This window comes from Polyodon spathula, chromosome 9, assembly GCF_017654505.1.
Source record: "Polyodon spathula isolate WHYD16114869_AA chromosome 9, ASM1765450v1, whole genome shotgun sequence".
NCBI lineage: Eukaryota > Metazoa > Chordata > Actinopteri > Acipenseriformes > Polyodontidae > Polyodon > Polyodon spathula.
Genome location: NC_054542.1, coordinates 20,278,180 through 20,417,972, shown reverse-complemented (window position 1 = coordinate 20,417,972; position 139,793 = coordinate 20,278,180). Strand labels below are relative to the sequence as shown.

Below are 139,793 nucleotides of genomic sequence, written 5' to 3'. Positions count from 1 at the left end.
ACTGCACTACCCTTATACAGGCTTACTGTGATATATATATATATATATATATACACACACACACACACACACACACACACACACACACACACACACACACACACCAAGGTAATAAAGTAATAATAAAGTTTATCAGAGTAAAAGAATAGTGAAATTTTGATAAAGTAGACATATTCAAGGTAAATGACAGAACTGCATGGTAAAGCATGGTAGATATAAGGATGCATGGGAAAAGCATAGTAAACTGGCAAGAAGCAAGGGAAAAGCATAGTAAACTGGCTTTACAGTACATTTCTACAGTGGATGCCTGTAAGAAAATAAACCCCTCCTGAGCTCCACCCAAGTGTTTTTTTTAATCAAGTTTCTAAGAGCTTCAGCCACGACTGCCATCCATTTCCTCATGACAATAGGAGTGGAATAAAGCTCTATCCCCTTAGGTTGAAGAAGAAGAAGTTACCTACCCTTCCAACAGGCATCCAAAAGGTCTCATTGCACTGTACTTACTTCAGACTCCCTTACACACCTGTATACCGCAGTGGATCACACTCATGGTCAGTTCAAGGGTGTTCTGTGGCTGGTACAGCCTCTTGTGTCAGCTCCAACGACAAACCTGCATTTCCCTGACGCCTAATCCATGGGCGTCTTCATAGCAACTTCATTAGTGAAAGAAAGTTTGCAGCACCTAGGAATAGTGCTGATTGAAGTGTAAAGCTAAGACTGTGATCTTAGAGGTTTACTTGTACTGTATGTGTTTGGAAATTGTGGTCATTATGCGTTTGTATAGATGAGCTGTCTTTTCTGAAAAATGCAAAGCATTATTGCCTGTGAATAAAGGGTTGAGCATAACAGAGCATTGATATAAAGATCACAAATATCATCTGTGACCACTCTGCATTTAAAATTTGATTTCAGTTGCTCAATATTAATGACATTTGTGATGTTGTTCAGGTATTGTACACAGGTCAAATCGATTATTACAAGATCTAGGCTATACTAATTAGATTACCTCATACAGGCAATGCACCCCAAGACCCTCTGGACAATAACTGTTATATTTAAGTCTTTTTTCATTAAAGAGAAACTTATAAAAAGGCTTTTTTAAACACTCAAAAATGTGTGTTTTGTTGTGTTTGTGGTGAAAACTTAATTGTTAGACTATCACACAGAATATATGGTTTCTGCTGCTTAAAACAGTTGTTGTTGAAGCCAGATAGTGACCAATAGATTTGGGTCTTTACTCTTCATTTTACATAACTAATAACAAATAGCACTTATACACCTTCGAGTCCTCACCTTGTTGTTGTTACTTGTTTCAATTGATTGAATAGCACCTTACAAACATGGACTGTTATAGAATTTACCCCTATACAGGCAACTTCGAATGACCAAATGCTTTAGTAATAAACTTTCCTAACTACCACACTTCTCTTTGACCTTCACAATGGTTACTCTTTTTTTAGTCAATATCAAGAAAACCTTGAGATTACATTAGTAAAAAAATGAAAGCACCAGGCTAAAGCTTAGCTTTGTGATAACCTGTCCCCATTATCCTGGAACTGATCATTCATTTCCATCACCATAGTGGTGGCTGAGAATGCACAGCACATGCCATCTATCATCTCTGTGCCTTTTTTTTCAGTGCAGCTATTTTCAGTCATTTGTTTTTTGGTCTATAGTCAAAATCCGATCAAGTCCAGCAAATTTCACCCTTTAATTGGCAGTCTGCTTCAATAATGATTGGGGATACCTTTCCCCAATTCAGTATTACACAACTTATTTTTTCTTTCATTCCTAAAAAATAAAGCAGTTTGTATTCTTTTGTATGCAACTTATCTGGATTTGATTTAGCAGATGAGCAGTAGATTCAAATGACATGTCTTTTTATGATGTTTTCCAATAATTTGGAATGTTTTTTCTTATTGGATGTACTCAAACATTATTATTATTGTTATTGTTATTATTTTATTATTATTATTATTATTATTATTGTAATGTTTCTGTGCTTTGACCTGAGTTCAGAAAGTTAGTTTCCAACCATAGACGTATGCAGCACAGACTAGATCAGTCAAGGTGTCTTGACAGTAGCAAGAACCAGTGTCATGTGAACACCTACTGGATCAAGATTCTTTCTATTTCTGGCAATATACAGTAGTTACTACAAAGAAACTGGATCTAGATGGTGTTACAAATGTCTGTTGATTTTGAGTAATTGCTATACAAACCACTTAGGATGATGGCAAACTTTAATGGGATAATAAAAAATATATACATATTGAATGGAATGTCATTTGGACATTTGAAAAAAGCTTTGAAACAGACTTTAAAGTTGTAAGTATAAAAAGTTGTCAGGATGTTAACAATGAAAAGAAAAATGACAGGTATGCTATTTAAACAGTTGTAGCATAACACGTATAACACTATATTTTTCGGAACCCCGCTACTTACTTTTTAAGATATGTTAAAAAAAAAAAAAAAAAATAAATAAAAATATATATCTATATATATTTGTTTTTTTAATGGGTTGCTTATTAGCAATTGTGAGTGATTTTTGGATAGACTTATTATTGAACCGGACCCATCTGAACAGGCACAGATGACCGCTGATATAATGCTTGTGTGTCCATGTGGCAAAGTGGTTGGTAAGGGGAACAGATGTCGCGGTGATGCGGTGCAGGAGTGATGAACAGACAACAGTGATTCAGTGAATAAGTGCTTTATTGCTCTTTTCCAGGTCTGGCGACCGTCAAAAATAATAAATCCCCGGCAATACACAACAATGTGTAAAGCACGGGGATAATGAAAACAAGGGCACAGTCCCGAACAAAAAACAACGGTACGGTCACCAGTCCTGGGTGATCGAAAACGTGCAGGTGCTCAGTGCAGTGGTGCTCCGGATAGTGCTCTCCTTTCGACAGCTCCGGAGATGTGCGTTAACTGTCTATTAGTGCGACAAAGACAGACAATTACAGACAGACAGAAAATAACACACAGCACGTACAACACTCTTCACAAATACTCTGAGAGCTCCTCTCTCTGTCCTTCTCTCCTAACGTTAACCCAAATGAAAGAAAAGATCAGCGTTACCCTGGCCCCTATATGTAATCCCACATGATATCGAGATAAACGGTTGCAGCTGCCTTATTACTTGCAGCTGCCTCCCGTTTACCTTTCAAATCAATACGGTCTTACAACAGAGTCGCTCTCCTCTCCAGGCTGACCCACTTCCCTGACCCAGAAACGAACTGTCAGGCCAGCCCTTCCAGATACTTCTCCTCCCGTTCTTTAGCGCCATCACAGGTCGGGAGGAAGATTCATCACCAGAACTCATCTTTCCGTCATAGTCCAGCACCCAGGAGATGGCTCAGGTCTGTACAACACAGTACACTTTACAGACAATCAATAACTGTCACAGTCCTCTTCTTAACCGCAAATAGCTTAATTATTAACTTCATGCACAGCAAAGGCAGTCAGTCAGTCCCTATTTAAATATAAAACTATTTGCCCATAAATGTTCCAGTTATTTTTAAATGTGTACTGATTAGATACTGAAAGGCTAACAGGGCTGCCTCTCTACAATATTATACACATCCAAATATATAATAATTAATTTGAGCAGACATTACCACAAACTATTAAGCTTTATTATATAGCTCTTGCAAATATATTTAGATTTAATAGTCAGCGATTTGGAATCAATTAGATTTGAAAATGGTTGTCAAATCTAGGGTTTGGGGACCTCTGGGGCACTGCAAAAATTGCCCAGGGATCCTCAGAAAATTCTGGAAAACAGCAAATACATTTATTGTAAGATAAATGGTCTTTTACAGTTGTATGTGACAAGTCCACGAAACAAAAAAGTTTGAGAACTTTTTTTCATAATTTCATTATTTGTTATTGTTTTTAATACCTCATGAGAAAGTGTGTCTGATCAGCTGCTGATTATACAATTAGCTGACAGTCACGCATAATTATTATACTCGTGCAGACTATGGCCGAAGGGTTAATAAGACATTGAATAGCCAGTTAATTTTAACTTTTTAAAACATTTGCAAAGATTCTGTAATCTACTACTAAATGCTGAATTGTAAGAAAGAGGAAGATGAATCTACAAAATGTTTGTGTAATGGTTCAGAACAGCAGGACTCAGAGTGGCTGCGGCTCAGACACAGTCCTACTGCAGGCTGTGCAGGACCCCCCTTTGTAACGTAAATGTGGTTTAGGTTGTTTATTTTTTAAATATATTTTTTTCTAATTTAAACAAATATTATCAATGTTGAGCTTAAAAATTATTTTTCTATATATATTTGGATAAAAGAAAATTTTGGGAAGTCATGGTGCCCACTTGGTAGCAAAGCTGGTGGAGAATCATAGTCCCCACTTGGTAGCATAGACGTGTATATGTGTCTGTGTGTGTGTGTGTGTGTGTGTGTGTGTGTGTGTGTGTGTGTGTGTGTGTGTGTGTGTGCACATGTGTGTTCTGAAGCTTTTGTAGTGCACTGAGATGTTGGCTACCATTGAAATAAAACACATGTAAAGATGCTAGGAATTAAATCACAGCTCAAACAAAGTTCTGAGTTACAATTTGGAAAAATTAAGTCAAGTAGGTTGGCAAAAGTTTCCGCTCTACTACCTTCACCATAATACTAATGAAAGCATTAGCTGAGATATTTGTTTACTTGTCTTGGTTTTACCTCAGAATTTCTAATTGAGTGATAAACTGGCTAAAGGACTCTCCGATCATGCCTGGGTGTCGAGTTCCAGTGAGCAGGGACAGCATGACTAAAGAGACGGCCACTGAACGAACAGCTCATTTTACTTATGGTGCAAGAAGTAAGCACCCCCAGCAGACATTAGGGTATGACTAGGAGTCTCCGCGTGATTTTGAGTTTGATGGTAACAACAGAACCCAGTATAAAGAAAGGCTTGTGTATGTAGCAGTACTCCAGGCATCTAATGCAGTTTGATCCCTCTGCAGCCCAGCCATGGAATGTCACTGTTTACTGGAAACTACCAGAACAACAGATAAACCAGGAGGGTATTGATTTTTGCCAGTGAAGTGCAACTGAATTGATAAATAAGCTGATCTCGGGGGTCAATATATCCAGTTATCTCCACTGTTACTTTAAAAAAAAAACTCAAAGTGCTGAAAATAAGTATCACAATCACAAAACAAATGGCATGTTGAAAAACAAGAAGATTTCAGTGGAAACTCTGGAGATTGCAGGATGGAGTGGAGTGAAGTGACACATGACTACATGGATTACATGGTTTCCTGAAAGCTTACGGGCAAGCTCTTACGTTAGCCAGGCCTCAGACTACAATAAGGAAATATATTGACACAGACCAGACCTGCTGCCAGGTATATGCAAACTCAGTGAATCTGAGTTGTATTTACAGCTAAAAATGCTGGTCTAAAATAGGAAATGCAGAAGTAGATAGTAATTTGAGAAAGACTGACTACTACCATCAGTCCTCTGTGGTTCTGTTAACAAGTCAATCTATTTTTATTGAGCAAGATATGAGATGAATTTCATTGGCCTGTTTTCTTTGTTACTGCTTTTCCGGTACAGTTACTGAATTCAACTATAAGGGCACTAGTCATAGAGCCAGAGTTACACACTATAATTTACAACATTTTACTGAACAAGAAGTTTGCATATGTTTGTTAGGGGTCTGGTGGCAGGCCTGTCAATTCCTTGTGCTCTGTGCTTCAGATGTGACTCTGCAACAGCAGTTGTGATGCATAGTTCACCCCTTAGTATCTGGAAGTCGCTTTGGATAAAAGCATCTGCTAAATGACTAATTATTATTAATAATAATAATAATAATAATAATAATAATAATAATAATAATAATAATAATAATAATAATAATACATCAAATGTCAGTACTGTGGTAAAGTAGGTCTCCATTACCAACATTCACAGGGGTCTACTCAGTTAAGGCGGCATTATTTAAAGTGTTGCTATTTAGATGGAGGTGTTTAGCTCATTTGTATAGTGCTAATTATATAGCTGTGTTAATGGTGGCATTAAAGTGTGAGTAGCAGGGTTCTTAAAAATATAGCGTTACACGTCCCCACGTTTTGCTACAACTGTTTAAATAACGTACCTGTATTTTTTCTTTTCATTGTTAACATCTTGACAATTTTTTATACTTACAACTTTAAAGTCTAGCATAACTGCCCACATTGTCAAATAGGTAATACAGCAATAACGATCCATGACGTGGTACGGAACAGAAAAGCTAGAACACTTGCTAGGATGAGAACAGGATGAGAACAGCGGAGGAAAAGTGCCTGCTGTTCCCACCACCGCCAGCAGAGGGTAAATGCCTACTGGTTGCACCTCCACCACTGCGGGAGGACTACATGTCATTCCCACCACCACCAGCAGAGGGTAAATGCCTGCTGGTTCCACTTCCACCACTGTGGGAGGACTACATGTCATTCCCACCATCACCAGCAGAGGGAGAATGCCTGCTGGTTCCTCCACCACCAGCAGAGAGAGAATACCTCCTGGTTTCACCACCACCCTCATGAGGAGAGGAGCAGGAGCTGCCTCTGCATCCATCCCTATCACGCGGGGAAGAGAACTAGGAGCTGCCGCCACAGAGTCAGCACTGCCCCCTGAGCACTATCTTCCCTGCACAGCACAGCACGGACACAGGCACCACTTTCCCAGGATTAAAGGGAGAGCCGCACCTGTCCCCTGCAAGTGAGGGAGAGCCACATCAGTCCCCAGGGGGAGACTACACGCTGCTCCATCACCTTCACTGCCAGGAGCAGAGCAGCAGGAGCTGCCTCTGCCACTACCAGGAGCAGAGCAGCAGGAGCTGCCTCCGTCACCTCCACCAGCAGAGGATGAATACCTGCTGGTTCTGTCTCTACCGCCCAAGGATGCCCGCCTCGCTCCACCCAAGGATGCCCGCTCCGCATCGCCTGGGGTTGCCTGCTGCTCCTCATCACCTGGGGTTGCCTGCTGCTCCGCATCTCCTGGGGTTGCCTGCTGCTCCTCATCACCTGGGGTTGCCTGCTGCTCCGCATTGCCTGGGGTTGCCTGCTGCTCTGCATCGCCTGGGGTTGCCTGCTGCTCCGCATCACCTGGGGAGCTACCAGTTACAGGGTACGGGGTAGAAATGGAGCTCCCGCTGCTGACTCTATGGCCATGGGCTCCCCTCCAGAGTTTGCCTCCCTAGGGTCCGCTGCTGCCGTCGCCTGGGGTCGCCTGAACTGCTTCGCTTGGGGCCACTGCCGGCTCCACTTTGTCTGGGGTTGCTGTCAGCCCTGCGTTTCCACAGGAAAACTTGTGGCTGGTGCCCAATAAGGGGTAGCTGCTGGCTATGAAGAAGGGGGGAGAGGTCTGTGGGTCACCCCCACAGACAGCCAGACAGTTGCCAGGATTGCCTTGGCCACTACGGCTGTTGGGGTGGGAGGAGAACCTCCCACTGTGGCTGCCACCTTTGGCCCATTGCTGCCCCTATTCCTGGGCCAGGACTATGACCGGGACTTTGGGACTGAGGGGGGAGGTGGCCATTGAGGCCAGGTGTGCGACGCATAAGGGGGGACATATGTGGCGGAATGTCCCGCCCCTTTGTATTTATTAGTGTTTTATGTTGTATGTAGTGTGTTAATGTTGGTTTTTATGTATAAGATACATGGGATATAAATTTGCGTTATGAGCCCAAGTATTAGAAAGTGTAATTTGTAATTAGGCATGAGGATTGCACAGCACTTCACGTTCAGGTAAAATGTAATAATATGCGAGGACGGGGAATTGCACTTCATTAATTCACATGCAGTTGTACTGAGACTCCAATTGAACGATTGATTTGCAACTGAGTCTTGGTACAACTGCATAAAAACAGCATGTTTTCACTCACTCGGGGTTGTGTGTTCAGATGTGGAGAACGGGTGAGAGAGAGAGTTTAGTTAAAATAACAATTGCTACAGTGTGCTGGAAGCTCCAGCACGGTACTTGTTTAGTGTTCGTCCATGTCTGTTTTGTCTGTCTGTTTGTTTCGACAATGTGCCCTTTATTTTCAGGATTGTGTGTTTTTTTTAAACTCTTTTTTTTGTATTATTATTTAATAAATAAACTGAGTGCCACGGCTCAGTTTTCACCCGCCAGTAAAAGCGTGTTTTGGTTTCTGTTCCTGGTTCTGACGTCACCCCTGTAAAGACCTTCTTTCACAGACTGCTTGAACACTATAAAGCTTACATTTCTACGCAGGAATGTTCCAGAACACAGGGTTTACTGCAGGTATAACAACTAGGGTGACAGACTCTTATTTCATTCATTTCAAACAGGGCTGAGTTTTTCATTATATAGTGGGAAAGTATGTAATATCCCTTCAGTCTTTAGCCTTAATATCATCTACTCACATACCATCTACTCAATTCTTCAGTGGCTGTTTTTCCCTGTCAGCAGTGGGTTACTCTATTCTATTGTAGGTCAGTATTTTTCTGAGAATTGTTAGAATGTGTGTTATAACAGTGTGTTATTCAGGATCCTTCTGTAACGTGTTTCATGAACCTGAATGTGCTTTTTCTGCAGTGCTGATAGGCTTGAAAAAAACATATTTCTGTTCTGGTTTACTGTACAGGTCAATGTCTCTCATAGCCAAAGCAGCATGGGAAAACTGAAACATTACTGTCTACATTACTGTGGTAAACTTTTTTAAAGAATGGCTCATTTGGAAAATATCCATCTTCCGGCATTCAGTTTGGGAACCGCTCAGTTAATGTTTATAAATTGAGTTTGTCAAAATCTGCATTACTCAAAAATAGCCTCTACCTGTTTGTTTTTTTCCTGAAAAGAGAAAAACCACCATTACTGAGTTACAAAATTAGAAATAACACCTACATAATTTAAGTACCAGTTCATGTTTGTTTATACTCATTTTGAAATTGTGTTTTCTTGTGTTTACAAGTGTTTTCTTAATATCTTAAAATATGATGTGACAAGTCAAAAACATTTATTTATGTATATTTTGTTGAGTGTTTATTTGTAATAAAATTACATTTAAAAAAGTATAACAGGAAATTAATTACAAAATATATGTCAAAACAAAAATGCTGCAAACACAAAAAAAACTTTAATAACGGTACGCTATGGACTTTACTTTCTTGACTGATTCATGAAACAAATATGGACTGCAGGTCTCATCTCATAGTGGGAAACTAAAGGCCCCTTGGGAAGAACTATAGTTACCTGTGGCTTCGGGCACTATAGTCTCCTGTTGGTAACTATAGTTCTTCCCTCGTGTGCCATAGTTTTTCCACTATACGCCTCCTCTCCAGCCCATATTTACTATTTCGCTTTTGCTGGTCACCCACAGGTACTCGACCCGATGCAGGACTCTAGCATTATGGCCACCTCTGACATAATTTATCAAGTTATTACTTATTGGCAACATTATCAAGGCTTCACAAGGATACCATGTTCTGATAAATAAATTAAAAAAAGCTATTACAAAAATCCATAACAGGCTCTTCACTTCCACCCATACCATATTTCAGAAGACACTTTAATGTCAATTGTTACAGCTACTGTGGAACATCTTTATATATTTAAGACTGATTCCTTTATTTTACATAAGCCAGACACATTTCCTAATTTGTTTTGATTTGAAAATAGAACGTATAAGGCTTTTATTTCTTGTCATTCAGTCCCACATCTATTCATTCATTTTTACTGATCTGATTTTATAAAATTTCAAATGGCATGCTAAGCATGTCTCTGTCTGTACATGAGACTGTTCTTCAGTGTACATTGCTGTTTTACTAATTCTAAAAACATCACATGATTTTTTATGAATATGTTTTTCTTTACCCTTTATTCAGCTCCCAGTTAGTTTTTTACTTATTTTTTTTAACAAATGCACCTAATTTGATAAGAGGAATATTTTTTAAAGTGGTTTTATAAAACCATAACTATGCAACATTATTTACAAGTGCTGGGACAAACATTATTCACTAGTGCTGGGACAAACATTATTCATTAGTGCTAGGACAAATATTATTCACTAGTTCTGGGACAAACATTATTGACTAGTGCTGGGACAAATATTATTCACTACTGCTGGGATAAATATGTTTTTTTTCATATTTGAATATTCAAACCAATCTTCTTTAATTTTGAATTAGCTCTACCCCATGATCTTCTAAACAAAGGGAACACGGTTCTGTACAGCAGAGTGTGCGTTATGTATTTGTGTCTTGCTTTCCTTTCCATGACCTAGTTCTCATATCATTTATACAGGAGTACGACTCATTTCAAGCAGTGTTTGTTCAAACACTCAAACAGATGTACCTGTACTAGAATTCAAGCAAGTCTCCTAAGCAAACTGTCTGTTTCCCGATTTGGTAATTTTAACATGTACTCTTACCCTTTTTAAATGTAATGTGTTATTTAAATACTGATGTAAATGCTTTGAAAATAAACTGCTTAGACTTTGAAAAGCCATTGAACCTAAATGTAATTGATTTACTGCATCAAGCGGAAGCAGGAGCATGACACTTCTGTGTCATACCTGCAGGTACATGCAGTTTTAACGAGGGAGCAAGAGTGTTGTGTCTTCACAGATAAAACTACCTTGTGAACAAACAAACAGTAAAGCAACTGGTCTGTTTTCTGAAAACAATACATGTTCAATGCTGAATTATGGAAGACAATATTAGGTGCCAAGGAACAGACACCAAGGAATTACATGTACAATCAGAAGATACGCTGTGGGGCAGTGCAGCTCATGGGTGATGGAACTGATAGACTTCCAGTATTGTAGTAAATGGATTTTAGGTTGGTTGAATGGGTCCCTGGAGAACGTTTGTAAACAAGTTGCTAGCTCAGTGGGAATATTTACCTATGTCTTACCATGCAGCTGGTATGGTAACACTTTCCAGCTCCTAACTAGCAAAACCTATGGGAGTACGTAGCTTAGTTTGGTCCCCATGGTAACCTGCTAAGAATCACCTGCCCTAAAGACAGGCCTGTCACTCAAACAATGTAACCCTGGTTCGAGGTCATAACTGTCTGTGATTAGAAATGATTAAACATCAGCTTTATACATGTTTCAGAATGTTTTGCTTTCCTTCCATTTCACTTTTTTAAAACTAGACATAAAGTTCCTCGGTCAACTATTACGAGGTTGTGCCCTCCAGGGGAGCTTCCTAACTGGAGGATGAAAGTTCTAAGGTTTCTAATCAGAAATAATGCACATCAACATGCAATGGGAGCAGGACTTCTAATACCATTCACTCAACCAATGGAAACTGAGTTAAAGCCCCCTGATGTCTAGTTAACTCTGGTGTCCCTTTCAGTATCACACTTTCAGTGTCAGACATGGCGGTAAACTGGGCTGTACCAGTGGTGACTCAACCTTTAAACCTGCTACCATCTGTAATTTAAGTCTGCACCACTCAATGTGGTACTGTGCGTAAGATGCACCATACTGGGTGTGGTCCAACACTTTCCCAGGATACTGTACTGCACGTCATACTTTTTTTTTTTATTTATTTTTTTTACATATATCTAGAAATTGGCCATGGCAGGGGATATGCATGTTGCTGACATACAGAACTTGTAACAATTCACTTGCTCCATGAAGTGGGTGTAAGTTTCACCCACCTATCCCTTTAATTAGGGACAGTAGCCTGGCCAGGTTAAACTCCATTTCCCATATTTCCTTGCTTTCACCCTCTGTTCATCCTCTCCCCCCATTGGCTCATTCAGATACGCACTCCTCCAATCTCAGAGCTCCTCGGAAGCCAGTACCGGTATTAAAGCTGGCTGGCTAGGCCAAGGAGGACTCCATTTTCTCTTGAGGAATCCATTTACAAACAAACAGCATATTACTTAATTAACAGAGTAACTTTAACTATTTTAGATAAATACTTGTGCATCCATTTACTCTTTTCATAATCTTGTACTTTGTCTAAACCTTTCTTTTTTTTTTACACTGTTGCTTGTTTAAGTTTTGTTGCTGTTTAAGGTCTGGTTAAGGTTTGTTTTTTGGTAGGGTGTTAAATCTCCATTTTTGTTCCTGATCCTCCTGATATTTTCCAAACGGCTGTTCACCACTCATCCCGGAACTACTCAACAGACTGTCAATTTCTACGATCATTATTTTTTCATCAACCTTCATCCATTCTCATCGGTACAGGACTCTATTCAGGACTTATTATTTTTGGTGAGATTATTCCTTTTTTGTTTGCTGGTTTTTTTCTACTTTACTTTGATACTTTGGATCCTGTAATTTTGATTTTGTTCTTTTTGTTACTTTGGATTTCATCTGCATTACTTCACTGGACTTGTTAGGCCTACATTTCATTTATCATCCATTGCCATCAAGACTGTCTTTGTAATTGTTTTCCCCATATACTTATTCATTCACCTTTGTCTCTATTGCCTGTCGGTGTATTGGTTTTGTATTAGTGTGGTGTTTGTGTGTGTGTGGGTTTATTGGAGGCCCACTGGACACCGCATTCATTTCGCTTTAGTGCTAGTTTGGATGTTTGTTTAATTCACTTTATTTTCTTACTCACCTCTACGTTCCACTTAACAAACTGTTATCTGCAATAAGTTGTTGGTATTATATTTCATTTATTACATTATAGTTTACAACAATAAACAGTTTGTTCATGAAATTGACACCTCTGACGTCCCTGCTTTTGGTGTCTGTCACTCTTGCTGACCTAGTTAGTTATAGATATTGGGCCAGTAGTATCTCCTTAGGGGGGACAGTACAACTGCTTCTTGGTTGTGCAGAGTGATCGTTACAAACTTGTCTATTATAGTCAAGCCGCCATCGCTTAGCACTGCAGTTATTAATCGCTCCCTCCCTCCCTGTCTGTCTGTCTGTCTGTCTGTCTGTCTGTCTGTCTGTCTGTCTGTCTGTGTGTATGTGTGTCTGAGCTGCACACATTCCGAACCAAAAGCACAAGAGATTGCCTGAAGCTGCTTCTTTGAAAATGCAAACATCCTGCCGATGTCTTTACTCCAGCTCCTCCTGAATACTGTTGAGTTAAATGATTAGATTAGGATTAACAAACCTCTTTGACTTCCATTTGTCTCATTCACCGATGAATAAAGAGAGTGTGGATTCTGGGCGGACTAATTTATGCCCCCTCAACCACGCTAATAAAACGCTACACTGAAAACAGTTCCTATTACTCAATGATGACAATAGATGACGTGCAGCTCAGTGCTTGCCATAACAAGGATGCAGTGTAATTTCAAAAAGCAATTCTACTCTGTATTTATTGCTGGGGCTATTAAGTAGAAATATTACAGAAGTAAAAGCTTAAAAAATGGAGTGCTCCTGTAATGCATCATTCATAACGTGCTGCCACGTGATCAATCCTCATAAAACCTTTGTGTGTATAGTTTAGCTGTCTGAAGGTTTGGGATTTACTGCAGCCTCGGATCACTGCATCCTTTTATCCACTGTCGTTAATGCATTTTGTTCCCTGTACCGAAGGAAGAAAATCTGCCTTGTAATTTGACATTATGTGGAGTGTAGTTCATTGTGTGTGTGTGTGGGGGGGGTCATTAGCTGGTAATGGGGGGGTAACAAAACCAGGATCTTACTGAAAATGGTTTCATACCAATTACTGTTTTTCTGAACACAAAATTCCTTGGAAAGCTGAAGGTGGCAACCCTCATGTCCGTGGATACGTGTATAGTGGAGGTTTCAGTAAACCCAAAGAGCTCCTCCGTTACTGTCATATAACAGTGTTTGTTTGTAGGTTAATATAGTGTTATAGAACTGTATATGTCAGTGTATGAGAGAATATCAACCTGAGCAGAATTGACAAATGTTAAAAGCTGGTATCTCTTTACACAATACATGTGTTGATATAAACAAAATATATAAATATATGAAATATATAAAAAACCTTTTCACACACAGCTCTGGAAAAAATTAAGAGACCACTGCAAAATGATGAGTTTCTCTGGTTTTACTATTTATAGGTATGTGTTTGGGTAAAATGAACATTTTCATTTTATTCTATAAACTACTGACAACATTTCTCCCAAATTCCAAATAAAAATATTGTCATTTAGAGCATTTATTTGCAGAAAATGACAACTGGTCAAAATAACCAAAAAAATGTAGTGTTGTCAGACCTCAAATAATGCAAAGAAAATAAGTTCATATTCATTTTTAAACAACACAATACTAATGTTTTAAGTTAGGAAGAGTTCAGAAATCAATATTTGGTGAAATAACCCTGATTTTTCAAGCACAGCTTTCATGCGTCTTGGCATGCTCTCCACCAGTCTTTCACATTGATGTTGGGTGACTTTATGCCACTCCTGACGCAAAAATTCAAGCAGCTCGGCTTTGTTTGATGGCTTGTGACCATCCATCTTCCTCTTGATCACATTCCAGAGGTTTTCAATGGGGTTCAGGTCTGGAGATTGGGCTGGCCATGAAAGGGTCTTGATCTGGTGGTCTTCCATCCACACCTTGATTGACCTGGCTGTGTAGCATGGAGCATTGTCCTGCTGGAAAAACCAATCCTCAGAGTTGGGGAACATTGTCAGAGCAGAAGGAAGCAAGTTTTCTTCCAGGACAACCTTGTACTAAGTTAAAACATTAGTATTGTGTTGTTTAAAAATGAATCTGAACTTATTTTCTTTGCATTATTCGAGGTCTGACAACAACTGCATCTTTTTTTGTTGTTTTGACCAGTTATCATTTTCTGCAAATAAATGCTCTAAATCACAATATTTTTATTTGGAATTTGGGAGAAATGTTGTCAGTAGTTTATAGAATAAAATGAAAATGTTCATTTTACCCAAATACATACCTATAAATAGTAAAACCAGAGAAACTGATAATTTTGCAGTGGTCTCAATTTTTTCCAGAGCTGTATATATACTTTATATATTAGGGATATTACTATATTAGGGATGTGGACCGGACCAGGTTCTGTTGGTGGTCCGATCCAAATATATGGAAGTCCGGTACAGAGAGTGGACCAGTATGTGGCCGGTCCATCGCACAAACACTGGGCCAGCAAGCTTTTTTTCTCTTGGTTTTAAAAACATTTGAACTAGTGCAATGAAGGAAACCCTGCATAGTGCAATAAAACACTGCATACTCCTAAGACCTAAAGCATTAACTTTTTTAAAAGTACTACAGTAAAAAAAAAAAAAAAAAATAAATAAATAAAAAAAAACCTCAATACATACAAGCCAAATCCCACAGAGGCTTTAATGAGAAGTTATATATTTAAAAGATCATATGAAGTTATATCATATGATCTTTTAAATTCTCTTTCCCATGCAACAGTGTTTACCCTCAAGCAATTATCTTTTTAAATTATACAATATTTTAATAAGTTGTTCTCTATCAAGAAAATGAACAGGATAGAATAACATTCAAAATAGCAGAACATTAAAACATCAGTAAACCGAAAGCCATAAGATATTGTCAGCTGTCTAATTTGGTATCCCCTGTGTTTCTCTCTGTAAATACACACAATATCAATCAAATCCTTTGGGTGTGATAATAAGGCACAGGTAGACACACTGTGCAAGTTTGACATTTCTAGGAGCCCTACTACCTGAAATGCACAGGGGATACCAAATAATACAGCCATAGACTACAATATTGTCAGCTGTCTAATTTGGTATCCCCTGTGTTTCTTACTGTCAATACCAATCCTGTGTGTGTACTGTATATAAAATAAATATAAACAAATGTGTTACATATAATACATTATGCATTTTTAATATCATTTACATCACTCAAGTTTATTCCAGACGTAACGGCACAAACCACAGAGCAACAACATTCATGAAAACTTTCATGATCATTTACTTTCAACTTTCAAGTTTTGAAATAAAAAAATATATAAAAAATAGGCTACTTTGAAATTGGCACAGTGGTTTATAAAGAGGTAGGTCGCATAGTTAATACATTAAGCGTTAATTATTTAAAGATTGTTTTATTTGCACATGTCAAAGACATTTTCAGTGAAAACAAACTATAACTGATTATACACATCACAAAGAAATCATGCCATCCTGTCGAAAAAGTTAGTAAATGATTGCAAAATACAGCCGACAACTGCTATACGTGCACATCACTCATATTTTACCTCAGACACGAGCAAAATAAAAATTAGACGTGCCTGTGGGATGATCTCACTTTATCCATGCGCAATGCGCCAGGGGATACAGACTTCTGAGGGGGTACTGAATTGGTTACAACACTGGCAGTGTCACAGACATCTGAAGCATCTTTTTAGACTGATAAACAAAGTCCTGAGCCATTAATCAGCTTTGGGACCCTGATCTGGGATTTATGGCTGTGCTGACCACTTCAGTAGAGAAACACCAATATGGACCGCTGATGTTGAAGTTCAATCCAATTTTTTTGACTCACCAAAGGCTGTTTTACTGTTAATACAGTATAAGTTACAAAATCCAACCATAACAAACCTTTATTTAGTCAATTGGCACAGCAAAGCAAGAGATAATATGGTTAAGTGGATGCCGTACATGTTGTGATGTCACCATTTTGAATTCACTTTGCACTTGTATCTTATGATTGAGGGGTTTATTCAACTGATCCAAACATTGGAAGATCTTAAAAATAAAAAACACTATCCTTGAAATATGACCTCTCTGGTATGTTATATATTTTCACAAGCAGAAATGCAGGTTAGTTGTTTAATTTTCATAACTTTAGTCACATTTGTGTTATCTCAGTGGATGTATTTAGATCCACCATATTGAGTTCAGCTGAAAGCTATCACTAAGGCCGAGAAATCTAAGACCACAAGACTCCCAAGAATTAATAAAAAATCACTTCAAATCATTGGAAAAAATAGTATATTGAATTTAAGAGAAGCACAAATACCTACTGGAGTTTTGTATGATCCTTGGTTTCCTTATGTGTACTTTTTGGTGTTGTTTTAGTGGGTGTTGCAGGAGTCTGTATTAGGGTTAGAACGACCACTAATTTGACAGAGTCGACTAGTCGAAACTGCTTGAAATGTTTTACAACTATTTATTAGTGTTCTAAAATGTAATTTCTGTTAATGGATTCCAACAACTGCACTTCAGTCCATCTGAAACTCCAAGCTTCATAATTACTTTCCATTTCAATTCAAACAACTGAATACAATAGAAATAGTAACATTGCTAGTTCAGTCGTAGCACTGCTAGTTACAGTTTTTAACACACAAGTATGATAACTGCTTTTGTATTAACGCTGAAAGTTGTGATCAAATCAGTGTGATGCAATAACAAAATAGAATAAGTGTGGGGTTGTCAGTAAATTTGCAAATACCTTTAGCTTAGCATAAACAAAATAAAGACTAAGACAATTAGGTGTACTACTGTAAGTATAAACATTATTGGTAATATTTGGAAAGCAGTAGAAAGTTGGAAATCTAGAATACATTTTGCCTTGAGACTTCATGTGAGGCGTGTGAGTACAAATGGATTTTCCAGACAGTGATTTACGTGTAACAATTAAAATTGTATTTAATATTACACGAGAAAAAAAAAAAAGAAAAATAATAAAGAAGGACGTGAGGGAGGGAGTGCGGGAGTAATCAAAAATAAAGGAACGGAAGCCTCTTAGTCCTCTTCGCGTTCTGCTTAAATCCAGAAATAAAACAAAAAGGAATAAAAACAGAAAAGAACCAAGTTAGTAAGGCCTCCGTTCGTGACACAGTCCAACCTCCCAAGTACTTCCCTCCAGCCTTTTTTTCCCCGCCTCTATTCCTTAGGACCAACCCCGAACACAGTAGCACGTCCCCTTTAGTATGCAAACCCCGCCCCGGTAGTCAGTGGATCACCAATCCCAAACTGACAGGTATCCTTAATTTCACTTGACTCCAGTGGCTGGAATTTACATACTCGTACTTCCGCCCCTCACCAAGGTGCCGCCCTTCAAAAAGATGACTTTTGTCATGGTCACAAGACCTTGGTAAGGGAAATCCCGAGTTGGTTTGATGCCTTCTACTGTTGGGAGGCTGAATTGCAGACCGAAACCCCTTTGACTCATCACACTTCAGCATTCAGAAAGTAAATCTCTGTGCATGGCTGCTTCAGGCAGGCCAAGCCTGAGTTTTTTTAATTTGCAGTTTGAACCAAAACACTTCCTGACTCTTAGAACCAGGATTGATGGCAATGAAAAAGGCTGTCCTGTAGTCACAGATTTAATTTTCCAGACTGTACTTTGCTGACCTAATAGAAAAAAAAAAAATCTGTTTTAAATCTAATCGCTTATGAAATCAAGCTGCAAAATACAGTAAAGGAGTTTGAACCTCTATGGACCCACATCAACCACTTAGAAAACCAAAATACACTTAAAGTTACGTAATTAAAAGAGAACAATATGAACTACGTTACAAAACATATTGTCATTTATTAAATTATTCAAAGTTAAGCAGCAGCCATACTCAGACCTTAAAAAATAAAAAAAAAATAAAAATAAATACGATCTAGTTATAATTTTATTCTCAATCTGCTTGATTTGTATGTTTAAAAAAAAAAAAATAAATAAAATAATATTTACTTTAGAATGTACGTTTGGTAAACACATTCAAAACAACCGAGAAAGTTATTTATAAAACTGTTTTATTGTTCTAGCAACTTACTGTTCATTATTTTAACTTATTGAACAGACATCCCTTTTGCTTATGGTTTTTAGTATCTTACCGTACCAGTATGCTAAACCTTGCAAAATGCAATAAATCCTGTACATTGCAGTAGCATTACAGTTTAACAGTGCAAAAAAGAAAAATGTACACTATGAGTAAGTATGTAAATCCCATTATTACATTTTTACATTAAAACCTACTGCAACTATTTGGAGTGAAGAAGGAATAGAAGATGCTATATGAGATGAGATGAGATGAGACGAGATGACTCGAGTCCAAATGGCAATTATTTTATTCACTACGCATAATGACACCCGTACAACAAAAGTTTTGACTGGGGGGGGTCCCCCCCTGACCAACGGGAACCTTCCTCTCGGATGGCGAGACGATGTTGTTGGCCTCTGAGGTTGGGAAGTGAACGTCACTTGCCCCCATAAGAGGACCCCCAGCTCCCCGTAACTGCGCCAGCAATGCAAAGAGAGAAATCTTAGTTAAAAATGTTAGTTTGAAATTGGTGACACTTTTTTAAGAACTAATCTAACCACTCGGTGGAGAGGAAAAAAAAACTTTTTATGCGACGAAACCTCTGGTGGCCCTGACAGAGAGATGGCCCCCACTATGGGCATGAAATATCAGGGAGAGTAGAGCAAATGTAAGATTCCACTGCAGAGGAAGACCAATGCCCCATTTTACTTTATTAAGGACTGGTTGATTTTAACTTTGGCTTCTGATGTTGCTGCACCTATATGGAATGAATGGAGGGAATATAATTAGCGAGGAATACCAGCTTTAGAAATGAGTGAGGAAAGATGAGAAGAAGGCGAACAATAGGGATAGATGAGAGAGGAGGACAGGAAATGCACGATTGGTGATAATGATATTGAATTCCAGCTAGATAAGATTTGATAGTTCCCTGGGCTTGTCTTTTGCATGAATGAGAAAAGAAATAATGAAATTCTGGTTGAAGGGAGAAGGGGAGATGTGATGTTTCCCGCAGAAGGTTATGAAAGTGAACCAGCCGGTTGAATAAGAGGAGTGGATCGAAGGAGCAAGGGCATCACCCTTTATAATCTGGAGCTGAAGACAGAAGATTAAAAATGTATGAATTTAGTTGAAAACCAGTTAGCTGAATGGAGGAATGGGTAGAGGGAAAGGTTGAGCTGAAGGTGACATATGTCTGAAATGTGCAATCTATAAACGAGAAAGAGCATCAGCAACATTATTAGTGATATCTGGAAGGTGTGAGGCTTTCAAAATAAAATTAATGGTAAGTGTAATCCAGACAAGCCGGTGAAAAAGTACATAATTAGAGGTGAAGAGGAATGGCCATTCATAATAATATGAGCAGTAGCTTGATTATCACAAAAGGTTAAGGTAGATTTTTTTCTGCCAAAATTGGCCCCAAAATAGGCTGCAAAGACAATAGGGAATACCTCAAGTAAGGCTGTGGATTTAAGCTGATGAGGAAGAATTTTGATTTTTGGAAGCCAGACATCTAAAAGCCATTGATTAAGAAAAATTCCACCAAAACCAACAGAAGAAGCATCTGTATGGAGTGAGAGATCATGGGGGCCAGAAATGAAGTCATTGTAAAACAGAAAGGCAGTTCCAGTGCTGTATGAGGGGGGACCAGATTCTAATGTCTTTCCAGGCTTCAGCTGTAATATTAAGGGGGCTTCGGAGAGGGAATCAAAGATCTTTGGGCTGCTGCTGCATACAAAAGTTAGTTTAGTTGCAAAGTAAAATGGCCCCTTCCAACAGATACCAAAAAAGATGAAGGACAGAAGAGAGTATAAGTATCTTTGAAGGCATCAGAAATGTTTACTTTAGCTAACCAGGAACCCCGTACAGATATTTTGATGGAATGGGTAGCATCAGAAATGGTGACGTAATCAAGAAAAAACTGATCCAAGGGAAGAAGAGAATTAATGAGAGGGGCTAAAAACGGGCCCCACATGAACCCCCCTTGAGATCTTGGCATTCATAAGAGAATCGACAACTTCTTGTTCCTTTATAGCAGGTTGGAGGTTTTTACAAGCAATAGAGGAAGAAGGGGTGGATTTTAAACCAGTAGAAAAAAACATTAGTAAGGCCAGAAATTAGATGATTAACAAAAAAAAAAAACACAATCAGGTTTATTGAAGAACACCTGATAGAGCAGCGATGTTGATGGGGGTAGAGGAGATTAGTAATGATGAATGTCATTTATATGAAAGAGGGCAGAAGAAAAGTCAAAGAGCATCTCTACAGAAACTGCACATCTGTATAAAAATGGCATCCTTTGGAAATGCAGAATGAGGAATTGAAATTAGGAAGGTAGGAACGTAGCTTAGTTTCAGGCAACAACAGCCTACACTGTAGAGAATTGTATTCCAGCAAGACCTCCTGTTTAGGGGATTAGCGCTAACCATTTTTACGGCACCTTTTATTTGTAGTTTTTTGTACTGTGTTTTATTTTTCCTTTGTACAGGTTGCTGTATGTGTCCTCTGTGAGTTATCATCACTGGTAACATCACATGACCTGGGTCGTTTTACTTTCATTTTCTTTTGTATTAATAAATCCTGCGCGCCTGTGGGGCGTGACAAACTCATCAATCTCCACTTACTCATAGGCATACCCATGCAAGCAATAGACACCCTGTCACAGTCTTCCATGAGAATCTTTGCTTGTTGAAAAAGCAGACGAAGCTATAGAATGAATAGGAGAAACTGCAGACACACGATTTCTAAAACAAGGAGTGTTGTCGAGAGCAGGGGAAGAATCATTTTAGACTGATAAGGATGCTGAAGAGGAGGCTGCTTTTGGACATAGAGAGGTAGAATGGGCAGTGGAAGCACAAACTCTGCAAGCGTTAGCACGACTGAAGAATCTATTAAAGAGATCATGAGCGGGTTGAGACCAGTCAATCAGTTTATAGTCCAATGCTAACTGAGAAGCTGCTTTGGCTAAAAAAGCTTTATGATCTAAAAAATAGTGCCGCCATATCTGCCCAAGCGATGAACAATGTTAAATAGGAGTCCAGCTCTTGTAGTCAGTGAGCATAAACGTCACAAAGGAAATCACAAATTCTCCAAGAGTATGCTTTTTACACAGCTGAGGATCCTAAGATTTCAGAGTAACAGACAAATCTCCACAATCAACTACCCTGTGATCCAGAAATTCTGAGGTTGTAATAAGAATAGAGACCAAATTAATGTCTTTACCTTCAATAATATTGCGCCTCAGTTGAGGAGAGAGAGAGAGTGGCGATGAACTACTGAAGCAGAGGAGGTTCCTGATCTAGAGGCGGTCGCTAGAGTGAAGATTGGCAGCTCAAGAGTAGGTGTGGGCGTGGCTGAAGCAGCGGGAGAAACGAACGCTCGTGCTGTTGCCACTGATGAGGAAGTAATGGCTGCCAGTTCCAATTAGTGATCCTGCTATCTAGTGCATCCAGGCGATCGGATACTGTAGAAATTGAGGTGGAAAGAGGATGAATGAGTTGCTTGATATCGCATATCGGAGGAAGAATCAGATGAAATTGAAAACTGAGGGGTTGTAGTCACTGGAACAAAGGTGAGTGAAACTTGTACAGTAGGGGCGGAGCGTGGACTGACAAGTTTGGATCTCTGCTGTGACTTTTGAGGGGAAAAAACAGGCTCAGCCAATATGGAATTGCAATATGAAACAAAGCAGCACGATCACTCCCTGCTTCAGTGGGCAATCCTGAGGTTTGGTGTGTCTAGAGCGGCGAAGAAGAATGACTGCAGGCACAGCTGGATGAGCAGAGGTTGAAGCAACAGGACTGGCAGAAGCTTGATGGAAATCTTCGGCAGCATTGTCAGATAGAGGAGAAGCAGGATGGGTGGATTTCTTTGAGGTTTTTTTTGGTGGATTATTTGTTATAAGAAGACAGCCGGAAAGAAGGAGAGATAATATCTCCATCGGAGTCAAATGAAAATTAAAGCTGCCTCAGGTCATTTTAAACAGATTGAAAACAAAGGTTTTTTGTTTTAAGATTGGGTCTGCAAGTCTGCATGGTAACTGCAAACTGAAAAGCAAAATGAGAATTGGGGAGCTGGCTATAGTTTAAATAGGGTGACTGACAGGTATTTAGCAGGATGACACAAGAGAGGCCCAGCATGGATCGTTAGTGCTGTGGTCCCTGTTTGACAATGTGGACAATAATCCTTATACTATCAGTGCACTAGAGAGGACATTTTGAAAAGAGCTTTGAAGCAGACTTTAAAAGGTATAAGTGTAAAACATGGTCAAGACGTTAACAATGAAAAGAAAAATGACAGGTACATTATTTAAAGAGTTGAAACAACGAGTGGGGAAGTCTAACGTTATATTTTTTGAAGCCCCGCTACTTACTTTTTAAGTAGCCCATAGCCTGCCAACAATATTTCAACACTGTATTATATTTGCCCATTCACAGCCCCCCATGCCTTGTTTCTGTCCAGGTGCACCCTTCTGTCCCTTGAATCCCTTGGATCCCCTGAATCTCTTGGCCGCACCAGCGAGGGGTCACCGCCAGTGCAAACTTGCACCAATATCTGTTCACTGGGGCAGTCTATTGCAACCCCTGCACGATCCAGCTTCTGCAGGCGGCACCAGAAGCGATCACAGGCAGGCAGCCTAACACCACCTCTCTGTACCATGCACGCAGGAGTTCAGTGCCCTGCAGGGCTGGTGTTGCTGCCAGCAAGCCTTATCCAACAACCACGGCACAGCCGCAGCATTCTGTCTGCATGCGCCGTTACCATACTTTCTTTCTGCATTTGCGAGACCTTTTAGAATTAATTGTGAATTGCAGGATGTTATCATAATTAAAGTACCATTACCAGTATGAACTATTTCTTAAATGCCAAAACATTTCTACAAAGTGATACAATAAACTGCTTCCCATCAAAGTGACAGAATTATTTTGAGCAAAACATTATAGATTCTATTACAGGTTTCTTTTCACTATTATTTTTAATAAAGCCATTGTAAAAATTCTTCAAAATTGAGTATTTTTCTGTATACTTACAAAATGAGCATACATCAGGCATACATCTGTTTAGGATTAATTTATCAAATAAATGCTGGTGTATCTTTTACTATTAACCCTTTGCTGCTGGACCATTCTAATTTTGTGCATTTTTGACCGATGACGTGCTCTGTGTTCTGTAATGTCTCACAGCAACAATAAGCCATGTGGTAATCAAACCAGTCCTTCTGAAGCTTATTGTTAAGTAAACCTAGGCCCTAGAAACAAAAGAAAACATGTTTCCCTCTGTGTATTTTTAATGATACACTTCAAGAAAGTTGTGTGCAGGAAGTGTGATCGGCAGCACCGACTTTGAAGCAGAGTTACATAGGAATTTGAGATATGCCATATAAACACAGCACGATGCAGACATCTCATCTACAGCTGTTTTTGAAGGTAATTATCTCATGAACTTGTAATTCAATACATGTTTTTACTCAATATGTCATATTGAATTTTTTTTTTGTGTTATATATATTTTCTTTTTTTTTATAGACTCTTGAAAACGGACGAGCTGCCTGTGTTTGACGATGACGGTACATTATTTGCTTGCGCTGACTGCAATAACTTGCATTTTACATGCAAAATTGCTTTGTATTACATGTATTGCTTTATCATCATTTAGTTATTTTTTTCTAATCTACTGTGTTTTTTTTTTCTTCTGCTAAATATAAATATAAAATGCTAAATACTTTTTTTTTTACTTGCCATGGTCGCAACATGTAGGCTACATTATTCTGCTTTACATGAAATAGCTTGTTTTCATACTTGTTTTTATTATTTGTGGTTGTATTGAACTTTTTCTATAACATTTGCGTATAATAATATAGTAATATGATTAGTGTTTGATGCATGCTTCTTTATTTTACAGTGTATGCTGAAAATAAAAATGTGTTTTTCATGCACTTTACTAAATGTAAGAAATACTTTTAATAATAATAATAATAATAATAATAATAATACAACTGCATTTTCACTTATATGTATTTGTATATTTTCAGTGTAAAAGGTTTTGCATAAGACTTGACAAAGTACTTATGATATTTTGTTTAGTCTGGCCTACTTCCAAAAGATAGCGCTGTTTGGGGCATTTTTACATACAGACTATGGTTTGGACAAACCCTAGTAGCTTGTCAATTGTAAAACATATTTGAAAACTGTATTTTTATTTGAAATCCTCATAAAATTTCGCAACTGCAATATCCAGATATTTTTTTTCTAACTAAATTGGAAAGTGATTGATATTAGCAGTTATTAAAAAAAAATATTTTTTTCTTTTTTTTTTATGGGGGAATGTGGCTTACATATTTATTTTTTTTAAATTCCACTAGCTAACAAATTATATAATTGGGAACAGCTACTTCAGACCTTTCCTATTAGTATATTGAGTTTTAAATTCTGATTTAAGGTTACCCAACAAGAAGCAATAAAACACAATGTGTTAATGTGCATGTCCAAATATGGGAATTCTGATTAGGAGGCAAAGGGTTAAGCTGGTATTTTACAGGACTCAGGTCCCTGACAACTGGGGGATGGGGAACTTACTGCAGAAACTGCTGATAGGTTGTATAGTGTTTCTTATCCATCCACTCGGTACTGAGCTTAAGTTTGACCTACTAACTGTTAATTGGTTGTGTAAAGCAGGGCAATTAAAACAATTTCAATGGTCTAATTCTTCTATGTGTAGTGTATGCAGAATGGTGTGTGTGTGTGTCATTTTGTCATCAACATCTCTGCATGCCATCAGCTTATTTACACAGGGTGCTGTGTTTAATATGTAGTGGGAAAGCTGCAGATCAGTGAATCACCCTGTTAGAGCTAATTTATTTTTACACATGAACCCTAATCATGAGCATCTAGATTCCATAATAAATTAGACTTAGGCACACCTTTGTAAAACTACCCAACCCCCCACACTAGGTTTCTAGATGTGAACTTGAAAATACCCTGAAAGTTTATTTTCAGGATGGGACCTGATTTCAGGTACATTCCATTAGACTGGTCAAAATACATTTTTGTTCCTGTTTTTAGGCTCTGGATGTCTTCTGTTCATTAGCTCTCGTGTGATTGTTACTTAGGGTGACCAGACAAAGCTCAAAGCCAGGACATCTTGTTACCTAATTGATAATGCTAATTAAATCATTTAAATATAGGCCATATAAATAATAAACTAAATATAAACTGAATATAAACTAAAAGAAAATGCACGGTGCACTGAGGAATAGGCACGTATTTTTGTGTTAATCACTTGATAAAAATAATGTTCTTGATTACCCTTGTGGCTTTTTTACATGTTATTTTGTTATCACTGCAGATGCTATAAACATTAAAAGTTATATTTGAAGTGCTTGCTTACATTATTTTGACAAAAGGTATTTAGAGTTTGTTGGACTACAGGAAGTTGCTGAAAACCAAGACTTTTTTTAAAGATTTTGAGGAAAATGTCAGGACACCAAGACCTTTGATGAAAAACCGGGACTGTCCTTGCACTGATAATGACTATAGTCGATGCAGGTTCCTCACTATTCAACAGTTTCATTAGGCTTATTCATGTGAAGATAGTTATAGTAATAAAATAATGTATCCATACTGCTAGATTTTTTAACCAGGCTATCCAGAGGTAGGATAACCAGATATAATAAATTGTATAACTGCTGGGAATGCAAGTGCACTCAACATATTGTATTGGAATCCTTGCCACATTATCAACTTGGGCTTAGTGGCAAGATGTACTCAAAACATGGAGGATATACATACACAAACAGACTTGTAAAAATGGCCCTGTAATCAGAAAGAATGATCATATATTGTGATATGTTTGTGTGTGTTTACTTGAATAACAGTCCAAACTAGTCTAGGAAAACAAACTGTTCCTTCACAATTACTGATTTTTCATTAACTGCCATTCAGTAGACCTTGGGTGATTTCCTTCTAGGAATAGTTATCTCAGGGTTCTCACACCACCTCAAACTGAAATGATAATGAATTGCTTTATCCATCCAAAAAAATGTGTAATCAGAACACCAGAGACTTCTGGAGTCAGAGAAAATAGTTAATTAATAAAAGACATCTGCCATTACCTGTCTCTCGCTGTCCATACACTGTGTCCAGAAGGAGTTTAATCACAGTCATGGTTTGAAGCACAACAAGCTGTTTACAGATTGTGATAAAGGCCGCTTGAGCTAATCGAATATTAAACAACAATGCTATTGATCATGAATACATTTGGAAACTGTTTGGAGAATGAGGCTTTGTGCTTTGTGTGATTTTCATAATCATTCAGCAGCATTCTACTGTACAGTTATGGCCAAAAGTTTTGCATCACCTGTTAGAATGAACACATTTTGCTTAATAAAGCTGAACGAAACTTGCTAATGTTGTTAACAAATTGGATTACATACCGCTTTGTAGTTTTCCACTACAAAACTGACAACAATTAAACATTTTTAAAAGGTTGTTAGGTTGCTAAATCATTCATACTTGAATTTATTTTCATAGTCTCTGACCGGCTGATCTATTTCCTGCCATTCCTCTCCAGTGCCTCTGTTCTGATCCTTCTCACTCACACAAGGTACTTACCATGTATTAACTCGTGTTCACGCCAGAAAACAGTGTTCAGATGTTCTTCTCAAATATGTTTCCCAATTTCCTGAATTTTCCATTAGGTTAATATCGTAATGTTGGTTAACAGATCCCTACTTTGACTAGCCTGAATGATTAATTTTTAATAACTAAATAACAAAAGCTATTAAAATTGTCTGCACCAATGCCACCAACCATTAGTTATCTTTATCACAGTTTTATTATTCGGGAGCTTGTTTAATGTAAAAGGTTATTCTATATATATATATATATATATATATATATATATATATATATAATATATATATATATATTAGTAACCATCGAAATAAATTAGCGATCACCACCAATTTAAATTCATCCAATGATATTTGTGCTATTGCTTTTTGTGCTTTTATTTAACTGTGTTAAGTGACAACTTGTCTAAAGCAACCAGCGATCACAATTCTGTTACCCAGCAATGGACTCAAACCTGTATTAAGCACCCTTACACAGGGCTATTGTTATAAGACAAATACAGTTTTAAATGGCACGTCCTAAATTCAAAGGAATATGGTAACCATTTTAGCGGCCTTTTATAAAACAACACCGCTCTTTTGAAAATGCAAAGAGAAAATGTGGAGGTGTCCTCCCTAGATGACAGAATTAAAGTTATTAAGCTTGTAGACAGAAAGTGCCAGAAAAACTGCTGAACAATTCAGCATGAGAAAGATGCAGATACGGCATTGTGAAACCGTGTTTTGGGCCGATTCAACCTCTTAATTAAACTGTGAATAACTGAACAAAGTCGCTTCGTTTTATCTTGATGTCCTGACTGACTTGTTGATTCTGTTTCACCTTCTTCATTATTTCAACACAAGAGCAAGCAATGACATTAATGACTTCCCCCAGATGCTACTTCAACCTATTTCGTTGTCGTACTTGCCTGGGAACTAGGTAGCTTCCAATGTGTCCGTTTCATGTTGTGCTGTTCTTTCCCGCTAATTTAACAGAATGTTCTCATAATGAGGGTGTGGCAGCTTAAGACTTAAGGCAAACCATTAAAAGGAAAATAAACCCAGAAACATTCAAGCCATACTTAGAGTATGAAAACAATGTGTGCAATAATCGAAAAAGATCTTATGCTGGCGTTGAATGCAATGAATCAACACGTACCTGACAGGCAGACACAGGCATTACAATTTGCAAAGGATTTAAATCATTTTGTGTGACCTGACACAGGCAAGCATTCATTACTTTAACACAATAATTTGCTTTGTAAATGCATTATCTAAATTAATGTTATTAAATTACATACTTCCTTTTGTTCATATTACATCTTCTGGCTTTTACAGTGTATGTAATTATAGGAAAGCATGTCAGAGACATACAAAACTCAGAAGTTATGGGCCCTTGTGACAAAGATCGAATGACGCTTGGTGAAGGGAGAAGCGTCATAAAGGACTAGACAAAGGGAGCAGAGTACCACGGACTAAAAGGCATGACGCTTTATTCCTATGGGTAGGTGGAAGTCAGGCAGCTAAAAAAGGGACTGAGCTACGGTACCCGAATTCAATGACCTGAAAGGGAAACAGCGTGGCATCCGTGGATTGAAGAAGCTGATGCACTCGTTTACCAAGGAGTCATGAGCGAGGGTATAAAATAGGGGCATAGTAAAGTAATCTGCTCCTTTGTAAATGGTTGGAGCTAACCTAAAAGGAGTAAAGACATTGCTGAAAACCGTGTTTGTTTTGTGTTTGTAAAGTGTCGGCTGTAACTGTTGTTTGTCTTTTTAGAGTTTGTCTTTTTCAGTAACACGATCCAGAGCTGGAGTACAAGCCAGCATTAACCCGGACATCACTTTTCACCCCAACATTTCACTGTAATCACCACTAGCACTTAAATTCACTCACTGTCTTGTGTTTGTTTGTTTTGTGTTTAGTGTGGGTGTGTATAAAACCTGGACTTTTGGTTGCGGGTCAAACCCGGGGATTAAAGTTATGAGTGATACACGCCGTTGTATCATTCCAGCATTTATTATTTACAGGTGTTTGCCTTAGGGCTCTGGACATTGTTATTATTATCAATAAACACTCCTGCATCTGAAAGTAATTGTCTGTGTGGTTTGTACCTGCACTGCACTGCACTCACCTGGATCCACTCACCTCTTTGCCACAGCCCTCTTTTAAGAGACCACCTGTGTTAAGAGACCACTATTTGACAGTCCCTTGAATGGTCTCTTAATACAGGTTTGACTGTATATATTACTGTCCAGTTACCTTTTGATGTTTTCAATAATGTTGATTGTTTTTTTTTTGGATCAAATACTGGTACTTAAATACACTCTTGTGTTTTTTTTTTTTTGTTGTTGTTTTTTTCTGTGTTAAGGTTAAGGTGTCCTTTGAGTTCAATAGTTGCTGTTTATTTCTATCTCCAGTGCAATCTGGTTACACAAACTATCTTACTTCTATAAAATGTGTATGTCTGGTAACACTGGACAAAGCAAATAAAAACAAACAAACACACAAACAAACAAAAAAACCATTATATTTGCAATAATTACTACCCAGAATGACTGGAAACAACAGAAAACAGTAAATAAATTGTTGAAACTTAAATTTGATTCTACTTCCTCAAAATGATTATTTTGCCAGGTAACCACTTTGAAGTGATATTAAAGGGGTCTGACTGTACACAGAATGAGTTTCATTCTTGGAAGTTGTTTTACACAAGGTTTGCCAAAGCCCTAAAAAAATCTGGTATGTTCTGGAAGTGCTGACATGGAAGCCCAACAGCTTGCTTAACATGAGGCAGAAGACAGAAAACGTTGCCCTTAGGGGCCAAAATACCCCATCTGTAGCAACTTCCTGCTATAAAAATAAAATACTAAACAAAAAACAATTAGAGCAGTTCATACCATCAGTTAGCATGACACTAACCAAGCTGTCGTGGGCTGGAAGTCCAAGGACATCACAAAATTGATATTGACTGGAAGCATTTTAATAAGGGTTAAAAGGACTCAACGGTATGAATCATTGCATGGAACAAATGACTGTGCCATAACTTTCAGAGCCCAGTAGCTGTTACTTAACCCTCACTAATAGGCAAACGTAGTTGCAATGTTAAAATACAAAGTATGCCCTAAATATCAATCATCTGATAAATCAAGTTCCAACCAATAGAAGAAAATAACAGACTTGAAAAACCTGCCTCCTGCTTGCATTTTATTATAGAATCAAACAGAACAGTAATGGGATGATTGTGTGCTTTTCACATCCCAAATCAGCCTGTAAGCTGAATGTTGCAGCACAAAGAACATATTCTACCTTTAAAAAACTGTCCTCAGTAGCAGTCAAATTATATATTGTAATAAGTGACTGCAAACTGGCACATCATATACTAATTTATTTGTATTTGTTAACCTTTAATACAAACAAAAAATAACACTTATTTTAATTTCTAAAAAAAAGATAAACACAGAGAGAAGTAATTCATTTACCAGTTATAAATGAATAGGAACACAAGGGATGCCCGGGGGGGGTGGGGGGTAATTGAAGACTTGTTAAGAGAATGAACCTTGGAAGGAAGTACACAGTATAAAAAAATGTAAATACTTATTCTGAAAAGCTTCCATATTTTGACTTCTGTCATATTCAGGTAACCTGGCAATCTAGTGATGTTTTTTTCTATGCCTTTAATTGTTTGAAGGATGCACACCGAGTGAAAGTTCTGTTATTTAAAATTACGACATAGGTGTATTTATCTCATACCTTGCCCTTTATCCATAAGGCTATTTTCAGATTTCCATTTCTGAATGCACATTTTAAGAAACACAGCATTTGCAGGATTTAAAAACAGAAAACAGCACTGTATAACAATCTACATGTATACAAACCAAGCACAGGAAACAACCATTTTAGTAACTGATAAACAGAAAACATTGAAACACTTCATTATACTGGCTTCCACCATCTTCAGGTAAAATTAATGGTATATTGTTATATATAACAATGTCCAGAGGCAGGTTTACATCCAAACCAAAAGGAAGGAACCTCCTACAGCGTCCCATAACACAATTCCGGGGCAGTGGATGAACTTCAGACCAGAAAGAAGAGTGTTCTCTGTTGAGCCACCAAAACCACTTCATACACTGCAATACCAGAGCTTCCTTGAAGATCAGCCCTCCATCACTGATCTAGCTCAACCACGCTTAGCTTCTGAGAGCTGTGTGTGTTCACCATATAACAATAGACAATAATACTGTCCACAACTGTTGTTTTTTTATTTGACAACAGCACAGTTTTTCAACATTTTTCAACACTGTATTACTTGGTGGGTCTTCCCTTGGTGTTTATCTGCCTGGTACCATCTTGGAAAGGAGACAGTAAGTGCTTAGCTGTTTTCAATGCCCAGGCCATGATGCCATATCAGAATCAGTATCTACTGCAGACTAACAGGGTTAAAGAAGATTAATGTACTGAAGCAAACCTTTTAAAACCTTTTCCATGGTAGAATGTTAGTGCACCTGTCTTTGCTTTTGTATCATTCATTCTACGATGTCACTTTTCATAAACACTGATAAAGGGCACATAAACCCCCTTTTCCAAATGATCAAGATTGCAGAGTCGATAAAAGTAATCTTGTACTGTAAAAGATAGGTGAGATGATACAAGTTATTGATTAATCATTTACACTGTATTTTAGCCCATTTTATGTTAGTGTTCTAATTTGGGAACACTTAAATCAATTTTTTTTTTTTTTTTTTCTAAAATTAATTAATAGGAATCATAAGAAAGATAAATACAGTAGTCCCTTGTCTGGAGACGGACCTTTTGTCCGGAATAATGAGGTATCCGGTTTTAAAAAAAAAGACAAAAAGAAAAACTAAAAAAAAATACACAAACACACACACAAATCTACAGTGCTCACTTTATTTTAAATGTATGAATCATTGCGCTAAAATAACATTAATGTGTTCTTGTGGGGGTGTGTGGGGAATTCAATAAACACCCGTGAGACAGATATTGGAAACTGTAAACGGCGCTCAGATTTATTTAGTTGTTTTACCCCGGTGGTACCTGCCTTGCCCCGCAACCTCTGCTAATCGGCAAGGCGCAAGCGTTATTGACAGTTCGGTCTCCCCTCACTAAAGAGGAACAGAGTTTACAAGGGCCCCTGTTGCTAACTAGGATTTGTACATCACAGCCACCGTCCAGCTGTCGGTCTGGGTCCGTAAAGTGGTGCTGCCTCGTGGTTGTCTTCCTCCGCTATCCGTCTTGCTCGTTTGCCTTTTAAATTGTGCCCTGGTGTTGTCAGGAAACCGGCCACGCTTTCTTTCTCTGGTTTCTGGGTGTCTTTGCTTTTACTCCAGCTCTCTGAACCAGCCTCCAGCTGGCTTTTCTCCTACACAGGCAAGACAGAGGGAATCACAGCATGTTATTGGCCAATTGTCCTCCCAAGACCTGCCTCCCGACCACTCAGAGAGCGCCAGGCGACACACCCTCACCAAACCTCTCTGTGTCATCGCCATGATTGGTAGGCGGGACCAACAGGGCCATCGCCTCCTCCCTGCAGGAGCTTGCATGTGTCTATAGACAGCACAGAACTTGCCCTGCTACAGTTTTCTATACACATTACAGTATGTAAAAATATAAATCTGTACAGTAGGCATATACAGTATACAATACAGTATTAAAATCAAATTAATACTTGGCTTGCTTTATTCTTACTTTAGCCTATAGGGTACTGGTAACACAAAATAAACCATGCTGCTGCACATTACTGTACTACAATGTGAAAATAAAAGATTCCTTTTTTAATTGAAAGAATGATTTTAGCGCATGCGCTTTTTTTTTTTATGGTAGCCTACTTAGTACACAATTAACACAAACAGACAATGATGCAGCATTGACAGGATATGATAGTGCACAGTACCTTACACATACCGCACACACTTTACAGAAATAAATAGTGTACCGTACACGTGGCTGTAAGTAAAACACACAGCCCACCTGCTACTTGCTTTCTGTTGGTACGAGCCAGACTTTCTTCTCTTTGCAAAAAGCAAATAAAAACTTAAAATTCAGGACTGCATTTATTGTAGTCCACATCTTGCATTTCTGAAACGAGCATCAACCGGCAGTTTCAGAGCTGAGAAATCGCTTTGATTCAGTGGTGACCCCACTGTTTTATAACAGTTTTATTTCCAAATTTCCATTTTAACACGTTTTAAGCCGAAAGGTATCACTTAAAACAGAAAGGAACTTTTTAAAACTTGTTAATTGTATGATGGTATTTCCTGCCTTGTCTATGCAGTTTTCCAGTACCAATCAGTGATACTGAGAAAGCATTTCCTGACAATCTGAAAACCTTTTCTGCACATTTTACATAGTCTAATGCTCATTTAGTGTCACCAAACACTTTTCCTACACAATTATCGATGCACCGATAGAGAGAAGTTTTCTTTTAGCAGAGTCTGAGGCGTTTGATGTATGTACACAAGCTGACGTGCGGAATAAAATTAGTTGGTTATTTAAAATTAACGAGTTGTGAGTTATTACATTATTAGAGGGAGAAGCCCTAGTTGTTTTTCTTCAACTTACCACTGCACAGAAGAACTTGTACAATGATGTTTGGGCAGCACTGGATACTGTGTTCTTACTGGAGGCGGATCAACCTAGTTATCTACGCTCTTTTGAGGCTCAGAAACAGCTACCCGGTGAGTCACCACAAATGTTTTGCACAATTTATGACATATACTTGACAAAGCGCTACCCGGTTTGCAGCCACAGGCTAAAGGAAAAATCTAGTTTCACCATTTTGTTGACGGTCTATCTGAGTCTGTTGGAAACCATATACCTGCACAGGCCAATGTAAAAACTGTAGAGGAGGCTCTTGAACTTGCATATTTACAGTTTGGAACGAATATGGCTTATTCCAATACTAACTCTGCTGCTGTACTTCTGCCCTCTCAGGAAACATACAGATTAGACCGATTAGAATCAGCTGTTGCAAACATGGCTCAGCATCTGGAACGTTTAACCACTGACCATGAAGTTGCTGCTGTGAATCACAACAACAACAAACCTAGGCCCAGAGGCCCCTGGTGTCATGAATGTGAAGGATAAGGGCACATAGCTCATGAATGTCCCAATTGCCTACGTTGCTCTCGAATGCAGTACCGCGGAAATGAAGTGTAGAGGAAATCCACAATAGAGGTGACCCAATTTGAAATGTTGCCAGTTTCAGCGACAGAAAAAAAGTGGTCCACCCAGGCAAGTGCAAAAATAGGAGGCGAAAATCAGACTATTTTTTCTTTATTCGGGGTCTGCTGTTTCTCTGATTGATATTAATATAGCACAGAGCCATCAGCGATGGCAAGCTATAGGCATAGTCACAGCATCTATGCAACAATTTTTTGCCAAAAACATGGTGTCTTTAATAAAGACATTGGGACAGTTCTCTACACGGTATGAACTGTTAGTGGCAGAAAACTTAGCGCCACCTGTCATTCTTGGAACTGATTTTCTCACAAAATATGAAATATAGCAGGATTTTAAAATTTGTTGTATCACTGGCCAGGGATTTTCCATTCTCATGGACATACCAGGGCACATCAATAGTGTAGGCGAGAGTAATTCCTGCAGTCACAGAAGCAGTGGGAAACATGGCAATAATTTAAATTCTCTGGCTGTTGTTCAATCAGCAATTTCAGACAAGGATGACATTGAGGACTGCTCTGTTCCTTCATTTGGAAGACCTGGGTCAGCAGAACAACCTAACCCCTACCTACCCCCCCCCCCCCCCCCCCCGCCACCCACCCCTACACCACACACACACACACGTTTGTGCACTTAATTCAGCAATACATGGATCTATGGTCAACTACACCTGAACTACACCTGGTTACACCACCCTTGCTTATTACATTCTGACTCGCAATAATCCCCCAGTCTGCATACCCCCCCCCCCCCCCCCCCCCCCCCCCCCCCCCCATGACAATGCATCTCAGGGCAGAGATCACTAAACAAATCAAGGACATGTTATAGCTATGAATAATTAACCCAAGTAGCAGACTGTGGTTAGCACCTGCAGTGTACACCAGGTAAAAGGATGGTGATGTACGCATCTGTATCAATTACTGGGAGTTAAATAAATGAATTTAAAAGGAAGCTTCCATTCCCTGATGAAATACAAGACTGGCTGGTGGGTGCTTCAGTTTTCTCAACTTTAGTTCTGAGGTCCAGAAACTGGCAAATGCCAGCACACCCAGAGGACAGGCCCAAAACCACATTTTGTCCTGGACCTGGGTTAGGACTGTATGAATTTTGTAGAATACCCCTTGGTGTGGCTGGAGGGCCCAGTTCATAATGATTTTTAGTGTTATTTCTTTTTATATTTGCAGTTTGTTTTATATGTTACATTTCGTGTCATAACAGGGCTTATATGTAAGGTACAAACAATGGGCCGTGGGGTTCCCATGATATATACCACGCTGGGAATTTTTTGAATTTCTGCATCAAAAGTGTCATCTCACTAGAAACTAGGGCACTGCGCACAGGGTGTGATGATGGGCAGAGTTTCAAATGACATTAAGGAATTAAGGAGAGCAGCTGCGATGGAGACTGAAGCCAGATCTTGAAGTGAATTTGTGAACTTGTTATATGTGAGGTACATATATTCTAGTGTCGGACACCCTCGCGTCCTAGTCATGCCAGATTAAGTTGATGATCGAATCAGACTTTACACACCAATCCGGCCGCGGTGTGCAGGGGACAGTGCCTGCTGTTTCCCTCAGACACTTCCAATCCAGGCTGGTAATTCGGGGGCTGGTGTCTGGCCTTGTTTTTACCTGCTTTGCTAAGAGTTTTCCTGACTGACAGGAATACACTATTGCTGGTTTTAAACTCACTGTCAGCAGAGATACTAAAACTTCTACTGTTAAAATATGTGTTTAGTCCAGCTCAGTGTTAGAAAACTGGAGACTGACTACTGGTCCTCAGTTGAACTTCTTGCACTGGCATAAAATTCCCTTAATGTTGTTGAGATTTTTTTGACTTATTTCCATAAAATTAAAAATACATTAACCAACCTGTGCTGTAGCTTTTTGTTTGTGGTTTTTTAAATCTCTATTTCTTTTAGCTGTTACTCATCTACTGTTATGTGATTACTCTTGCTGGTGCACTTATTTATTTATTTTTTTTCTGATGGATTGCTGTCACTCAAAGTTGGTATTGTACCAGTTATGTGGCGTTCTATCCCCAAATATATTAAAGGAAAAGGTGGAGTGTCACTCATTTTTGCAGTGGTTTTGTAAATAACAACAAATAAAATGGCAGTTTGTCATGGAATTTAGAATGTAGTGGTGTGTAGTGATTTATTCAGGGCGAGGCAGGTCATTAGTATGCAAGCCATGCTATACACTATATATACGCGCGGTCATGGGATGCTGTTTAACCAATCAAATGTTGTTATTTTTCCAAGCCGGGTGTGTGTGTGTGTGTGTGTATATATATATATATATATATATATATATATATATATATATATATATATATATATATATATATATATATATACTTTCACAGTTTGTTGTGTTACAACCTGAAATGTTGATGCATTTAAATGGGATTTTTTTTTTCCATTGATTTACACAACCTACTCAACACTTTGAAGAGGCAAGATAATTTTTACTGTGAAACAACAGTTAATTAAAAATTATATAAATGTGACACAGACACTGTCAGATGGACGAACAGTAAAACTCCCCAAAAGCTTGTGCTAAAGAAGCTAATTTGCAAGTTTCATCACAATTGGGCAAGCAGCACTATAGATATACAGAAACACCGTCAGACAGACAGACAAACAGCCTCCATACACCCCGGTCCTTAGTGTTTCATCATCACTGGTTTACTAGCAATATTCAAATCTCTGATATACAGAAAGACTTGAAATGTATGAAACATACAGGCACCCACCTTCACTTCAGTAGTTCAGGACAAACACCAATCACAAAATGTTTTAGTACAACTATGTATTGTGGAGAATGTGGAGTATGCAATTTTACAGAGAATTATGTTGCATATACACTTTCATCTGGCATCAAACCTAACTTGGTTTGAGGGCTCGCTGCCTGGCCGAATGGAGACCCCCATTGATAAAATATAGAAATTGTTTTTAAGACAGGTGGAGATGGGGAGGTGGTGGGTTACGACCGAAATGCAACTGAGAGGAAAGTGAAGAGGGGTATTTATAGTGCTAACGATCTTAATTAGCTAAAGTGTAAATTGAATGATTCAATTTGTGACGCAGAGATTGGTGTCTGACCCTCCTGCCGAACTATAATTAAAAATATAAATTCATACCTCAGCACAAAATAAGAAGTAGTAACAACTGACATTCTGAAAGATATTGGCAAACTTTTATGTATATTTGGCAATAGCTTTTTAAAAACTTGCTTAAGGTTCTCACACTGACAGAAATATCTGAAATGCGTGTTTCAAGCTGTCACTTTTTATATTTCTTTTTTGTACAGTTTTTATAATTGTGGTGGTGACAAGTGCTGCTCTCTGTCTCTTCAGAGACCAGCCAGCTCATGATGTCATCGCCACATATTATAAACTTTATTTCACCCACAGAATGTATTTATTAATCAATAACAGTGATGTCATGACCGAGCAAAACTGACCGAAAATAACCTTGGAACTGTTTATCAAACAAACATAATTCAGAACGCTCTCTAAGAACAACGGTATCTAGAGCATGTGTATGGTAAAGGTGTACCAATAATGTGATGAATTAACAAATTGAAACAAGAACAAAAGTATGCTGGCATCTTAAATATTTACTAGACACAATTTTAATAAAGATATTCTGATTTTTCATTATTACATTTATGTGTTTCATGCTTCACGGTTTTCAGTGGACTAGGAACATGGAACTTACCGTTTTTTGTTTCTTTGCAAGTAAAGCAGTCCCAGTACTGCTCTGAATTTCTGCCTTTCTCTTCCAGTGAATACTTGACTCTGAATGCCTGTGAGCAGTCGATTGTTGGTAGTGATCTACAGTAATGTTGCAGGATGTACAGAAGAGCTTGCCTCCATTGCTGTGTAAACCTCCTGCTGGATACTGCTTTACGTGATCTGCTGCAGACACATTTTTAGCCTTTTTAGAGACATGAATTTTCTTGTTTATAATGTGCATATTAATTTATGTATGTATTAATTTGAAGTAATTATTATTAGTACTATTATTATTTGTATTATGCATTCTAAATGGTATCACTGAAAGTTAAATACTGTATAAATGAACTGGTAACATACAAGTCAGTCAGCTTAATGACTGCTTGAGTATCTGGACCCACAGGTGTCTGAATAGATGGAATGTGAACCTTTACCATGTACAGGATGTACCTTTACCATGTTCTCCTACAAATCACATCATCAGAGTAATCCAGAAGGTCAGATCTGCGGGGTCTTCTTACTCTTCTAGGAGGACCCTTTTCCAAGATATCTCCCTCCTCTCGATGTACAGCCCACACAAGTGCACCGAAGCCTGCCAGTTTCTCCACAGAACAATGAATAGGCTACAAACCTGATTTTTACGTTTCCCAACTAGTAAGTAGTCTATTATTGTAGCATCATGTTCAAATGAGTTACCAATGCAATTTAATGTATGCATTACAAAGAAGAAAATACTTAAATTACCAAATTATTAGATTATTAACCATAGACTTAAAAAAAAAAAAAAAAGATTACTATTGGCTTAAATATATGTTGGTAAACACAGAAATGATCTCATCTCATCCTCTGCCTGGTCTGAGGCACGCGGTAATTATGATATCGGTACGGGTCAATTAACGGCACCATACAGCTTTTGAATCGGACAAATATGTTAATGAGAAAATTAGTCTCCAAGGACACTTAATTCTAACGTTGTGATTTTTTTTTTATTTTTTTTATAGTAAATGGCTTTTATCTATCACCCGACGAAATACTGTCATGTGAAACCCTATTACTGGCATGATAAAGGAGACAGTAAGTGTTGTGCATATGAGCCAGCATGTCTCGTGGTTCTTTATGCATTTGAGCAGTTAATACTACTGTGACGTCATTTCAACAAAATCAGGTTTTACAATTAATTTAGTGGTTTAAGCTACACAATGACACTTTGAGGTGACTTTTCAAGACTGCAGCAATGAGCTGGAATTACTGTGTATTAAACTTCCGCTCTGAAGCTATTGAGAATAAGCTGTCTCTTTACCAGTTCTGCTAGACACCATTCTATATGAATAATATTTATTGCCTGTCAGAGTATTTTATTGCTTATAATTTTATGCTTTTTATTAAACTGTAATATCCTCGACAAATCCATACCAATTATTGCTTGCAACTAAAAAATACTTTAAAAAAGTCAAAGAAAAAACAGGACTTCAAGAATACAATTCTACTACACTGACCTTACAATGAATGTTTACTACTGTGTGTGTGCTCTATTCCCCTAAGAATGTACTGTAATTAGTTGCCTTTATATAGTAGTATTAAACTAGGATATACCCCTATCCACATCAGTCTCATAAATTAATAATATTCTATAATGCAATGTACGACATTATACTATTTAAATCCTTAAGATTTTAGACTGGTAAAGTAATACTGTACCTATTACACTTGTGTATAAACATATGCATTATAATTTCAGCATTAGTAATTGTCACAATTATTTTTTTTGTTTATTAATATCGTGATTAACCCAAGAAATTAATATTGGTATCTATATATCGCTGACAGTTGTTTGTTTTGCTATTTTGTACATTTTTGTATAAGGATAGGGGTAACACACACTAATGATATATATATATATATATATATATATATATATATATATATATATATATATATATATATATATATATATATATATATATACACACACACACACACACACACACACAACATGGAATTAAAATGGATTTAATTAGGAGTTTTTGCCACTGATCAACACAAAAAAAAGTCCATAATGTCAAAGTGAAAAATAAAATCCACAAATTGTTTTAAATTAATTACAAATATAAAACAGAAAATACTTGATTGCATAAGTATTCACCCCCTCAAATCAATATTTGGTAGAAGCACCTTTGGCAGCACTTACAGCCATGAGTCTATTTGGATAAGTCTCTACCAGCTTTGCACATCTGGACACTGCAATTTTTGCCCATTCTGCTTTGCAAAATTGCTCAAGCTCTGTCAAGTTGGATGGTGATCTTTGGTGAACAGCAATTTTCAACTCTTCCACATATTCTCAATTGGATTGAGGTCTGGGCTTTGACTGGGCCACTCCAGGGCATTGACCTTTTTGTTTTTAAGCCACTCCAGTGTGGCTTTGGGGTCATTGTCCTGCTGGAAGATGAATCTTCTCCCAAGTCCCAGGTCTCTTGCAGACTTCAGCAGGTTTTCCTCCATGATTTCTCTGTACTTTGCTGCATCCATTTTGCCCTCTATCTTCACAAGCTTTCCAGGTAGGGAAATGATGCTTCATGGTAGGGATGGTGTTCTCAGGATGATGTGTGGTGTTAGGCTTTCACCAAACATAGCACTTACCACTGAAGCCAAAAAGCTCTATTTTGGTCTCATCAGACCATAGAATCTTCTTCCACTTGGTCTCAGAGTCTCCCACATGCCTTCTGGCAAATTGTAGCCGAGGTTTGATGTGAGTTCTTTTCAACAATCGCTCCCATAAAGGCCAGTTTTGTGAAGCATCAGGGCTTTTGTTCCCTTTTGCACAGTGTCTCCCAGCTCAGTCTGGAAGACTGCAACTCCTTTACGGTTGCCATAGGCTTCTTGGTGGCCTCCCTGCCCTTCTCGTCCAGATACTCAGTTTTTGATGGCCTGTTCTAGACAGATTCAGTTGTGCCATATTCTCTCCATTTCTTAATAATGGACTTTACTGTGCTCCGGGGGATATTCAATGCCTTGGAAATGTTCTTATATCCTACCTGATTGGTGCTTTTGAAGAACCTTATTCCGGATTTGCTTTGAATGTTCCTCCGTCTTCATGATGTAGTTTTTGTTAGGAAATGTACTAACTGGGACCTCCCAGAAACAGGTGTATTTAACCTGAAATCATGTGAAACACCTTAATTGCACACAGGTGGACTCCACTCAACTAATTATGTGACTTCGAAAGACAACTGGTTGCACCAGAACTTATTTAGGTGTGTCATAGCAAAGGGGGTGAATACTTAAGCAATCAATTATTTTTTGTTTTATAATTTTAAATAATTTTGAACAATTTGTAGATTTTATTTATCACTCTGACATTATGGACTTTTTTGTGTTGATCAGTGGCAAAAACTCCTAATTAAATCAATTTTGATTCCATGTTGCAACACAATAAAATGTGGAAAAAGTCCAAGGTGGGGTGGGGGGGGATACTTTTGAGAGCCACTGTGTGTGTGTGTGTGTGTGTGTGTGTGTGTGTGTGTGTGTGTGTGTATATATATATATATATATATATATATATATATAATTTGGATGCACACAGAAGGTGTACATTATTAAATAATGTTTTATTTTCAGGACAGCTGAAGAAGGGTGTAAAGGGTGTTCTGTTACTGTGTGGGTATCTTCTGATTGACGAGAGAGACAAAGAGGCCTCTCACGCGTCCAGGTGGTATTAACACACACACAGGCAGGTGCTGTGGTAGTTGGCTGCCTAGGTACTAGCCATGGCTGCCTTACAGCAGGAGTACGTTCACCCAAGTGTATATGAAAATGATCAATAGAAAATAGCAAAACAAAACACAGTTGATCAAAGCAGGGTTGTCTTTTCAATTTTATTTAAAGTAGGAGGCTAGAAATCCCAAGTAGAAGGCAGGGGGTATAGGGGTCCTCCCCCAGCGCGGGTGCAGGGGGGCATGGGGGTCCTCCCCCAGCACGGGTGCAGGGGGGTATAGGGGTCCTCCCCCAGCATGGGTGCAGGGGGATATGGGGGTCCTCCCCCAGCGCAGGTGCAGGGGGGTATGGGGGTCCTCCCCCAGCGCGGGTGCAGGGGGGTATGGGGGTCCTCCCCCAGTGCGGGTGCAGGGGGGCATGGAGGTCCTCCCCCAGCGCGGGTGCAAGTGGCAATGTCCCCAACCGAAAACAAATTTCAGGGTTTTGCAGGGGTCTAAATCCAGCATATCCTGGGCCTAAATACGTGCCTTAATTGAGAACCAAAATTGGCTGTGTTTTGGGAAGACATGGAACGTGTGACATCAACAGAAGAGGAGGAGGAAGAAGAGATTCTTACTGTACAGAAAACATACATTTCCACTTGACTGAACTTCTTAAAAAGGGAATTTAGATAGTCTTCTAAAATAACAAACTTAAGTATTGTGCCTATTTAAACATAGATAGATAAATCACAGTATGTGCAAATGCATATTTGTATGTGTGTGTTTGTGAACTTTTTATCTGCATTTTGTGTGTAAACTGTCAATATTTTACTTGATCGCAGTTTTACAGCAACTGATTATGCAGCACAAGGTCTGACTGGTACATATTGTAGCTCATATGTTTTGTTTAACAAAGCACAGCAAAACAAAGCACATCAAAAATAAAATAATCAGTCATATTCATTAATTGCACAATGTGAATATCGTTTCCTGATTTAATTGTATATGCTAGATTTCAGATTGATCTAGAAGGCAATGCATAAGACATTGTACAATGCAATAACTAATTCTTAATAAATAAATACATTTAACTATCTGTATTAAATACAATTTTAAAAATCACATTAATTTAACTGTACAGCTCTGCTGTGTCCCTGCGTGTACTATTCGCATAGTGCTGTGCAGTGATTGTCATGTGACTACACTACCGGTCAAAAGTTTTAGAACACCCACATTTTTCCAGTTTTTATTGAAATTTAAGCAGTTCAAGTCCAGTGAATAACCTGGGTAAACTGCCAGAGGTTAAAAAAAAAAGTTTAGGTTACCAAAAATCATGAATGACCAGCACAGTCTCCAGACTTAAACCCCATCGAGCTGGTTTGGGATGAACTGAACAGAAGGGTGAAAGCAAAGCAACCTACAAGTGCAACACATTTGTGGGAACTTCTGCAAAAGTGCTGGGAAGAACTTTCCGAACAATATTTGATTTCCATCGTAAAAAGAATGCCACAAGAGTGTTCGGCTGTTATATCTGCAAAAGGTGGCTTCTTTGAGTCAAAAATTTAGATTAAATTTTGTTAAACAAAACGATTCCATGATTGCTTTTTTATCTCCAATTGTTTATTTGTTCTATGCTTTAATTTCAGAGTACATTGAGACATTAAACTGCATAAATTTCAATAAAAACTGGAAAAATGGAGGTGTTCTAAAACTTTTGACCGGTAGTGTATATGCAATCTAGACGGGAAATTAAAATACTACACAATTGCATCAGAGCTGCAGGGTGAAACGAGGGAAACGAGCAAACAGGAGACACAAGTGCACTCAGCTTTTTATTAATGAAACAAACAAAACAAACAGTTGAACAAAACACAAAATATATGGCACACTGGCCAAAGTAAAATAACATTAACAATAACAATACTTTGTCACAGACAAGCACCTTTGTTTGCTGGCTGGTAGCATTTGCTCTCATCTCCTTGCTCTTCTCATGCACTGAGCCCGGAGTGAGTCTTTTTTTTTATTGTGGCTGGGGCCTGGGACCTATTAAACAATTACCTTATTAAGGTTCCAGTCACATTTTCATGAGCAACTCAGGATGGGGGACCCCATCCAATGGCAACCACATTTTACAAGACCGGTCTCAAACAATAAATAACAATAACGGACAGCTTTTGTCCGTCTACACACAAATACATAATAATAATAATAATAATAATAATAATAATAATAATAATAATAATAATAATAATACATACATACATACAAATGAATACATACATAAATGAATATGCACATTGTAAACAAGAAAATGCATGTCTCTAAAAAGGCTAAAAATGTGCCTGCAGCAGATCACGTAAAGCAGTATCTAGCAGGAGGTTTACACAGCGATGGAGGCAAGCTCTTCTGTACGTCCCGCAACGTTACTGTAGATCACTACCAACAATCGACTGCTCACAGGCATTTAGAGTCAAGAATTCAACGAAAGAGAAAAGCGGAAAACCAGAGCAGTAGTGCGACTGCTTTACTTACAAAGAAACAAAAAACGGTGACTTCCATGTTCCAAAGGTCTACTGAAAACCGTGAAGCATGAAATACATTAAATGTTGACCTGACAGAGGCTTTTGTTTGTGCAAATATCCCTCTTGAAAAATTGGATAACCAAAAGTTATGTTCAGACTGAGTGTAGCAAATGGTGAGCCCAGCAGAGACTTGAATACTTACCTAAAGTTGCTGAGTATCACAAGCAGAAGATTATTGAAATGGTAAAACAGTCTGGTTTCTTGTCGGTGGTCGCTGATGAGTCGACTGATGCCCATGATCAATATGGGTTACACATTGTGTTTGTTTTGCAAGACCTAAATGGTGAACATGTTGTTAATTACAACCCCATTTCACAAGCTATTGTAAAAGTGCTTGAATAACTTTGAAATTGATCTCTATATTTGATGTTTAAAAAAAGTATTAATAATCTGTACACATTCCGTGAAATACAGCACTTTACCTGTGACACTGCCGTGAATTACGTGAAGAAAATACCAGCGATTTTCACAGGGCCTTAGCTATAACATATACTCACTGTATTTTGTACAAGTGTACACGGCCTCTAACCTCTCCCTCACGTCCAGCAATGCTATGTGCAATTTATTAGTTTTTTAAAATCCGATATCTTGATATTTCAGACAACCAAAACTTGCAAAGACTGGTTGCGTAAGTATTCAGCCCCTTAAGTCAGTACTTGGTAGAAGCACATTTTGCAGCAATTACTGCTGAGTCTTTCTGGATAGGTCTCTACTAGCTTTGCACAGTAGGATGGTGAAATGTTTGCCCATTCTTCATGGGAAAATTACTCCAACTCTGATAAGTTTGTTGGGGATCACCGATAGGCTGCAATCAGCCATAAATTTCTGGTTGGATTCAAGTCAGGACTTTGACTGGGCCACTCAAGAACATTAATTCTCTTCTCGTTTAACCACTCCAGTGTGGCTTTGGCTTTGTGCTATGGGTCAGTGTACTGCTGAAATGGCTGACTCAAAAATGTTTCCTCAAGGATTCTCCCCTCTATCCTGACAAGCTTCTCAGTCCCTGCTCAAGAGGAGCATCCCCATAACATAATGCTGCCACCACCATGCTTGAGAGTTGGGATGGTGTTGACTGGGTGATGTGCAGTGTTGGGCTTGTGCAGACGTAACGCTTGGAATTTAGACCAAAAAGTAAAATTTTTGTCTTGTCTGACTACAAAACCTTTTTCCACCTGTCTGCAGTATCGTCTACATGCTTTAAGATGAGGCTTTTTGAGTAATGGCTTCTTTCTGGCCACCCATCCATACAGGCCAGCTTTCTGTAGGGACCGGCTTATTGTTGATGTGTGAACATCTGAACTTTGCAGATCTCTCAAGGTCATTGTTGGCTTCAGAGTGACATCCCGAACCAGTTTCCTGCTTGCCCGGCTGCTCAATTTGGGAGGGCGACCTGATCTGGGAAGTGTCTGGGTGATATGATGTATCTTCCACTTCTTAATGATGGACTTCCCTGTGCTGAGAGGGATAATCAGCGCCTTTGAAATGTTCTTGTACCTTTCTCCTGCTCTGTGCCTCTCTACCATTTTATCCCTGACTTGTTTCGAAAGCTCATTGGTCTTCATGGTTGCTTTCTTGGATCACTATGTGATTTGCAGCTTGAAGGTCTTTATATACCTGAGGGCAATTATCTACAAGTTAAACCACTTTGGGTACACATAGGCTGAAACCATTTCACTAATTTTGTGACCTTTCAAACAAATCATTTGCACCTGAGCTGATACAGGACTGCAGTAGCAAAGGGGTTGCATACTTATGCACCTGAGATTAATCTGTTTTTCTTTATAAATCTTACTTATTTATATTCTACATGCATTTAATGTGGAATAGTTTGTGTAGATTCTACATGTAAAGTCTAATTTGAAAGTGTCATGGAGTATGCTCAAGTGCCAACAAAATGTGAAAACTTTGCAGGGGGGTGAATACTTCTGCAAACCATTGTATATTTCCCTTTCATTCAAGCGTAGTTTTTACAGCAAAGGTATTCTCAAACAGCTGCTTTAATACTATAACAAGTGTACACCGCAGTTCATGGTATATTTGTAAGTGGTTTTATACACAACTGTAAACCCACTTGAGATATACAGCATGACAGGACAGACACACAGCAAAAAAACAACAATAAAAAAAGCTGCCTGCATTATCACGAAGGTGAAATACACCACCGCCAACCATAAAACCTCTCACTTTCTGCAGTCTTGAAACCCACAGTAACTTGTTCCCTTGCAATATTCAGAGCTGTGCCACATAGGGACAAACAAGCTCATTTACATTATCACATGAAATGCAGGTTTCCATGTGAAAATGGCCATGGTTTTCCTGTGTTTTTCATCATTTACATGAGTAAATGAGATTTACTCTATCCCTCTCTTTGGCCTTAATAGGAAATTAAAATAAATTGAAATAATGACAAGGTCAGACTAATGTATCATGTAGTAATGAAACTAGTTTAATAAAGTCCAAAATGAAAAAATATCAGGTAATTCTGTCCCAAGTAATTGACATGTTAAAACTAACAGTCAAACTAAAAATGAATTAATTCCCTAAAGTAATTTCAAGTAAAGTAGAAATTAGCCTAGTAGAGATTTTCTGAAAACTACTGAATGTAATATACTGAATGACAGATAGACGCATATGATGACAGGAACGAATTTGCATGTCACTAAGATTCCTACTAATATGAAATATGCATATGTAAAGCAATATAGTACACCATTAGCATGTTATGAATCAGTGCAATGATTACTTAAAAAAAAGCTTTCACCCCCTCCAGGTCTTATTATGTACCTAGATAAATGTACTAGAGATATTTAATTCTCTTAAGAACAAAAATGTGTTCAAGAAAGTAATTACACTTCCATAGTCTTGATAGCCTATAATGTTATCAAAATTAAAGTCTAAAACATGTTTTAAAAGGAGCAAAGTATTTCACTTGTTTAGATATGGCATATAACTTTTACCTGTGATAAAACACAGTAAGTAAATTATGCTAAAGCTAACCCAATATGCTAAATTAGCTGTGGTTATGATGGTGATATTAAAGAGCTATTGAATATAATTTGCAGGACAAAATTATTTATAAAGTCAATGATATTTACACCTTTAAATGTAAATCTGTGTATAATTTGATTATTATTTTAGACTTAGATGGATCAGTTGATTACAGAATATGGTTTGAATGTGTATTGGAAAAAGGTGCAAAGTTGTTTTAGAAAACTACTTTTAGTTTTAATGCGCTTAAAATTATTCCAAATGTAATTTGTTTGTAAATGCAGCATGGAATGATACAAACTGTATATGAATGTTTCGAAATACTGACTTACAATATTTTATGTTTTTGAAAAAGGGGGTTATAGAGAATAAAACATACAATTTATAAATGTTTAAATATTACTGTACAGATTATAGGATTTGGTCAAACTTGTGTGGAATCTGACTTACAAAATATTTAATAAACTGTGGGAGGTTTGAAAATCTATTCACAGGTGGCAGTTTCTTTCAAAATATCCATTGTAAACAAAATGACAATTTGATCGATGTTCTTGAATTCAAAGAGACTCCCAGCTGAGAACACACGTTAGTTTATTGTTTTGAGTAAATACGTAGTCTCTCTAGGATGTGCTTCAAAGACTGGATGTGTATTCAGGTATGGAATGAAAAGCCATTTAATGTCTGGAGAAAATGGGAGTAGTTTGTTCAGAAAGAATACATGACTATTTATGTTTACTTTGAAACTGATCAAGGACCAAGTAAGAGATTAAGAGACTGTGATTGGATAATTTGTAAGGGACTGCCTATTGTTTTGTAAGGATTCAAAAAGGATTGTTTGGGACACTCAACTTCTCTCTCTCTGCATTCAACACTGGCTACACTCACAAGAAACAGGAGCACCTTTTTGTTTCTTTTTTAAAAATGTAGTCATCTCCAATTTTTTTTTACCCTGGTTTTCTCCCCAATTTAGTGTGCCCCCAATTATTAACTATATCCTCAGCTCACTCTGAAACGTGCTTCTGCCAATCCATCATTTTTCACACTGCGGATCCACAGCGAGGCCACCAGACCTATAGCGCCGGAGGACAACACAGATCTGGCGGCTCCCCTGCAGAAACACAGGCTCCCTATCAGCCACAGGGAGCACCTTTACTGGATGCTCCACTCAGGAGCCCAGGGAGCACTTAAACTTCTTACTTTACCTTTATGAACAGCACTGCAAGCTTCTGGAATGACCCTCCCTGGACATTCTTTTGTTTACAAAATCACAAGGAACACTGGAACTTTGCAAAATCCTCTTTACCACAAGGCGTCAAAACTTTACTGAGACTTTTCAACTTGTTTCTAAACCAAGTATGGTAAATATGCAGATTTATTTTATTTCCATGGGACATAAAAATTATAGGATTAAATATATACATGCATTTTTGAATATTATTAAAAATCCTATTCTTATTCTTTTAATCTACCTTATTTTGTAACATTGAACTAAACTAAAGTAATTTTACTATTAAACTAAGTTGTCCGATTTTATTTTTTAATGTTAAATCAAGCAGTTAGAGATAACGCCTTTAAGTTAATGGGGAATAATGTTTAAAATATTAAAAATAGTTATATACAACAAAAATAAAAAGGATATATTAAAGTAAGTTACTCTTGGTATTTTAATTACATTAATTGAGAAGTTAGATATTTTCTTTTGAAATACTATAATTACATTTATATACAAAAGCAATGTGGTTTCCTTAATTTACCCTAGATAATCAATATTAAGTTTAAATATCCATCGCATTCCTATCACAAAAAAATATATACTTTTGAGTATAGTTTGATGAATTATAAACAGTTTAAGGAATTGCAGAATGTATAAGCAGATCTTTAATAAAAATGCAATTTAAGTTGAAATTTCACACTTAAATACAGATTATGCGAGTGAACATTTCAAATCGTCCTACCGGACAGGCAAAACAAACTGTGCACCCAGTTTCAACAAACCAAATATTTAAAGAACAGTATATTTTATTTATATATAAAGTAAATGAATTCTTGTAAGATTTACAGTGCTAAAAATCATTTTTCTGATGACCATTTAAAATGAAAAAATGTTTCCCCTTTTAATAATAAACATATCATTCACTTATAGCCAAGCGATCGCAGGTTTGAATCAAGGCTATGTTATTGCCAATGGTGACCGGGGGTTCCTAGGGGCACCGCCCGGGTAGGGAGGGATTAGGTCAGCAGGGGAATCCAAGCTTTACTGCGTACCAGCGACCCCTGTGGCCGATAGGGTGCCTGCAGGTCTGCAGCGTAGCCATTCAGATCTGCATTGTTCGGAAGACGCATGTTTCAGCCTCTGTTTCCAGAGCAGCTGGGATAAAAAACAATAACTGGGCATTCCAAACTGGGGAGAAAACCATTGGTGACAACTACATTTTAAATAAATAAATAAAATAAAAAAAGTTAATAAAAACAACTCTAATTTACTGTGTCTGTTTATTATCCAATTATTTGTGTACTTAATCCACATTTATAAGTTATTCTGCATTCATGGATAGATGGCATATTCAATGAAGCTGCCAAATTATTTAGGGTCCGGTTACTAGCAAGGTTGAACAAGGTTACATTTCTGTAATAAGGTCATTACAGACATCTGCACCATTAATTTCCCCATTGCAAATCTTTAAGAAATTCTGTTTCAGGGGGGAAGAAAATGGGATGATGAAAATAAGCAAATTCCTTTAATATATGATTATTTACATCATAAACAACTTACACACATATAGAATACTATCTGCTTCGTATTCCCGTACAGTGCTGGAGCTCTATAGCCCTCTTAGATGTTTTGTAATGCATGTGGACATATAATGTAATATATTGAAAAAATATAAATACTTTACATGTTGGCCTGTACAATAACACAACATTCACACATATTAAAAAGAAGTCTTACAAGCACACTAATAAGATTGAGCTCTATTGCAATATTTACAAGCGTAATTCCTCCTAGTTAGGACAAATTAATTTGTGAAATGGATGTGAATACTTAATTGGCCTTTTTACACTAAATTAAAATGCAGATGGAATTTACAAAGAATTATGAGACGGTTGTTCAATTATATCCTAAAAAATTAAGTCACACAGTTTTACTTGGTATTAAATTATATCAGATGAGATAAAAATCCATATTAATTAAGAGACATTCTGCTGCTGTCACTTTGCACTGGGCGGCCATTACATTACCTGATTTCAAGAGTAATGGACCATATGTGGTAAGAGAGAGGACCAGACCTGAATCTCTCCTGTAATAAAGTGATCTTTTTTTACAGCACTCATATGTCATGATCATCGTTAACACTAGAACTGACTTGAATGTCTACTCCAAACCTATTATAAATCACCTCTATATGGCCAATATGCAAGAAAGAGTGCAACAGAATGGCTGTAGGGGTGACGTCACACCAGAAAGGAACACACAGACAGGCAGTACTGGCGGGTGAAACAGGCACAGTACGCTCAGTGTTTTATTAAACAAATGAAAAATAAAAGATTTATATAAAACAAAGACACAAAACAAAAAGGGCATGTTGGCCAAACAAAAAACTAACAAATATTGTGCTGGCGGTTCCAGCACAGTAACAGTTGTTATAGTTTTTATCTTTTTATTTCTCCTGTCCTTAACTCCTGTTCTTTACTCCCTGAACACTCTCTACCCATTGCAGCTAAAGCTGCAGGTTTTTATAGTGGTGACTGAGGGATTAAATAGCTATTAATTATCTTGTTAACCCCTCGGTCACATTCCGCACAGGTACACTATGGATGCGTGACTGTCAACTAATCATATTATATAGCTGATCAGCCATGCATTCCCACGAGGTAATTTTCAAAAACAATAATAATGGCAGCAGCTTTTTGTCTGCAAACAATAATACAATAATAAATAATACACACACACACTGAAGCAGTCCTAATAGTTCATCATGCATTGTTTGGTTGAGTCACGCATTACATATACATGTGCCAGCTTTCACGTGGCTAAGTATGCATATACAATGTTAACATCTCATTGAATAAACGCACATTATGTATAGTGACGATATCAAAAGCATGGCTTCAGTTCAGTTACTTGTAAACACACAGTATAATTTTGATATTTATTCTATTGGTGCGATGTTTAAAACAAAGTCTTCTTAACACGGTTGTCCTCTCTGTGAAAGTTAGTTGTGCAGCAACGCAATATGTCTGTGAAGGCTGTAGGCAAAAGCTTTCATCATACTGGAGGGAGCCCATCTTCTCCGGGACAGCTTTGAAGATTACATCGTTGCGTCTTCATTGAAGATCTTCAGAGTTTGATGAGTTGAGAGCGATGAGAAGTTTTGAAGAAAGAGCAAATCCAGCAAGAATCCAGAGAGAGAGAAAATCCTTGTTTTGAGTTTTTATAACACGATGTATAGGCGTTTCCTTTTACTGTAAACAAATCCTTGTTTGTCCTTCCATTGGTTCACAGTATTTGATAGACAGTTGCATATCACACAAAAAGGGTGTGTTAAAAACGGAATGTATCCACCTATTTTCTTAAAGGATTTTACATTTATCATTTAAACCTCCTATTCAATATAACTTTAATTATTGGAGAATCATACAAAGTTGTTTCATTCTCTATACAAAATTACGATAAGCATATAAAACACATCGTAATACAATCAAAAGAATAATATTTTAAAATAGTTATGAGTTTATAATATTCATTTAAAATACTTCAGATTTATTGGGAAACTGACTTAAAATTAACTATTAAACTTGTGTCCACAAGTTATGTAATTAAATATGATTTGTAAATCATTTTAACTAACTTTTAACACAATAATGGTACAACTTACTGTAGCTATAGCTTGCCTTGGTAAGTTTTATGACACCTTGGGAGGCCAGTCAATCAGATAGCATTTTGGAAGGCGAGCTTCCAAGAGTTAACACAGTTTGTGGCCTGTGTCTTATCTACAACCTTTGAAGTTCTGGAATCGGTGTTAACAACCCAATCCCCACAGCATGTCACTACAGACAACAGAATTAACTGAGAAATGCTTATATTAAAATTAATTTAACCATAAATTTCCTTGACATAGTAGTTACTAATGCTATACTAAAATGTCCAGTGGTACAAGGTCTGATGCAGAATTTAACACTATCAGACAATAGGTTATTTTCTGGCAGTTAAAATTGAAAGTCTGTTAAAAGGGAGCCAAATCTGGCATCACAATATAACCAAAACACAGTGTACTGAGGCTCATTAAATCAAGGGGTGTACACCTGGACGAATGCATAAAACAACAACATGAAACACTTACAGTAAGATCAGCTCAGTATGGCAACTTAGTGTTCCCCTCTATTCAAAGCCAAAATGGTTTTAAACTTAATTTTGAGTTCAGACACTTTTGTTTCAGTATTGTTCACAAACAACAAAATTTCAACAGAAATGTAATGAAAGTCCGCCATTTTCATGTTACATTTATAAGTTCAATTCCTTCAGGTCACACTGCTGCATGTCTGATGCTGGGTTGTTGGTATTGCATTCATATTTTTCATGGCACAGACCTCTTACTACGGGCTTGCACTTTTGTTAATGACGACTGACAGTGTTAAGAGAAAGTTTTTTAAACACCAAGCTCTCCATCTTTCTAAAGAGTATTATTGTGCAGCAGACCTAAAGCGTATTCTGGAAATTGTTTTACTGTAGTTCCCCTTAACACATCTGCATTTCAGGAATTCATCTATTGGCCTGTATTAGGATTTATCCATGGTACTTTCCATTTTCATATTCTATTTATACTTTATACAATCCTTAAACAGATCTACTTACATTGACAGGTCACTTACCCCAGTCAGGGCTAATGTAGATTGCTTTAATGGGAACTCATGTATTGCAAAAGCATGATGAAAAGGGACCCATAGCTAGAAACAAAACAGGAAATAAGCAACTCACACTAACAAAAAAAAAGAGTCTACCCCTTCTATTATGTTCCCTGTTTTCTGTTAAACACCAATATCTCCATAGTCATAGTAATTGAAATATAGCTCTATCTTTGCATGATTTGGAAGGTGTTTTCCTGATCACAGCACAACTTACCACACCAAAATGTACTAACTGTATTATTGATAATACTAAGACCTTGTTCTGCTCTTATTCTTGTCTACCCACAAAAAAAGCACATTCCATTCCAACTTTTTCATAACCGCTACTGAAAGAGAAGGAAATGCTATCTATTGTATAGTACATTTAGGGCTCTTCATTTTCAGTTTATACTGGTTATTATCAAAAAATTCCATGGTTTTAATTAATATTTTATATTATATATATTTTTTTTTTCCACCCAAATCTTGGACCAGTCAAGTACATAAAAATAGATGACTATATTTAGAAAATACATTAGATATATGTATTTGTTAATAATAATTAGGCTATGTATATATGTAAAGCTGACTGTTAAAGTAAGGCAATGTAGTAGAAGATACACACATGCAATTGAGGAATGGTAGGCCAAGTTATTAGCAAGAACTGCCAGAGACTCTACACAGCAAGGGTAGTTTACGTGTTTCAAGGTATTGGCGCAGCAAAAGTAAATCAGCCAAAAGCACCATTTCACTTTTAATGTGTAGTTCCCAACACTCTTAGGTGAAATGTAGAAAGAAAAATAAAAAAAAAAGTTAAATCCTGTCACAGCAAGAGAATAAGTCGCCAAAGTAAGGTAAAAAAAAGTCTCCCATTTTTTTGCAGATTTTTATCCACGCACATGTATATTAACTTGTTTTGTCAACATGGAAATATACCAGGGAAAGTATTTATTGTGATGTCTATATCATTTAATATAATTATCTTTGTGTTTTAAAATGGAACATTTGCCTGCAATTTTTTTATATATATATATATATATATATATATATATATATATATATATATATATATATACAGTAAAACTTAAAATAATTGCCAGGTCTCAAATAATCGCTTGTCTCCAATACGACCCGGGTCTGCTGGCAAATACTGTAAATAAACACCAGGTCTCTGTCATTGCCATTGAAGCTAAGGAGGAGCTGAAGCGTGATGAACTGCTAATAAATGACACCGATGAAAGTGACTCTCAGGATCAATAAATAATAGAAAACAATTTAAGGTAGACCTACATGTAATGCATATTTGTTTAATGCAGTTATTATGTTATTAAAAGTTTTGATAATTTTAAGCTTGCTGAAAGTAGGCTAGATACAAACCTCTCAGTGTATTTTAACGTGTTTTGTTGTATTAACAATGTACAAGTTTGATATTAAACACCACATTATTTTTTGATAACGACACTTTCAAATTCAATATATTGTAACGAACCGGACAAATGCTTTGTTGCAGGACTTCTTGTCTGTTCAGTTTATCTCGTATGTCTTATGTTACATCTATTGTAAGGGGAACGGGTCACACCAAAGGGGGAGTGAGTGAATGAGTGGGGAGAATGTGTGTTGCTGTTTTGGGCATGGCTGAGACTAGTTGATGAGCCTTTTACAGTTGTGCCTATTTGCTTGTTGCTGGCCAAGGTTGCCCCAATTGTTTCTTCAAACTTGGCCTGTGTTTTTGATATCTCCACTTTAAATGGTTGGACACTTTTGCTAACGTGGTGTTTTTTCACATTTCCAATGTGTTTTTGTTTCAGATACACACAGACAAGAGACACAAGTGCATATCTGTACGTACTGTTAACTAACGCCCACGATGTACACATTTCACGCTTTACAGATAGTGCAGCTAGTGAACTACTTTTCATGCCAAAATGGGTGGGAAAAACTGTACAAACTGGAAAGCGAATTCCATATGTGGATGGCAGTGCCTTCTCCAGACAACGGCGGTTTCAATTCTGAATAATCCATCTCACAGACTTTCCAAATTTGAGCCATGCTGCTTCACACATCCTCAGCGTCTCGTCTGGCTTGGCTGATGTGGAGGGAATATTTTCTAAATTCAGCTACATCCAAAACTGCAGCAGAACAATCCTCAGAAAAGACACTTTAAAAGACAGCTGTGGTCCTGCACTATGCAGGACTTTTGGAATTTACACTGAAGCCCCTTATATCAGAGTCTGGCAAGGCTTCATAAGGCTGGTCAATGTATTTAAATGTATAATTGCAATGGATGTTGATTTTGTAAAATTTGGCCTCATTATTTAATGAAAATTGTTTATAGGCGAAATGGTTAAATCACCAACAGTAAACTGTTTATTAGAAAGAAAAAAAAAGATTTTTATTGGGGGATTAGAGATAATGGTTTCACAAACACGGGGGTGGGAAACAGTGTTTTGAGTTCAGTTGCAGTTCAACCACATTCAGTTCTGTTTGTTACTACGGCATTAAACTGCTTTTTTTCAGTACTTGTCTATTTGTTGTTTTTTGCTGCCCTCCCGTCCGCTAAAATTAACCTATTTTTTACACCAATTTTCACCCATTTTAATTTTTTTTTGTAATAAACACAGAGAAATTCCTGGGAAAGTTAAAGAAAAATCAAAACCAAAAGCAAAGAGCCTTAACTATATTTTTGCTGCAAATCCAATTGCCACAAACACTTGTTCCGACAACATGTTCAGGTATTCAGGACCACTGTACAATATTTATTCCAAATCCACTGTGTTGGTGTTGCTGTGGTCTGCTTATGGTTTGAAGGATTATTTGGGTAATACACTAGTATTCTACTAGTCAACCCCCTTCAAACAGTTCTAGTTCATCACACACTGAAAATCGGATTAAAACATTTGTGAAATATTGAAATGTAAATAAGAAATCAAAAGACACTTAGTGTCACACTGGAGCTTGTCAGAACTGAGATGTTTTGATAATCACGACAGTATCATACTACCCGATGAATGCTTAACAGATCAAAGTTACAGTCTTGACAAACTGCTCTGTGACGCTGTCCTACATTTTCTACTGGCATGACTGCTTTTACAGCTGTGGTGTGCGCAGGTCAGATTTGAGTCATACTCAGGTTATGGCTGTCAGCAGTTTCAGGGGACTGCTGTTCACACACAAACACTTGGCACACTCTGAACTGCCTCAGGTCTATTCAATAAATAGTATTATTAATATTAAAAATAAACCGTTTCTTGTGACAAGCAGTAGTAACATCCAGCCAAGGTGCTGGTAATGTGAAAAAGTAATGTGAACTAGATCCACAGCAAGTGAAATAGAATCTCCAAGGGGAGAGAGCCCATTCTCTCCAACCCGACCAGGAAAACCTCAGGAAATCCGTGACTGAGGGCAGCCCTCCCTCCAGGCTCTAAGCAGTCAGCTCCCATTTCGGCTTCCCAGTGCCTGACTGAGCAGCCGAAACCAAAAGAAGCGACAAGAAAGAATAACACACAGAACTTTTATGCACTTGCTGATGAGGTATTGGTTAGAGGCAGATTCTGCTTGCAGAAAAGCAACCAAGTTTACAATTTCTGCTGCAGAAATCAGACCTTTGCCGCAGAATTTGGAAAAAATTGCTGCGCTTTTCATGGGGGACTAACATATGCATGTACATCAAATGAAAGAGCACTTGCAGTACGATGCTGTACCTGCGCACGTCAAGGTTTATTGTCTCTTCCATGTTTTTTTTGTTTTTTTTCTCATCTATCCGATTGTATACATGCCCTGTGGCAATGTTTGCAATGTGATATATGTTTTGAAGTCGGGAAAGAGATCGAAATCAGATGACTATTATCCAATTGCGTTCCATGCATAAATCCATATCTGACTGTGAAGACATTGAGAAGAGTTGGCGATATCGCAGGAAAAAATCAACTCTAAAGTATATATATAGTATTTCATTTTATTTTACCAAATAAAAAAACATTTTTTGTAATCCTTTTATCTATTGTGTGTGTAATTTTGTACATTACATAAAAAGTACAATTTTATATGTATATAAAACGCTTATTTTACGGTGTACACATTTTGCTGACACACACACGTTCATTCAAAAATAATGTAAAAATAAATAAAACTTGTGTTTTGCTTTATTGAATATGACCATCTTGTACACAGGAGCCTAAAGGGTTAATAATAATAAATAATAATAATAATAATAATAATAATAATAATAATAATAAAAATAAATAAATAAATAAAATGTACTGACTTTCCCCAAATATTATTTTATACCAATTTCAGGGGTAAAAATACCACATTACAATAATTTAAAAATCTGGTACCTGCAATGCACATTCGTATGTCAGGAAATGGTTGGGAGTTCCAAGCTGCCTCAGCAGAGTGGGACTTTATGGTAAAAGAATACTGCAGCTACCAGTCTCAACTCTAACCGAGAAGTTTAAGTGCACCAAGGTCTGAATGGAAACGACATTAGTAGATTCACGTAACAGATGCGTAAGGGAGACAGCATCTGTGTTGAAAACTGAAAGTGGGTAGCAAAGAATTGTCGAAGATTTGTGGCACACTCTACAACCCGGTTTCTCAGAGATGTTGGGTTCAGAGGCTAAGAATTGCATCGCACAGTGAAGAACTTATCTGAAGCAGCAGAAATGAGCAGCAACTGGCTGTGGTTGAGACGGAAAGATTCTGGCTGGGGATCTCAAGCATAATAGGAAGAAAGCAATGATGACGTTGAGTGGAGGATGGAGTGGGGCGATGCTGGGACACCAGAATCACTGTCGAGCCCTCTTGAGGTGTAGTGGGCTAGTCGACGAAACACAGAGGATGGAAAGTGCCCACTTGAAGACCCCAGAGATGTACCCTACTTAGCTCAATCCAGATGGTTGTCATGCTGCTGCGTTGGGGAGACTGCACTGTGGCTGATCCCTGGAGCCAGCATTATACTTCAGCCATCAACACCAGACAGAAGAATATCTACATCAGATGGAAAGCAACGCAAATGGATGGAGATGCAGATGAATCACATTAGATTTACTGTAAAGATATGTCTTAGTTGATGCTTATCTTGGTGACAGCAGAGTTCAAATCAGCATGAAGTTTTAACATCTACCCTCATGTAATGGAAATCATGAAGATTTGGATATGTCCAGTGATTGCTGTGAATAGTGCAGCTGGCAACAAGGGAAAGACCTTGTGACAGTATGGAGAGACAGCTGACAGGAGGAGAGAGACCCCATCGGGGCTGGCAAGTCCTCTTGTCGGCAGTATCCAGCTCTATGTTTTCTTTAAGGTAAACAGGATGCTGGAGACACTCGCCAAACGCTTCTAAGAAATTAAAGAGAAAAATATCCCTAGAGTCTGTGAGAGAGCGGGGCAGAAGATGACTCAACGTTGGATAACATGGTTAACGACATAGGAACGAAAACATATATGAGAATGGAGAGTACTTCACAAAAGACTAGTTGCTTTAACCTCTTACACCCCCCTGTTCCGTGGGCAGAACATTGTACTGCAATTACACATTATATTTAAAAAATCATCTGTAATATTATTACAAAAGCAAAACAGCAAAAAAAATCTGACCATCAGAAACGTTGTTTTCCTACCATCAAACAGCGAAGGAATTTGTCATTTCACTGCTGAGATATTCCCTTCGCAATGTGTCTAGTACCTCACGGTTCATAAACAACTCCGATCGACTAGCTGTGCGTTTCTGGGTTGGAGAGCGCTAATTCAGTGTCTGTGAAGCAGCATTTGAAGATGGAATGGAGCCTCTTCAGGATTTGTAAGTATAATGGATCCACACTACTATTATTATTATTATTATTATGCATAATTTTCAATATGCATTTTTACTGTAAATGTTATTAGAAAATGCAACCATTTGACTCTCAAGGGGCACATAGAAATAACATTTTTTTTAACAGTTTTTATTGCATAGTAAAGAGCAACACCATGTCTCATCTGTGCTGTGCTGCTGTATACGGTCCCTGATCTTTACGATGCAATACAAATTACAAGAAGTAATTGTTGCTTCCCGGCCATCTTTATTATTTTCTCATTGATGTTCATTGATTTTGATTATTGCATGGGAGTGTTTAGCAAACTTTTTTTTTTATATTTCCATGATTACAAGGAGTAATGTTACTCACTTTAGACAGTGTAGGTTTCTTAGCCTCTCAAGATAAGCTGTCTGCCTGCTCCAACAATCACTCTCGGTTCCTTTGTTTGCCACATGTCAATCAAAGTAAAGATGAAAGGAACTGAGGTGTTTTCAATCTGGAAGCCTGATTTAGAGCAGCAAAGGTGTCTGCAATCTCTTATTATTATAGTAGACATTTAGAAGATGCCTTTATCCAATAATCAACATATGTTCACCTGTCAGCAGTGCTTGAATGAGTGTAACCACTTTATTTTGAAAAAAAAAAATCCTCATTATTTTGCTTCTTGACATTTACATACTTTCAAGCAAGTGAGTAACAAAAATAGTCAGGTATTGAAAATTCAGAGCTACAAAAAAAATCTCAGTAGCAACATTCTCCTGCACAAACACACAGTTATGTGAGAGCAATGTGCCTGACAGTTGTGGCATATGAACAGAGGATCTGTCATGCATACTCATCGTGGATACATTTCAGGCACCCCAAAGCTTTCAAAAAGCTAATGTGTGGAAAAGAGTAGTATAGACAATAGTCAGCACTCAAATATCCGACTCTGTAACATAAGTAGGCTTCCATTTAGACATACTGTATTGGTTGTGTTGGTACAGTACTATATTTTCAACAGAAGTAGTATTTTAATTCATAATGATATGATTTTGAAAATATCACTTGCCAAAAGAGATGACACGTGATTACAGTAGTTATAAATCTGATACTGTATTGTAGCAGTATGTAAAATTCCCTGTTAACGACCCAATAGCAAAATGAAATCAAAAAGTTACCCATGCACAGAACTGCAAAAAAAGTTAATGCAATTTTGCAAAAGATTTAAAAACACCACCATACACAACAACGCAGTTTTCAGAATTAAAACAGTATCCAAAGTCAGTATTCAAACTTGCACAATATATAGCTCGATAAGACCCTAATGTCAGTTGACTTGCAAATGAAAATGAACAAAAGCAACTAAAGGTCACAGATTTTAAAATAATAGATCATAGTATCTAAGACTGTTTAATGATCAACTGCATTGCCATAGATTGTCTCTTCTCTTTGTTTTGGCTGCATTTGTCAGGTGAAACTGGAGGAAGCGCTACTGCACAGGGGTCTCACTATTTACTGCAAAAAAACCCCACAAAAAACACAAACAGTAAAATAAAGAAAATACAGTAAAATACAACAAAGATATAATTAATGATAAAATATAAAGAAATTGCCACTGTCATTCATATTTATGAGCAGTCAAGACTGGCATTGCTTACACAGATACCAGGACATGTTCCTTAACAGGACAACTGAGGAAGTCAGCACCGCCAGTAAATTTTTTAATTTTTTTTTTTTTTTTTTTAAAGTAACAAAAACGCTTGTTCATTGCCAAACATGAACTACTTTAGATGCGTTACGGCTGTAGTATAGGAAATTGACCTTAACGTCAGGGTTTCGGTGTTGGGAGAGGATGATTAATTGTTTTATTAACAATATGATACTCAGAGTGCAGTGTCCTGACAGGAGAATTCTGTGTTACCTCTGTAAAGACAGCTCAAGACTGGGGCGTGGTTTGGTAGCGGGTAGATTTCCTATTTGTACCTATTAATTAATAGAAACTGCTTCACACTGGATTTGGCATGCAGAGAAAAATCAAACAACAAAAAAAAGAAAACGTGGGCTGTGACAGATATTCAAATAAATTGTAACACTGAATAGATGGGCTTTGTATCACAAAACTTGTGGCGGAGTCAGAAATCGTGTGTGACGGGTAAGTGCATTAATTTGTTACACACACATGTGTGTGTGTGTATATATATATATATATATATATATATATATATATATATATATATATATATATATATATATTATACACACACACACACACCGGTATATTTTAGGACTTCTGTCTGACTAAAACTCCCAGAAATACCACAGCCCACTGCAGTCTGGTATCTGAAAGTGCAGTATATTGTAGAAACACAATACAGTCTAATCACAGATAAATATCTACTTACCTCTCCCTGTTTGGGAATGGTCAGCTTAGATATTTTAGACTTTGTACTTTTTTTGCTGTAGGGTAAATCTTCTTATTCTGGGCTTCCTGCTCTGAAGAAGATTTCAGCATTGGAGACTCATCAGCGGCCTGGTCTTGGCCGTCCATTGGCCTCACATAGGCAGTGGGTTTCTGCTGCGGCAGCACAATTGGCTTAGAGGTAGAGTTATTTAAGAATAAATATTTTTGTGTGGAGGGTGCCTTTCTGACATGTTTAGGACTTCGGACATAGTCCTCTGAGGTTCCTGGTGTTTTGGGCGTTTTCCGCCGTCTGCTAATGTTCTTTTTTGATGGCTGCTGGCTAGTGGTCCGAGTGGTGGGACCATTCTTGGTCCACCGCATCCCAGCCTTCTGAATCTGCCATTCCACAGAACCAAACTGGTCATCAGATGAAGCTACAAGCGTCTGTAGGATCCCAGTCTTGGGAATACCAACAAGATGGCTCTGTTTGGATTTGTCAGTTAACAAGGTCCTTCATTTCATCGTAATTGCCTAATGTGCTCTTGATGCGGTTTGACAGTTCGTCCCCTTTGCTTGTCGCCGAATGAGATAAAAAGTCATTAAAACACATTTCTAATAGGTATTTATTTATTTATTTATTTTTTAATGTCTAATGTCTGCAGCTAAAATTTGCATTTTTAAAAAACTGGTTTTGCAGATGTGAACGGTCTCCTAAAATTAAAGGTTCTGGTTCTTTCCTTCCATAATTAATGCGTTTATACCAATAGTGAGCATCCCTGAAGGCAGGGACCAGGTCTCAGTGCACTAAAAACAACTACATCATGTTTACTCCTTTATTTTCAAACACTATCTTGTTTTTATTTATTTAAGAATAAATATTTTACTGATATTTATTGGTTCTATGACGCTATTAACTTTGAAAATCATTTTTATGATATGATACAAAGCCGAACAGTAACCGAGATTGTGCGAGGTAACGAGGAGTGTAATGAAACTCCAATAATCACATTACACTCTGCTTCAACTGAAGAAGGAACAGATATGCAAACATAATTGTTGCAAAACTGAATCCGATAATTCCCCCTCTCTAATTTGTATAAAACACAATTAAAAGTATTTCACACCAATTGATACTGCAACGAAAGTAGCATGTGGTAAAACCATGTTTAGCTTCATGTCTCTGACTCTGGAACACTCTCCCGCATGATGCTCCCACCGTCGCTTGCTTCAAATCAACTCAAGACCTTGCTTTCCATGCTTTTAAAGCCTGATATCTATTTAGCTGTTGTGTCTTTGCTACTAACTTTTTTTTAACTGAATCTTACTCATGATTCTATATAACCTATGTATCAACAATGTTCTAGAATTTTCACATCTTACCCTTGTATTTAATGTATTATGCATTGTTATTCACTGTTTAGCCTTGTATAATGTATTATGCATTGTTTTTCACTGTATTTAATGTATTATGCATTGTTTTTGTTACTGCTCTTGTAAAGAGTTTTGTGATGGTGGTCTACTATGAAAGGCGCTTGTGGCAAAATGAGGAGCAGATACAGATGCATGAGGTGTGGACAAAAAACAAACAATGATGATGACCATTAGGTTAAAGAGCGCATCCGCTCCTCCAATCCTAGGATGCCTCACTGTCTCCCGTCCGAGTCACTGAGCTTGGGTCCCGTAGCTCGGTCCCCTTCCTAAATGACCGACTTCCACCTACCCTAAGGAATAAATTGTCATGCCATTTGAGTAAGGGTACTCTGTTCTTTTTGCATAGTGCTCTCACAGGTCGGGAGGGAGATCTAACACCAAGAATCATTTGATCTCTGTCACAGCGCTATATAATATAAAGATTGACTGACTGATTGAAATAGGTGTAATGACATTTGACCTGCAATAAAAAGTGTCTCTTGACAAAAACTTTCAATACTCAAATTCTGTAGGCATCAGTACACTTAAATTGTATGCGATTGTGTGTTGTGAGTACAGAATAGGGCAGAGTAGGGCTTGAACTTTTTGGTTTCTATTTTCTAAGTCTTTACCTCCCAAAAGCACAACCATAAACTAGGCGACTGCAAGAATGAAGTGCAATAAGGATCAGTGATGAACAATTAAGGGAAACAATCAACCTCAGTAAAGATATGAAGCTAAAAACAAGTTAAATTGTTTTGTAATGAACAGCTTTTTCTGGGTTTAATTAGGAAACAGAATCAGCTCAATACATTCAAAAGGGACATCACGTGATCAAAAATAAACCCTGAAATTGTAAAGCCCTACATATCCGATTGAATTGGCTCAAGGGTCCACTGGATATTTGAAAATATACCAAGGTAATATGACAGTTTAATTATTTTTCATCGAAAGTGCACACACCTATGACGGAACAGAGTTAATTAAAAACAAAAAGTAAATCAGTCCTAAACACTGGCTAACCGGGTATTTGCATTAGTTTTGGAAATCATACTCAGGAAGCAGCTGACGTTTTAATGTTTAACGACAGATGTTAAAGATTGAAATGTCAGATGATTTATCTGCAAGTCTCAGAATTTAACTCTTTGACTACTGCTGTTAATTTTTTTTTTTTTTTGGCAAACTCTTGTTTTGAAGAGGCTGAATCAATATAGCTGCAAATGTTCCTGCAGCAAGAGGTCAGTAAAGGTGAACCCTTCCCTGTCGTGTGTTTGTTTTAATAGAACTTAAATGCAGGAATTGGCTCTGCACTAAACCTGTGGATCACTGAACAGATTTTTGCTTTAATTGTTAAGTCTTTGAATCACGACAATAGAAAGGGAGGGAACTCAAATACGTTTTGCTTGTATCTTGGATTAGCAGCTTTTGTAACTTCTGAATAAACCATTTTTAAATTTTCAAACAGTCTTTTCTTTGCCTGTTGAAGCATTTAGTGGAACCCAAGACATAAAATAATTATTAAATTGAACCATATCTCATGTGTTTCAAGTAAAAATACATGGTAATGACTGGAGAAGGTACTAAGGGCAATGTGGGAACCGGGCCTAATTGAGCCATCAGACAGCCCCTGGACATTGCCAGTTGTGATGGTCCTCAAGAAGGACGGAGAGAGGACTCTTACCCCCACATCAGTGAGTCCCTGGACCTGGTAGCAGGGTCTATGTGGTTCTAGTTGTTAGACTTCAAGAGCGGCTACTGGCAGGTAGGCCTTGCACCAGCGAAAAGACTGCCTTTGACAGGCAGGGGACTCTGGCAGTTCCGTGTAATGCCGTTTGGGGATGGCAACACCTCAGTAACCTTCAAACAGTTCACGGAGAAGGGTGTGGATAGCATCCCCTCCCAAGAATGCCTAATCTACCTGGATAACATGCTGGTGCACGGAGGCATCCTTCCAGGCCAGCCTTGGCTTCCTGTGGAGAGTGCTACAGCGAGTGACCGCGGCTAGACTCAAGCTGCACCTAGGCAAGTGCCGCTTCATGAGGCAGGAGGTCATCTTCCTGGGCCACCGGGTTGGGAGAGAAGGCATAAGCACCAAACCTGACAAGGTGACTGCTGTTCGAGAGTGGCCCACCCCCACCAACCAAAAGTGACTCTGAGGATTCCTGGGCCTGGCCTCCTACTATCGCTGCTTTGTCCAGGACTTCGCCAGCACTGTCCTCCTGATCTGCAGTACAGGACCACCTCCTGCATCCCCCGCGCTCTAGATGTTGTGCTGAAAACTTCGCACCCCTGCCGAGATAGTGTTCAGCCGGCCACTGCGCCACTTCGCTGAATCACCCGGACTGGAGTATGCCAGGCTGCTACAGGACCACTTGGAGGTGGCCCACGGCTTCAACAGGAACCAGTTGCAGGCTGTGGGCTGCCGGAAGACAACAAACTACAACACCAGGGCACGAGGGAGGCACTTCATAGCGGGGGAGCTGGTCTGGGTGAACAGCTCCCAATTGAAGCGGGGCTTCTTCCCCAAGCTAGACAGCCACTGGCTAGGACCTTGCAGGGTTCTAGAGTGCATCTGGGAGGTCGTATATAGGATCCAGCTTCCACCCGGAGGATGGCGGGTGGTACTCCACTGGGATTGATTCGCTTCCTATAGTAGAGGGGACCAGGTGCAGCCTGTATGGTAGCAACTACCCCCCCTTACCCGACAGTCCTGCTCCGCCACCCTTCAACTCTGGCCCTGCCCTGCCTGACAATCCCCCACCACCTGGACTTGACAGACCCTGATGCCAACACAGATCCACATGTCGATTTCTGGACTTTGTCTGTCCCCTCAGAGATGAGGGACTTTAAGGGGGGAGCTGTATACTGACCCTGGGTCTGCTGTAACAGCGCTAGGGAAGGTTCTGTGACCCAGAGTCAAAGGTTCAATTGCAGTAGGTGTTCAGGGACATCAGAGACAGGAGAACTGCCACCAATCAGAAGCTTGGACCAAGTGGACCCAGTTGCAACATTGTTCTCACAAATCAAGATAAGATGTTGCAACAATCAAGGGCTCAAGCGCGGGAAGTCGTGTATGTTTGGTATTGATGGCTGGTGCACTAGGGACGTGGCCTGGATGTGTGTGGGGGGGGGGGGCATAAGTAGTGGGCTGCTGAGATGAAAGAGAGCTGAAGAGCAGAACTGGAGAAGAAACAGTAAAAAGGGAGCCTTAGAGAAGCAGAGCAAAGAGAACCAAGAAAGAAACCAGAGACTGCATTTAGTTGGCTATAGTACATGGCCAGAACAGTGCGTTTTGGATTTTCTTTTATTATTTTCTCAATCTCAGTAGCACTACGCTGCTCAGCTGTAGCTGTACCATTGGCTGGTATAGCAGCATGTTTTACCTGTTAAGTGTAGAGTCCTTGGTTAATAAACTGCTGCATTCAAGAACTGGCAATATCTGTGTGAGCCTGCCTTTATTTCCCTGCAACACTACAATGTATTTCAGTTATTTAAGAACCTTGGGTCCCGCTTGGATAAGATTTGTTTTTACTTTGAATATGTTGATATGTGGTGCAATTAACCTTAGACACAAAACATAATTTATATAGGTCTGGCATATCGTCCTTGAAACTAATTGTACAGAACCAGAGTCTTCATTTGCAGAGACGGACTTTGTTCCTCACATGTACCTTGTATGGCTCTCCGAAGAGAGGGTAATCAACATTAAAGCTTTCCTCATCCTGCTGGGACTCCTGGGATCTCCTCTCCTGCTCCCTCCTCCTCATTGTGTTTCGGTCTTGTTTGTATAGGCTGTGGCAGAAGGCAAAAGAAAACAACAACCAAAAAAATGAACAAAATGCAAATCGATCAACAGGGGTCAATGTGACTCCCAGGGACTGCAGCTGGCAGATGAATCACACAATTTTCTGATCCAATCAAACACATAAAGAAGCAGAGGTCTCCTGACACTAACATTTCCTTCATGTAGCTAACTGGTAATTACAAACACTATATTTTAATCTGTGCTGGATGCCAGTTAGTAATTAGAAATTGCTTATAATTAGAATTACATATAGTCCAGGCGGGGATAAAATCTTCAATATGTTTCACATTTTTGTGTTAACGGTCTTTCCCACACATGACAATTATTTTGATCGCAAATGCATTTTGTAATAGATACAGATGTTCAAAGTCCACACAGTCGCTGGGTACTTCCGTCTCCAACACTACACAAACAACTGATCTTTTAACCCTAGTCTTAACAAGCTATTGACTCATAATCCATTCTGGAAATAAAAAGGAGACTTCTATCTCTAACTTCCTGTCAAAATCAGAGGCAGTAAATCACTAAGGAATGGTCACACACACACACACACACACACACACCAAAAACCATTTAAACACCTTAAAACAAAGATTGGTTTTTCTACTTTTATGCGTCTTTCCATTTGAGGGTGGTATAGGAGGTATGAATGGGACTCCCAGAGAGCAAGTTGGTCACCGGCCGGCTGCAGCTGCAGGCAGAGGTGCAAGTCTCGGTGACAGTGCAGCGGTGTCTGGTCCACCAGAGAGAGCAGAACAGGTCTGGTCCACCAGGGGAATGACCCAGGGTGGTACATGGGGCAGTGACCTGGGACAGAAGTCGAGACACAAAGATCGGTTGTCTGGGAGCACGGGTTGAGGCAGCTAACTTATAGGCACCAGATTGGGACAGCAGCTGTTCTGGCTTGCTCTGAACCTCTGCCTTTTCCCACTAAGTTTGTGTCCCAGTCTAGTTCTGGGCAATTTGCTTTCATGCCTATACCGCAAGCAAAAAGAGCACCACTCTGCACTGTCCCAGGCCAATCTGGACTGGTCTGTCTCTCAGTGGTCCCGATGGACCCAGCCAATCACCTCTGTCATGGGGTTTACAGCTTCTATCAGGTGGGAGCGGCGTGTAGTCTCCCTGCGACGCAGGTGGGAGTGGTGTGTAGTCTCCTGGCGACGCAGGTGGGAGCGACGTGTAGTATCCCGCTGTTGCAGGGGGCTGGTGCAGCTCTCCCTCCCTTGCAGGGGGCTGATGCTGCTCTTCCTTTGGTGGGGCTTCTCCCACCAATGCTGGACACTTGAGAGCCAACGGCAATGGCAGGTATTCCTCCCACGCCGGTGGAGGTGAAACCAGCAGGCATTCTCCCTCTGCTGGTGGAGGTGGGAACAGCAGGAATTCTTCCTGTGCTGGTGGAGTCTTGGGCTGTGGACGCTCTGCCTTCCCCTTCTGGGGCCGAGGACGCACCGACTCCCCCTTTGTGGGCTGTAAACGCCTCTGTTCCCCCCCTTCTGGGCGCTGGATGTTCTGGCTCCTCCCCCTCAGGAGTAGGACAACTGGGATCCTCATCCTCTGGCTCCTGTTCTGGGCAGTCCTCGTCCTCATGCCCATAGTGCACCGCCTTGGCTCCTTCTGCTTTCTCCTCACCTTTCTTCTTCTCTGCCTCCTTCCTCCTGGGCTGGTTCCTCCTCTTCCTCTTGGTAGGGACGACGCACTACCTTGTGCCCGAACTTCCCACAGGCAAGGCATCAGCCTTGATTCGAGGCCAACGAGGAGGTCCTCCAGCTCATTGCAGCGGTCTTCCCAGACCCAGTTTTCCATTTTTGTTGTCCCAGTTCTTACACCACATGTAACAGGATGACGTGTGTGGTGAGGTCAGACCAGAAATGAACACACACTGCACTGCAAGGGGATATGGCGAGTGAAATGAATGAGCTGCTGCGCGGTTTATTAAATACAGAAAAATAAAAGGGGACAAACAGACACAAACAAGTACCATGGTGGTTCTCCAGCACGTGGTAACAATTGTTATTGCTTATTTTAGTTTTTACCTCCTCTCCACACCCGTTCTCCACTCACCGAACACACAACCCCGACTGAGTGAAAACATGCTGCTTTTATACAGTTGTACCAAGACTCGATCGCTAATCAATCATTCAACTGGAGTCTCGGTACAACTGCACGTGAATTTACTTAGTGCAATTCCCATGCTCACAAACATTTTACCTGCACGTGAAGTGCTGTGCAATCCTCGTGCCTAAATACAAATATACATTTTAAACACTCGTGCTCAGAAACCATATTACATCCCGTGTACCAACTATAATACACTAACATTAACACACCACACGCAACATATAACAAAGAAATACACACAGGGTGGGGCAACATTGCCACAGGCAGCCATTTTGGATCAGAGATCAGTGTCAAGAGCACTCACACATTAAGCATGTCGTGTTCATAGAAGTGTAAATATGAGGTTAGTACCACAAGTGGTTTCAGAGTTCTGTCAACATGGCAAACGGCACAAAGGGGTTCATTTTATTGGATAGTCACTGCAGAACAACATTATAGAACACTGTAGTTTAGCTAGGGTTGCCACCTGTCTAGGTTTGACCTGGACAGTCCGGGAATTGGCATCGGTGTCCAGATGGCAGGAATTAAAAACCCAAAACGCCCTAATGTCCGGTTTTAAGTGAAATGCTTAAAAAAAATTTGCCAATCTTTAATACTTTCTTTGACATACCATACATAACGGGATATTTTGGAATAGAATTTATTGAGCCTTTATTGGCAGTTTGGATTGGATCATCAATAATACTTCCAGCAATCAGAGTGTTGCACACATACAGCGTGCGATCCCGCCTTCTGGCAGACTGGAGGTATGCAGCACAGAAGTGCATGCTGGGCAAGGGAAAGAATGTGTCAGATGTCAAAGTGAATATATGAAAATGGCAGTGAGTGATGAATCCAATTGCTTAAAAAAAAAAATTAACAGACCGGACATTTCCATCAATGGATTTAGGAAATTTGGAATTTGTGATGTGATCAGCAACTCCGAGGTTGTATAAACTGCGCCTGCTACTGTGGTACCTGTAGGTTAAGGTTTTGTGTTTTTTTTTATTTTTTTTATTACTATTATTATTTTACAAGGGGTTAATTAAGTGGCAGCCAAAATTGTTTATGTAAGACTGCAAGAAGAAAATCTGTAACAATGAATCAAAGCTGCTTTGGATTGTTATTGTCAATACGTGTAAATCCTACTATCGCAGTCCTTAAACAATACGTTCAAATAAATTAGTTCTGCACCGTATATAAAAAGCTGATTTTGCCAGTGTTTGCTAGATATTTAACCAGTTTTAAATTTAAAGCGTTTTAGTTTCGGCTTTGTTGTTTAAGTTTTCACATGTGTAATACTGTCCTACAATTACTACATGAGGCTGCGATTATTCTACTTAGCAAATGCCCATTGTTAAAGTGTACTGCAGTTAGTAATCCTATCCAATTACTGAGATCTTAATTGAAGGGCCATCTAAGAATGATAAATATTGTAACTCTGTTTTAGAAGGCCGCCTTTGTTGTTCTCCAAGTTGCTGCAGTGACACTGTAGATGCTATAACTAGTTACTGTAGAGTAGACCCTGTTTTAGCAGACACATTTGATAAAGTAAACATGTTTTCTTTAATTAAAAATAGAAATACAAAACTCACATTTTTCTTTGTGAACGTGCCAAGTGATAAATGCCAATTCAAAAACCATCAAAATCTACCAAGGTAGCAAATCTGCAAATGTAATACCAGCCAAAATTTCCAGTTATACGGTACATTATTTGCTTAAAGGATTTCCACTATCTTATTAGAAATGTACTGTTTAGTACTGATCTGTACATTCTACTGTGCCCCCAGCATTTGAATAATGCTTTACATTACATTGATCTGCGTGTGATTAAATACATAACCTTTACAGTAAAATATGGGTTACTTACGATATATAATGGTAATTAAACCACATATATGCATGCGTGTATGTATAAACATTGCATATTTAGCGGTAGCCATTAGTAACATTGAAAAACCCAAACTAAATTTGAGTACATTGACTAATTTTGTCTCTTTTTACCGACACAGAATCAATAGTAGTGCCATAGTATTTAACGTCTATTAATAACTTTACGTACATCACTTCCTGTCTCAAAAGGAGAAATCAATAATGTAAATGCATGTTAAAACAAGATATAAAAAAACGACTGGAAGCATAATTCACTGTTATGGAATCTACTAGAATACAGGGAGACAGCTCTCACACCTGCCAAATGGAAAGAAAAAAATAATGGGAATATCATGTGTATAATTTGTAAACAATTTAAAATTTAGCACGTTGTCATCCAGAATGTACGTTTAAGAACATGTCACATATAAAATGCTGATTTACAATTATCTGGTGTGTGGGTACCAGATTAAAATAAATAAATAAATACTAGTTATGTACCCTTATTTGCAAGGGGGTATTTTGCCACAGCTCACTATATACAACTCTTAATGTGCATTTTGCAATCTTTTTTTGGTGGGGCTGGGGGTAAGCCCTCTATGTGGGCTTGGTTGGAATTTATTTTATAATGACAAAAAATAAATTACGTATGTACGATTGTAGGCTGTAAATATGTTCCATATATGTTTGTAATTGTAGTTATTATACATGTATACCATGTATGTAACACTTCATTAATATATTTATTAAGCTTTAAAAACTATGATCAAACTCCTTAACCCAATACACAATGTTTATAATTAATTGTTCAGTGAATTCCTCTAATAATGCATTCTCTGGTACTCTTGGATTGACTCCCAAATAAACACAACATGACTAGAAGTAGCCACCTTACAGCATTAAGAACATTGCATATGCATACAAATGTGTGAAGGGGGAAAAAGAGTACATTATGCATATAGTGTGTGTGTGGGGGGGGGGATTCTGACAACACTACAAATACGTTTAGGCAAAATCCATGTCAATGGTCTGTTGCCTGACAGCCCTGGTCCTGGTGGCTTCTCCGGGAGGAATATTCTGAGGAGGCTCCAGTGGTTCAAGATGAGGCACTTCCTCCTGGATTCAACACGGTACAAAGATCCACGGTTGGAGGGTCGCACTGAACCACACCACCAGATTTGTAGAGGCACCAAAACCTCATTTTGAGTAAACCAAAGGCCCGTGGATCACATTCCTAGTGGATCTGTGTGTCCTTATAGGCCTGTTCTTAGGTTTTGTGTGGATTAGGCACAGATGTTAAAAAGCCAAGGACACACTGCAAATCTGGAAATCACATAAGGAAACTTTATTGTAATATCTAATGTGCCATTTTCTATACCAAGATTTAATATATGCAATTCAAATAATCTACAGTAGAGGTTAGCTCTGACATTGTGTGTATTCAGAATTCAGGCTACAGTTGCATTGATAATTCCTGGGTAGTAACATTACACTGGGAGCAAAAAACAGTATATAATTTTAGCAATACAACAAATGTTGCATAAGGTTACAAATATTTAAAACAAGTGAATAAATCTCATTCATAACCACAAGTATAGAAAAGGCTATAATATACTAATATGAATTATCTAGGTAGTCTTACAATACTGACCTACCAATATATATGCCATCTGGTGTATTGGGTCTCTGAAATGATTACACCATTTAGGGTTTAAAAAAAACTCTGCCTTCATTGAGAGCATACATTAATAAAAGGAAGCGTCCTATTTCCAGTACAAGCAACCACCCATTTTATTTCAGTGACACTAAAACCATCAGGTTTAAAACAGTGTGAATAGATAGCAAGCCCTGCATCAAAGTTTGTGCCGTGACAGAGAAAAACCTGCCTCGTCTATTCACTAAACCAATCAGTTTGATTTAAATTATCAAAATTCATCTCCTGTAGAAATACTTTCAAACTAAATAATCAAAACTAGCTGTTCTCTTCAGTATCTCTCTGCCCCAGTTTACGTTTAAATTGCCAATTTTAATATTCTGCATTGTAGGAGAAAAGAGGGGAAAAAAACAGGAAAAAATATAAATTAGGAAAAATAAGTTATCAGAAAAATGGAGAAGTGACAAATGTATTTGTCATTTTTGGCTTTTAGGAAAACACAGACTTTACTCAGTAGATTTATCCCATCACATTGTTTCTTCGTGCCCCTTTAATACTTTCTAAAAGCACTCTGAGCGCCAAATCCTCTTATCTACTGGCTAGCAGACAGCTCACAGCTAATAGAGGAATCAGTGTCACTGCCGTCCGCCTCACTATCACTTTCTTTGCTTTCCTCCCCTGCTCCGTTTGCAGCGCCCGACTGCACAAACCGCGCTGACACCTCACTCTCTGTGCCGTTTGCTGCATTAATAATGCCTCGTTTTGCAGAGCTGTCTGCCTGTTTCATCTTCCTGCATTCACCTGCCCTTCTATCTTCTTCTGTGCTCACAGCTGTTGTTCAGTACGATCAGTACCTGACGGACCGGTTTTCCATCTCTGCTGCCGGCTCAGCAGTGAACCCCTCCTCGTCCTCGCTCTCCACTACCTGCCCCCCTTCTCTAACAGTTTCATGCAACATACCCCTCATGACCACACTCAAAACATCTCATTAGCTCGGAGGTGGCAAAAACTACAATCACAGCCATCCACCCGAAATCTAAAATCCACCTTAATTTCTTTATAAGGGTCATTAAGCAGCATGTAGAGCTGCCTTCTGAACGATACTATGTTTCTCAGCTCAGGTTTTACAGCCCAGCGGAATCACTGTTATCTCAGACGTGGTCTCCCAGCAAGTGCTCAGTTCTCTAACCAATAACTAATTTTTTTAAAAATGGCGGTATATTTCCAATCGTAGTTTTCCGAGCCAGAATGACAGGCGGTAGAACTGACTCTAAAGTTCCCTCAAATCACAAAGTCTCCCTGAACAATTCTCTGCACTAATCAGTTTGAATTAATTGTTACTTCAGAATTTGGCACTAACAGCAAATTATTTGCTTCATACATAACAAAAACAAATGTCATATATTGTATTTTTCACAGAAAACAATGAAGTGTGAAATAAAAACAAATCGTGATATGTTTACAATTGGGGGTGGGGGGGTAGAGGAGATTTAGCAAGGGAGATAATTTGCCATGACACTGGTGAGGAAAACAGTCAGCAACCACATAAGTTGATAAAACAAAAAAAAATACAATTTTCTTTTCCTTTTTTAAAGAGCAATGTGAATATAAGGAATTGCCACAAAAGTAGAACAATTTACTAATTCATTGATCGATGTGAGCCGCTAGTTTGAGTGTTAGTTTTTAGTTTGGCTGATGTATTGCAGGGAGCAGACAGGAGAAGCAATTGAAATTCAAATAATTTATTTTGAGGCCCCATAAAAATAAATGAATAAATAAAAAGCAGTTTAAACAAAAACTAAAACATAGAATTAAATCCAACTATTTATAATATCAAACCGTGGGCATAAAGGACTGTAACTTTGAGTCTTCTCTGATCAAACTAACTACTCAATAGACCAGCCTTTCTGAAACTGGGGGTCCCGACGCAAAAGGTGATCACAAAAAAACAGACATACCTTAAGATTAGGTCTTCTGATTTTCGATGTATAACCAATAAAACCCCAGACACAAAAATAAAAACACTGGAAATGGTTACTCAATTCAAGTGGACTTCACCGTTTTCCCATTAAAAAAATAAATACACTACAGTACAAAAAACTAACAAAACCACCTTTCCCAGTGCAGCTGGGCAATGTCCCTCCTTCCTGACTTGTATCTATCATGGATTTGTTCTGAATACTTTAAACCCACCCAACCTTCACAATCATTTAAGAACCAATTTGTTTGCAAGTAGGCCTACGTAACTTCCAGCTCCTAGAACTGCCTGTTGGCTGCGATAGATTAGACGCAAATTTCTGACAGTAACACGTGTTTCTTAAATATTTACATACCCCTGAAGAAGAGACTTTGAAAAGTGGAACTTGAAGAAACAGACCTTATTTACAAATCAGAAGAGTCTGATTGTGGCTGCATTGTACTCTATGGAGGAGCGTACGCGTCTGCCAGCTGACTGTGCCTGCATCCAGGAGCTGTGTTGTAAACACAGACTCAGTTCCACTGAACACTATTGTGTAAACACGTGGAAACTGGTACACACAAACCTGTAAAATGGATTTTTTTTCTAAAAAGTAATATATTATATATATAAAATACGTATAATATTAGGCACATAAGTTGTTATCCTCCCTGTTACTTCAGTTTGTCGTATTCCAATCAAAATGACTTTTCAAGATTAACTATTTCCTTCTGATATATTCCCAGTTGCATTTGTGGAATAAAATGAAGGATTGTTGTCTCCCAGGTACATTGAAAAATAAGCAACTAGGCTTTCACTGAGTTGGCATCTTGACAAATCCACAATCATAACAATCTGTCTCAGTCAGTCTTCAAAAAAAAAAAAAAAAAAAAAAAAAAATTGTGTGCTAGGAGGTGGGGGCTTCTCTTGTTTGACGCATTTACATAAATTGAATATCTTCCGTTATATTAAAAAAAAAAAAGTATTGTAATGCATGGGTCACATTGACCCATGTGGCTGCTCTAGGTAGAACTGTTTATAAAAATTTAATCATTAAGCAATTCTGGCTATCAAACGGCATAAGGATATTTAACCCTCTATTGTACCACGTCATGCACAGATAACAAATTGAGAAACACAGTCCCTTGCAGTACAAAAAAACTTTTCCAGATTGTATTGTACCCTATTAATTATCCATGACTCCTCTTCTATCCAATAAACCCTTTGGGCCTTTGGGATTAGACATGTGATCATCTTGACTGGTGAAAAAAAAAGGAAGTACACACAACTTCTGCCACCTGTCGAAGCACATGGCATAACAGCAACATGCAAAGTTCATTTTTGGGGGTATTTTTGGGCGTTAGATAAACCCAATTAAATATATATTTTAGTTTGTTTAAAGTGTTGCGACAGAGTAGAATTCATTTTCGGGATAAATAAGTAAATAAATATTAAAAAAAAACAAAAAAAACATAAGAACTGTGTGTCATTTATGACATGATTAGAAATGGTATAACTCCTGAAAATAGTGATGATAGTGATGCTAGTGGGAGTTCAGATGAGGAAAGAATAGAAGATTCTTATGTTCTTCCTGAAGAGCAAAATAACAGCAATGACAGTAGTAGTGAGGAAACTGTAGCTGAAAATTATGAAAAGCCTCTTTGGAGAACACACAGTCCATGCTCATTACCCAGCTCCCCTTTGGAAATCAAAGCTTCCTCAGGTAGATGAAGTGCATTCCCCTAATTTTTACTTTAGACAAATGCTCACGAAAGAATGTGTACAGAACATACGCCAGGGCTCTACATTTAGATTTTTAACTACTGGCCCCTCTGGCCACTGAGCTAGTGTTTTTACTGGCCCGCATGCAATTTTATCTGGCCCAATATATTTATATATTTTTTAATGAAGGTTTTTATTTTCAGTATGTTTCTAACTGTGTATGGTAACCAAAGCCTTTCAATATATGTTACTTCAGCCACTTAACATGTATAGAGCAAGTGTTCCTTGTTTTGAATTATTGACCTTATTTAAAGTAACTTGACTTCGATTCATCTGACATCAGTACTTGGTGGCTAGTTTTAATTAGTAATGTGAAACTTCGTTGGAATGTATTTTCTATTTTGGCCAGGTTATAATATTTACACTAAGATTGTTATAAATATTATTTGTTAGAATTAATCAGATGTAGAATATTTAGGTTGCTATATGGTAGGTCTTATTTTATTCTGAATACACTACAGCAAAAATTATTATTTGGTGGTTTGTGTAATATTATGCTACTGTTGCTTTAATGGGAGGAGATACGCGCTGTGACACTGCTGCTCATTGAGTTCTGTGTATTTAAATTCAGTAAACAAAAGAAAAAAAAAACTTGTGCCTAAGGAAATAGGGTACAGAGCTAAGAAATCTCATCTTGGACATTGTTTGAACACTTTGTGAACCTGGCTAAACTTTACCAGCTTACACGGTTATGCTGTCTGCTTGTGCACACGCATTTGCCTTTTTCTCTTGGTAGCGTAAGGGACCAGGGGTAAGTTTGGGTAATCGAATACACAAAAAGGTTTTACCCTGTGTATTCAAATAGGAAACTATTCTAAATTCCCATCCCTACAATAATAAACACTATTAATACAATATTCATAACACAAAATACTAACAATCCTTCTCGGAGCGTTGTCGCTTGTGTAGCCTCTCCCAAGTCAGCGCCAATCTTGCCGAGTGATAACAGCGAGTCCTGGAAAGACTGTGAATGGCAATTTTGACCTAAACACATCGGATCCCAAATCAGAAAGTTAGACAATTTGATTGCGTATCTGGGTATCCATCGGGACATCTTACTGTGAAACTGGATATGATGTAAACGAAATTTTGAATTCACAACAAATAAAGCTGTTGCTTTATCTGTAAGTCTGGAAAACTGATGCCAAACATGGCAAAACGTTTCCTTTGTCATAATGAAGCCTCCACTCTAAATGTCAGTCTTCCTTTTTTTTCATAATTACAATCTTTATGATTTATTGATTTCAGCGCTTTCCTTTTGTCTTATTGATTGCTTAGTTGTACAAAACCCTATTTGTAAAAGATTTGCTGCAGGAACGAGTAGAGACGAAAGTGAAACTAAAAATATACAGGATCAGTGAAAGCAATTTGCGCAGCCTGACCTGTATTATTGTGTTCATGATTTTGTTGTGTAAACCTTTTATTTTGTTCTGCATGCAGTGTTTTTGTTAAACATTTTATTTTATTTTTGTATTTAAATAAATGGCGTGCAGCGTCTTTTTGACCTGCAGTACTGCCTTTGTGATTTTGGATCCTGCATTTGGCCTGATGCCACCACACTCTGTGATTCAAAGGGCATTGCGTACAACTTTGATCTTTACTGTGGGAAAACGTCCCCAGTAAATGGAATGCCTGATCTAGGTGCCAGTAGCAATATTGTCTTGAAACTGGCTAACATCATACCCAATATTTAATATCAAAACTTCAAATTGTATCGTGACAATTGGTTCACAAGCATAGGCCTAGAAGTGGACTTGGCAAAGAGAGGGATATATTGCTTGGGCACAGTAAGATTGAATAAGTTAAAAGGGATGCACACTGAAAACTGATGCTGAGCTTAAACTAGGACGAGGATCATGACGAAAAACTCGCATCAGTTGACGGAGTGCAGTTGATTGCATGCAAATGGCAAGAAAATCGATCTGTAATTTTGTTGAGTACATTTTCTGGCATCTACCCCGTTTCCAGTGTAAGATGGGACAAAAAAAAAAAAAAAAAAAAAAAAAAACACACAACTAGAACAAAAATTGATGTCCAATGTCCATCTTCTGTATTGATGTACAACAAGTCAGTCAATGGGTGGCACAGACTTGATGGACTCACTGATTGCACTATACAGCACCAAAGAAATGGTCAGGTCAAAGAAATGGTACCTGCATATCTTTTTCCATTTTATGGATATGCTTTGTGCGAATGCATGGTTGCTCTATAGAAGAGACGATCAGGCTTTGAAATTGCCAAAGACAGAAATACTGCTCCCTGGCCTCACTTGGTAGAGAAGGAAGATGCAAAAATTTGGGGTGTAATGGCCAAACAAGGGTGAAATGCCAAGAATGTGCAGTACACGTATGTTTCACACTAAAGAAAAACTGTTTCTTGGTGTTCCATGAAACTTAAGGTGTGACTTAACTTCTGAAAATATAAATAAAATAATAATACAATAAAAATAATAACGAAAACTACTGAAATTAACTTGTATGCTCAATATATTAATTTGATGTTTGAAATGTGATGCTTTTTAAACTATGAATTAAAAAAAAAAAAACACACACACACTTTTAGATTTCATACTTTCCATGGATGTGTACATCTTACTACTCTATACAATAAATGTTATTTCCATGGTTTGTACCTTTAACATGTAATATAAGTAATAATGTATATATCATTTCATTATATTAAACTCTTAATAATGTATAATGTACATAAGGTCAACAGGTTTTAGAAACCTGACTTTCAATTTTTATTGGAAATTTCGCCGTTTAATGTTTTAAATGTACTTGAATTAACGAGGCTTCACCAGTTTTAGAACACCTCCACTTTTCAATTTTTATTGAAATTTACACAGTTTAATGTTTCAATGTACTCTGAAATTAAAGCATAGAACAAATAAACAATTGGAGATCATGGAATCGTTTTGTTTAACAAAATTGAATATAAATTTGACTCAAAGTAGCCACCTTTTCCAGATATAACAGCCGAACACACTCGTGGCATTCTTTCTCCAATGGAAATCAAATATTGTTCGGAAAGTTCTTCCCAACACTTGCAGAAGTTCCTACAAATGTGTTGCACTTGTAGGTTGCTTTGCTTTCACCCTTCTGTCCAGTTCATCCCAAACCAGCTCAATGGGGTTTAAGTCTGGAGACTGCGCTGGCCATTCCATGATTTGAAGCCTACCATCTTGTTCTTGTCTGCTAAGGTAGTTCTGACATAGCCTGGAGGTATGTTTTGGGTCATTATCTTGCTGTAGGATGAACCCCTGACCAACTAGACGTATACTAGAGGGTATTGCATGGCGCTGCAAAATGCTGTGGTAGCCGTTTTGGTTCAGGGTGCCACTCACTCTGTGCAAGTCGCCGACTCTGGATCCAGCAAAAGAGCCCCAGACCATTACACTTCCTCCTCCATGTTTGACAGTTGGTGTCACACACCGAGGAACCATCCTTTCACCTACTCGACGGCGTACAAAAACCCTGCATGATGAACCGAAGATTTCAAATTTTGATTCACAAGGTCCATAAGACCTTCTTCCAGTCTTCAGTAGTCCATTGGAGGGACTTCATGGCCCAGGCAAGCCTCTTTCTTATTTTGCCATCTTAGCAATGGCTTTCTTACTGCCACTCAACCTGTCAAACCTGCAGCTTGAAGTCTTCTCTTTACAGTTGAAACTGAGACTTGCTTACTTTGACCAGTGTTAAGCTGTGCTTGAAGCTGTTGTCCTGTGAGCTGCCTATCACGCAAGCTGTTGACTCTCACAAACTTGTCTTCTGATTCTGTTGAGGAAACGGGAGTTTCCTCCCGTTTCCAAGTGCCTTTTGATGGTGTAGGAAACTGTACTCACCGACACCTTGGCTTTCTTTGCAATTTCTCTAAAGGAAAGACCTACACTTTTAAGGGTTATAATGGTCTGTCTGTCTTCCTTTGTTAATTGCCTTTTTCTCGCCATTATGATAGCAATAAACATTCTTCCTGCAGTACAATACTGTCCAAATAATGCTTGAGAGGGTGTAGTAACACAGTCTGTTCCAACACTGCTTTTATACAGACAGAGGGTTTGTAAGTAATCAACAAAAGTTGGGACACCTGTAGGAATTGTTAGCATCCACTTTCAAAGCTTAATTTACTTCCATTGCTGCAGAACAGCTGTAAGTTGTTAACCCATTACTTGTTCCCTGAAAAAGGCCTTTTTGTATAACTCTGAAATGTACATTATTTTTCAGTTTTTGGTCACCTAAACTTTTTTAACCTCTGGCAGTTTACCGCTTACCTTTGTACCATTTCAGGTTATTCACTGGACTTGAACTGCTTAAATTTCAATAAAAACTGGAAAAATGGGGGTGCTCAAACTTATGACCGGTAGTATAGTTATTAAATGAATCCTTGGGTACAGTAAAGTTGTTTTGTCAGTTAATCACAATGCGTGCATGTCACAAAGACGGCCGAAGTGTGCGGCGTCAGAATCAGGAAGGAATGAAATACACAACAGACAGGATGAAATGATGATGGCGCCTGCTTGCGCCGGTTTATTGCAAAATAAAAGGGTTAAACAAACAAACAAACAGAAACAGGACACGGCACTTTATGATAAAATAAATAGACAAACAAAAACGGACTATGCTTAACAAAACACGATGCATGGACAGACACACTAACAAACACGGTGAGCAGATAAATACAAGTATCGTGCTGGTCCCACCAGCACGCAATAGCAATTGATATTTTAACTCTCCCCTCTCTCCCATTCTCCACTCACTGAACACCCAACCGCGAAACGTGAAAACGTGCATCTATATATACTATTGTGCTGGGATTCAATTACTAATTAATTATTCACTTGAATCCCAGCACGTGAATTAATTATGTGCAACCTCGTGCTCACATATTAACTACTTTAAATGTACGTGAAGTGATGTACAATCCCGTGCCTAAATACAAATATACATTTTAAACAAGCAGGGTCAACTGCTGCAGGGAAAAGGGAGTTTATTTCTCAAACTGGCCATTTGAAGACCTGTGGAAGCCAAACGCATAGAAATGAAGTGCACATCTACCCTGACACCACATTAGCCAGAGGAATGCATTACTGAACTCCCTCCCTCCCTCTGACCAGCCCCCCTGCCTCTGCCATCTGTCTGCTCCAGCTCATCCAAAACTCTGCTGCTCGCCTTGTCTTTTCCCTACCTCGTTTCTCCCGCTGCACCGCTGCTCTGCACCGGCTCCCTATTGCTGCTCGCATCCAATTCAAACCTCTTGTATTCGCCTATCATGGTCGTCACCTTTCTGCTCCCTCCTATCTCCAGACTATCTTTCCTCCCTTCACCCCCTCTGCTCCTCCACCACTGGCAAGTTAGCTGTACCACCCCCCCCACCTCCATTCCCGCACTTCCAGAGCCCACTCCTTCTCAACCCTTGTTCCTCAGTGGTGAAATGACCTACCCACGGATATCAGGACTCCTCAGTCCCTGACCACCTTCCAGTGCCTCCTCAAAGCACACCTGTTAGACAGCATCTGTAAACATCACAACTCTCAACTATACTGGACTATATGGCACACAGTTGTACCAGTACTTTAATCAGCTTGTACTTGTACTGAACTGCTCCATACCTTGCTGTACTCTACTACTACTCTTAATTATAACTACTTTACTCTTATAGGTATCTGTATTCACATTTTTGTAATTGCTCTTACTTGAAATCATTCTCATCCATTCATAGTACTTAATATGTGCTCATAGTGTATTTTACTTGTATAAAACATATTTTTAATACAAGTTAACTGCTCTTAGTCGAACCCGCTCTTACATGTAATTTACTGTAATCTATTTTTTGTGTTATTTGAATGATCTTTTACTACTGACTATTGTACTTTAGTGATCTTATCTGGGATGTGATATTCTGAAATGTGATACATTACAATTTGATACTTTGTACTGTGATATTTTACAATAATTCACCCTGGATAATGGCATCTTCAAAATACAAGACACAACTGAATAATGCATCAGTGCCAAATGTCAATTGTGATGGAAACTAGCATGCCTATTTGTTTTACAACAAATCTCTCAAGACTTACTGTAACGTGCCACCACCTCCATTATATCCGTCGCCAGGGATATCCTCCCAGCGGTAAAAACTATACCAGAACTGCACCGGATTTTGGAGAATGGTCTCACTTTGTGTACTTATTGTACCAAACATCTCTTGTGCGAATCAAATACCTAGATCAGGATTCATTAATCACAAGGCGACATGCATTTCTAGTGGTATTTGGCTTATTTTTAAAAGTGCTCATTTATGACTGTCAGTTGTATTTGAGATATTTAAAATCAATGATCTGGAACTGGTTTAAGGTTTGTTTGCAACTTCAGAATAAAACGATGTAATGACCAATAAAACATTTACATTTGCCATGTCGTGTTTATAAAGTTGCAAAATTAGAGATTACATAAAACAGCATATATATATATATATATATATATATATATATATATATATATATATACACACACACACACACACACACACACACACACACACACACACAGTGGCTTGAGAAAGTATTGACCCCCCTTGGCATTTTTCCTATTTTGTTGCCTTACAACCTGGAATTAAGATAGATTTTTATTTGGATTTCATGTAATGGACATACACAAAATAGTCCAAACTGGTGAAGTGAAATGAAAAAAATAACTTGTTTCAAAAAATTCTAAAAAATAAATAACGGAAAAGTGGTGCGTGCATATGTATTCACCCCCTTTGCTATTAAATAAGATCTGGTGCAAGCAATTACCTTCAGAAGTCACATAATTAGTTAAATAAAGTCCACCTATGTGCAATCTAAGTGTCACATGATCTCAGTATATATACACAACTGTTCTGAAAGGCCCCAGAGTCTGCAACACCACTAAGCAAGGGGCACCACCAAGCAAGTGGCACCATGAAGACCAAGGAGCTCTCCAAACAGGTCAGGGACAAAGTTGTGGAGAAGTACAGATCAGGGTTGGGTTATAAAAAAAATATCTGAAACACCATTAAAGCCATTATTAAAATATGGCACCACAACAAACCTGGCAAGAGAGGGCCGCCCACCAAAACTCACAGACCTGGCATTAATCAGAGAGGCAACAAAGAGACCAAAGATAACCCTGAAGGAGCTGTAAAGCTCCACAACGGAGATTGGAGTATCTGTCCATAGGACCACTTTAAGCCGTACGCTCCACAGAGCTGGGCTTTACGGAAAAGAGGCCAGAAAAAAGCCATTGATTAAAGACAAAAATAAGCAAACAACATTTGGTGTTTGCCAAAAGGCATGTGGGAGACTCCCCAAACATATGGAAGAAGGTACTCTGGTCAGATGAGACTAAAATTGAGCTTTTTGGCCAGCAAGGAAAACGCTATGTCTGGCACAAACCCAACACTTCTCATCACCCTGAGAACACCATCCCCACAGTGAAGCATGGTGGTGGCAGCATCATGCTGTGGGGATGTTTTTCATTGGCAGGGACTGGGAAACTGGTCAGAATTGAAGGAATGATGGATGGAGCTAAATACAGGGAAATTCTTGAGGGAAACCTGTTTCAGTCTTCCGGAGATTTGAGACTGGGACTGAGGTTCACCTTCCAGCAGGACAATGACCCTAAGCATACTGCTAAAGCAACACTCGAGGGGAAACATTTAAATGTCTTGGAATGGCCTAGTCAAAGCCCAGACCTCAATCCAATTGAGAATCTGTGGTATGACTTAAAGATTGCTGTACACCAGCAGAACCCATCCAACTTGAAGGAGCTGGAGCAGTTTTGCCTTGAAGAATGGGCAAAAATCCCAGTGGCTAGATGTGCCAAGCTTATAGATACATACCCCAAGAGACTTGCAGCTGTAATTGCTGCAAAAGGTGGCTCTACAAAGTATTGACTTTGGGGGGGTGAATACTTATGCACACTCAAGTTTTCTGTTTTTTTGTCTTATTTCTTGTTTGTTTCACAATAAAAAATATTTTGCATCTTCAAAGTGGTAGGCATATTGTGTAACTCAAATGATACAAACCCCCAAAAAATCAATTAATTCCAGGTTGTAAGGCAACAAAATAGGAAAAATGCCAAGGGGGGGTCAATACTTTCGCAAGCCACTGTATATATATATATATATATATATACACACACACACACACACACACACACACACACACACACACACACACACACACACACACACACACACACACACACAATCGTTAAAAACAAGTCCCAGCAAATAAGCCTCATTACCAACAGATACCGTGCCAACCATTTACAATTTAAAAATAACTGGCAGACATTTATTTCTCTGTATCAACAAAAAGTCAGACTTAAGTAAATTTCAATTTGTTTGCCGACTCCAGCATTCAAGGAGGATGAAGACAGAGACAGTTCAACACCAGAACCGCTTACAAAAATAGAGAACGAAATGGAAACTTACAAGGCACCTGTTCCTCAGTTGCACTGATATTTACAGAATAGAAGCCAACAGGAAAGAACTAAATACAATAAAAGCTTACTGCGTGGGCTACCTTGGTTTTAAATAATTGGGCAACACAAACAAAAAAAGGTCACATTGACTGAAAAACTCAGTGTTAAAGCATTTAAATTGCCGAAGTGAAAACCACAGCTGGTGAACTGAGCCAGCTTGAACAGTTTTTAAAATTCTCACACTGAGGGACACTCCCTGAACATCATTACAGGCACCAGTTTCAAACAGGCAAACAGTGTTTCTTTCTGTCCTAAAAATGTACAAGCGGCATCAAAAAGACAAATCTCAACATCACCCTCCTACATCACAAATAGATTTAAACACACTGAGGTAAATCGCCTGCTGTCTCCCCTTGCAGCTCTATAAAGTGTGGCTGGACATACAGCTAAACATGGCCAGACGTGGTAGAACGGGATTGCGAGAACTCAAACCCACCTTATTTATAATAAAGCCAGATGAAAGTAAAATGAAAAATACAAGACTATTATATAACAAAGCCACAAAAAAACCCACAAAATAAAAAAAAATAAACACAAAAGCTACGTCGAGATAAAGAGCAGCACAGAGGTTGTATGTATGCTTTAATCAAGAAACTCCATGTGCCCCGTGTTGTCCTTTAAAAATATTTGTCAAAGCTACCCCCAAATGCTCCTGCTTTTTTTTTTTTTTTTTTTTTTTTTTTTTTTTTTTTTTTTTATCTACACACCAGACTGCTTCCACAGGAATTTCTGGACACCCAGGACGTAATGTACACAATGGAGCCTATGGGTATCCATCACTCACCTGGAAGCCCTGACTTAGTAAAGAGGCCAATGTAACCCACAGGTACACAAATCATGGACGCTAAGGAAATAATGTCTGTTACTGGCCATTTTAAGAGGCTATTGGGTTGCGTCTAATGAAAACAGGAAAACCTGGAGCGATATCCTCTCTGGTGCATCTTGACTCAAAAAAATTAGGAGCCTCAAAAAAGTATTCAGCAAACTATGCCACCTACTGGACAATCTGTAAAATTGTGCAACCAGCCACTTAATTTAGTGAACTGCACATTTCCTGGCACAGTTCAATTCATCAATTAGTTTATTGTTTGTTTATTTAACATATTGGGACTACAATAGCTATATTGAAACACAGCATAGTAGTAGTAGAAAAATAAATATATTTCATTTTAAAATTGAAGATTGTGTGTGTATATTTATTCTATAAAATATATTAACAATTGCGTGTTACAATTCCACAGGAGTTTGACATAATTACACAACTATTATTATTATTATTATTATTATTTAGCAGACGCCTTTATCCAAGGCTTCTTACAGAGACTACTGTGTATAAACTGCATCAGCTTCACAGTCACTTACAACACCATCTCACCCACAAATTGAGCACAAGGAGGTTAAGTGACTTGCTCAGGGTCACACACCGAGTCAGTGGCTGAGCTGAGATTTGAACTGGGGACCTCCTGGTTAAAAGCCCTTTTATTAACCACATCACCTCCTAAATAACCAGATGTCTCTCAAATTGTACTGAACTGTGGCGATTTTGGTTACTGTACTTCCCACTGCACTTATGAAAGGTCAGGCAGGTAGATTATAATACACGTAGCAAAAAAATATCAGTGCCTTGTACACTGCTCAATTAAACAGGCCCATAGTGGATATCATGACTTAATATTGTACAAAGTGATCAAACAGTCCTAGGAAAACAAAGAATATAGCACAGAATTTCCCACAGAAGTCACCCTTATGTTTTTCCTCTGCAAATACATACATGGTGGTGGTTTAGGTTAGATAAACTGATATTAGATGTCAGATACTGAAGGGTGAAATTGATAGCACAAATTATAATACAATTCTACTGCCCCTCAGCAAGCAATACAATAATGCCAAAAGAAAAAAATATCACTTACAAAAGTGAAAATTACAAAAACAAGATTAAATGTTGTTAGTTAAGAAGCCCGATTTAAATTGATACCAAACATTCAATTACAGAAACCCTTCTAATTGCTGAGATTCTTTAAAAGGTAGAGTTGAGAAAAACTGATTCCATGTCTTTCTAATTTAGTCTACCACAATGACTCAAAAAGAAACAGCTGATGAAAGAAAAATTCTATTGTTTTGTTTGGTGTGTTTGAAAGGGTTATGAAAACACAGCAGTGTGACACTTAAATGAATTTGAAATAACAATGCGATTCTCGGGTTGTATGATTACCTATTCATTTGTCAACAAGTTATTCTATCCTTGTTCCTGTGATTATAAAACATCACTTGCATTTACTGGATCAATATTTTCAATATCTCATCGCCCAAATTAAAAAAAAAAAAAAAAAAAAAAAAAAAAAAAAAGCGTATTGAAAAATAACTTGAAGTAGAGCTGATTGAATGATGCTTAGCTTATTTTAAAACACACTGTGTTGAAAATTTAAAGTACAGGTGTATGCATTCCAGGCAGCTATGACAAACCGGAATCGCCGACTATTTCTTATGTATGCACCGACTAATTGAGGCTTGAATGAAATATGTATTTGTAATGTATGATTTTACATCCAGCCCCACAGCGAATCATCACTTCAAGGTGAACTCCAATGTATGCGTTGATACAGAACAGCAGCCGAACAAGCACTGCTGCGCTTCTACCTCTTACTACCGGTAACTGCAACAATTAACCAAAATGATCATTCTACCACGGCACCATTCTGTATTGCAAACAATACGGTATCATGTTAACTATCTTGGAGTTGCAAATGCACCAGTGAATGATGCAAACAGACAAAAAAGTTATGGCACGTGAAAGCATCATAAATCTTCATATCTGTTATGCCATCACATGAACATTGTCTTAATTTTCAAATGGTATTTAAAAGGCAACCTTTACTCACCTCATTGACTCTAAAACACAGCGCTGTGAGAAGTGCGAGTCATAGTTGCCCATTTTACAAGTTCCATAAATATCCAGATTATTTTATCTACACTGTTTGACAGTGTTTCCTAAACGGGTGTAGATACTCCACACACGGTGCCGAAACAGAATCACATGACTTTTCAATTTGAAAGCGGGGACGGGGGGGGACGGGGGGTTAAATTATGCGCAAGTAAAATCTTCAATGCAATAATATCAACACATTTGTACTTACGAAAAAGCACAAGGAATGCAACATTAAAAAAAAAAAAAAAAAAAAATTGCATTTAATGGCAAAATATTTCCTCCCACATTAAGTTTGCATGTGGCGTATGCCCAGGTACCGGCCGTGTGTGTTATTGTAATACGTGTGCCTCTTAATAGGGTTAAATGATATAATTAGCGCGCATGTTAATGGGCTTGTTTTCACGGTTTGATTTATTTTATTCACTATGATTATTTTATATTTTACTTTTGCTTTTCATTGCATTGATTGTATGTTATGTATATTTTAGTTTGTATATTTTCTTTATGAGCTGTTTAATTTGTTTCCACGTGCACATCCAAATTGCATTCCTGCCTCAATTGTTTGTTAAACTATCTACCCGTTCAAGTGAATTAATCCCAATAGTCCTCACTGATGCCTATTTCGTTCCCACACTGTAGCTAATTACTAAGTCACACAAATTAAGGGATTGTTCTGACCCAGGAAGAAAGAAAGAGGATATAATGGTACCGGTGTAGTGTTAGAAAGTGGTACATCGTCAGAACGTGACACATGCAGAATGGAACGCAAAAGGGTAGTGTAATAAGCTCAATTTAAAGTAATGATAAAGTGACATAGTAGAGGAAACAACTGGAAGTGGAAGTAAGATGTGGAAGCCAAATTATAGAGGCAGCAAGTAAGAGTCAATGAAAGAGTTTAGAAGCAATTCAGCACATTTATATATTATATATATAACCACTACCATTATATATATATATATATATATATATATATATATATACACACACACACACACACACAGGACAATGAGGTCATCACTAATTGAGGCTTTGCAAGTAATGACAGGAGAGATGGCACTAAGATTAAGTAGAACATTACTTAATATAAGGAATTGGAATAAGATTCAATCTTTTAGTGAAGAACATCCAGTGATGGTGAGTATTGGGACAAATTGCTGTCATTAATATAAAAAGGGAAAATGGGAAAAATCTGGTTGAACATTCACAGAGCTGTCAGCGGCCTCAGGCTAAGCAAAGCCAGACAGCGGCCCCAGGCGAAGAAGAGCCAGGCAGCGACCCCAGGCACCGTTAAAGCACCACTTCTCCTCCCACAGACAGACGAGGCAGACTTGCTGCAGTTTTTGCAGCAGCTGCTGTCTCCTTCCCAACCTCCTATTTCTTCCCACCTTTCCTCTTCTTCCTCCCATCTTTCCTCTCTCCAAAAAATTATAACAATAAAAAAAAACTGCAGTAAAAATCTTGGATTCCTCAAAATAGCCACTCTTTGCCTTAATAACAGCCTCACAAACACGAGGCATTCGGTTAACAAGTTTCAGCTGAAAATCACCCGACATGTCTTCCCAGCTCTTCTGCAGCAATTCCCTGAAATATAGGGCACTTGTGGGTAGCTTTGCTTTGATTCTTCTGTCCAGTTCATCCCATACAAGTTCTACGGGATTGAGGTCTGGAGACTGGGCAGGCCAGGTCATTAGATTGAGTTGTCCTTCACTTTCCTTCTTCACCAGATAGTTCTTGCACAACTTTGAGGTGTGTTTCGGGTCATTATCTTGCTGAAGAATGAAGGACTGCCCAACTAGCTGTAATCTTGATGGAATGGCATGCCTCTGAAGTATGCTATGATAGCCATGCTGGTTGAGCTTGCCATGGACTTGGTAAAGATCACCAACTCTGTCACCAGCCAAGCAACCCAGACCATGACACTGCCTCCTCCATGCTTGACAGTGGAACCACACATGCAGAACTCATGCGATTACCCTCTCTGCGTCTTACAAATACTCGACGGTTGGACGCAAATATTTCAAATGTTGACTCATCGGTCCATAAGACCGACTTCCACTCCTTAAACATCCAGTTTCTGTGTTTTTTGGCCCAGGCAAGTCTCTTCCTCTTATTCTGCACTCTTAACAATGGTTTCTTTGCAGCAATTCTTCCAGTTAGGCCAGCTTCACGCAATCTCCTCTGAACAGTTGATGTTGAAACATCTATACATCTAGTAGCATTTAGCTGAGCTTGTATTTCAGGGGCAGTTAATCGCCAGTTTCACAGACTTGTGACTCGAATGAACTTGTTCTCCGATTCTGAGGTCACTCTTGGCCTGCCTGACCTTGTTCGGTCCTCATGAGTGCCAGTTTCTTCAAATCGTTTGATGATCTTGGCCACAACAGTTACAGATACTTGCAAAGTTCTTGAGATTTGTCTTAAAGATTGACCTTTATTTCTTAAAGTAATTACAGGCTTTTTTCTTTGCTTAACTGAGAGTATTTTTCCATTTTCTGCTCCCTTACATTCAGGAATGACAAACTTGTGCCTATGCTACCTATATTTATAGTAATCATGGACCCTCATCTGTTAACAATAATTGGTGACAAAAGGTTAATTATGTAACATGCTAGTTAACTCAGAGAACATCTAAGAAAGGCCAGTATTCTAACACTGTGTTATACACATTTCATACTTTTAACTGACTTGTGCTTCAGACATTTTCATTTAAACAGCAGGGCTTTCCTACTGCCCTGCTACACCCCAATATGGAAGTTATATTAGGTTACAGGTCAACGTGAAAGATAATGTTAGATTTTCCAAAAGGAGTATAATAAACAGTTAAAACACAGAATCACAAAGACTGCTTCACAAATAGTCTATGTTTTATGAGCTGTTGAAGAAACGACCACAGTAGTTGATTTACAAAAATATACATGTTCCCCTTACAAGGGTGCTGAAAAATAACATTTGTTGATTGAATACAGATCACAAGCTAAAAATGATCGTCACCCATCATAGTTTCAGAAATAGTTGCCAGACCTTTTCTATAATTGAAGTGCAATCAACTGGAAAACTAAGGCTCTTTCTGAAACTGGCTCCTAACTGACAAAAACATGTTGTGATTCTTTCCCTATTGAAAAGGTACAACAAGCTGGAGGAAAATTCACTGTGGAATAAAACTCTGTTGGGCCTGAACCCAGCTCAGGTCCAGACAAGTTCATCTACAGTACACTCCGTCTGCATCTTTTCCCACCTAGTGGCTAGAACTGGGTAATGGACCGGGTGTGAGCCCAGGTATAAAGATTACAGTCCTGTCTGCAGGATCAGTACAATACACTCACAGCCTTTGTGTGCAACCTACAGATTTCCAATTGAAACTGATTTGATTAAATTCTGATGAAAATTAACAAGTCTGATTTCATCAGAGGCAGATGAAAATATAGCACTTAATTCCACTGCGGTCTAGGTGTCTACCAATCCTGTTTCATTCAAAACCCCAGGCATGATAAGATAAAGAAAAGCACTACTGCACCACCAAGTCCTGTAAAAACTTCTATTCCATAGTTATTGTCATGCAACATTTTAATGTGCAGGCTATTTTCCTTTGGTTTGTTTCGTGTAGTATATAATTGGACTTTCAAACCAGAAGATTTACAAGTAAAATACATTTTAAAACAAATTACCAATAATAAACTGTGGGTTGTCTGTGAATAAACATTTACTTTGTACAAGAAGGAGACAATAAATAAACTATACTGTAAATTTGAGCAAAATTGTTGGAAGAAAATAAAGCCACCTGGAGATCGTTAATCTTCAACAGAATGTGGATTAATTAAATCATGTATTTTTACATTTTTTTTTTATTAATACTCTCAAATAAATGCACTGTCTATGTTTTGCATTTCTTTAAGATATTTTTCAAGGTACATGACACCCTCAGCTTAATTATCAAGGGAGGGGGAAATCACATGTACAGAAAGTGACCTTGTGCTATCTGGTATTTTACTGCATCAGCAAATGGATAAGTCTGGATAAGTTCCAAGCCAGTTTGTCTCTTTCTTTTCCCATACACTACAGTATAATCTTTTACAACACATTCCCTTAGCATCAACAACAAGGCAGATGGTTAATAATGACAGTGACAAACCTACCAGATTGCAGTTTAGTGCTTATTAGACACATTTTTATTAAACAATTCAAAAAACAAAATGATTAACAAAATGAAGATGCACCCAGTGCAGGTATATCGGACACAGCTGCTGCCCTCAGTGCTCCCTACTACTATCCTGTTTGGACACCTGCCATGTGTCATTTCTCTGCAGTGGATTATTCTCACACAACAGCAGGACAAAGTGTCCGTATTACTACATAGCCACATGTGTGATGCCATCTGTCAAAGCGTGCTGTAGTTCCCAAGGAAAATGCTGCATTCTATCCATCTAACTCTAAACTCTTAACCACAAATTATGACGCAAAGCCTATAATAACCTATAAGTGCTCCTATTAAGCAACAAAATAGTCCCTTTATTTTATATTGTCTACATTTGAATTAGCTGTTTTATATCCTATAATGTGTGTTCTCTATCACTGTTCTGCTTCAATCTAAACTATTTCATCAAGAACCTTTCTCTTTTCAACCACTGAGCCTGCTTCTGAGAAAACTGAAAAAAAAAAACACCCTGGATGATTAAATGTAATGTCCTCTCTGTGAATGAGATGCTTGTATAAAGAGATTTTACATTCTTATCCAGAGCTGCAGAGGGCAGAGATGACATCCCCTTGTGGGCACTTTGAAAAACAGCTCTGAAATTCAGCTTTTTCAGAGCAGTCTTTTAATATTCCTTCCAACAGAGTTCACCAGTGAGCTAGCAAAATATGCATTCCTGTCGACCAGACTGTACGGCCTTAATTCCATAAATCTCATTATGGAGCCAAGAGTACTTTCAATAATGTATCACAGCTGCTATACATACTTCTCAGTGAAGGGAATTCTTAACTGAATATGAAGCATACTCCAACAGTAATTGTGTTCAAATCTCTTGTGCTGCATTGCTGCTACTGTTGTGGCTTGTTGATTTTGCTTTAGTTAGGGCACTACTCTGTCTACCAAAACATGAACAAACCTGTCCTGTTTTTATTCATTTTCTATCAATGCAGATCAACTGAGTGTTACTCATTTTACTCAAAAAAAGATGTTTCTGCATTTGTGACTTTTAAAACTGGTACCACTTTCAGCCACATAATCAAAACCACAGATTCAGGCCTACCAAATAACATGCAGCACAAAGCAGATCTTTGTATCAAGAATATGCTGCATTTGAACAGGAAATGTCTTGGCTGCCTGCCATTGATGTAATTCTAGATCTGACTGCCTTCACACAAGCCTCAAATTTGACTTTTTAAACAGAAACTGTGATATTCACACTTCAAATGCAGCATTTCTAGTTAGAAGGTGTTAGAAGGGGAATAGAATGGTGTTGAATGAAAACAAAAGGCTCTGTTTAGAATTTGAAATATTCCCTGATAGGGAACTATCACAAAGACGGCCGGAGTGAATGGCATGGCTCTGCATTTAATGAGTGAACAGAACAGACAGAAAATAAACGGTTGTAAGACAAACATAAACACAGGACATGGCACTGGTAGCCAAAATAAACAGACAAACAAAACGGACTATACAGACAAAACACGGTGAGCTTCTTTTACTTTACGTTATTATTAGTTTTATTCTCTTTACCTCCGTCTCCAATCTCGTTCTCCACTCACCGAACACACAACCCGGAGTATGTTAAAACATACTGCTTTTATGCAGCTGTACCGAGACTCAACTGCTAATCAATCATTCAATTGGAGTCGTGGTACAACTGCACGTGAATTAATAAAGTGCAATTTTTACTTGCATGTGAAGTGCTGTGCAATCCTCGTGCCTAATTACAAATATACATTTTAAACACTCGTGTTACACAGACCCATATATATCTCGTGTACCAATGACTATACACCAACATTCACACACCACATATAACACAAAATATACACAGGGCGGGCACTTTGCCACAGAAACACATTTATACTAGAAGTGCTTCAGATGCGTTTTCGTAGGGAGAAGCAAAGATCTCAGTGCATCATACCTTTAGACATATAGTACAGTTGTTCTGGTTTAAAAAAAATGACAGCAATGCAAGAACCACTGACCCCTCACACCTCAAGCAAGCATCTTAACCACTTTGCAAAACAGCCAGGCTCCTCTGCATATGTGGTTTTAGAGCTTTTATATGTGTACAGTGTAAGTGTTTTGGGGTGGGAGTTTCTGTTTTTTTTTTTTAATAAACCACAGAGATCTAGACATGAAACAGGTTAACAAATGAGAAAACACAGGTTACAAAAGCACTTGAATTTACTAGCTTTATAACATCTTTGGCTTCAGTATGGCATTATGTGCTATATACAAATCCAGCTCAAAGATCAAATATAAATAATGTTTAAGGGGAGATGACAGAATGAGTATCGAATTATAAAGTTAATACATTGGGCTATAGTAAGATTTCAAGACATTTTTTCATACTATGGAGTGGGCAGTTTGCCCACAGTGGAAAATACAGGCCTAGTCAAGTTACAAAATGAAAAAGAAACAGTTTTAGACAAATACCAGATGTGTTTATTTATATTTTTGAAATACATGAGTAATGTAATTTACAGTTTGTAAAAAAAAAAAAGATAATTGCCTCTACTGCTTATGACTTAAAGACAAACAGTATATATAGTGAAACAAATTAGTATTTATCTGCTTGATTATTGACACATAAACTGTACTATAGATTCTACAGTTTTTTTCTACCTATTCAGTTCTCATCATTGTGATATGTTTCAGACTTTAAAGTTTTCTTCTCTGAGATCCAGATGTGAGTATAAATAAAGATTGTAGTTCAAGATCAAGATCTCACATGCCCCTTACTAATCAAGTCATTTCATAATACCCTCTCAGTGCTTTAATACAACATTCGCCTTTGCTGCTGTCTACACCTGGAATAACTTGGCACCTAAATGATCTGTGTCCCTGCATTTAGACATGTTTGTAAAATATTTTTTGTTTAGTTGTGTTCATTGATTGTAAGTATACTTTGTTTCTATGCTTCTGCCATTATCTGCTGACAGGTTGTACTTGAGAACAATACGTTTCATCTCAATGTTCCTTCCTGTATTCATTATTTTCAATAAATAAATACATAAATACAATACCAAACCATACAAATTCAAATGTGGTGTTGACCTTTTAAACCTATCCACAGGTGTTAAAGCAACACAGGTGTTACATAACATTTACCACTGGTTACATGACATTATGTCAATTGAATCTGACAATAGTCTCATTGCTGTAGTCGCCAGAGGTCATTTTAGTTCAGAAAATGTATTCAAGGGCCTGAGCTGTTTCCTTTATATAAAGCTTAGAAGGGACACTACTCTCCTCCATACACGTCACTCTAATCATACCCAGTAACACTACTTGTCACTCTCCTCTCCAGTATCTCTTCTTAACTAACTGAGGAATCCAATTATAGAAAGCTGAAGTAAATAACAGTGTCAATGCTAGTCTCATCCTGACTGGCAAAACACATTCACTTGGAAACACTGCATGAAAATAAAAGTTTACAAATTTAGTACATCTGTAAACAATTTGTAAACCTTACGTTTGCAGGGGTTTACAGCGTCATGGTAAACCATTTTGTAAACTATGTTCACATTAAGTTTACACACACCTATGTGAGTAAACATTATGTTTCCAATATGAATGTAAACTACACACCAATAAACCTTAGTTTTACAAAAGGTTTGTAGGTGTATAGGAAACCGCTTGTAAAATTTAAGCTTGCATGTTTGCAAGAAACTTATGTAGAGTGAAACTGATTTGTACCTAGTATACACTACAACTTGAAACATTTGTTTTCCAAGTTTATCAAAATTGTAAACCATTTTAACCCTTAGGTTAAAAAAGGTATATTAAAATGTATATTTACATGGTTTACTCACAATCTTTCTGGTATAAAACAATATTGAAGGAATAATGCAGTGGCCATATAGTTTATATTGTTAGCTGATTTCCCCGATCTTTTTAATTGAGTTTTGTAAGGATACTTTAGGAGAAAGCGTCAGTGTATTTTTTATTATTATTTATTTATTTTTTATTGTCAGAGCTCTCCTGGGTTTTCGTTGCCCCACATACTCTGAAAACAAATATATAAAACTGATTACGCAGTGAAATCTTACTATCAATACCATTTTTGTGGGGTGGCATTTTGCAGTATTTCATTGTAATGATTTTTTTATTTTTTTTTTAATCACGATACCATAAAAAGGTGTTAATAATGATACGCCAAAAAAATGAACATTTACTTAATCAGGAAGTCAAGATGGCAGCAATACAAAAATACAATCACAGTGCAGTGTTAAATAATAAATAGTACCAACAGTAATATTACAAGGATCTTAGAATATTTAAAAGAGAATGTCGGAAAAAAAATCAGTATGTTTAAATTAGAATCAAGTGTAACTTCCGTGATTTACAATACATATACAAACTACTACAGAAAACCACACTTCTTAGGCTTACAGTGGTTATAATAAACTATAAAAGTAAATGAAAAAAAAAAAAAAAAGAATGTGACCTTTACTGGTATGACCAAAAGCATTGTTTTCAGTGTTGCCCTACAATACTGAACCACACTATGAAATAAAAATGTGTCCATGAGCATTACCAAATAAGATCACCATTTTACGATAGTCGATTAAAATGTAGAAACATGTTGACAGTAAAAATAACTTTCCAAATACTGAGGGTCTAATGTACTTTTTCATGAATGTCCACAAAAAGTACAATGTAAGTAATATCAAGATTCTTTTTTCTCATATTAATAAAAATAATAAACATACCTCAAGAGACAGGAGATGGCAGGTGCAAGCAGCAGTGTGCATATTTATTAATAATAAGCCAAATAAACAAACAATTTAAACAAAACTCTTGAACACTCACAAAAATAAAATAAAAATAACTCACCACACACAAACTGGAGACCCACACTTGCCAGGACTACTGTCCTAAATGGAGTCTCCAGACTCCTATCTCAATCACAGAGACTGAGACAAACATTATTTTTTCTTAGAACAACAATCACATGCAACACATTTTTTAACATTTTGAGAAGACAGTAGAATGAACAAATCCGTGCAACAAACACTTTGATTGGCATTAAAGAGAAAATGACCATAGGCATGCAACATACCACTCAGAGACATGCGTCAACACTTGCCTGTGATTCAGAGAATAAGAAATGAACGAACCACGGGCATAGTGAGATAGACCGCTCATAGACGTGCTTCAACACTTGCCTATGATATGAGGAAATGAACGAACCACAGACATAGTGCGACAGACCGCTCATAGATGTGCTTCAACACTTGCCTATTGTAGCGTTGTGGTCAAACAAAAGGCAAAGCGAGACAGTGGTATCAAGCACACGTGTTCTTTATTTTACTTTCGTTATTCTTTTTGTTCAGGGTGCATGCGTATACAAACAGCATAACTTTATTAACTGCTACGATATGAACAATGGCAACCCATCACATCTCCCCTCTTAAATAAAATTCTTAACTGGCTAACTAAGGGATGGGTAGACTGCCATAAACCCTTTTGGGAAGGTCCGGGATTATTTTGCCCACTAGATCCTTTCCCAATCTAGATATCTAAACGTTGGACTGGCTTAACAATACATCCAGATCTGGTGGTTATGAATCCTTCTGGAATTGGTCTTTGTGGATCCATAGTGTCTTTTTGGCTGTTACTTTCTTGTGCTGTTTCAGCTCTAGGTGGCGATTGGCTACTGTTATTTTGTATCTCTTCTGGTATTGCATGTTGTTCTTCGATGTTGGTGAATGTTTTTTCTCATTATCCACAAGATGAATGTGTCTCCTGTTTCTTCTCTGGGTGTCTCCCCGCTCTGTCTGGACAACGTATAAGCGCGGTGTTGCACATCTGCCTTGAACAATTCCAGTTGTGTTCCATTCTTTTTCACCATCAGTCTTCACTCAAACTCTATCCCCGATACTCAGCTATGGAAGTGGTCTTGTGGAATGTTTTCCATTGTAGTATTTTTTGTAACTCTGCTTTGCTTTTGCGTCATTCTGTCTTACTACATTTAGATCAGGCCATTTTGGGGTTAAATTTTGCTTCAATGTTGAAACTGTAGTGGAAATTTTTCTTCCCATCATCAGTCTTGCTGGGCTTTCCTGTTTTGGCTCTGTGGGTGTTGAACGATAGCTCAGTAACGCAAGGTAAGGGTCAGCTTGCTTCAGTATCTCTTTTGCTGTTTTGACTGCTCGTTCGGCCATGCCGTTGGATTGTGGAAAATATGGACTAGAAGTCATATGCTCAAAGTCATTCTGTGTTGCAAACTGTTTGAATTGCCAAGCAGTGAACTGCTGTCCATTATCAGTTACTATCTTCTCAGGTATTCCAAATCTTGCAAATACGCTCTTCAGCTTTGCGATCACTATTTCACTGTTAGTTTTCGGTAAGTGTAATATCTCTAACCATCGTGAAAAGTAGTCAGTAACAATAAGGACGTTTCTCCCTTTGTATTCACATAAGTCTGCAGCTAACTTCTGCCATGGAAGCTCGGGCAGCTGGGTTGTGATGAGAGGTTATTTGCACTGGCTAGGCTTGTGTTCATTGCAGTATTTACATGACAGGACATATTCTTTTACATCATTTGCAATCCCTGGCCACCAAACAGACTGTTTGTATCGTTCTCTACATTTGGTTAGGACTTGGTGACCTTGGTGTATCTTTTCTATCATATCTGCTCTCATGCTGCAGGGAATAACAATTTGACTGCCTCGTTTCAGAAATCCATTCAGTTCACTCAGTTTCTCAGTTCACCCTCTTTCTGCAAAGTATGCTTTTGCTGGTTTGGCTACATCTCTGAAGTACTCAGGCCATCCATTTAGTGTGTAGTTCAGCACACACTGTAGCTGTCTGTCACCCAGTGTTTCCTGTTTGATCACATCTTGCACAGATTTTCTCACTGGTCGATGTTCTTCGATGGCTTTGACATACGCTTGTATTTCTGCTTCTAGTTCTGCCGGTTTTGTGTTTTTCCTTGGGTGCTTCCCTGGCACATATTCAGCAGCTGGATTGAACTTCATCATTCTGATCAGTAAGCGCTGACATCGGATTGGTGCTCTGTCCAGATCCTTGCTGTTTATTAGTGTCACTAATGGCTTTTGATCTGTTATAAGTCTATAGGTCTCCAGTCCACATAGATACTGGTAGAATCGTTCTGAAGCCCACACACTAGCCAGGCACTTCTTCTCTGTTTGTGTGTATTGCTTCTCTGCATCCGTAAGGTACAGGAACAGAAAGCTACTGGTTTCAGTTCCTTACCATGTTGCTGGAGAAGGATGCCACCTATGCCATAGCTACTGGCATCAGCACTTACTACTATTGGTTTGTTCGGATTAAAGAACTCCAGAACAGGTGCAGAAGTTATCATGGTTTTAACTCTGCTGAAAGCTTTGTCTTGAGGTGGACCCCATAACCATGCAGTATCGGACCTGAGCAGCTCATTTAAAGGGTGCAAGAAGTTGGAGAGGTTTGGTAAGTATCAGCCTATGTAGTTTATCATTCCTAGAAGTCTCCGTAGTTCTATCACATTTCGTGGTGGCTCTAAACTTGTAATGGCTGCAACCCTCTCTGGACTCGGTGTGATGCCTTCTTTGCTGATCAATTGTCCCAAAAACTCTAGCTTACGTTGGCGCAGTTTACACTTTTCTTTGTTGAGTTTCAGCCCTGAAGCTCGAATGGTTTCCATGGCTTTATGCAGTCTCATGTCATGCTCTTGTGTTGTGCTTCCAAACACAAGGATGTCATCCATGTAGACGACTGTGCCTTCCTCGTCATGTAGCAGCTCAGACATTTTGTGTTGAAATATCTCAGGCGCTGAGGTGATGCCAAATGGTAGCCTTCTAAAGCAGTATCTGCCTAATGGTGTGATGAAAGTGGTTAGTTTTGCACTCTCTCCTTCCAGTGGAATTTGCCAAAATCCACTTGCTGCATCTAAACATGAAAATACAGTACTTCCTGCTAGCTTTGGCAATATATCATCCAGAGTTGGCAAAATGTATTTTTCTCTTTTAACATTTGCATTCAGTTTTTTCAGGTCCACACAAATTCTTATTTTTCCATTTTTCTTTACTACAGGTACCACAGGCTCGCACCATTCAGTTGGTTCAATCACTTTTTCTATGATCCCCTTCAGTTCCATTCTTCGCAGCTCTGCTTCAACCTTTGGCAGTAAGGGAATTGGGTGTAGTGATGCTGTAGGTTTGTGCATTTTCTTTCAGCACAATTTTGACTGGTCCACCTTCTAGTATTCCCTTGTCACCATAAACACCAACTTCTTCAATGCGATGTATCAGCCTCAATTTTACCCCAACAGCTCTGCTGAGTAAGTTATCTCCTTCAGATTTCACAACTATGACTCTGAAAAAGAAATCTCGCCATTTGCTTTGACATTTTATCTTCGTTTTTGCAATAAACTGTCCTCTAGTGGTCACGGCTCCTCCTGGGCTATGCAAAGCATTCTTCACATTCTTTAACTATGGCTTTTCAGCTAGCTTATTGTAAGTGACTTCAGTTATGATTGATGTATCTGCTCCTGAATCTATCTTGAAGATCACAGGTGTTCCAGCAATGTTCAGAGTAGTGTGCCACGGAGGCGCATCGTCATTGATAACTGTGTCTACGTTCTAATTGTTGTCTGTAACTGAGCCCAGAAACAATGAGTCTGCATCTTCTGTCTGCGTAGTAACCTCATAAACTAATTTAGTATGGCAGACTGTTGCAAAGTGTCCATGTTTGTGACATTTATTGCATTTCTTGGCAAATGTCTGTGCCTGCATGCTTGCGGCCACATCTCCCACACTTTTTATTTTCTCCCATTGGTTTTGCATGGTGAGTATTGTACTGACGCATGTTTCTCAGCTTATGCGATTTTTCTTTACACATGAATGCCTTCAGAGCTTCCACTCGCTCAATGTCCGTTTCGGTATTCTGCTTTTTAACAAGCTCAGAATGTCTTGCCATTTCTGTTGCTACACAGAGGGTAAGGTCGCTTTTCATCTGTAACTTTTGTGACAGCTCCTTGTCTGTAATGCCAATCACTAGCCTGTCTCTTATTTGCTCCTCTTTCTGTGCTCCGAAGTCACAGTCTTCAGCGAGCTCATACAGCAGTCTAATATAGGCCACTAAAGATTCTCCAGAGTTTTGTGTTCTTTGATGGAACCTCACTCTCTCGTATATAATATTACGCTTCGGTATGAAGTGCTCATCATATTTCTGCAGTACAACATTATATTTATTTTCATCTCCGTTGTTTTCAAATACAAACAACTTGTAAATATGCTCGGCGTCCGCCCCAATAGCATATATTAGTGAAATGACCTGAACGTCTTCTGACTCGGTAACGGGCTTTGTGGCTGTCCGGTACCTAGAAAAGCGTTGCTTCCAGTCGGGCCAGTCAGATGGTCTGAAAAAGTCCAGCAGCTCTGGTGCACGAAACTTTGCCATGGCAGTGTTCCGTCACACTATTTATTTATTTATATTATTATTTTATTATTTTTATTTTAGTTCTTCTGACACCATGTAGCGTTGTGGTCAAAAGGCAGAGTGAGACAGTGGTATCAAGCACACGTGTTCTTTATTTTACTTTTGTTATTCTTTTTGTTCAGGGCGCATGCATATACAAACAACATAACTTTATTAACACCTATGATTCAGAGAATAAGAGGAAATGAATGAACCACGGACATAGTGCGACAGACCGCTCAGAAACACATGCCTATGATTAACAGAAGACACAAGATGGGTTTATAGACTTCGGAGATTTATAATTACAATGATTTAAAAAATATGCAACTCAACACAACTTTCATAACACTTCTAAATTGTGTCAAACTGAAGTGTGAAGAACAGTAACAATCAAATTAAGTCTGTGCGTCTATTTTGTTCACACAGGTCTTCAAATCCAGGGCATCCAAATAGTTTGGTTACTCCATAAATACCTGAAGGTAAGAAAGTGTCAATCCAAGAATTCCTCCTGGTTCAGCAAACACAGTCAGCAAATCTTTAAAAAAATAATATATCAGAAATTAAAAAAAAAAAACACACCACGAAACTCACGAAAAAGACATAACCACGTAACAAACCTCAGCACTTTGTCATGAACTGTTGCTGGGCTTGAGTATAGTTGTTCTGATACATAATCTAAATCCAGAGAAATTCCTTCTTCAATATTTACAGCCATCTGTCTTTCCGCAGTTGCTTCCCACAGTTCTTCATTTTCGTTGTCAGAATGGTTCTCAATTTTAAATTCAGATACAGGAAAGAATGACAAAACATCTTCATCAGATACATTTTTGGGCACTTCTTGGGTACTGTATATATATTAACCTTAGTATTGTACATATCAGGCAACCAGTTCATTAGGTTCAGACAAAACAAAGGCAGGTAGAGTGAGCAGGTAAAAAGTAAGGTGCCAGTTTCTAAAACAATGTTTTATGTAACTAGATTCCGTTTCTTATACAAACCCATTTTTTTTCTTTTCCTGCAGCACACAATGTACTATTTTTTTTATTTTTTTTATTTTTTATCTAGTACTTCAGTTTTTATCTGCAAAAAAACAATCTTGTTTATTTGAACTTAATTTTTATTCACAAACAGGTGTTAATGTATATAATGTGGTTGTAGTGGTATTATATTTCTGTGCTGTTTTTTATAGATATACTTCTCAACATGTCATTATCTTTTTAGGCAACCTAAGAAGACAATGACAGAAAATGAAGTTCTTTCTGCCTTGCTTTTAAACAGGTCTGTTTTTCAAAATAAACTTGAAATATATATATATATATATATATATATATATATATATATATATATATATATATATATATATAATATATATATAAACAAACAAATGTATGCATTAAGGGCTTAAATAACAGGAAATTGTGAATGTATGGAAGAAACTGCCAGTTATATTGTGGAAGATGATTTACAGTGATCTTTCAGTGAACGGCTTGATGAGGTTTTCTCTTGTGTAATTTTTTTTATATGTTGTTAGGCAAAAAAATAATAATAATATGGAGTCCAGTAAAAGGCAGACGTGGTACCCCTACTGTTCAGGAGTCTGGCCTTGATGTTTCTGCTGATGCTGCAATTAATAATTGTCCAAGCATGGCTCAGAACCATTTATCCTACTGGTTACAGTGAAGAAGATGAGTTTGGATTAGGCCTACCTGTTGACTGTTCAACACCACTGAAACCCTCATGGGCCAGTGAGCATACAGCTAGAGAATTCAGCACTTCAGTTGCGTATAGGTAGGGATTGGCATATATATTTGTGGTCACATGAAAAAGAGTAGCATGTTATTTATCTGACTGAAGACTATATTTCAATTTTAAACAGAGCACCACTGAATGAGTTATTGTGTCTTTTCTATAATTTTACATTGTTAATAGTTAGAACTAAACAGTACTTTTTAATACTTTCTTTGTTCTTATATAGGCATTGCATGTTATTTATAATTTTGTCTACAGCTGGATTTTAAAATCCAAAGTTTTCACTGTGTCCTTTGCTGTCCATTTTAACAAGTGTTAATGAGATGTTTTCTGTTGCATACAGGCCTGCCTACACTCAGGCATCACCTCCTATACCTGCTCACTCAGTTGTTTCCAGTCAGCCAGAACAGGAAAACAGGTAAAAAGAGACTGTTTTGTGTAAATTAACTAAAACAATTCCATTTGTCAGGATTACAATTTCCAAGCTGATTTTTAAATTCTCTTAATTATATGTGATCAGATAGTTTAAAATGTTTTTGAAGGTTATTCCATGACCAAGGAGCAAAATAAAAGCCTTTTTTCCAAGCTCAGTATGTATTTTTGGAGTTGAAAAATGGAATATTGACTGAGCTCTAAGTTGGTAAATATTAGTACTCTCTTTGCAGTATTGCTTACAAGCAGGCTTGAAACAGAATGACTGGTGGTAGGGCATTTATTGGCCCTTTTACCCCACTTAGATCCCATGTCTAAATGTCAAGGTAAAACCAAATAAAACATTGTCCTTTTACTATTAAAAAAGTAATAGGAAATAGTATTGACTTTTCTGATCAGTGATTATTCTTAAAGGGTAGTGTATTTGTTTGTCTTATTAAAATGCTGAATGTGATATGGTAACCTTTTTACTGTAGTAATAAACACAGTATCCATGTGGGAAAATGATAAAACTGCTGTGTTTCATAATAAATATTGCTTGATCTTTAATTCATATTGTAGATCATTTTCTTCAGCTTCTGAAGACTCCCTCAGCATCTACAACAGCTTCCACGAGGTGAATTACCATGTTTAGTTTTCTTAATTTAAAGAAATATTTATGTTTTAATAATGTGAATATTGTTCTTAGTAACCTATTGTTCCAGGGCTAAACGGTGCTTAAGGAGGTGAATGAGAAGGTAGCCGATTATCTTAAATAAACAAGCAGCACCTGTTATCCAATGAACCATGCCTCAGATAATCCAACCTTTGTCAAAGAACTATCTAAGCATACTAAAATAACCTTTACTGCTCAAGAATGGATTCATCGTGTTTTTGCTGAATTTAATGTGGTTTTAGAGGCAGGCGTCCTGTTTTGTCAGAGCATCACAGGTTTAGAAAACAAACAAAGCTCAAGTTCAATGAAAGTGAAGTGTGCATTAACTGGGGAACACAGCTGCACAAAACACTGTAGCACTAACCTATGATCTTATATTTTCTATGTGTTTGTATGCAAATTGATTTGTTTGAACATGATCACCAACAAAACTGTATTTTGCCACCAATTAAGTGTTTAGTCTGTACTTCTCGTGTGTGTTTTATAGCACTTTTTTAACATTGCATCACCTTTAATGGTACAGGTTAAGTAGAACAGTTTTTTATCACAGGGTGCTGTAGTTTGGAATTCTGTTTTACTGTTAACTTATAATTAATATGACGAGTTTAGTAAATGTTTTTAACAATATTGTTTGCATCATTTGGACAGCAATGATTTATTGCAGCAGCCTTGCACAGATCTAGACTTGGATTCAGAAAGTCAGGAGGCCACGAAGGCTGTGATGGGTTATATATTAAAGTCAGAAAGATCTTATTGACACTCAGGTATTAGACTTTATTAAATTCATAATGAAGGAACAGTAAGAGTGCATTCTCAAAAGAAGTTTTATAGAAACTAAAATTTTAAAGCAAATGATAAACTCTGAATTTTTATTGAATATTTCAGTTTGGCAGACTGGAGAATCTGGGATAATGACAGTGTACTGTGCATCCTGTAGTGCAGGGATTCTCACCTTTCTGGCACAGGCAACCCCTTTTAAAAAATATTGGTAGCAATAGCGTTAAACCGACATAAAACCAAACGCGCAATTCATGCTATTCATTTTAATGTCAATAATATTAATATATTAAAAGCAGTACTGGAGGGCAAAAGATTGATTGCAAAACTATTTAGTTAAATTGTTTTTTTTAATGTCTTTATATACAAAATATATAGTGACATTTGTATAACCATTCATGCATATTTCATTTAAATATTAATATGTACTGTAGATATATTTAACAAATGTAGTGCATAAGAGGAACCATGCACTCATAAACTGTATCTTGTACTTTATAGAACTTGGTTCAAAGAGCATACAGATATTTGACAGGAAAAGATAATCTGCTTACCTGGAACACAAATGAGGAGTAAGTTTTCTATTATTTCTGAGTAAAGTGGAGCACATGATTTTGTTTTCAAAGGATACATTGCACAGATGGCTTTTTTTGATACACTGCTGTGCTACTTGAACTACTTGAAGGTCCAACAGAATAAGTTGTCATCCATGGTCACACATGTTCTATAATTTTATGTTGACCAATGTGTAATGTTTATGCATGATTGACTGCAATGCAATAGAAGCTTTATTTGCATTTTAGATCAATCCTAGGGAAATTACCATATTTAAATGTCACAGGGAATTAAAATTAAACAAAATGTATTTATAATAAATTGATACAATTTAATACTAAAATAATATATCTAGTGTATTTATATTTCATTAACATGTTTCTGTTAGTATGCTGCATGTGATGACTGTAAATATGCAAATATATAACAGTCTGCTTCACAAGTCCGACATACATTTTTCTGAAGCTTTTAGATTACACACAATCTTGACAGTTATCCTTGTGTATGCTTATTTTTTTTTTCTTTTTCTGCAGCATCCTAGGTTAAAAAAATTCATACCTAACAAAAAATAAAGGAATATGTCAAAGGGGGGAACCCAGAAGCCTCAGGTGATGAAGTAGCAGGTGAGTTAAAATGTGTAAATGCTCTTGAAGCAAAAACTGATAATACAAGTAACTAGAGTAATTATTTAGTTGGTATCTTCATAGATTAGTTAATACCAGTAAGCTGTCTAGCTGAATAGCTGCACTGTGTTCCATGTTTTAATATACACCAGCAAGCACCAGTGTTTTTAAGAGACGAAGCACATGGGGGATCAGACCATGTCATTGCCCTCTTATTGACCAGTGATAGCCTTTGATGCAAATGCAACATCTCATCTTCCATTATGGGCAGAGATAATTTGGTAGCAACTGGTTGTGAATGGAGGAGAATAAAAAATAGAGAATACATCAAATGAGAGAAATTCATATTTTTATTTATTTTTATTTAGTGGCCATGAAGACCTACTGGTGCAATCTACGAAGGAAAGACAATGAAAAAAATATAAAACAACAAAAAGAACAAAAATAGTATCGTAATAGTTAATAGTTAAAACAAACACTCTTTATGTGCCTTATATTGTATATTGTATTGTAGCTACAGCGGACTGGACACAAGTATGGTTGCTCAGAATAAAAAAAAAAGTAATATTGGTTGAGGTGGTTGTATATGAGCAACATTGCAAAACATCTAATATATATGTAAATCATCTTCCACAATATAACTAGTAGTTTCTTCCATACATTCACAATTTCCTGTTATTTAAGCCCTTAACGCATACATTTGCATGTTTGGTCATAATATATATATATATATATATATATATATATATATATATATATATATATATATATATATATATATATATATATATAGACAGATTATATATATTTCTTTCAAGTTTATTTTGAAAAACAGACCTGTTTAAAAGCAAGGCAGAAAGAACTTCATTTTCTGTCATTGTCTTCTTCGGTTGCCTAAAAAGATAATGACATGTTGAGAAGTATATCTATAAAAAACAGCACGGAAATATAATACCATTACAACCACATTATATACATTAACACCTGTTTGTGAATAAAAATTAAGTTCAAATAAACAAGATTGTTTTTTTTGCAGATAAAAACTGAAGTACGAAATAAAAAAGAAAAAAAATAGTACATTGTGTGCTGCAGGAAAAAGAAAAAAAAGGGGTTTGTGTAAGAAATGGAATCTAGTTACATAAAACATTGGGGAGGGGTGTTTTCATTTGTTTTTGTTTTATAAACAGGCACGTTACTTTTTACCTACTCGCGCTACCTGCCTTTACTTTGTCTGAACCTAATGAACTAGTTGCCTGATGATGACTTAAACTAGAAGGGTTCCTAAGGTTATATTATATGAATTGATATAACGGAATCATATATTATTATGATTCCCATATTATATATATTAATATATTATATATATATTATATATATATCATAATTATATATATATAGTAATTAAAGCAATTCATTTGTATCGGTCAAATTAATATGTATTTTTTCACTCTCGAAGTTGTGCTATTTTTTATGTCCAGCCAGGTCAAATACAGGCCTCTCTTCGTCCAAAGCCTCATTCCTCAGTTTTTCCACGAGAGCCTTGAGGAAGTAGGAGAAAAAATACACCTTTAGTCGCACTATGTTTCTTAGAACACTGCCTTCTCTTCTATTAGGGGAAATTACCTTCCAGGTTTTTTGATGCTCCACCCTAGTTGTTAAGATTTCCCATTTTTATAGCTTGCTTTACTCAGGAGCACACAAAATTTCCCCTTTTAAAGGGGAAAAAAGTGTGATGCTGCATTTCGCATTCTGAAAAAAAAAAGGAAAATCCAAACTTCCTCGCAAAAGAGGAACATATTCAAATTACAGAAGACCAGATTTGCCTGCTGAGTTTTCATGGTTGATTAATATAGATGTAATTTAAAGAAAGACACAATTTAAAGTTATAAAAAATTTGGGAAGGGGTATTTATTGACTCGCATTTAGTGAATGTTTTTTAAATTTTCTTTTTTTTTTTTTTTTTTTTGTTACCTTATTCCTAAGATCAAGATCCTGAGAAGTTATCTTGTGATCTCGACATAACAAATACTTTTTTTTAATGTCCTCAATGAGCCACTGTAAAAAATAAATAAATAAAAGGTCTACTGGAAAACTAAATGTTACATGCTGTTCTCTATTGTATCCATCCATTCTTGCATATTAATAAAAAAAGCATGCTTAAAAAAAGCTTGTTTGGTATTAATTTAAATTGCCAGTTTTAGCTAACTTTATAAAATGTATTGTATTCTTGCATGACTGCTTTTCTTTTTTTGCAAACTAGTGTAAATACTTCAGGTTTAATGATATTCCATTAAATAAAGAACATTAGCAAGACCTTGCTATATAGAATACAAAAATGGGGGGTTACAGTTTGGCAAATTTAATGTCTGGATATGTGCACAGCTGTTTAGAGGTAATGCAAAAAAAACATGTTAAAATTGTATGTGTAAACCATTGACAAAGATAGGTTTACAATCTTTTACACTTAATGTCCAAAAGGACATAATGTGGGAATAAGTTTGTATCGCTTTGTAAACCTGATGAAAAATTGTTTACAATTTATGCAAACCGTTCTAAACAATAGTTTGTAAACCATTATTTTACTAATCTGCAAACAGGTACAAATGAACTATAAGACCTCCATGGTTCTTGGTCTAGCAAACCATTTGTAAAAATAAGGTTTACAATAGGTTTGCAACATGTGCAAACTTTAAGTTTGTACAGTTTTACAATAGGTTTACACAATTTGTAAACCTTTTTTTTTTTTTTTTTTTTTTTTGTGCAGTGAAACTAAAAAGCCTCACACAGTCTTACGGTTATTAAAGTATTGTGACCTCACAAGCCATAACGGAACATTTAAAACGTTTTAAACAGTAAGCACTGAACTTACCCTGACAGTGATGAAGCCATACTGTGACCTACATGCAGTTAAAAGTAAACTTACACTCGTTTTTCCAGTGTGACTGAAACGTGAGCTGCTAGCACAGTTCATGTCCTCTCTGACTGGAGTGCACATATAAAGGGGGAGAGGGAGGGAGGCACCATGCAGCTTGCAGGCCTCATTTGCAGCTCACACACAAACACACGGATACACTCCAAGATGCCTTGTTACAGCATCTTTCTAAATGTGAATATTTTAATTCTCACAGTTCAAGTGGCTAGCCTTCCATTTTTTTGAATCTGTTTCCACACTGGGGGTCTTGTCTTTGCTGTGGTGTAGGGCACTCAAGGGGTGGGGAGAAGGTGAAAGGGGGATGCCCGGCAAAGCATTGAAATCAAATGACAGAATCCAGCCGTGCCTGACCAGCCTACTGCCACTTAGTAAAGCACAGAGATTGAATGGGTTTACAGTTATCCAGAGCATGTATCCCATATTGTTCGGCCATCAGTGAAAGAAAAGAAAAAAACTACTGATTCAGAACCCAAGCAGTTAAGTCAGGGAAACTGAAGTGAAAAAATGGAAATGCTGAGTCAGGATTTTCTGTATTCTGTCTCAAGGTTCATTTAACTTTATTAGGTTTACACACTTAAATAGAAAACAAAGCAGCTAATGTTATAAAAGTGTTAAGAATAATTGTGATATATATATTCAGATATATTACTGTAAGGGCTCAATATAGAAGCAAAAGGAATATTACCTTCAAGTGACCTCCAAAAATAAGTTATAACGGAACTATCATAGGTATATTTGCAGAAATGTACTTTTGCCTCATTCTTATTTTTTCCATGTGTATCAAACCCTACGTAAGCCCACTTGCTCATTTTAAGGTAATTGTTTTGTAATTTTGTACTGTATTACGCATGCATATTGATCATATTTCAATGACCAGCTGTGACATCATAATAGCAGCTCTGACAAGCATTTAATTCAGAGCTCTCCACAGCAAAGGCTGTGTTTAATCTGTAAAACAAAAATACATTACCTAATTAAATCCTCATCATAGGTAAATTATTTATTACATGTGTGATAAACAGAAAACACAACTGTTCTTTGTGGGTAACTGGAAAAGTGGGTTATAGTGTAGAGGTGATGAAGTGCTCCAAAGTACGACAAACACAGTTCTGATGATATGATGGGTTTTTATTTATAATCCAGTGGTCAAAACTGACCAACAGAAACTATAAAGAAGTGCAGGCAGTACGCAATTACGAGTACTGCTGTTTATCAATAATGCATGGGGCAGTCCCAAATGATAATACACAAATTCACAAATAGACACACACAGACAAAACATACACCAGTCCTCAACGAGTGCAGTAGTGCTCGTGGTGAATATACAAACGTTGTGCTTTAATGCAGTGATGTTCGGGTAGGTGCTGGCCTCTGGCGACAGCTCCGGAATGTGTTTAGCTAACAATCAAACAGTTAGAAATAAATAACAAACAAAAAAAACACTCACGATACAACAATACGGGTCCTTCCGGTCTCAATACTCATTAACCAAAACGAAGGAAAAGATTACGTCGCTTCAACCCCTACTTATACCGTCACTCATGAACCCTTGGTAAACGAGTGCTTCCGCTTCTCCAATCCGTGGCTGCCACATAATTTCTCTTCCGGGTCGATGAGTAAATGACGGACTTCCTTTTAACCCTAGGAACGAAGTGTCAGGCCAAACAATCCAAGGTACTCTGTTCCCGTTTCTTAGCGCCCTCACAGGTCAGGAGGGAGATTTACCACCAAGAATCATTGTCTTTCTGTCACAGTAACTCAAAAGTACAGTACTCAAAAAGTATTCAAAAGTATGGTATTCTGTACTGCAATACCACACTCCCTTCTTTATTGTAACGATACACTGTATGCCAGCAATGGTGTTTTCAATACCAGTTTTTCGTATGGGGAGTCACACCATATTTTGTTGTCACAGGTTACATTCTAACTCATCAATCATGTGGATATATCTAATGACCTCCGTCTTTGTACTGAATTGTACTGTATTGATTGGCATATTGAAATAGTTTTAATTCATTTTGTTTCTTGGTTAGTAACACTTTTATTTATTATTTTTGCTGTGGTTCCTAAAATAATATTTTACATTCCTATCCATAGTTGCAGGGGACATAGATGACATCCCATTGTGGGCACATTGAAAAACACTAATTAAAAAATCCAGTTTGTCACTGTGATAGAGATCAAATGATTCTTGCTGTTAGATCTCTGTGAGGGTACTGTATAAAGGGAACAGAGTACCCTGGACTAAATGGCATGATAATTAATTTCTTGGGTTTGGTGGAAGTCGGCCATCTAGAAAAGGGGTGGTACCCAAACTCAATGACCTGGATGAGAAACGATGTGGTTTCCACAGATTGGAGGAGCGGATGTGCTTGTTAACCTAATGGTCATGGGGGAGGGTATATAAGGGGTTTAGTGTAAGTAATCTGTTCCTTGGCAAATGGTTAGAAACAAACTACAAGAAGCCTGTGTTATTTGCTGTGATACAAGAACGTGAGTGTTGTGTTTGTCTGTCTGTCGTAGTAAAAACTGTTTGTTTATTATTATAGGCTACCAACACGATCCGGAGCTGTCGCTATTCAGCCAGCAGTATCACTCCAACATTATTATTTACAGTTGTTTGCCGTAAGGCTCTGGACATTGCTCATTCAATAAACACCCTTGCACCTATAAATCGTTGTTTGTCTGTTCATTCTACTCTGCTGCATTGCCTTCACCTGTAGTCACTTACCACTTGTCCATGATCACATATTGGTCACCGATATGGAGCTAGCTATTTACAAACACCAGATGAGAAAGCAGATGTATTATTATCTAGCAGTAGTAGTATTCTGTTTTATTATTATTATTCTCAACCTGAACTGGGATATGACTCACTAAGACCAAATGTTTTACTTTTGAGTGCCATAGCCCAGGCTGGCTACCGGCAGGAATTAGAAGCTGCAGTTTTAAGCACGTTTGTACACATTTATTTAAAAAATAAACACAAAACACAGGAACAAATAAACACGGAACAAGGGCCAAAACAAATGTTCCAAGAGAACAATACAGGTTGGGCATTTGCTATAACGTTTTCAGAACAATACAAAAATCACAGCACACTCACCTCCAAATTCTGGTTCCTTTTATACATGTGGCCATTCGCACACACACACACACTATTTACAGCAGCAGGGCTTTTGCCCTGCCACACCCACAAAGAACCATTGTGTTTTATGTTTATCACACATGTAATAAACAATTTACCTTTGATGAAAGATTTATTTAAGTAATGTATTTTTTTTTTATGGGTAAACATGACCTTTGCTGTGGGGAGCTCTAAATGCAGTGCTTGTCAAAGACACTATTGTGATGTCACAACTGGCCAATGAAATATGAAAAATAAATATGAGGTGTAATATAATACAAACTTATAAAACAATTCCCTTAAAATGAGCAAGTGGGCCTCTATAGGATTTGATACACATGGAGAAAATAAGAATGTGACTCAAATCATTTTCTGAAAATATACCCTGTTCCATTATACCTTATTTGTGTCAATCACCTGAAGGCAATATTCTTTTTACTTTTTTCTATAGACCTTATAGATAAGGTATTTTCTTTTTTCTTTTAAATTCTCTAATTGTTTTGTACGCAGTGTATCATATATTGTACCAAACACAATTTTGTAAAAAAAGCTCCTGGTTATGTCATATCCCCTAACCAATTTGAACAAAAAGGCATTTGTATAACTTTGATCACATTAGCATCAATGTATGCACACTATTTCATATGGTCCTACCAAGAATATAGAAAAAGTTATTTATAGGAACTACAGTATAACCATCAGTAGTATTGCATCTCAGAAGAAATGTTCAAGCATTTTCATCAAACTGATCCCCAAGATATGGCCTTAGTTCAGCCAGGTGTCGCTATGGTAAAATGTAACTCTCTGTGACACAGATAAAAAGTTCCCTTTATTACCTCACTCAATCAGAATCCAGAACAATACAGATCCTTGCTGTAGCCTTGCAGGTCACCAAGATTCTGATACCCTCAAGAACTAGCGATAAAAGATGAACATAACAAGTTTAAAAAGAATTGGATGAGACTCAAAATCTAGGCATTATAGGGGTACATGTAAGTATAGGTACAGTGCAAATAATTGCAGATTTAAAATTCAAGGCAATTATTTTGCACTGCACTTCTGTGACAGTGTCACGGGGTCCCCGTCACGGTCACAGCGGTGATCCATGTCCCCGTGGTTAAATAAAGAAAACCATCTGAAGTCAAACTTTAGTTTTTAAATAACAAGGGCTCAGTTTATTTTGAAAAGGAAATAATATCCACGTTCCAATGCAGCAAACCATTTTGCAAATAGATTTAAAGTGAATAAATAAATAAAAATAACAAAACAAAACAATATAAATCAAGAGATAAAACAAAATGACTAACTTTCGAAATAAAATAAATGTGTATAGATTGTACTATCCTTCCCTCTAGCCCTAGCTTTGGGATATCACAGCAACGGTCTGAGCTATTGGGTGAAACTGACCCCTGGTGGAAATCAGCCCTCTTTATACCTGCTTAGCCCAGCCCACTTTTACAGGTGCACCTCATTCACTTTAATGAGCTTGTTACCTTAAAGGTAAAAGCACCCTAAAGCCTAACAGGAAGGCAATACACAGAAAATAATAGCAAACAACAATTAAGAAACGAATTCAGTTAACTGAATATAAAAACAACCATGAAATAGTTACTGGCTTAAACTATACACAAGACCGGCTGCCATTCAGTGCCTCTATATAAAAATATAAAGCCGGCAAGCATTGTAGCGTTCTTCCCAAGGGTGTGTTTTCATGATGCAGCATACACAAAGACATACAATGATCAACAACACAGAATGAACGAGAAGAAGAACGAGCGCTTGGGAAAAGTTTTACAAAAACAAATGTGTTTTATTTATCTGTGCCTTGTGGGACAACAGCCAGTGATGATGAGGACGGTGATAGACGTGTTACTGCAATATAGATAAGTCTACTGGGGAAGCCAACAGCTAGTGATGAGGAACTGTGATAGATGTGTGTCAGATGGTAAGACTGTGGGTGGTGACAGGTTCAGGAAGCAGTACAAAAAAGGTAGGTGTGGGCAAAAACAGCAGTGCTGTTCGAGTTAAACGAGGCAGTCTTCCCAAGTTAAACGAGGCAGTCTTCCCAGCGACAGCGAGTGGAAGCGACAGCGAGTGGGAGAAGTACAGGCGTGGAAAAGTACAGAGCAGTTTCGAAGCAGAAAGGAGAAATTGCATCTTGAATTGCTTTAATCAGAAAACAGAGGACATTGGGGAAACACAGCAGCAGCTCAAAGTCAAACAGCCGCGTGTGTTTTTCTGATAACAAACAAGCTGAAACTCGGAGCAGCTGATTCAAATTCAGCGCCGTTCTGAGACACGGGCGAGGGGAGGAGCCAACAGCACAGCAGAACAACGCAGTTAAACGAGGCAGTCTTCCCAGCGACAGCGAGTGGAAGCGACAGCGAGTGGGAGAAGTACAGGCGTGGAAAAGTACAGAGCAGTTTCGAAGCAGGTTGAAAGCAGGTTGACAGCTGCAGAAGAAACTAAACTTAAAAAAAAAAACCTCAACATGGTCTTCAAGCCAGTAATCTGTGACACCTGCTTGATGTGGGAAATCCGAGAAAACCCAGCGGAGCTAAACCAAGTGTGCGTAAAGTGCCGCGCGATCCAGGATTTGCATAAACTAGTAAGTATGCTAGAAATGGAGCTGGAAGAAGTGAGACAGCAACAGGATGTTGAGGAACTGGCACACCCACAATTCATGGAAGTCTGTATCACCCCTAACAGACTGAAAGCCACCAGGGAGATAGAAGGTCAGAACAGCTGGGTTCAGGTAGGCAGAAGCAGGGAAAAAAAGAAACTTCGTCAAACACAACCACCAGAAATCAAAACAACCAACAGATTTGAGTCACTTCAGAATTTTGATGAGCAGAACCAACAACAAGAGAATGAAAGGAACAACATCCAGGACCCTATTGACAGTGGTGACCAGACAGCAAAAAGAAGGGAGGTCATGATTGTTGGGGACTCCATATTGAGAAACACAGCAAGTTCAATTCGCAGTTTGGACCCCCTTACTACAACAGTGTGCTGCCTTCCGGGAGCCTCGGTCAAGCACATCACTGAGAACGTGGACAGGCTCCTAGAACGAACAGGAGACGACCCGGTAGTAGTCGTCCACATCGGTACAAACAACATTGGAAGAGACAGACCAAAATCCCTGCAAAACAAATTCAGAGAGCTAGGAAGGAAATTAAAAGAGAAAACCAAAACTGTGGTATTTTCTGGTATACTACCCGCACCTTGCAAAGGACCATATGGACAGCTGGAAATAATTAATCAAAACGAATGGCTGAAGACGTGGTGCACACGGGAAGGCTTCACCTATCTTGATCATTGGACCACATTCTACAACGAGGACTATCTGTATAGACGGGATGGACTGCATTTAAATAACAAGGGAACTAGTCTACTCGGAGAAAAGATCCTCGAGCAGGTTCGGAAGCATTTAAACTAGAAAGGAAGGGGGGAGAAATCAACAAAAAAACAGAAGGGAGACCGCATCAAAACAAGAACAACAACTCAGGTAAGACAACCATTAAATGTATTTATCTAAATGCTAGAAGTATCAGAAACAAAATTCTAGAACTTGAAGCTACTGCACTAACAGGTAACTATGATGTGATAGGTGTTACAGAAACGTGGTTGTCTGAGAGTGATGGGGACGAATATAATATTTGTGGGTATACACTGTATAGGAAAGACAGGCAGGACAGAAGAGGAGGAGGGGTAGCGCTATACATAAGAAACAGTCTTGAAGCCCAGGTGTTAAACCTGGACAAAGAAAATAAAACCGAATCAATATGGGTCAGAATAACAGACAAAAATTCAAAAGGCATAATAATAGGAGCATGCTATAGACCGCCAGATTCAGACGGTGAGCAAAATAATCTGTTATACAATGACATTAGAAATGTGTGTAGCAAAGGAGAAGCCATACTAATGGGGGATTTCAACTTCCCCCAAATAAAATGGGAAAACCCGGTGGGTAGCGCGAAGGATGAAATAGAAATGGTGGAAATGACAAATGACTGCTTCCTAACACAATTTGTGAAGGCACCCACTAGAGGGGAGGCATGCCTTGATTTAGTCTTTTCAAATAACGAAGATAGAATAACTAAAACAGAGGTCAGAGAACCACTGGCAAACTCAGACCACAACATGGTCTCATTTGAAGTGTTTTTTAAATCCCCAAAAGTAAAGACTAAAGCTAAGGTTTACAATTTTAGAAAAGCAAACTATGAAGGTATGAAACAGAGACTAACAGAAGTAGATTGGAGTAAAATAGAGAAAACACCCACAGAAGAAGGATGGTTGTTCTTCAAAAACGTAGTACTAGAGGCGCAAAACAATTATATCCCTAAAGTAGACAAATCTAAATGTAAAACTAAATTGCCAAAATGGTTTAATAGATCAATTAAAAAAAAATATTCAGTGAAAAAAGACACTTTACAGAGCAATAAAAAAGGACCAAAAAGAAAGTACGCAGAAAGAGTACACAGAACTGCAAACGCAAGTCAAAAAGGAAGTTAGAAAGGCCAAGAGAGAAATAGAAATAAACATTGCTAAGGGAGCTAAAACCAATTCCAAAATGTTTTTCCAATATTACAACAGCAAGAGAACATTCAAAGAGGAGATTAAATGTTTAAGAGATACAAATGGCAAAATCGTAGAGGAAGAAAAAAAAATAGCAAATATATTAAATGATTACTTTTCACAAGTTTTTACAAAGGAAGATACTGACAACATGCCCCACATGTCATCCAGTTCCTATCCAGTTTTAAATAACTTTAGCATAACTGAGGCAGAAGTGTTAAAGGGACTAGGAGCTCTTAAAATAAACAAATCCCCTGGGCCAGATGAGATCCTCCCAGTAGTACTCAAAGAAATGAAAGAAGTAATTTACAAACCGCTAACCAAGATCATGCAGCAGTCTCTTGACACAGGGGTGGTACCGACAGACTGGAAAATTGCAAACGTAATACCGATCCACAAAAAGGGAAACAAAACTGAACCAGGTAACTACAGACCAGTAAGCCTGACTTCTATTATATGCAAACTTATGGAAACTATAATAAGATCCAAAATGGAAAATTACCTATATGGTAACAGGGTACTGGGAGACAGTCAACATGGTTTTAGGAAAGGGAGATCGTGCCTAACTAACTTGCTTGATTTTTTTGAGGATGCAACATCGATAATGGATAATTGCAAAGCATATGACATGGTTTATTTAGATTTCCAGAAAGCTTTTGACAAAGTCCCGCACAAAAGATTAATTCTCAAACTGAACGCAGTTGGGATTCAAGGAAACACATGTACATGGATTAGGGAGTGGTTAACATGTAGAAAACAGAAAGTACTGATTAGAGGAAAAACCTCAGAATGGAGTGTGGTAACCAGCGGTGTACCACAGGGATCAGTATTAGGTCCTCTGCTATTCCTAATCTACATTAATGATTTAGATTCTGGTATAGTAAGCAAACTTGTTAAATTTGCAGATGACACAAAAGTAGGAGGAGTGGCAAACACTGTTGCAGCAGCAAAGGTCATTCAAAATGATCTAGACAAGATTCAGAACTGGGCAGACACATGGCAAATGACATTTAATAAAGAAAAGTGTAAGGTACTGCACACAGGAAATAAAAATGTACATTATAAATATCATATGGGAGATATTGAAATTGGAGAAGGAATCTATGAAAAAGACCTAGGAGTTTTTGTTGACTCAGAAATGTCTTCATCTAGACAATGTGGGGAAGCTATAAAAAAGGCTAACAAGATGCTCGTATACATTGTGAAAAGTGTTGAATTTAAATCAAGGGAAGTAATGTTAAAACTGTACAATGCACTAGTAAGACCTCATCTTGAATATTGTGTGCAGTTCTGGTCACCTCGCTATAAAAAAGATATTGCTGCTCTAGAAAGAGTGCAAAGAAGAGCGACCAGAATTATTCCGGACTTAAAAGGCATGTCATATGCAGACAGGCTAAAAGAATTGAATCTGTTTAGTCTTGAACAAAGAAGACTACATGGCGACCTAATTCAAGCATTCAAAATTCTAAAAGGTATTGACAGTGTCGACCCAAGGGACTTTTTCAGCCTGAAAAAAGAAACAAGGACCAGGGGTCACAAATGGAGTTTAGAAAAAGGGGCATTCAGAACAGAAAATAGGAGACACTTTTTTACACAGAGAATTGTGAGGGTCTGGAATCAACTCCCCAGTAATGTTGTTGAAGCTGACACCCTGGGATCCTTCAAGAAGCTGCTTGATGAGATTTTGGGATCAATAAGCTACTAACAACCAAACGAGCAAGATGGGCCGAATGGCCTCCTCTCGTTTGTAAACTTTCTTATGTTCTTATGTTCTTATGTATATTTATTAAATAATAAAACAAACAATTTAAACAAAACACAAAACACTGACACCAAAGCAAAAGGCACATTGGTAAACGTAAAATAACATGAACAATAACAATTATTTCTCACACAAGTACCTTGGTCGCTGACTGGTACTATCGAGCCAGAGCTGGCGACCCCAGGTGAAACAGTTCTGGCGGTGGCAGGTGTGCACCCTTGGGAGGCGATGGTAGGAGGGGAGCCCTCGGCCAGTAAGGTGACAGCGGGGAGATCCACTTCTCCTGGCAATGGAGACCGACGTGTCTCCTGCTTCTCTTCTAGCTCCAGATCCTCCGATCATGACAGCTCTGGTGGTGTACCTGGCCATAAAGGCAGCAGCGGGAGCTTCACTTCACCCTCTTGCTCAGTAGCTGACAGCTTCCATTTTAGTAGCAAACTGGCATCTCCTGGAGATGGCGAACTGGCATCCCCAGGCGATGGCGAAGCGGCATCCGCAGGCAGTGTGGGACAGGGCAGGAGCCCTGGAAGATCAGGACAACAGTTCACACTGTCAGGGTTTCCCTCACCCTCCTTCTGAACCATGGCGGGCTGTCAAGAGAGGAAATCAGCAACCTTATTGTGTGCTCCGGCACGTTGGCAGATAAGAATGGAGAAAGGTTGGAGAGATAATGCGGTGGTTTGTGTCCCACATTTGCCATAACCACTTCAGGGCTTTGTGGTCTGTTTCCAGGATGAATTGGCGTTCTAGAGATAATATCGCAGGCTTTCCAGGTCGCATTTAATGGTGAGACACTTTTCAATTGCTGAATATCGGGTTTCCCGTGGCTGCAGTTTGCAGCGCAGGAAAACCATTGGTTGTTCTGCACCCTTCTTTCATTGGGCAAGCACTGCTCCAAGTCCTATATCTGAGGCATCTGTTTGTACTAAGAAAGGTTGAGAGAAGTCAGGGCTTTGCAATAGAGGATCAAAGGAGTTGTTTCAGATGGTCTAATGCTTCACCTGCCTCTACGGTCCAGACGAACTTACGTGATTCTTTTGTCTTGGTCAGCTTGGTGAGGGGAAAGGCAATTTTGACAAAATGCGATATAAAGTGCCAATACCAACCCACCAGCCCCAGAAAAGAGCACGCTAGTGGTTGAGAGCACACAGTCCTGTATGGCATTGACTTTATCCACATAGGTTTAAGGGCACCATTGCCCAAGGTCTAACCTTGGTACTGCACTTTTGATTTGCCTATGGCACATTTTGCCTCGGTAACAGTTAAGCCAGCTTCCCTTATTCTCTCTAGGACAGTCCTTAGATGATATAAGTGATTTTCCCAGCTGGTACTGTATGACTGCTTGTCGTACCATGTCTTTGGTGCCCTTTGTGCCTCGGACAGATTTTGTTTAATCAACAGCGTATATTCTGCCAACTTCTCGCACATTTTCAGGTTCATATTCTCTCCTCTTCCCAGGTCTCTTTCAAGACATCGAGGGTCCCTCTCACCATCCTGCCATAGAGAAGCTTGAAGGGGAAGAATCAAGTGGATGCATGGGGAACTTCTCTGTAAGCAAAAAGAAGATACAGAAGCCAGAAGTCCTTGTCTTTGCTTCTCTTGTTCACAAACTGTTTCAGCACTGTTTTTAGTGTCTGGTTAAAATGCACACCTAGCCCGTCCATCGTAGGATGATAGGGGGTGGTGTGAATGCCTCTTATTTCTAACACCTTATAAATCTGCTTCAAGAATGTGGACATAAAATTAAACTACCGTAGTGCCTTCGCTACCTGCTTGTCTTGTCTAGCAGAAACACCTTGGAGTATCTCGTAGCATAATCACTTAGCACTAATATGAATTGATTCCCAATGCTACTCTTTTCTAGTGGGCTTACAATTGTCTATTGATATATGCTGGAAAGGTGTCTCAATGATAGGAAGAGGTTGTAAAAGCTCTTGCTCAGATACACTGATCTTGGTTGTCAACTAACATTCCGACAGTTTTTACAGTAGTTTGCCACATCCAAGTACAATCCTGGCCAGTAAAAGCCCTTGGCTATCCTCGCTAAGGTTTTCTCCCTTCCTAAATGACCAGCCATTGATATAGAATGTCCCAGACTCAGATATGAGCTCAGAAACCCTTAGGAATCACCACTTGGTTTCCTCCTCAACTATCTTTTTACCTGCCGCTCGGTCAAACAACACTCGTAAAGTTTCGTCTGCCTGTTGCAGCTCTTTAATGTTGCTAGGTATTTGTGGCATTATATCCCCTACCTCACTTAATTTTAAAGTGTGCTGGGTGCCACCTGCTTTTTCCAGCTGCTTCTGCTTTCTGCTCTTACACATTTTCCCCGGTTCTACGTCCATTTCTGAATGTGTAAAGGATAACTGCTGTAAGCCATCGAGGTCTACACTCTGTAACATTACTAGTATCTCTCTGTGAGGCGAGAGTGTATTAATGGAATGTCCAGACAGTAATTTATGTGTACAGAAATAAAATAATTTATTTTTATTATCTATACACAACAAAATAATTAAATAACAAAAGAAAACAAAATGGTGTGAGGGAAGGAGTGCAGGGGTGAAATCCAAAACAGACCGTGAGAACTCGTCTTTAATCGTCTTCGTGACAAACCATACATAAACAAAAAAAGACAAAAGAAATGTGTTTTTTTAAAAAATCCCGCTGCACCAAACTAGTCTCTCCCTCCACCCATTACTCCTCCTATTTTACTTTCGGACCAACCCCGAACACAGTAGTACGTTCCCTTTAGTATGTAATGTCCCGCCTCTGTAGTCAATGGAACACCAATCCCCAACTGACAAGTGTCCTTATCCTTCACTTGACTCCAGTGGCTGGAATTTACATACTCGTACTTCCGCCCCTCACCAAGGTGCCGCCCCTCAAAAAGATGACTTTTGCCATGGTCACGAGATCTTGGTAAGGGAAGTCCCGAGTTGGTTTGATGCCATCTACTGTCGGGAGGCTGAATCACAGACCAAAATCCCTTTGACTCATCACACTCTCACTAGCTCAAATAACACCAGTAAGTCTTGTCCTAAAATAACTTCATATGGGACAGTGTCCAGTATACCAACTGGTACTTCTGTTGACGCACCATCAAGTACACCTCAGCGGTAACATATGACTTCTGGTCACCTTAAATGTAAGGGAAAATAAAAAAAAGTACATTTGAAGCTACTAAACTTTTACCACCTATTGTAACAGTTGGGATATGTCTTCAAAATTTACTTTCAAGAATGTGTTTCTACAATAGGGAGGGGCTGCTAAGTACCACATTCCCCCTTTGCAAATCATGTATGAATGGCACATCACTATGACAGAAGCCCACTGACACATCTCAGTTTGATAACATGTGTTATCTTGCTTAGAAGCCCACTTTCTCTAACTTGTGTGTGCTGTCATCAAATGTGCAAAGGCAAAAAGATACTTTACTCAGTACATCTGCTATGCACTGTCAGTATTTTGTTCTATAAATAATTCTCAATTGCATTTGCTGAGCCCTAATTAACAGGCTTGTAACCTTGACTGTAAGAAAGTGGTGAACCTCTAAACAGATGGCACTTCAGTGTTTTTTGCCAAGCAGTTTACTGTTTTCCTACTTTTGCTGCTGTGCAAATGTACACATCAATGTATGTAAATAGCTACTCACCACAATGAATAAAAAACACTTTTTTTATATTCTACTTCCAAAGATATTTTTAAAGGTAGTTTCGTATTAATTTTCCTTCAAAAACAGAGAAGATGTATACTTTTAAAAAAGTGAGTGAACTTTAAAACGTGAGTAAACTTATTCAAAATCCATTGACTATGTTTTATAGTCAATGGATTTTGAATAAGTTCACTCACTTTTTTAAAAGTATACATCTTCTCTGTTTTTGAATGTCCACTTAAATAGGTAAGTTTTATTATCAGAAATGTACTCACCATAAAAAATTAAATAATAAATCAGACTTTGTGGTTAATTAAAAATCCATACACCACATTGCAATTCTGCCCTGGAAATAAAATACAAACCAAAATGAAGAATGCCATCCATCAAGGAGCGATGTGTTCTTCTGAAAATAATGCACTCAGTTGTTATTCTTTCCAACACTAGGCGCTAGTGCAGTAAAATGTCCTATCCTCACTACAGGGCCCTTCATGATCCATGGCCCCAGAATCTTATTGCTCATATTTTGATGCCTCCACCTGCAAAGTGGTCTAGTGACCATCATATTAGTGACCACAAACAACCCTCATATTCACTAACCACCAACAATGGAAGCAGGAGGAAGAAGGTTACTAATGACACTATGAAGTAGATGTAAGGATATGTGCAAAGTGATTTGTTGGTGCAAACCCCCCATAATGCTGCCATAAATCGGGTTTAGCAGCCGTAAAGATCACTGGCGTCTAAAGGTGCAGCATATGTAAAGAATGGTGTTCACTTGGCATGCTGCACCCGCTATCAATTAAAGTTATATTGAAATGCATTCAAATGAAAAAAAGAGCATGGGATTGAGCGAGATCTGGATACTAAGCGGGAACAAATATTTTAAAGTTTCAAAAACCTGACCTTTCAGGTTGATCATTCAAAAACTTGACACCTCTTTAGACCTGTCATTGGCTTTAGGGTGGCTGCAGTGGTACACTTCCTGATGCGGCTACACTTGGCTCTTGTTGAGGAGAGACAGGAACACGTTCAGAGAAGAAGTGGAAGACGAAGACGCGGAAGACGAATATTCAATCCCAGGGTCACTTTGTTTGGAATGCCCAAGGATGCGGTGCTAAAGTGTCATCGTCTCACTCCGCAGGTCATCCTAGACCTGATAGCTGAAATGAGGGATGAGCTAGACTCTAGCGTCAATCTAGGGACCGCTATCCCTGCACATGTGAAAGTGCTGGGTTCTCTAAACTACTTAGCCTCTGGTTCCTTTCAGACCACAGTTGGAATGTCTGGAGGGATAGCCCAATCCACCTTTTCCAGAGTGCTAGGCAAATTTATGGATGTCATGCTAAAAAGGTCAGGTCAATACATATCATTTCGTAAGAATACTAGCAGAACTGATGTTGGCTGAGGCCTTTCCAAAGTACTCTCAGCTCCTTCTCAGAAAACTTTTTTTTTCTTTTCCGTGCACCAAGAGAACTTTGCTGCCCTTTCTCTGACATTTATTTTATTTTATTTATATGTTCATGCTACAAAAATGTCATACAGGGACTATTGCTCTCTGTACTCCTATCTCTGCAAGTGCAGCCAGTAATAAACAGATGTGCTCATTGAGACCCTCATTGCCATAATTGCTGATCATTATTTGTGCATGTTGAGTAATTTGTATTGCTCTTAAGCTTACATAGGGCGCAGTGCAAAATAATTGCCTGGCTGTAATGCAATCTGAATTTTGCATCGCAATTATTTGCACTATACTTAAATCTACCCCTATATGTATTGCACTTGGAAACACACATACTGTAATACACACATCCTCAAAGTCCTCAGTGTAACATCTGACCACATAATGCTTTTGCATTTCTGCAATTCTTTTCACCACTGAAGCCAAACTGACATTTTGCATTTCTGTAGAGGTTTTCTGCCTTACTCTTCTGAATATGGGTGTCTTGTTAATTAACTTGATGGAATTAGTCATGGTTTGTAATGTTTGAATCCTATCAAACACTAAGTTTTGCTGTGGGTGTGATGTTGTTTCTGTCAGTTAATAGTTGTTTCTGACTGTATACACATTAGTTGTTTTCTACAAACACACATGTCCCTTTCAAACATACTCAGATTTCTGCTTCTTATATACTCACCACCTAGACCAAAATACTCATCATGGAATACAAGAGAGTATATTTTGGGGATGTGGTAAAATGACTGTATACTGTATGTAACTGCCGGTAGCACTATATAAGAATATTCAAAGTGAAGTAGCACATTTATATACAGTTTTAATGCTTTTGTTTCAGGTATTCGGCTAACTTTGTTTTACATTTTGTTTCAAAACTATGATTTTGCCATCTAAGCCCAGTCTTCATTGGGGCTGTGATCTAGTCAAACTGTGCTCTTAAGGGAGGAAACTAGGTTTACTCTGGACAACATTTCAGTCATCATATTCAGTGCAGACTATTTAGCAGAGTGGGGCCTGTTTCTGTCAGTTACCATTAACTGTGCCTTTCTCAAAATGACCTCTCCTATCAGTTCTGTTCAGAGCAAAGCTGCTGTGCCATTAAATGTCCTCCTATTCCATACTTCATGTCAGTGCCCTAGTTTACAATGGAGCTGAGAACCTGAATTTTAACTTGAACACGTAACTTGCACAGAACCAAATGCATTAACATATATCTCTCATAACAGCTATTAATACTAAATGTGAGCTATCAGTATCATGAAAAAATAACTCCCCTTATTCTCATACTCATACAATAATATGTGCATTCCTTAAGACGGATAATGAATGCATACAAATGAGGCTGTATTTAGGGACTACAATTAAAGTTAAGATTGCAATAAATCAAGATGGACATTCATCTTGTTAAAGTATCATTGAATTGTTTGCTTGCGAAATTTTTGACCATCTCTCAATTCTTGTGTCAAATCTTTTGCAGTAATTAAAGGGTTTTTTCGGGCTGCAGAAATCTTTCTTGGTCTTCCACACCCGGAGCTAGCTGCGGTAGCTCCTGTCCTCCTGTGTCTGTCAGTAATAGCCCACACAGTGCTTTTCAGTAAAACGAGTCTTTCTGTACTTTTTCTGGTAGCTTCTCCTTTTTTGTTGTTGTACTCTTTAGTTTGAACCATTTTCTGTTGCTTTTTTGAATCACAAATTTCCAATTTATTTTTCAGTATTTGATGACTATGTAGTCACTTATTCGAGAATTATCACCAGGTGTTGGTTTTCAATCATGAGAATTGTCAATAATGAGCAACAAATGGGTTTCACACTAAATATATTGCTTGCCAAAATACTTATCAAAGTATGAAATTATTTCTTGCATGTACTTTTTTTTTATTTTCTGCACGTTATGTAATAATTTATTGATTTATATCTTTCAATTATAAATCATTTATCATTTAAATCATTTAATTTATAGAAATTACGTTTTTTCTCATTTTTTTTTAAACTGCCCAAATACTTTTGTCTGTGGCTGTGTGTGTGTGTGTGTCTCTCTCTCTCTCTCTCTCTCTCTCTCTCTCTCTCTCTCTCTCTCTCTATATATATATATATATATATATATATATATATAAACACACAGACTGGTTACCCGCTGTTTTGAAGACGGTGTACTCAAACACGGCATTATCTCCTATTTGTAATCCAAATAGTTTGGATATTGTTCTTTTGGGATACGATTTACCAGCAATGAAAACCCTACATTAAAACACACCACATGTAAAGGATCATGTACAGCCTTATGATTACAAACTACTCCTGTTTAGCCTCAGGCAATATATGATCCAAAACATATTTTCATCAATTTTTGCTGTGCATTAAAAAACTTATTGCTTCACCTGGACTGTGGGTCCTCCAGTACAAATGCAAATGTCAATTCTAGGTACAGTAACTGATCTTTCACACTGCTGCCAAACTGTTATATCCAGCACATAAATTATAAAGTTTGTTTTGCATCAATATATATTTTGCCCAACTCTAGACACAAACAATAGTATTACTGCAACATCTGCAGTTCTACTTAAATGTTACTTTGACAAAAATACTTTTTAATATTTAGGTATACTAGATGTGTATCATTACACCTTTTTGTTATTTGTTTCTTTATCACAGTAGTGAATTCTTAATCTTGAGTTTATTGTCAAAATTAGAGGGATCTGCATGATTTACCAACACACAACACAAAGCCAGTGACTATTGTTATGTGTTCAGTTCAATTTTGTTCAGCCAAAATATAACACACATTTTAAACAAGCAAACCGGGTAATAATTAATGAAATAGGACAGCTGCAATTTTTTAAAAGATGCGCCTGTGATGTACACTGTTATGTCTTGCAATGTGTCCTGTTAGCATTATGTTGAATCAATGCTCAACAGTGCAGCTATCACTTCAATTTTTTGTCAATGTTTGATCGCCATCTAGTGGCTTTGATAAGATCTTACACATTTACCTATATGTCATTTAAATCCAAAATACTACTGCACCAGCTCTGTAAAGACCTGGCCCCCACTTTTGTAAAAAAATTATATTCATGCTTCTACTAGTTCATACTGCCATAAAAATAGGGGTAACGTAGTAGTAGCATCATATTTTTATATTACATGTTTACAAGCTTTTCCCTTTAAAAAAAGTTTTTAAAAAAAACTTTTGTACATATCACATCTTTCAGTGGTCCCTCTTAGACTAACTTGACTGTTTTTGTGCCTGTGAAATATTTTTGAAAAATATAGTATACAGCTTCAAGACTTGTCTATATGTCAAAATAGTATACAAACTACCAAAAACACATTCTGTTACCTTTCTTCATCGATTCATAATACATTTCCAACAAGTTCACACAGAGCCGATTGATTTCAAGACCAATTATTTTAGCACTGCATGCCTAAAAACAATTGTTAAACCTTGTAGCATTTATTATTATATTTGGTTGCACATGCTGGTTAAACAAAGGCCATTGCTAGGGGGTTTGCTTCACCTGGACTGTGGGTCCTCCTCTTGTATGAGTGATCAAGGTTGTCCTTAAATACTTAAAAATAAATGTAATAAGAAAACCTGGTCTGCAAATAGTTATTTCTCTTTCAAATTGTGCTCATATAGAACAAAAAATTGTATGAGCTGATGCAAGCCAAAGTTGACAGTTATCCATAGCCACTGCCTCATTTGGATTACAACACTTCTTGCCCATATCATATCATCCATTACTGTATCTGAAAATAACAAAAAAATGTAAAAATAAAAATAAAAATTACCAACACAAGCATAAATAAAACTAATGCAGGGATTTAAAAAAATAAAAAAATATAAAATCATTCACATACACACAAAAACAACAACTGGTGCCGATGCTTAGTAAATGTGTCAATAAAATAAAAAACCATAACGGTCATTTGTACATTGGTGCTATATGAGTAGCAGATTTTTTCCACATGTTCCAAACAGCCCCAGAATGCCATCACTTAAAACGGTGCTAGAATTGACTCTTTCAGCACTAAGTAACTGTAAAACACCAGCCCCTACTAAAGCGAATTACATAGGGGTCGATTTGGATTTTAGGGCATACCCAAGACCAGAATGGAGTTATTTTTTTGATTGGAGTTATTTTTCCTAGATCTTTTGAGGTGTGCCGTGTAAGGATTTTTGCCTATGTATTGCCCTGACTTTGTAGCTCTGTTGCTTGGCACGTGGCCTGAAATACACCCATGTTGGGAGTAACTGGCTTTTCATGCAGCTGTGACCTCAGAGAGATGATAAAACCTTTATTTCTGCTTAATAATCTGTTTTGCACCTATGTACAAACGATGCAGTATTGATGAGCTGTGTCACTATTGGACGTTCATGTGCATGTGGTCTTTTAGGAGCGTATAAAAAGGAACATTCAGGATGTAACTCTCCCTCTCACCTCAGCTCAAACTGAAGACAGCACTGCCATAGTGTTAAATACAAAATGGAAATCAATGTGTAATAAAGTTAAACCTGATTAGCACCTATTCCTTCAATCAAAATCAGATCCTGGCTTTCATCATCCACTCTAGGGATTCTTAAGAGGCTTCCCTCTGCCTCACCCTCCTGCTGCCTATATCAACGGACTTTCTCCATTTGTTCATTTCTACTCTTTGGAAAGGCTGCTTCTCCCCTAGAGGATCTACTTATGGAGACCATCTGCCTCTCAGCCTTCTTCGGTCCCCTAAGAAGCTCCGAATTCACTGTTTCTTCTGCTTCTAGTTTCCCTGTGGCAGGTATTTGTTTCATTGACCTTTCTTCTATTACAGACACCTTCATCATTCGGCTACGTACCTCCAAGACGGATTAATTTCAGCGTGGTCAGTTCATTCAGCTGTCGAGCATCGAGTCCCTGTGGTGGTGTGTCCCGCCCCTTTGTGTTTATTAGTGTTTTATGTTGTATGTAGTGTGTTAATGTTGGTGTTTATGTATAAAATACATGGGATATAAATATGGGTTATAAGCATGAGTGTTATAAAGTGTAATTTGTATTTAGGCACGAGGATTGCACAGCACTTCACGTGCAGGTAGAATGTAATAAGGAAATTGCACAAAGTAAATTCACGTGCAGTTGTACCGAGACTCCAATTGAATGATTGATTAGCAATCGAGTCTCGGTACAGCTGCATAAAAGTAGCATGTTTTCACTCACTTGGGGTTGTGTGTTCAGGGCGAAAGAACAGGAGACGGAGAGAAAAATCAAGCAATTGCTACGTCGTGCTGGAGGACCAGCATGGTACCTGTTTGTTTAGTGTTCGTGCCCTGTTTGTTAGTGTCTGTTCGTTTTGTTTGTCTATTTATTTTGGCTCAAGTGCCGTGTTCTGTTTTGTTCAGCATCTTTATTTTCTGGTTGTTCATTTATCAAATGCTGAGCGCAAGCAAGCGCTCAGCTTCACCAAAACTCCACGTCTCTGCCCTGTGCGTTATTGTTCTGGGTCTGATGTCACCACTCAGCCAGCCTTGTGACATATGGTGTCCGAAGCAAGATAAACCACAGCGTCCAAGTCAGACCAGGGAAAGTGCACTTTTTTTGTTTGTTTTTTCAAAGTGTTTTTTTGTGTTGCTTTCTGGAAAAAAAAGAGAAGAAATAAAAATAAATAAATAAATAATAACGAAATGGAAGGCTGGAACTGGAGAGATGGCTGCCAGGAACTGGAGGACCTTCTTGGTGGTCTAGAGAACCAAGGCTAGTGCCTTGCCTGGAGTTCGGCCACCAGGTGGTGTGCTGTCCCTACCAAGAGGGAGAGGAGGAATTGGCCCAGGAGAAGAAGGTGAGGAGAAGGAGACAGAGAGGCGGAAAGGTGAGGAGGAAGCAGAAGGAGCCAAGGTGGTACACCCTGTGCATTAACTATGGGCATGAGGATGAGGACTGCCCAGAGCTGGAGCCAGAGGATGAGGAGCTTGAACGTCCTACGCCTGAGTTGGAGGAGCCTGAGCACCCAGTAGGGGGCAGCACAGGCGTCTACAGCCCACAAAGGGGGATTCGGTGCGTCCACAGCTCCAGAAGGGGAAGGCAGAGCGTACACAGCCCAAGAATACCTGCTGGTTTCACCTCCACCGCCATGGGAAGAGTACCTGCCATTGCCTCTCCAGGGTCCCTCCTGTCGTCGGCTCCCAAGTGTCCAGCGTCGGTGGGAGAAACCCTGACAGAGGGAGAGCCACACCAGTCCCCTGTAAGTGAGGGAGAGCCACACCAGTCCCCTGCAACAGAAGGAGAGCCGCGCCAGTCCCCTGCAACAGGGAGAGACTACACGCTGCTCCCACCTCCGTCGCCAGGAGACTACACACTGCTCCCACCTCCATCGCCAAGAGATTACACGCCGCTCCCACCTCCATCGCCAGGAGACTACACGCCGCTCCCACCTCCGTCACGAGACTACACACTGCCTCTGCCTCCGCCACCGCCAGGAGCAGAGCAGCAGGAGCTGTCTCTGCCTCCGCCACCTCCACCGCCAGGAGCAGAGCAGCAGGAGCTGCCTGCCGCCTCCACCGCCAGGAGCAGAGCAGCAAGAGCTGCCTCTGCCTCCGCCACCTTCACCAGCAGGAGCAGAGCAGCAGGAGCTGCCTCTGCCTCCAAACACCTCCACCGGCAGCAGCACAGCAGCAGGAGCTGCATCTTTCTCGACCACCTCCACCTCCACCAACAGTTAACCTGCTGTTATCAATTTCCCCATCATCACGAGGAGAGGAGCTGGAGCTTCCTCTGCCTCCATCACCATCAGGGGGAGAGGAGCAGCAGCTGCCTCTCCCTTCACCAGAAGGACAAGGACTAGATGCTGGCGGTCCTCAGCAGCCCTTGCATAAGCTGCTGAGGGAAGCACAGGGAAGAACCGCCCAGCCGCAGGGGCCAAGAAGAGGGCCAAAACCCGCACTCCAGCTTGTTCCGACTCCCTGCACGTCATCGCCCAAGGATGCCTGTTTGGCATCGCCTGGGGCTGTCTGTGTCTCTGTATTGGCTGTGGAGCTACCGGTTATAAGGTACGAGGGAGAAGTGGAGCTCCCTTTGCTGCCTCTATGGCCAGGGACTCCCCTCCCGAATTCGCCTACCGAGGGTCTGCTGCTGCTACTGTCGCCTGGGGTCGCCAGAACTGCTTTCCCTGGGGTTGCTCAGCCCTGCATTTTGGCAGGAAATACTGTGGCCGGAGCCCAACAAGGGGGAGTTGCCAGCTATGAAGGGGGGATTGGTCAGGAGACCACCTTCCTCTGAAGCACTTTCGCTGCAGGGAATTTGGTGGCCGGACTCCCACAAGAGGGAGCTGCCGGCTACAGAGAAGGCGGGTGGGGGGGGGGGGGGGGTCAGGAGACCACCCCCACAGACAGCCCTGCGGTTGCCAGGATTGCCTTGGCCACTACAGCTGTTGGGGTGGGAGGACCTCCCACCATGGCCACCACCTTTGGCCCATTGCTGCCCCTGTCCTGGGCAGGGATAGTGAACCAGGACTTTGGGGATTAAGGGGGAAGGTGGCTATTGAGGCCAGGTGTGCTGCGCACAATCGGGGAGCATACGTAGTGGAGTGTCCCACCCCTTTGTGTTTAATTTCGTATGTTTTGTGTTAATGTTGGTGTTTATGTATAAAATACATGGGATATAAATATGGGTTATGAGCACGAGTGTTAGAAAGTGTAATTTGTATTTAGGCACGAGGATTGCACAGCAATTCACATGCAGGTAGAATGTAATAACATGTGAGCAGAGGGAATTGCACTTTATTAATTCACGTGCAGTTGTACCGAGACTCCAATTGAATGATTGATTAGAAATCGAGTCTCGGTACAGCTGCATAAAAGCAGCATGTTTTCACTCACTCGGGGTTGTGTTCAGGGTGAAAGGACGGGAGAGACGGAGAGAAAAATCAAGCAATTGCTACTTCATGCTGAAGGACCAGCACGGTACTTGTTTGTTTAGTGTCTGTTCATTTTGTTTGTCTATTTATTTTGGCTCAAGTGCCGTGTTCTGTTTTGTTCAGCATCTTTATTTTCAGGTTGCTCATTTATTAAATGATGAACGTCAGCAAGCGCTCAGCTTCACCAAAACTCCACGTCTCTGTCCTGTGTTATTGTTCCGGATCTGACGTCACCACTCAGCCAGCCTTGTGACAGTCCCCTATCCCCTTTCTTTTCAATGGCAAGGTATCTACCAGCAGAAAACCTGAAGTATCTGAAGGAATTTCTTGGCTCAGCAGTCTCAACTAACTGATGCTAGCTTAGAAACTAACTTGCCATGCCGGCTCAGAAAAAAACAGCATCTCCGATGCCATGAAAGCTCAGCTCAGCTGAAAAGTAAATAACATATCATCTACACTGATGCCAGTGCAGAACACCATCAACTGAGAAACTGTATGTGAAATCACTGATGTATCGCATTTGATTTGCTTTGTTCCCGTTAGCTTTTTTTTTTTTTTATCCCTGAATAAACTATTTTTCAGTGATGTAGTCAAGACCAAAATTGAGACCAAGACCGAGACCCTTATATATGTAAACTACATAGAAAGTAATATTCAAAGGCTCATAGGCTTCAATAATTCTATTCTCATGTTTTTACATACACAAATGAGATTGTGCTTCAAAAATTACTTAATCTTTCACATCAGACTTTTAGAAATAATAAAGCAATACAATGCATTCACTTTTAAAAATATTATTTTTATTATTACTACTTCTACTATTAATATACGTAAGATATAAATGCAAGGGCTGAAGAATTGTGTTTACTTGATACATTTTTCTTAGTGGATTAGCAAAAGATACATGTATAACCAGATTACAGTATTGTATACATTCTGCTTGAAATGAACTATTAGAATTGGTGCTTTAAATGTTTCACTGCTCAAAAATTGAATGTATTGGTGTCACAAAGACGGCTGCAGTGGGTGACATCAGACCAGAAACAGGAACCAACTCAGAACACAAGTTTTGGAATAGTGAAGGCGCTGATGCACGTGTGGCCAAAATAAACAGACAAAACGAGTAGACACTAACAAAACAGGGTGGACGAACGCTACACAAAACAAGTATGGTGCTGATGCTTCCAGCACTCGTAGCAATTGATATTTATAAATCACATTTCTCCTCTCTCTCTCCCCCGTTCTCCACTCCCAAACACACAACCCCGAGTGAGTGAAAACATGCTGCTTTTATGCAGCTGTACCAAGACTTGATTGCTAATCAATCATTCAATTGGAGTCCTGGTACAACTGCACGTGAATTAATAAAGGGCAATTCCCCATGCTCACGTTATTACATTCTACCTGCACGTGAAGTGCTGTGCAATCCTCGTGCCTAAATACAAATATTCATTTTAAACACTTTACACAGACCTGTTTATATCCCGTGTACCAATGACTATACACCAATATTAACACACAACATACAACACAAAATACACACAGGGGTGGGGCACTTTGCCATAATTGGTCATTATATGTTCAAAAAAACTTTTCAAGCATGAGGTGCATCATCATGGGACAACTGCATACAAAAACACTACACAGCAAACATAAGCACAAGTGACATAACAAAAAAAAACAACAATTATTTCATATTGGCCTGACGTTTCTCTCCATTTATTTCTGAGATCTGACCACTGAGCTTGTCTTTAAAACTGTAAACTGTTTCCTAATTTAATCAGTTATCTAAATAACGACAAAGCGAGTTGAAATATTGTGTTTTCTAGCTTTACATACAAGCTATACACATGTAAAATAATGGGCTTAACTTAAAAAGGAAGTAGTTCCCCACACGTCTGACCCCGTTATGTGGCAATGCTTGCACTTTGCTGTCCATTTATAATTTTTTTCATCAATTTCAAAATTGAGAAGGCAAATTTATTGCAGAAACCGAAACTAAACTGCATATTTTCAGATTTGCTGCAATTTTTTATGTGACTAGTGACTATCAGTAATCTCACAGCAAAATATTACTGAAAAATAAACATACAGAAATTAAACGCCCCGCTCAGAGACAGAGCTCAAGACAAAGACCAGACGTGCCGAGACCGAGATCAAGACCAAGACCCAAGTGCCGAGATCAAGACCAGACATGCCGAGACTGAGATCAAGACCGATGTGCCGAGACCAAGACCAAGATCAAAATCAAGACCTCCATCTCTGCTATTTTTGATTGACTTTATCAGAAGATTAATTATTTTTGAGAAAAAATTGAACCTCTTACAGCAGTGTTGATAAGAGTTAACTCTCAAAAGACACCAGAGCTTTATGTATTCCATTTTATTTTTTTGAATAAGACCATGAAATAACTGTAAAGTGACATTTATCTAAGTTTTATCCTGCAATGACAAAAACTGTAGCACAATGTCATTTTTTGGGGGTCCATTAACAACTTGCACACATGCTACAGTTCAGGCAAACAATTTACAACTAGCCATGTTCCAGTATCAGCAGTATGTTGTTGTGTGTTTTCTACCTGCTTCAGACCCGTTCCGCTTACAATACATCCTGCAACAAAGCAACTGTCTGGGTCATTACAATATATTTTTTTCTTATTTGAAAGTAAAAACATATGAAAGCATAATAACCTTTATGTACAAAAATCTTCACTAATATACAACTGAACAAGAATTGTTGAGCATTTACTTTCATTTCATACAGTATTAAATGCCAGTGTTTATATCTAATAGTGAAAAAGAAATAAATAAAGATAAAGGTCTATGTATTCATTTACGTATTCATTTATTACAGTATGATTTAATGTATTTATTTATGTTTTACTTTTACCAAATGTATAGGCTATCCTTCAGCATAGCTAATTCTCAAAAATGAACGTTCCTTTTAGTCCATTGGGCACCACAAATAGCATTACTCTCATCAACCAGTATAGAGAGGAAACCGTAGTTCCTTGTGCCAATAGGGACCACAATGAGTGTTACACTGACAGGAAACCAAAATGTAAAAAAAAAAAACAAGTCCTGAGAATTCTCAGCTGGCTGACTTCATCTTTCAAAATACAGGCTAACCTAGAGACATATTCGTTATGTCAGGGTGTTCACTACAATAGGGTTTGACATTTTTCTGTATCAGAATAATGACAAAATGACAAATTTGAATTAAATATCAACATATAGTACTTTTATGAAGATTCCTTCACATTGATCAACATTTAAACAGTATTGTGTCAAGGTACTTGTGTCACATGTGTGGGTAACCTCATTGGAAGACATGGGAGTTGGAGTTGAAATGCCGGCACAGGCATGCAGGATTTATTAAACACAAAACAGAAAGTAAATAAAGGGATGTGACTCTACCAGCGATGGTAATGCACAGCGGACACATATAAGACAGGCAGGCAGCAAGTCTCGATCGACCGCCCATCTGTAAACAATTATTTGATCAAACATAACAACTCCAAGAAGCACACAAAACAAGTCCGTTTCCACATATAAATTACACCAACACCCCCCCCCCCCCCGCGCCCCCCCCCCCCGTATGTTTAAGAAAAAGGAAAGAATGTACACTGTATGCTGAATACAGTAATTACATGTCCTTTGTCTTGCCTGGTTGCAGTTTGTGTGAAGATGACTGACAGGCAACGATTGCATTCGTCATGCATGATTTGTACTACAATAGGTAATCTTTGAATTAGCGTTATCTTTGACTTAGTTATTCACTGAGAGAATAAAGGGCCGTTCACACCGGACGTGGCGTGGCAACAGCAACTGTTTTCAATGTAGGCGGTCACGTGCAGCGGCAGAGGCAAGCGGCACTCAAGTGGCACCGCAGAGCGCCGCACAGGAGATAAATATTTTCAACGTTCGCCGCGCTGTGACGTAAACTACCAGCAGCCAATCAGCAGAAAGTAGGAGGCTTCTTTGCGAGGAAGAAAAAAAAAGTTAAAAATGGAGGAAGAGCTTGTGGTTCTGATTTTACAATTATATAATACATTAAGTAGGTTTGAAATCTGCCTTCATCAAACCGGAGCTCCTATATCACCGATGATATTTGCTGTACCCTTTTCTTTTCTTGAGGATGTCATGGCCCCACAGCGATCTTACATTTTTTTCTTTCACCAGTAGAGTAGGGCGATCGCAATTATCTTTTTTTGTTTGTTGTTCATTGTTCCAGGTATTGTGTTGATAGGTGCACAGTAGTAGCACTGATTGTTGCTGCGTTTACAGTCCGCCCGTCCCAAAAAGTTTGATATGATGGGATGGCAATAGTTGCACATCATGTGTATAATGTTCAATAATATCAATGCGTAATGATGCCTTGACACTGCCTATATATAACTAAGCTTTGTATCTTCTGTATAAAAACAGTTTCCCCTTCCCGCTGGCATTTACTGTTTGTGGCTCGTACATGCAGCCGTGACATAAGACTGCCCACTGACTTTCCCCTGCTGCGTTCGCTGAAAGAAAATATTTTATCTCCTGCGGTGCCGCTTGCCTCTGCCGCTGCGTAAGACCGCCTTCATTGAAAACAATTGCTATTGCTGCAGTGTCTCACGTGAACGGCCCTATAGGGACGCATAGATCAAAATATCTAAAGCATTTAATGTATTCAAAGTAAAACATGAAGAATGATTTAAGAATACACAGCAGTAGGGTTTAACTATAAAATGCAGAACTTTATAAAAAAGGACCTTCAAAACTTTCAATTGCGTTTTTAACACCCTATCACAACTCATATAAAGCACAACAAAATATGTTTGCTCAATAAAATCTATGCTATAATGCATTATATCACAAAAAAACGAGATGTACTGTACCCGTACTTGCTGATTCCATAATAATAATAATAATAATAATAGTAACAATAATAATAAAAAAAAAGTCTGATTCTGGAATCAAGTCGATCAGTAGACCAATAACAGAAGTTAAGTTTCAACAACAAAAAAAAAGCCTTGCATTGCCAACCACTGCGCACAGTAAAACTAAAAGATGCAATGCTTGTTTTTTTGCGACATTCTGTGTTTTCTTCCAAAGCCGCAGATGGGTTCTTCATTTTAGATGATCATTAGAGCATTTCACTTTTTTTTTTTTTTTTTTTTTACAATATGAAATACTTGTGCTGCAGAGATACATTGCCCATGCTTGCGTTTAACATTTTTCAAAATACTGTACTTCCACACTTTTTTTTTTTTTTTAGATGGCGTTTTCATTGCTCATGTACTCCCTTAGCCAATAGCACCCCTCCTCCTCCTCAATTATCAGTGAGGTGATAATTCTAGTGGCTGATCACTTAACTTCCTCCTCTCAAAAATACAGTGCCAAGTTTGCACATTTTTCCATTTTTTTTTAGAATTGAACAAGTATTTCTCACACAGAAAACACTTTCCCTATACTGCAGGTCTGTTCAACCAATGGTTCGTTAGCCATACTATAGGTCTTGTTGAAAAAGCCTCTTTTGCAAGCTAACCTTATCTTTTGTATTGGTCTTTGCTGCTTTTTAATTGGCTTGTTAAATTTTTAAGGTTTTAGTCTTTTCATTTATTTTCTGGTAATCGATATGGCGTTCAACCAAAAAAGTTTGAAACATCTCTTCTGCGGTATTTATCCATACCTAAAAATGTACACCTTTTTAGTTTTCTTTTTTATTTCAAATACAACAGATGTCAAATATACTTTGTTCTCTGTATAATACAAATATACACCAAGTGATAAATGCAGCATTTTGTGATATCCCTAAACAAGAAATACCCAGCATTATTCTGGACACCATGAAAGACAACCACAACACAACAAGTAGATGGTCAGAGACGATGAATCAAGTAGAGAACATCTTACAGAAAAGATTTAAAGGCCTCAATATTGTTTCTTCATATAGATCCCTGAAGCTAACAAAACAATAACAATACTATTAGCATGAAGTAAGTTACATCCAACAGAACATCATACAAACAAAATATCATCAATAGCCCCCAAAAAAGAGGTGGTTTCCTGTTACATTTTTCTCTTAGATCAACTTGTTCTACAAAATAAAAGGGTGAACATTTTTTTGTATGGTTACAGGTCAAAATCAAAAGTTACATTTTTGTTGCCAACACATTTACAGAAACTACTACTTAGTTTCTGCCCAACAACAACTTACAAATGGCGCTGGGCTTACTAGACACCTCTACAGTGTAATTTCACCACCAGTCAATTTGAATTTTTTTCTAAAAAGCTGACCTTGCCAACGTCCAATTTGTTTACATTTCCAATTACAAGCAACAAAAGGTGGCTATTTGATTTTTTTTTGGTTTGTTTTTTTTGTGACTGACAACATTAAAAAAATAACACCTATAAAGCAGCAATACAGGCTTAAACATGTAAAATAGTAAACTACACCTTTAAATCCCAGAAAACACTTACAAGAACAACAAGTTGAGAATTGTAATTTAACAAATTTCTAATTAATGGAAGAAGCAATGCCCCTTTATTTGCTAACAATTCATCATAAGTAACCGTGTGGTTCTTAACACTTCTAGAATAACAGATGTTTAATCATTTAAAATTTGTCAACTTGTTGCTACGGTATGTAAATTGTTCGCCTAGTCATTTTACAGGCAACTGATAAAGAAGCATTTGAAAAAATTATCCAGTGTTTCATTATTTGATATTAAAATAGAAGGTTTGTGGTTTACTTTATTGCTTGAGATTTAAAAGCGGATTTCACAGACCCTGAAAAGCTAAAATCTTGCCGAGTTAAGGTGGACCAAAAATAAGTGCTAGTAAGGGTCTTAGAAACCAACCGTATGACGTAAAACCACCCATTGCAATATTTGACAGAAATACATGCATTTTGACTATTTACATTTTTAGATTTCAATAAAAGCCAGAAATGTAACATTATGTAGTATCATACTCTACAAACATTATCAATTCATTAAATGACTCTTATGGCAGATTGCCTGTAACATACTGTAAGTTAATTTCAGTATTTTAATACTTATGATGTATTTAAATGGACATGTAATTAGGGGGGGGGGGGGGGGGGGGGGGGGGGGGTTCTGATTAAAGTCACATCAGTGGGGTCACCCCCTCAAAGGTACACACAAAGATTAAAATGAGACTCTGTGACGAGCTCGGTTTACTTTTAACCGGTATGTAAAACTCAAAGGTAACCGAGTCAAATAAATATAATTTTATTTTTACTTAAGACCCTCTTTACACCAGAGGTCATACAAATGAAGCGGAAAGGAGGAGGTCGATATGCAAATTAGCCATGGTGTTTTCGCAGACAGCTCGGGAAAATGTGGTTTCCATGCAGAGAATGGATACAGGAGAGAATCTCACCTGGAAATCCATGGTTGTCAGGTGACCTCTTGTTTGAGTGAAACTGTTTATTATGATCTATTTAGCATATGCCTTTTTCCAAGGCAACTTACAGAAACTAGGGTGTTTGAACTATGCACCAGCTGCATAGTCACTTACAACAACATCTCACCTGAAAGACGGAGTACAAGGAGGTTAACCGACTTGCTCAGGGTCACACAGTGAGCCAGTGAGTGAGCCGAGATTTGAACAATGCCCTTTTCTTTAACTTCTGGACCACACAGCCTCCTTAAAAGCACCGTTAAGATGTAATAAACTGTGATTTGTAAATGACTTGTGCCTGGTTGTTTAATAAATGTATTTTGCTGCTCTTGCCAAAATTGTTTTTCACATGTCCATTGGTGGGGTGGCATAGCGTTAGCAGTGAATACTATTTCAACTAATTTATCACACAACTTATTAATTAAAGCAAAAAGAAAATAATTAACCCGGACGTATATAATGAAACTGTCCAGCCCAGCTATTGCAGATCACCATGGCTGAAAACCAGCGGTTTAAAGGACACCGAATGTGGATTTCCTAAGTTTTACATCACGCTCATGAGTAAATGAGATTAGTCCTATCCCTCTCTATGGATGTTATTTTCAGCCACAAACCTGAGCTGTTCTCCAGCCATGCACACGCATCGCCACTTCACGTGTAAATAACCACACATGGAAACTTTCCCAATGACACTCTGCACCTCCATAATTCACATTTAAAAAATAAAGAAAACAGTCTGTCAATCTAAATACAGCAATCACAATGTTTCAGAACAGAGTGATGATAAATATGGATTAAGCTTGTATCTTATTTCGGAAACGTGTCATTTAACATTAGCATACTGGAGCAGTAGAGTTATACACAGCACAATGGCACTATGGTTTTAAATACAGACAAAAACCCTCAGTATAGATGTTAATAAAACTAGCTTTGTGCTATAAGAAGACAGAGCAAGCCATTCAAATCTATAATTAGCAGTTTCATATGAAAATTGTTGTTGTATGAGATGTTTCACAGTAAATTGGTAATGATTTTTAAGGACATAAATCTTCTGAGATGACAGACAAAATACAAAGATTA

General features: G+C 38.3%; 1 protein-coding gene across 1 annotated transcript; it reads right to left on the bottom strand.

Moving 5' to 3' along the window:
* Positions 1–32,166: 32,166 nt before the first annotated feature.
* LOC121320485 (AF4/FMR2 family member 1-like) lies at positions 32,167–87,525 on the bottom strand. Its single transcript, XM_041258852.1, has 3 exons — positions 87,455–87,525; positions 66,573–66,693; positions 32,167–32,604 (listed from the first exon to the last, which is right to left on the bottom strand). The coding sequence occupies exons 1-3, from the start codon at positions 87,505–87,507 to the stop codon at positions 32,401–32,403; spliced, it is 378 nt and encodes a 125-aa protein (XP_041114786.1). The 5' UTR covers positions 87,508–87,525; the 3' UTR covers positions 32,167–32,400.
* Positions 87,526–139,793: the final 52,268 nt, after the last annotated feature.

Bases quoted from the DNA above. Each gene is read 5' to 3' on its own strand.
- LOC121320485 (XM_041258852.1), bottom strand. From the start codon at position 87,507: ATGGGCAACTATGACTCGCACTTCTCACAGCGCTGTGTTTTAGAGTCA. The intron at 66,694-87,454 runs GTGAGTAAAGGT...CTTCTGCCACAG, and splicing joins TGTGTTTTAGAGTCAATGAG to CCTATACAAACAAGACCGAA. The intron at 32,605-66,572 runs GTACATGTGAGG...TTGCCTGTGTAG, and splicing joins TCTTCGGAGAGCCATACAAG to GAGAAAAGCCAGCTGGAGGC.